Here is a 139905-nt window from a genome sequence, read left to right on the forward strand (position 1 = left end):
TTTTTTCAGCATCACTGTTCTGCTCACCACCTACCAGGCACGTCTTGCAACACACAGGACAACAGAGAAGCTCCTTTCTATAGGTTCTTTGCCCACACACCTGCACGCACATACCAAGGACTTCATAAAATCTGGATCCGCAATAGCCAGAATCACTTGAAATGACACCCTGACAACAAAAGTCTTGATGGGACGCTCAAACCTGGTTAATCCAAAACACTTTGCAAACTATTTTTATTCAAATTAAAAAGACTCAGGTAAACAAACTGATGGTACATACATGTTATAAACCTGGTTATCAGCTGAACTTTCGGGAGTACAAGATTTAAGGAAAAGCCAAGCATGAATTAACCAGGTCCAAAAACATGCCCCCAAAATCACCAACGACGTTTTGAGTTTTTACACAAACAGTAAATTTTCTCACGGAAGGGAAGGACTGAGAAAGTGAAACAAATAATAAGTAGTCTCCAACTGGTTTATGAAAATACTGGTCCTAGATTAATCTATTTTCCACTCTCACAGAAACCAACCATTTCCCATACATACTTTTATTTTAGTAGGAAAGTTTCATTTACTCCAGTACAATGAACGGCAGTGGAAAACAAATGAGGGGTTCAAATACCCAGAGAGAGAAAGAGACAGACAGACAGACAGACAGAAAGAGAGAGAGAGAGAGAAACAGCTAGACAGCTAGACAGACATGTCGTCTTTTTTTTTTTTTTTTTTTTTTTTTAAACCAGAGTCAGAAAAAAGCTTCTTTTGCTGGTTTTGAATTCTAGACTGTAGCCATTATATCCTAAATTTTACTGCAGTCAACTGAAATGCCTCCAATATACAGAGACATGATTTTGAAATAAATAAACGGCGCTTAAAAGATTTGATTAGGGCCAGCCCAGTGGCTTAGTGGTAGTGCTCTGCACTGCCCTATGGGAGGACCCAGGTTTCACTTGCACTTCCAATCACTTGCTCCCGGGCTGGAAAGAGCAGCGAAAGTAGTGCCGCAGCGACTCAGGCGGGAGAGAGCCAGGGCCGCAAGTCTGCTCATCACTGACCTTCAGATAAATTAAAAAATTCAGTTCTACAGGCTCCAAAGGGAGTCCCATCTGGTCCTCAAAAGAAAATAAATAAAACAATAACTTAACTAAAATTCATCCCAGGTTCTTTGGTGTAATTTTTGTTAATGCTGAGATATAAGAGAATCGGGTGGTATTAGTACAATCCATGATGCTTCCAAATACTCAAAAACTAGGATTTGCTGCTTGATTCAGTTCAATGTCCCATCTTTGCGGCTAAATATTGCAAAGCCTATGGTAATTCAAATACACTTCAAGATGATGCTGTATATGTGGAAGAGGTCTAAGACTATGCCGTTTCTACTTTATTTCATAAACTTGGTAATTTACAAAGGCCAGTAGAGAATTTCTGCACCACAGGTGCAACACCTGGAGAGTTCAAAACTGTAATTTCCCTACATGCTTCTTAGCTCCATCTCCTTCACATCCATTGCACATCTGACCTCAACTGTCCTCAAGTGCCTACTTGTAATTAGAGGGTTTTCCACGCAAGGACTGGAAGGTTGGAGTGGGAGAGGAAGAGGAATTAGCCAGTAAAATTAAATAACAGTTTATACTTGCACAGGTCACTTCCCTCAACAGTATAAATTACATCACTGAAACAGAACCCAAGGTATCCAGTATTGGAATAAAGTACTTAACCTTCTGCCAAATGCACTCAAGTATTTTTTTTTCTACTGGTATACTTTAAAATACATTTCCACATGATGAACATTTCTAGCAGTCAGATGAAAGCATATCAGTAAATTAGCTCTTTCTTTTGGACTGAGTTGCAGTGACAATGCTCCTGCCAACAAACTGTTCAAATTAATATTGCTTTCCCAGTTATTTAATGAAATAAAAACTATTCATTCTTTTTCTAAAATGAAGTACTATGAAAGGATTTACCCTTAAACAAACAGCTTTGCAGTCCAAAAGGTTGGTTGGTTAGGAGGACAGGTAAGTCCTTAGCAGAAGACAGTCACAACCTTGAAATTTGGCAAGAAGATTCCATACATACCTTACTAATTAAAAAAAAAAAAAAAAACCAAAAACGGAAAACCAAAGAACCAAAAAACACACCACCAAAAAGCACTCTGAAGGCTGCAACGCAAGTTTTCTTATTTCTCCAACCTCCTAGATAGGCTGAATTTACACATACAGCAGTACTTTGTTAAAGCTAGATTTACGCATCAAATTTCTCTCCATCTGCCCTGCAAAACTTTCATTAAGGTGAATCGCTACCCCTAAGGAAAGCATACAAAGATACCTTGCAATACCTAATCGTTAACAGAATACGTGTGAATTTAAAACCATTGCATTACTTCACAAACAAAACAACTCATCTTCCCTTCTCTAACTTACCTTCCAAGACCTGAACTGCACACGTAATTGCTTAGGCAACAAGCTTTCCATTCCCACTGCTAGGTGTTAGGCACATCACAGAACCCCCAAAGCAGGTCATGGTAGATAAAACATTGCACCTTTCAAGGGCATGCAAAGCACATGTATTCTGTTACTCATTTAGGATCATAATGGCCTTGGCTACACAATTAAATAACTGGACAGGACTGGACAACATCAGCAGTCAAGACACCCTTGTCCCGTCCACACCAGCACTTCCATGATCACTGTGGTCCATTCAGCAGCATTGGTATTGACTTAAATTTGATTTTTCCTAGCATCTATGTACCCCTTACCTTTAGCTTCATTTCAAGAAATCCTCCCTGTTCACATCCAAGTGAGATTTCTGCTGGAAGTGGCTAGCACACACAAGCACATGTACACGCATTCTTCTAAGATGTGAACTATGACTAATTTCACATTCCATTGTACCAATTTGTAAATGCTTTTTGTTTTCTTTTTTCTTTTATACAAAAATGATGGCATCAGGTTCTCAGCAATAAAATATAAGAAAGATGAATCCTTGACTACACTTAACCAATTATGAAATTGCCTTTCAAACAAAGGAAACATATGCAAAAATCTGTGTATTTGATAAAGGCAACTTAATATAACAAAAAGTGAAATATGCTTATTAAAAGTGTCCTTATGTAAAAATGGTCTTGCAATGTGCAGTAAAATGCAATACAAATTATTGTTGGTTATCTCTCCCCACCCAGTAACTAAAACGGCTATTGTTCCACAAAACTCCTTATACGCCGGTATCAAAGAAGCAATTACACGATTAAACATTTTCTATGTTGTACGCCTGACGGATATTACGGGTGTCTCGTAGCATCAAGTCTCGAAGACGCCATAACGCATCGGCCATGGTGGTATGAGCCCCTTTACTTTTCAACCAGTGTGAAGGGAGACGGCTCTCTTGTTCTTTTGATAGGTGGACATCTCGCCTTCGTGCTGAAAGGTTAAGAAATGGCCCAGTTATCTACTGGCTTTACTTAATTTGTCCTGCCTCTGATATTTACCACAACTACTAGAAAAAGGGGAATATAATTCTATAGTATTTCTATTGCCCTCCGGTCCCTGTATTTGAGCCCATACAAGTGATTCTTAGATTTTTATACCATCAGTCGAATTAGCCTGCTGATAACATACATACTCCCAGCATGTCTGATTTGTTTTTAATGACTGCTTGCATGGATACATTTTATTAAGCAAGCAGCAAATTTATTTAGCATTATCCATAAGAGCTAAACTTATTAATGTGTACAAAGAAGCGTGTTCTGTCAGGAAACATCAGAGTAGAAAGCCTTACCTGCAAGGGTCTGGTCCCACTTGCTAATGCTATTTGATTCAGCGCTAAGCCCCTCAATATATTTCAGATGGGCCTCAGAATGAAGAAGCCTCTGTGCCTTTGGTGGAGGGGAGACGAACACGGGAGTCGTGGGCTGCTGTATAACCGGCTGCGCTGCTGCGCTCTGGCCGGGATACGGAGGGGGTGCTTGCTGTCCCGGCGGGCCAAGGATTCCTATCTGTAATGGCAAAGTGGTAGAGAAAACACATTTTGGGGAACAGCAGGAAAGCGGGTTCACATCCACGTATCCCTATGGAAGAACCCGGCCCAGCAAAGTGCAGCACGAACACCACAGTTCAGTGTCCATCCCTGTCCAGCAGTGACACGGGAAGCTGCTCTCTCCATCCACTGTCAGAACATCCTCATACAATGGAGCTTTAAAACAGGTCATGACCAAAGGCGTCTGCATCAAAGCACGCAAAACCTAAATTATCAGCAGTTTAACAGTGTGTTGAAATGACTCACATTTCTTTAACAGAAGGAAGGAAGGAGAGGGGAAAAAAAGAAAGGAAAGAAAAGAAAAGAGAACACTGTCTGGCTTATACTGCAGAATGCATTCCACAAGAACCTAGTTAGTCCAGTAACACTTCATCCAAGAAATATAGACACATCCTCTGGGGGTAAGATATTAAATGATCCTAAATACCTCTGCGTACATTTTGTTTATGTTCTCCCTGGGAAAGGCTATGTGCATCCCAACATCTCTTAACTGGGATGCTGTTTAAATACTAATTTGGAGTCTTACAGCCTCATAAATCATGCAAAAAGGACTTACCTGCTGTCCAAATGGACTTGCTCCTGGTGCTGGAGTGCCTACCGTGGGGGATACGTTTTGGCCTATAACACCTATATTCCAAAATACAAAAACAATTAGTCTCATTTCAGAGCAGTGGCAAATACCGCTTTGGCTTTTTCAATAAAAATCTATGCTTTGGCATCATTGCTTAAAGTTCTTTTAAGCAGCTGAACTACATTCAAATATCCCCCTCTCCCCCAGTAAAAAACACTTTAAAAGTTTCTGGATGAAAAAAAAACAAAAAAAACCCAAAAACAAAAAAGCCAGTATGACAACTACCCAATACGTAGCCTGTTGAATTCATTGAATTAAAGAAATGAAAACAGAAGTCATTTCTGGTTTTCACTTTTTTTTGGTATTATTTAGTTATTGCCTAACTAAATCTTTCAGTTTAGAATATACAACTCCAGCTTGACAGAATCTCCCTAGAATCAAAATAATCTAGCAATCTATCAACATTTCAACATTTTGCTGTATTCGGTTTCATAAAATGCATTCACTGTAGGAGGAAAGCCAAGCCATTGCAAAAATTCTCTTATATCATCTATCTTGCTAACATTAAAAGCTTAAGCTTAAATAGTATTATATATGAGACAAATGAACACTTGGAAAAGCTTCAGAAATAAAAAGTGTTAGTTTTATGTAAATATATTTCCCTATTGTGTGGCCTGCAGCAGATAACACCCACGTAAGTCTCAAACAAAAATTTACAAATCTAAATGAGAGTCATACAGCTCCTGGTATTTTACATGTAGATGCTTGGGTCTGAACACACGAGAGCTGCTTTCGCTGCTTATCCTTCTTGTCTATGCCACTTGTCGAAACCACATATCATTTATTTGAAAAGCTGAAAATTAAATTCAGTCTTCCTAAGGATTTATTTTGCATGCAGTTTTCTACATCAGTGATCAGAAGATGCGTCACCGCATTTTGTATACTGAAGCATATAATGAATGAATTCCCAGTTTACGACAACCCCTGTTTTAAATGCATCTGTACCAACAGAAAGTCAGAAATAGGGAAGAACATTGATAATATAAGTAGTGTGCTATGGCACCGATCTTTTCCTGGTACAAAGCAAAGAGGTTTGGAGGGGAGACACCCTCACCTTTTCCAGCATCGGAGCATGGCTTCACCTTTAGCTTGCGCAGCCCTGTTCAACACTACTTCACCTGTGGTCCTGCAAGCCCTCCACTCCCAGGCATCACTTCTCCCCTGCTCTGTAATCCTCTCAATTTTAAACATCACACACATGGCCTGTTCCTCCAGTTGGAAAAATAAACTCTGAAAAGTAACGCATCACCCTGGATTCACCTCCCAGACAACTATATGCTGCTGTCGTGTGCTTAAGTATCATTGCCTTGGCGAGTCAGAGATGGACTCGCAGACACACGGCCGTTCTCCTAGTCCCGCTGCATGACATTACAGTGAATCTTACACACCAGTGAAGATGCAAGTAGCATAGCTAGTACTGATGGATTTAAAAGAAAAAAAAAAAGGCAAACAACAATCAATTTACATACAGAGAGATATAAAGTCCTAACAGAGCTTCTGATAAACAGTTGTAAATGAGGCAGGGGGAGGCAAACAAGATACCACTTTTTGTCTACAGATTAACAGTTTAACTGCTGAACATATAGGATACACATCTTCTAAATGGTCACAGGAGCTATCAGAGGTAAAAACCAAAATAATCAGCAGAAAACAGGATGATAGGGCAGACAACCAATTTTTCCCATAACAGGGACATGTTAATGACATTAACTCTGAAAAAATGCTAATGAACTGTCACAGTGTTCATTCACCTCACCACTCAACAAAAGTGTGGCAAGAAAATATCAAATGTGCACTAAATAGACTATCAAAGATCAATGCAAAATTTGGCCATGACAGTATATTGAGTTCACCTTACCCCCACATTTCCCATCACGGTTCTATCAAAAAGGTTCAATCCGAACACTATTTTATAATAATGTATTAATATATTAGTACAAATCAGAATGTCTATCTTATTTAAAGGTAATCCATTTTTATCTTCTACCAATGGCCAAGAGGTCTTAAATGACTGCATTCATTTCAGTGCAGTCTGAATACTGAAAAATATTAACATACTGAAAAAGAATTCAGGAAGGAATAGGAGGAAAAAGGAAGGATGCTATTCAGGTGACATAAGCATATGAATAGGCTGACTTCAGCTTTTCAGACCTCTGAAACTCGAGCACAACTACCAGGTTTTTGGATGGAGCAGCATCATAATTTCCCAGCAACTTTTGCTGCTGGTCTGCTGCACGTGCTGTTCTGTCAATGTTAACGGTTTGCCTGGATCTCATATATTCAGCAGTGCATCACGTGTGTTGCAGCTACACAAACCTTCAGAAAGCTACACAAACCTTCAGAAACGATCCAACAAGCTATGACCAAAACAAGCTGCGCATAGTAACAACAACTGGTTAAACGGCGAATACATGAACATGAAATAAGGAGCGAATGAGGAGGACAGTCTTACCGGGTGGTGGGATGCCTGGGATGCCTGGCGGAAGTTGGTGGGGTGGGGGCACCCCTGGGTGAAGTGGCTGCATGCTGCCCATGCTAACAATGCCATCAACTGGGCCCTGCAAAGGTGGCAGCACCGGTGGATAGCCACTCATCATGCCTTGAAGGACACAACAAATTTCAAACATGCATCAATAACATGCAATATGATCTACACAGTAAGACATGCACTATCCACAAAAAGGCACCTTTAGTACAGCAGGACGATACTACAATTAGTGTCCCGCAAAAAATGAACAAAAATTAAAAATAATAAAGTTGTAAATGTGAAACACTATACTTCTGATGAATTAGTATTTAGCGTATTTGTATGTTCCTCGTGGGGCAGAAATGCTGAATATTCAGACATGTTAACACAAAGAATGAATTCAGCCACAATTAAATGTTACTAATGCAAGCAATTTTAATACAGCTTAAAGCTCTGCCATCTGCATACAAATTATGAACACAGCGCTAACTACACAAGTTTCATGTACAGCCCTACTCTGTAGGATAGCTCTGACAAAACCTGGCTGGAAAAACACAACGATGCATTTTTTCTGCAGTGCATACGCAAAATTAACACGTAAAGAGCCTACAACAACATACTTAAAACTAAAGGCAGTGATATGGGGGATTTTTATTAAGCCATGGGCACTATACTCGAAGGCAGTAACTCAAATTTAAAGCCTGACAGCACTGGATATGCTGGGCTGCAGAGACTTACACTCCTGGCACCTGACTGAAGCCAAGGGTTGAAAGGAGCACGCAGAGTCCCTCAGAGCATTTCATTGTCAGTACTTTCCAAGTGTTTCAATAGGGAAAACAAAGATTAACAAAGACAGTACTGTGCCGCTGCTCATAATTTCTTATGCTGCACGTGAGGGAAGAGGATTCAGAGCTTATTCTCATTTCTGGCCAGGTTTGCTGCTGTCCATTAAGTCAGCCCAGAAGGCTACACGACGTCCCTGTGATACGCTTATCAGGCCCTAGAACTTCTAACTTGCTTGTCCCTCCCCACCTCCCCAGCACCACTTTGTTTTCTACGCTTGTTGGTTTTAATGGACGTGTTGTCAGGTAACCAAGGAAAGGAGCTGGAAAGACAATGAAGAGATGACAGAGGACAGAAGCAGGTCTAGAGTGATGAGAGAAATTTAGATAACACAAACTTAGTGGAGACTCTGTAGTCTGTCCCAAGAAATGATCTACTGAGTCTTTGCCACACTCCAAATGAGTAACCAAAATGTTCAAAACAGAGATTTTTGGAATAAGAGTGGCTGAAAACTTGCACCAGCTGTGCCTCATCACAGCAGCTGCTAGGACCTCAGAACCAAAATGGATCAAGTAGCTCCAAAGTACAAGCTGAATTTGGCAGTTGCTCAGGAAGAGTCACGCAGGTGAGGAACCAGCAATTCCAAGCCTTACACGGAGCGAACAACGAGGAAGTAAAGAATTGACCTTCCTCAAATCACGTTCTTTAATTACACAAGACACCTACATGAATACTTCTTAAACAGCTTTTACGTATCTATTCAAATATCTGGAAGCTCATCTGTACCTCTTTCTCAACACAGTGAAATCCATGTTTCCCTAGAGTGAAGTGCTCGCCCCGCACCTCCTGCCTGGGATTTCCACTACCCCCTGAGCTGCAACCGCATGGTCAGTTCATTCCCATGCCCTTCTGAAGCCCTTAAAGAAAAACAAACAAACCAACCCACCTTTTGTCAATTACAAAAGTGTTGGAAACTTGCACGGGAGGAGCCGACGGAGGGAAGACCCAGACGCTCAATATGAGTGATCAGTGTACTTCAACTTTATTAGGTGTGGTCTTTCTTTATATAGTATAGGACTAATCAGGCTCATACATATTGCAAAAGCTGAGCTCCTTATTGGTAACAGCAATTTGGTTTACCCAGCAACTTCTGCATTACATCACCCGCAAGTTCCCAGGACTAATCATTGATAACACCTTGGAGCCAAGGACAATGTGTCCTTGGCTCTAGCTGTTTTTACTCTCATACGGGACTTGGCTCACATCAACTGTGTGCGATATGCACTTAGTTCTGCTTCCTTTAGTTGTTCAATCTTCACATGACCTCTGCCCTCAAGCCAGTCCTCCACAATTCCCCCGTTTTTATTTTGTGCGAGAAAGACCTTTTTAGTTAATTGTTCAAGCTTTTGTGTTAAGCAGCTAAAAATCACTCTTACAACAATTAAAACTAATACAATTATGAATAGAATACATAGCCCTTCTTTGATCAAGCTCAAAATCCAGGTACTCACATTACCAAACATCTTTCTAAACAGATCATCAAACCAATTATACTGTACGGTGATTCTCTGGGTGTGGTCCTTTAGCCATTTCAATTGCTCATAGATTGACTGTCCATGATCAGAAAGATTAAAACAACACATTCCTTCAAAATCCTCACACCCGTGTCCCTGTGCCAAAAGCAGAAAGTCTATAGCTGCTCTATTTTGCAACACTGCATGTCTCAGGCTATCCATATCCTGTGACATTTCAGAGAGAATTTGTGTAGTAACGTTTGATTGTTTAACAGCCCAACAAGCAAGTTTATTTAAATTAGACATGGCATGCGCAACTGCAACGTTAGGAGCTAAAGCTGCGGCGAAAAACCTTTCCGTAGGCCCCCATAATTCTACATCATCAGCGCAATCTGAACCTAGTTTTTTTCAATTCACGCTTGCCTCGACGATTCTCACTTCTTCTATGTCTGATTGCTGCAGTCAGATTTGACCAACGCTGATCATGTAAGTCAGGGGCGAAGAGTGTCCTAATGAGTTCGGCCAGCGTTGAAATTTTTTCTTGAATAGTTCGTTTTGGTTGTAACGGTGGTGCTATCCATTCTAGTACAATGGGTTCCGCCAACCCTCTTTTTTCCCCCGTTTTTATTTTGTGTTGTGTAATGGCTCCCATTAGGTATTGTGGGCCACATAAAATAGTAAGATCAAGTGGCTGATTTTCCAGGCATCGGTGCGTAGCACGCGTAGTAATTAGCGATGCAATTTCCTGGAGTACCCGTTGCTGTTCCTCTGTGAGCGTGACGGCAGCCGCTGGGTCTGTTCCCTTCAGCAAGGGGCGTAGCAGATTTAAAAGTTCATTAGGAATGCCGACAACCGGACGGATCCATTGGAGGTCTCCTAATAGTTTTTGAGCATCATTGAGTGTTCTTATGTCAGTCCTGATTGTCAATTTCTGTGGTCTGATGGTGGCATTCGAAATATGCCAACCTAGATACTGCCAGGGGCTGGATTCCTGTACCTTTTCCGGGGCCATCACAAGTTCCTTTTTCTTTAATTGTGTGATTAGATCAAATTTTTGTTCAGGAGAAAAAGGGTTTTTTTGTGCTAACAATATGTCGTCCATGTAGTGATATATCATGGTCTCTGGCCACTGTTGACGTAACGGTTGAAGTGCCGCATCGACATAGAGTTGACAGAGGGTTGGTGAGTTTCGCATACCCTGCGGTAGTACTGTCCATTCAAATCTTTGGTCTGGCCCCTCTCTATTGATAGCAGGGAGTGTAAATGCAAATCGCTGTTTATCATCTTCATGGAGGGCTGTAAAGAAACAGTCCTTTAAATCTACGATTAGCAGGTGCCAGCCTTCTGGGATCATTGCTGGGCTGGGTAACCCCGGTTGTAAAGCACCCATGTCATGCATCTGTCTGTTTACAGCACGTAGATCGTGTAAAAGTCTGTATTTGCCGGATTTTTTCTTGATCACAAACATTGGGGTATTCCAAGGGCTGGTAGATAATCTTAGATGACCTTGTTTGTACTGTTCCTTTACTAGTTCATGTGCTTGAATGAGACTTTCCCGTTTAAGCGGCCATTGCTCTACCCACACAGGCTGATCAGTCCTCCAGCTGAGTGGGATTGGGAAAGTCCAGGCAATGGCCGGTGCTATAAAGGGTGTTCCGAGGTAAGCACCATACCCATCTGGGCAAGGATATCGCGCCCTATTAATGCTTGCACTCCTTCAGATAGGGGTAAAATGGAAACGGAGCAATTCACCACCTTGTTCCCTATAGTCCATTGTAGCGTCGATGACTTTCGGGCGAGGGTGACCCCGCCTACCCCAGCTACCATAGAGCTGGTCTCTCGGGTTGGCCAATGTTGGGGCCAAATCTTAGTGCTAATTATTGATACATCCGCTCCAGTGTCCAATAAGGCATTAGTGCGTATAGATTCTTCTTTATACTTTACAGTCACGGTTTGTCGGGGCCTTTGATGCATTCCGACAGTCAGTAATGCTGCACTTCCAGTGGAACCAAAAGCACCATAGCCTCGTGGTTGCTCTTTCGCTGGTGCCACCCCTTCAGTCAGGTGGGGAAGCGGAATAAGTTGAGCTATTCTCGATCCTTGTGGTATGTGCATAGGTGGAAACATTGCTGAAACCACAATTTGTATTTCCCCGAAATAGTCCTTGTCGATCAATCCTGTCAAAACTTGTAATCCTTTCATTGTAGCGGACGATCTTCCAATCAGTAAGGCACCTATCGGCTCATGATTAATAGTTACTGGTCCATAGACATTCGTCCGGATTCTTGTTGGCTTTGTATCCAATAAGGTGACGTCTACTGCTGTTGCCAAGTCCAGTCCGAGACTCCCTCTGGTGGCTGGTCGAAGACAAAGGGATTCATGCTGTTCGGAGTGGAGCTGGGCGCCGGGGGGGTCGGTAGTTGTGTTAACTGCGGGGGTTGCTGGGTTGTTGTTGTGGTGAAGGCCGCCTTTTGTGTCGTCGCGGGGCGGCTCGTCCCGCTTCTTTGGGCGTTTCCCGAACCAGCCTTCCAGCAAGCCGCTCCGTCATGTCTACTGCTTTTGCAATTGGGACACCATACTCTACTAGCTTGGCATTCTCTGCGAAGATGGCCAACAATGCCGCATCGGTAACAGCGTGCCGCAACGCCGCATCGGTAGCAGCGTGCCAATCGTCGATCAGGGGGGATATTTCCGCCGGGATTTTGCAAAGGAGCAAGGGCAGCGAATACCTGTCTTTGATTCTGTTGCATATTATCCCGCAACGCCTGTGCTTGCTCTCTCATGCTCTCTCCTAATTGTTTCACCACCTCTACTAGCATAGCTTGCAGTCCTACAGGTACCTGCGCCATTCTTTCTAGCCCCTCCTCAATAGTCCATGTTCCCGGGAGTGTGGCTAAAATACTACGCGTTGAAGGGCTACTATTCTGTATTGCACATTGTTTCAAGATAGTCCCTTTCAGATAATCTGGTACCCCTGCTGCTTGTATAGCATTGGCTACTCTGTCAATAAACAAGCCGAAAGGCTCTTCCCGGCCCTACTTTATTCCCATATAAGATGGGATACCCCCTTTTTTTTTTCTTTCTTTTTTTTTCTTTTTTTTTTCTTTTTTTTTTCTTTTTTTTTCTTTTTTTTTTTTTCAAACTGCTTTTATTAGTGGTTTCTGACCATTAATATCATAGAGAAAAACTTATTTCACATTGATAGCCTGAGATGGGTGTCCTCAGATAACTGTGCCCAAAGGAAGAGGAGGAGGAGGAGAGGAGAAAAAGGGGGGGGGGGGAAGAGAGAGGGGGGGGGAGGGGGGGGAGAGAGGGGGGAGAGAGAGAGGGGGAAGAGGGGGGAGGGGGGGGAGGGAGGGGAGGGGGGGGAGAGGGGGGGGGGAGGCGCTGAGGGAGGAGGAGGGATCTGCCGCATGGTCAATGTTGCTCCTTTTGGCAGGCCTGTGTTCCCAGACCCTCCCTGGGCAATAGTAAAGGTTCGAGGGGGGTGATGGGTATGGGGACACAGGGGACACCTCTGCATGCGGGGGGGTTCCTTGAACCCATCGGGGCTTCCCAAACGCTCCGCGGTGGTGGCAGCTACCTTTTTTTTTTTTTTTTTTTTTTTTTTTTTGAGGTGCGAGAGCATTAGTAACTGCCCTCCACGGCTTCATCAGCTTTTTTGCTGTCTTGTTGTCACTTATTACTTCATCAAACAACTTGTCCCCAAATTTTTTCCATTCAGTTTGTTCGAACATGGTATCTGGGTTAACAAAACACCCCTTAGCCACTCCGTAAGCTAATAGCCCTGGGAGTTCCTTATGACATTCTATTCCTTGAGTACCTCGCTTTTCTAAAAAGCATCTTAATAAATAATAAGCCGCTTGTCGCTCCGTGGTTACTCACTTACCGTTGCAACCTTTGCAAGACCTGCGGCGAGACTTTCTGGCAGGACCCCGTCTCGTCCTGGGCACGGACCCCCTTTGTTTGTGTCCTCTCCACCTCCTCTGTAACTCTGGCACGTAGACCCCCTTTTGTGTCTCGTCGCCTTTAGCACAGCAGGACCAGCTGTCTCTAGCACTCTGTCGACTCCTGAGTTTTTAATCACCGAGTCCCTGACCGGCAGGGTCCCTGTTCGGGCGCCATTTGTTGGAAACTTGCACGGGAGGAGCCGACGGAGGGAAGACCCAGACGCTCAATATGAGTGATCAGTGTACTTCAACTTTATTAGGTGTGGTCTTTCTTTATATAGTATAGGACTAATCAGGCTCATACATATTGCAAAAGCTGAGCTCCTTATTGGTAACAGCAATTTGGTTTACCCAGCAACTTTTGCATTACATCACCCGCAAGTTCCCAGGACTAATCATTGATAACACCTTGGAGCCAAGGACAATGTGTCCTTGGCTCTAGCTGTTTTTACTCTCATACGGGACTTGGCTCACATCAACTGTGTGCGATATGCACTTAGTTCTGCTTCCTTTAGTTGTTCAATCTTCACATGACCTCTGCCCTCAAGCCAGTCCTCCACACAAAAGCTTATTTCTACATTCGCAAATAAAACATGTACTCAAAATATTTACTGGATTAACACATTGTAGCCCAGTCTCCAGGAGAAATTGGTTCCTGTAGCTCATCGCAAGGTTATACAAGCAGCCACTTTCACATCCCACCGACAAGTCACTACTTTGACTTTAAGTTAGTAAACACTGGCAAACTACGTTCAGCGCCCACAGCCGTAGTTTGTCAGTTTGTTGAATTACCTGTTCTTTCTCCCATTTTTTACTAAAACAATGCAAGATTCAATAAGCTTTTGTAATACCTAAATTTGCAAGCAGCTAGAGCACTGCCCACTAGAAGAAGGGCATCTCAGAAAGTGCCCAGATTTTTTGGCCTCGTTGGCTATAAAAGAAAGAAAAAAAAAAGTCCCACGATGAAGCAGGTCTCTGAACGGGGTAAAAGCAACAGAATGCACCCAGAACGCTGCCGCTGTACGGCTTAAGGATGGAGGCGGATTGGAAAGAGGTCTCGACAGAATAAACAAGATACTTCCAAGAAAGACTTGTGGAGACCAAAAGAAGGAAGACTGCATTTTTAAAACAGGCCACAAAAATAGGAACAGTCTATATAGATCAATTTGACCATCCACTCTAAGGAAGTGTTTTACAATGACAAAGTAAAGAGCCCTGAATTTCTGACTGCTTGAATTATAAGCTGATGATCTTAAATACAAGCTTGCTTTTGAGAAGGCTGCCACAAGAAGGAAGTTAGCACATACAAAGCGCAGAATCCACATTCTTGGAAAAGTTTTAAGAAAGGATTAATAATAGCAATTATTGCCTATCAACTGCTACCTGCAAAAAAATTGGAAAAGTGATCTCCTTAAAAAAAAAAAAAGAAAAAAGAAAGAAAAAAGAAAAGAGGATGACATTGCTAGGTTGATTGAAGTACATGACTCTCAAAAAAGTAGTAGTGGAGAAATATTATTTTTATATAAATATATGTACACACACGTATGTATATATATATGCACACACACACACACACACACAATACAACAACTGCAAACAGTTCGGAAGAAAATTATCACAATGCAAGCCAAATCTGCTAGGTTTTCAAACAACAACAATTTTTTTCTTTTAAAAACGCAATTCAGTGTAAACAAATGCTTCTGTGACCTGCAGACCACAAACCAAGTAAGCACTGTGCCTTCAGTCTAAACATCCCTGCAGTCTCTTTCCTGAAAAGGCATTTAGAGATCATGATGGGAAACACTTCAGGCCGCCAGCCCAAAGTATGGCCACAGCCTGTGAGATGGGAAAGCAAAACGACAAAAGAATAAATGGACTAACTGGAATGCCTTACGGGGAAAAAACAAAAACCAAGGCCTCCCAAACCAAACACCCCCCAATATTCTTGTTTTTACAGACTCGGCGCTATTCCTTACTGAACTAACATAATCTAGATAACCTGTTATAAAATCAGAAATGGGGGAAGAAAAACAACTTGATTATGTCATATCTAGTACATTTTCTCGCAGATATAAGGCTGACTCCTACAAAAGACTCTCCAGTGCACTGCCTACCCTGCAGATCTGATCCTGGAAATACTTCTTCTGGGCACACTCCCTATGAACTAAGTTGGATTATGGCTGGTAACAAGCACAACGCCTAGTAACAAGGACCTTGTGGAAAAGCTCTCATAGCTCAGTTCTATCCTGAAAATCACTTGATAAAAATGGCAATGTTGGGATTTCGTATCTTTCTTCATAACGATACTAGCTCCTGGTCTGCTCTGCTTATCAGTAGCTAATCGGCAATTCTGTAAACTCATGCTGGGATTTAAAACTCGGTTTGGATTCTGCTTATTTTTCATATCCCTGACAATAAATAAAAAAAATTAAAAAAAAAGTCTCCTGCTTTACCACTGGCACTGATGATGCATGCACTGGAAGAACATACAGCGCTCTCCCTTCCCGCCGTAGCAGGGCTAAACATGAACTCTGCAGGGTAGAGCGAATAAACACAACTGCATACAAACAGAACGGGACTACTGCACAAGGTGAAGCCTTTCTCACGGCGTTTTCACCAGGCTACTGGATCAAGTAACGTGGGAATATCAGGCTACTGCTGCGGTTACGTATATCGATTAGGAAGAAAGACTGGAGAGGCTGAGCTTTTTCTTCAGTAAGAACAACGTGCCCCAAGAGAGTGTTCAGAGTTATGAAGGGGGCTGATAGAGCGGATGAGGAAAAAATGGTCGTAGCTCCTACGTTTTACCTGCAACGGGTGTCAACTGCTGACTGAGCATTCCCCTTGGTGTTGGTGGCGGCACCACCCCCATAAGAGCCCCGACAGGAGTGCCTGCCCGGGGGCAGGAATTCTGCTGCTGTTGCTGTGCTGCTCGCTCGCTCTCCTGCTGCTCAGCAACTTTAGCTGCCCGCTCTGTAAAAGTATTTTAGATTTTCAGTTCTGCTTTGTAACCCAGAATTCCAAAATATTGTCTGTTCATTTCAAAAGGACTAGTAAAACACTGGCATAGTTTAGTCAAATATCAAGTAGAACAGATCAATCTTCTCATACAGCATATAATTTGATTGCACGTGGCTGCAGCTAAGACTTGTCAAAAACCTTTCATGAAAAATATTCCACAAAGTTTTTTTTCTTTTTTTTTAAATTTAAAAAGTCAAAAGACAAATTTGATAATAACACCAGTGCTACCGACATGAAGCAGCAGTCCAGCACTAGGCTCAGTCCACATTAGGAAAACATGGCAAAAGGTTCCTTCTTTCGACACCACTGGCTCAGCTAAACCAGGCAGAGCAAAGGCTGCAGCTCGCAGGCAGACGCGCCGCCAGCTGCTGCTGGGATTTCCAGCACCATGTCTACTAGACGGGCCCTAAAGCAAGGTGCAAACAGCAGGTCTCCGTGCCAGTCGGTGGCCCGTTTATTCTTGGGCTACCAACATTTTTACTACTGATGCAGCTGAAAAGCGGTGGCAAAGCTGGGCAGCATTTGCAAAGTTTCCCTAGTGGGGATAGGTCCTTAGTGTGTGGAACATAACAGGCAGCAGTTTGATGAACCCCCCAAAATACTTTCTCTGCCTCTCTCTTTCTCTCTCTCATTTTTCCCCCTTCTGGTCCCTCTCGAGCTATTTTTTCCCTTGTTGCTGAAGATGTCTAACTCACATCGTGCTGCTCAGTGGAGGTCAGGTGTGTCCTTGGTATGATGAATCTGGTCATTATCTCAATCGAGTTTCTCACTGTGACCACAACAATAAAAGATCTACTTGCAGGGGCATCTGACCAGAGAATTTGATATCAAGGGAAGGGCAAGGGGTCATGGGAAGAAGAAAGAAACAAAAAGCAAAACCAAGCAACCAAAAAAAGAAGCTATACCCAGTGCCCCCTCAGGGTACTTTTGGGGCATGCGAGTTACTGATTTGTTTACTCTGAACATTATATCCTACCGAAAGCAATGAGGAACAACAAAGAATAAATGAATGCAGCGTACCTCTCCAGCAAATTTTAGTAACAGTGAATGCAGGGCTAGAAGTTTTCTTGCGGTTGGTGAAAGATGCAAACTGCCACTAAAATAGCAATCGAGGTCCTCTGTCAAACAAGGCCAAGCTGTTCATCAAGGAGATTAAATTATGCATCCTGCCAATGTTACCAGTTTTCCCTAGCATATGACTTCAAACGCGTATCATACATTTGTCTCCTGTAGGAGCTGTTTGTGCAGCTTCTGGAACTATAGCCATACACCGAAAGACCCGTTCCATTTTTAAAGGCATTTCCTTCCTTCTTTTCATTTCTGTCATTTCAAGAAGAGATGACGACGCATAGAAATTCCTAAATTTACTACAGGCAACTCATAAATGACTTAGCACAAAATACACAAGATATGGTAGATCCTGAAGTAGAAAAATGAAATAATCCTCTTCAGAACAGAGCAAGTGTTTAGGAAAACGATGAAATAGCTGTTCTGACTATATCTACTTCAGGCCAGTCCAAAAAAAAAAAAAAAAGAAAAAAGTTATACAAAAGCAAAAATTCTGGAGACTCTCTGATGAATGAGGAATTACTCTTAAGCATTCAGTTTTATCAGACTTTGGAGGGCTGAGCCTTGAAGAAGGACCTAGCATAGGACAAAACCTGAGTTTTTCCGAGTCTCTCCCCATGTCTTGCCTGGCACAAAACTAACAGATGAAACGTATAACACTGCCAAAAGGGAACAGTGCAGGGTGTCAAGAAGCTCAGTCTTGAGCATTCACCTCAGTGAATCTCATCCCAAATAATTTATTTAGGACAGCGCTTGAGATCACTCAAATGACATTTCCAACACATCTCAAAAGACAGAAGGAAACCTGCTGCTTTGACCATAGCTTTTCCTTAAAACAGGCTGTTGCCTCAGTCTCTGTGCATTATCTTATTCTATTTTGAGGAGTTAATCATGCAGGCCTTTCCAATGCAGCCTGTTCTTTGGCTATTGCTAAAAATCAACTATTATCCTCCATATATACCAAGTGCAATTTTCAATAGGTCAAAATGCATCTAAAACGCAAACTACATTTCACCAAAACACGGAAAGGCATTTTTTCATTGAGATGTCAAACCCTGCCAGTTTCCTGCTCTCTGCTGCAGCGTCTACGCCAGAGAGCACATAAATTTTGAGTTGTCGCAGTGCAAGGAAGGGAGTCTCTCTCCCTCACACGTGGTAAGCAAACACAGTTTGGACGCTTTGTAACCCCACCCCAATCGCTCAAAAGCAAATAAAAGCAAGTCTGGCTCTCGGCAGACACCAAGCCTGAGAAACTGCAGTCTAAAACTCAAAAGGAAGCACTTAGGCAATCATAAACACAGTGGACAGACACTGTTGCTACTGTTATGCTACAGCCATGTCTTCCAATGCAAGACATCAAGCTGCTCTAAGCTACGAAGTGATGACGCGCTAGCCTACTCCTAGTCCTACTCAGCTAAGGCTGACTTAAGCAGGCAATAGCTTTCTAGAGAGTGTTGAAACTTTCCTATCCAAAGTAGTATTTTCTTCCAATAAAAGTGCAATAGTTGCCTAAAAAAGAAGGGGGGGGGGCTTCATACTGGAAGTGTTGACACATTATTAACTATAGCAGTAAGTCTAGATGTTAAGCCAATGTATTTGGTTTGGATAGGGACTGCTTTCAAAGATCAACTGTCTTTTGATTTTGATGAAAAATCATGCACAATGATCAGTAGGAAAGAAGGAAAGAAGGAAAGAAGGAAAGAAGGAAAGAAGGAAAGAAGGAAAAAGAAAGAAAGAAAGAAAGAAAGAAAGAAAGAAAGAAAGAAAGAAAGAAAGAAAGAAAGGTCTTTCTAAAGTATCTCCTGCCTAGGATATATTTCTAGGCTTCCTGAGGATATGAGATCTCTCAACAAAATTAGTTACAACTCTTAAATAATACTGAGACTGAACAACAGGTCATATTCCCAGTACTGTAACAGAGGATGTATCCTTGATTTTATTCCACTAAAACTTCTTAAGAATCTGAGTCCAGTTAATCAAAGAACCTTTTCCTGCTCCACTGTATGCTTTCCTACCTGCCTCTCAGCTCCGAGGAGCTTCTTGCTTCCTGCCAAAATCCCCTTTCTTGCCTCCCCCCAGTCCTCCTTTAAGGAAACTTTCACAGGCAATTTTTCCAATTGACTTCCAGCAATTTTCCTCCATGCTCCTTTACTTCTGTTTTTCCCCATCTTCTTTGCCTTTGTTGATAGTTATTTGTGGCAAAGACTTTTAAATAATCAGGCATCATACTGACACAGTGAACTACATAACTTAAATACAGTCTTTGCTCCTCTTCAGTCATCTCTTCATATGAACTTCTCTTTAAGGTACATCCAGAACACAAATATAAATATCTTCTTTTATTAAACCTGCCATCTGAATAAAAGTAATGAACATATTTAGAAAGAAAAAAGCAGAAGAGAGTTTGTAATTTTAGTTTTTATTTACCTTCATATTCCGCTTTCTTGGTTGCTTCCAGGTTTCTCCACTCAGTTCCTACAAGTCTGCTGAGCTCTCCAAAGGAGTAGTCTGGGTGCTGAGCTTTAATTACAGCTCTCATCTCGCTGCTAAATAAGGTGTAACCACTCATGCTGATCTTCCTTTTTGATCCCTCCTTCTTGGTGCTGCCCTTAACCGACTTGGGAGTGGACTGTGAGAAAAAGCAGTTATGACCACAAGTATACAAAAGAGAAACTTCTCAACATACACAATCCAAAGTTGTAAGAAATAGGATTTAAAAGTGTTCCCACATTTCTCTTGTATACATTTGTACAAGGACCATGCAAACTTATGGCCCCTAAAGAGAGGGGCATCTCCTCCTGACAAATGACAACAGCACACACACTTAAGGAAAGCACACAGAAGAAAAAAAACAATGATCTGATCCTTTTTAACCCTTCCAGACATAAGGCCAACCTCGTAACTGAGACTTCAAAAAAATCGGAGTAAACAGAACAAAGAATATTTCTGTTGGCTGATATTATTCCAAACTCAACGAGAGGACTAAGATTGGGCTGGCTAGCAAATAAGTGATTGATTTGGGAGGCCATAAAGAGAACAAAAAAAGATTTGTCCTGTGTCACAGATTTCGTTCACGAGGCTGTTCAGAAACATTGCAGACACGAGTAAAACTCTTTATTTGCCATTGCACATTTTAGGAAGTTGCTTCCACACTTCCTCCGGCACCTTTGCAGCTCCTATCTTCTTGACTCCATCCTCCTCTCTCCTCATCCCCAAGTGCTCTATATTTTGCCTGCCAGACTTCCCTCCCTTTCTAGTGTTCATCTGCCATTACCTAAGTACCCATTCCTCCCTGAAAAGACCCAAAGCCCGGTTTTGCTGATCACTGTCACCTGCACAGCACATTCATCTCACCAGCTGTATGTTGACAAATAACAAATATTATGTTCTGTTAAAGATCTGCTCCCTTGCTCAGTTCTACCAACCCAGTGCTTCCTACCCTGGCTGTTCCCGTTGCAAGCTCCTTGACATCTCCAGCCATCAAAAACCCTGTAACCTATTCTCACAACAGCTGGGATACCACAGCTGGAACCCTTACTTCTCAGACTCTTTCCACATATACTTGTCACGGGAGACCAAATGTTCCCCTGTTCTTTAATCCGTAAGGCCCACAACGTGGGTATCATTCCAAAATCCTCCAAAGCCCCTCCTTGTATCTTGACCATTACAAATGTCTCCCATCTGGAAGACTGCAATTGTTTTCAAATAGTTCAAAGACAAAAAAGAAAAGAAGAGAAAAATGCATGCCAATTTTTCTTCCTATCCTGAAATTCCAGCCATGTTACTCCTTTCACTCACCACTCTGAGCCCGCCAATCCAACACTCTTCTCTCAGCTAAATACAAAGCTTCAGCTATACCAAGATGCTTAAAACGTCCTGCTCATTAATTTAAGCCAGGTAGTGGATAAACTCAGGCATACTTGTAGGTGATTCCTAAACTTTGTGGTATTCATTTTCAAATGGCAGCCCACCTTTAATGTTTTCATTGCAAACCTAAAGGGAACATGCGTCTTTTTGGGAGGAAGTCTTCAAGGTTTGTCTTTATGATGGAGGAAGCGAAGAAACCCCCACACAGGTCTTGAGATGAAACACAGACCATGTACAACCCATCTTGGCTTCTGAGGCAAGCCCGCATTAGCAGATGGAGAGTTCCCAATTCAGAAAAGGGAAAAATCCAGAGATACATTTGGCCTCTCATATATCTGCATTTAGATAGCTACACATCTGTCCAGTTGGTTTGCCTTTGCAGTGCTTGCAACAAAGTTTTGATAACAGTAATCCAAATAAAGACCCACTCATCAGTCTGGAAGGGAAAACAGGGCTTGGAAAAATTATCAGAATTCTGAATTCAGTTCTTCTATATTCCATAATTTTACATCTCTAATGCAACAATTTTTAATAGAATCTTTTCGGAGTCAGATAATTGCATTTGCAGTTTTAGAAGCTGTAAGAGAAGAAATAAGCCTGAGACTCAACACCAGATCACTTTTCTATGCCTTTTGTCAGCCATAATGCTAATGAAAAAGTAGAGTTCTACATCTTCCTTTACTTCAGGTTCTACTTCTTGCTTCACAGCAAACTGCAGCAGAAAGACTGGCATCCACCTATTTGTCAAACCCCACAATACCAGATGTTCACTTGTCTTGACTCCTTGTGATTGGTGTAAGTACTTCTCTTGTTATCAGAAAAAAGAAAGTACAGATTTTTGTTTTTACATAACTGTTAAATAAAATTCCACACATTTAAGAGAACGTGAAGAAAATGCATGCCTTTTGTCTAAGAGTTCTGTTTAAAAAGGTAATTTTCAATGAGGATATAAATAGAGCAAGACCAGGATGGGATGAAGAAGAAAGTTTATTTCTATGCTGACAATTGTATTGTGAGAACGTGATGGAAACAGATAAAGGATTTAATCCAACTGCAAACAAACTTTTTGGTTAGGTTAGTTTTCTGATAAAGCAACTCCCCACCCTGCTTTACCCCTCAGTTATGGGAACGCCAGGGTTTGTCACAGACACAGCAAGAGAGGGAAGGTAGACAAAAATGCCCAGTTTGGCAGCAGCAATGACTCGTGCCACATTCAAGTGGCACATAACCACACGATGATTTGTCATTTACCTCTTGTCCATTCACCAGCAGACTAATTCTCAAACTTCTGGGATGTCCAGCAAGACGCATAAAAAGTTCTGATTATTTTTATTCTAACTTTCTACAAGTTCTGATTTCCAAGCATGAATGATAACGCAAAACCAACCAGTGATTTTCAGTGTCCATGCAGAAAAAAAAGTCATCTCTTTGTCCTTCAGGAAGGACATACAGCATTTTCTAAAAATGTATCAAAAATATAACACCCAAATTGCTGGTCTTTTTCAAGGCTTAGAAATGGATGTTATGTTAATTGAGTATTAGAATAAAACTTTACATATATTTAACATAAGGACCTGATATTTCTTAATAAGTGTCACAAAAATCCTACTAATGAGAAATACAAAAATGTTGTATGTTACAACCCCAGAAGATTTCCTCAATGTCCTGGTTCCTTTAAGAGTATTCAAATGGACTTAAATATTACAATCATGAATATCATATTGGATATGCTAAACTCTTCTGTAAAATTATTCCAAAGACTACTAAACTGAAATAGAAATCTCTTCTGTGTATGTGATAAAATGTTTCTGCTGGTTTTTTGTTTGTTTGTTTGTTTGGGCTGAAAAAAGAATGAGGAATAAAAAATTTTAAAGGTTTCTTAGGGAAGATCTTTACCTGAGGTGGAGTGTAAGGCATTATATCCAGTTCGCTAGCCAATGGGGTCTGAAGCTGAGGGATAGAAGGTGTTTCAGCGATGTCTCCTTCCTCTTCTCCCATCTCTTCTATGTCTTCATCACCTCCTTCTAACTCAGCAAATTTTGCTTCTAGTTGCTGGATCTTCTTCTCTAGTAGGGGAGATGGCTCCTTCTGAGGAACTATAGGTTTTCTAAAAGGTGGAGTAGGAAGAGAAAAAGCAGATGAGAATATACTCACCTTTTAGAGTATACATACATAACACATATCGTATTTTGAGGTGAGTGCACAAATAAACACGTAAATCAGATATTACAAAAGGAATTCAAGAACAATGCAGATTAGCAGGTCCGCCTCCTTTTGTTCAGGTTTGATTTAAACTAGCATTCTTAAATAACGGCAACGCCTAAATACTACTGTAATTACAACAGAAGCAAGCTAAACTGCTTTTGGTAATTTGCTGATTGTCAGGTATTTTGTAAATTTAAGAAAAACAAGGTAACAAAACCAACTTTCTTTCTATCAACTTGAACAACATGGAAACAATAGTGACTTGGCAATTGTCTGTGCTTCCTTTTAGGACACTGAGCAGAGATCACTCAGTGTCCATGGCCAGAGTCAGACCTCGCTGGTTTCTTTTTTTTCTTTTTTTTTTTTTTTTGTGTGTATATTGTGTGAGTTAGGATAGAAGGGGATTTCAAGGCAGAAAATTCTTCATTTCTGCAAGAGAAAGCAGTTAAAATTTAAACTCTGTGGAAGATGCAGTGTTACTTAAGTTAGAAATCAATGTTTTTATTTATATCAATGTTCACCAGCTGGAAAGCTATTTGTTACCCATAATGAGGACCTCAGCATGACAGGCATTTTAACTCCATCCCAGGGGATTTACACATCTGGTAATGTAATGACCTCTACTGAAGCCTGGAGAAAAGAAAATATCCACTGGTACAAAGACAGTGAAACATGGATGTAAAGGCTGACGTTATCTGGACTCCTTCCCAAGATGTTAAAAAAGCAGAACAAAACCAAAATAACCCCAAACCCTGAAAGATTGCGATTAGTCAAATTATTCACGTTTCACCTTCTCCTACAACCATGATTTCTTCACAGAAGAGTACTCATGTGATCGCCTCATTCCCATAACAGTTTTACCTAAAACAGTATATTTCATCATCTACAACTTTTGCGGAGAGTGAAAACCTCTTGAGCCCTTTAAATTTCTTCATTTGTTTGTCGCTTTCACTGTAGCGGCTCTCACAAAGAAAAACATCATTTTCAGAGACTTCTGTTGGTCTGCAGGAGAGGAAGTCCTTGGATGACAGAACAGCACATTTTCCTGCAAAAATGAAAGAGCTGAGTAAGAAGGAGGCCACACTTGCTGACATTTTATAAAAAGCGTGGACACTCAAATTCTTGCAAGTCTAGAAAAATCCCGCTATTTGGCTACAGAAAATAAACCAACTGACATCCGTACATTAAATAACATGAGAAACCTACACCAACCCAATGCAGCTTTTGTGGTTTTTTAAGAACAAGAAAACTACTCAGTTAACTGTATTTAGCACAGAATCTTAGCTACAAAACGAGGTACACATAGTCATCCCTCTTACTCAATAAAGCCCATTTTGACTTTCTTTTCAAGCAGATTTTCAGGACTTTCCAGGTAAAATATATTGGAATAATGACACTAACGACTTTTCTGTCCGCTGGTTGTAGGCAACATTCAGCTTTGGTAACATAAACGTAATTCTGTTTTGTAAGAAAGCCTGCTGTTGATGAAAATTCTCACCAGAGGTCCCAGAGACAGGCAACACTGTGGAAACGGTCTCCTCCTCCTCTCAAGATGAAAAAAATTACTTGGAATCAAACCTACATGTAACTATAAATCACTTCAGATTTTTAAGACATTTAAGAAAAGAAAGAGAGAATCCGTTGGATTTAAGGTTGTTAATAATTACCCAAAATGCAAGTCATAGGACAGGTCTCCTCCAAGTTACTCAAAAACACTTCCTTCTTGTAGAACATTTTAGTTGGTTCATGTTCAGTTTCTTCAGGATGTATAAAGATTGGACCAAAAAAATATGCAGCTCCATCTCGCACCCACGTCTTCTCAATTCTAGAAAGAAAAACAAACCAGTGACGGAAGTGAATGGCCATCCCTCATACAGGAGACAGCTGAACACACCGTGTTGTTCAAGACGACTGCCGGGAAAAACCTTTGAGTACAGAACGACAGTCTGGAAGTCATCTCTATTCCAACTCTACGGCTGCACCATCTTTTTAGCTTGCCATGCTTCTACCTCAGTCTGTTAAAAGCTTCTAACATTTTGTTTCATGCAGAAGATCTTTTCCCATCATCCTCTTTTCTACTTTCTGCAACAAGCCAATCTTTGGTCCAAGTTACTTTTATAGACGCAAACTGCAAATAAAGAAGTTGCACCCACCTTCCTACTCGAGCTCGCACTAACCCATGTGATTTTAGGAAGACACAATCCCCAACCTTAAGCCACATATCATTGTAACAGAGCTGTTCAAAGTAATGGCAACCAGGTTCTCCACTGGACATTTCTACTGGAACATCTCCTTTGTCCTACAGAAGAGCATGCATTTAGAAACTTGCAAAAGAGTGAAAACCAATCACATAAATAAAAACATGCCAGGGCAAGTAAAAAAAAACACTTCTCTTTTTTTAATCTTTACGCCACCGCTACGTATGTTGCTAACTTTGCTATTTAACAACCAAAGCTGTAATTTTGCCAGAACAGTAATTCACAGGCCCTTTTTTGTTCTGTTGCTTCACTGTTGTCAACTGGCTAAGCCCTGCCAGCCTATGTTGATGATTTGTTTTAAAGCACAGTAATATGCTTAGGAGGCAGGAATTAAGTATTTGGCCAAAATTAACGTTCATAAAAATTTCATGACTCAACTCTCCTATACAACACCAGCAACATTCTACATACGGTGTGCCAATTCATACCATTGGCTCTACTGAATTCATTGCTTTTTAGTCAAAGCTCACACCGTGCCTCATTTGACCTTCCAGTCCCAGATTTCAGAAAGCTCATCAAAACACAGGATATCCCCTTACTGTGCATCAAGACAAGATCTCACAAGAAGGAATTCCCTCGTTTTATCATGATGTGAATAAAATGGAAAAGATTTACTCAACGTCAGAAGCAACACGGACCACAGGCAGAGGCACATCTCGTGGGACAAATCTTACAGAGCTAACGGGCATAGTCCACAGTTTAATCTTTTTAAAAGATTTTGTCTTCGCAGAATAACGTGACTCACAGACATAGACATCTTCATCTCTAAAGTTTTCAGGACATAATTTAAAATATTCCTGTGGATTGAAGAAAATACTTTTAGATGAAGTCTTTCAGGAACACACACACACCACAGATACACTGTTAACTCCCTCTCATGCTCCCTGTTTTTTCCTATGTATTTATCAGAAACACTTTTAATAAAACCTTCCCACTGAGTTTCTCTCTCACAGTTTGACTCCGAGTTACATTAAAAATTAGAAACAAACAACAAGAAACCCCACCCTTGGAGAAGAAGAAAGTGCATGCTAAATTCAGTACAGGCACCAGGTTGCCAGGTGAGAAGAAGTCAGGTTTCATTCATCTACCAAGAAAGTACGTTAACAAGTACAAGCAGACTTGAAGACCCAAACTGCCTTTACAAGGTTTCTGAGCTTTGACCGGGAAAGAGACCGCAACCACCGAGTTGTGAAAAACACTGTAAGCTCCATGCCTGTTGATATCTGACAGTAATACCCGTCCATGTCCTCACCAGCAGTAACACTTCTTTCCTTAAACACACTGCCTTTGAAGAACTGGCTGAAATATTGACATGGCTCAAACAGGCCAAAAATGTTCAGCATAGGGAACTATGTGGAATCAAACTTGAGACAAAGATGAAAGACTTCATCCTGTTACTGAACCGCCAAGACATGCAAGTCTCCCTCTGCCCAAAACCTATCTACTCCCTTTTAAGGGAACCTTTCAGAAATTACCTGCGGTTTCTCTACTATATCCTCTCAAAAGTCAGTAAACTATGTAATATGTATATGATTCTACAAACCAACCAGCACTGGAAAGCACCATCACTTTATACCACTTCTGCTCCACCGTGGATGAGCTACATGTACCACAAAGCAAATGAAGAACACAGTACGAAGTAAGTTCTGTTTTATAAAGTACTGTTCGAATATGCCTGCATATCAGAACACCCACACCTCTTCAAGAAAATAATGGAAAACATCTTATTTAACAAATTAGTCCAAAGAGTCTCTCACCTTAACAAACATGACCACGCATTTGCCTAAAATTTTGCCAGCAGGAACTTTATTGTAATAGTCACTTGTAAAAACTTCTTTCTCCAAGAACTTTCGTGTTGCAAGATGAAATGTTTCATTTGGTCGATAAAACCAACAGCCATACAACCATTTCTCTCCTTTAACATAGGAAAAGAAAGAGGGAGAGAGGGAGGGAGGGAGGGAAGAGAAGATGTAAAAAGGTATGTTTTCTATTGCATGAGCAAACAAAACCAACCATAGATTGTCTTCATAATTAAACGGCCATATAGCAATTCATACTGGGAGTAAATCTAACCCATTTAAAACAAGGCAACGTTCCTTAACTGCTTCAGATGAGGAAAATTTAGTTACTTCAAAAACTTGCAAGCTGTTTTTTTCCTAAGAAAATCTGACTCAGCAAAACAAAGGAGATGTTAGTTCTGTTGAGCCAGATGGCTATGGGAAATACAGTCGGCAACTTATTTAAAATCCTGACTTTCAGGCCTCGAAGTGGCTTCAAAGTCTACACAATAATCGCCTGATTATTCGAAGAGCCAGATGTTTCAAGACCCTTGGATGAAGGGTTTCAAGCTTTTTAAGAACTATTCCTTCCACATTATGCTGTGACAAAAATATCAAATTATAACTTATCCATTTAAAAAGAAATTGGGGATATATGCTATTTTTCTAAATCAAAGAATTTGTAATCTGTGGACTGAATCAGAATTTAAAAAGTGCTATTTACTTTCTCCACAGCAGACAAAGAACTTAAGAAACATCCAACTCGCCAGACCAGTGATCCATCTAGCCCAATACGCTCTATCCGATGGAGTCAGCAGGACGGGCTATTAAGGGAAAGCACGCAAGCTTTGCCACTGTCTGTGGTTGATTTGGTTTAGGGGTGTTAGAGAGCTATTCTCTTTATCTGGCTATTATTCTCTGGCTATTCACCTTATTATCTGTTTTAAACCTGTAGTACATTGACTTCTCTCACCCAGTTTTGAAGCTGCCTCCACAAGCTCCTGGGGAAGTCGATTCCAGAGCCTTACTACCCACCACATTAAAACCCCAGACACTTTGTCATGTTTTAATTTGACCTACTAATGTCAGTGAGGGCCTTCTAATTCTAGTACCATAAGATCTGCTGAATGGTATTTCTGCATTCACCTTATCCACCAACTATATGATTTTTGTAACATTAATTATATCCTGCTTCAGACTTCTCTCCAAAGTGAAGCCCTTTCAGTCTCTCCTAATAAACACAGCTGCACTTGAGTTACAGCTAGCCCAGCCCACCCAGAAGAGCCTATTCTGTAGGATGCTTACAATTTGTGGGGGTGTGGGGGGAGGTGGGGGGGGGGGGAAAGGGTGTGTATTGACTCAAGAACTTTAACTCTGTATTTGTGATATTCTTTGGAACAAAGTAATTCAGAAACAAGCAAAAATACTCACCAGCCCCCACACACTGCTGTAAATGAAATAATTTCTACGCAGAAAAGGCTTAACTTGGAAGTTTTAAATAGCAATGGTAAGTTTCACCACATTGTTCTCCTATAGCAAAGACATTCTTACCGGCAGAGTCTTCCCACAGTCTCTCAACACAGACTATGTGAGGTTGCAAGTTGGCTTCAGCAGGCTCCACACAGACATAGTCCCCTACGTGGTACATGCTGTTCTTGAAGCTGCAGTCCTGGCTGTAGGTCCGATGCAAACTTGACAGGCCAGCTGATCCAGAAGAATCTTCACTCTTTTCTGCCTCTTATTTCAAGAAGAAAAAAAGGGGAAGATAGAAGTTAGTACATCCATATTTACACGTTAGCCATTACTGCTGATGTGAATGCTCTCACCCTTTGTAAAATGCTGGACAGGTCAGTCTTCTGTGAAAGACAAATAAAAGACACTGCACACAAAATTTCAACCTCCTTTAAGTAGACACTCTAACTTGTCAAAATTTGATCATGTGCCAAAGCCTTTGAGCCACCTAAGGAATAAAAGAGGCACTCTAGAAATAGACTAGCAACTTTTTAAATCATACCTCTGCTCTTCAGAAATTGAGTTAAAGGACCTGGCTTAATGAATTACCACTAAAACAGTAATGACTAATAATTATTTATAAAGCAGTCAGTAGTTTTGTTAGTATTGTTGAGCGTAATGTGCATCCAAGAGCACATGAAAGCCCAAAAGAGGAAGACGTCTGCAAGCAGGAACATTACTACAGGTTAATAAAGTTTGCAGGCTACCTAGAGATAGTGTCAGTGTTTAATACGTTAGGATGAATTAGTCTTTCATACAGGCAGATCATCATGCTGCAGCTGAGGATCAGGAACCCACTGTTCTAGATGCTATGCAATCAGATACCAAAAAGAAAGCAATGCTTTCTGTTCCTAAAGGGTCAAGGCAAAAGTGCCACATGGTACCCGATACCCCCCTACCACTGAATTTCAGTGTGAAGAAAGGGTTAAAGCATGTTTTGTGCCTCACCTAGTCTCTCCTTCCTGTTACTGGTGCTGCTGAAGACTGTGGACTGCTTTTACACGTAAGTTTTATTGAGGCTCCCCAGTGAGAGAAGAAGAACTCACTGATAGCAATGAGCTCAGAAGCCTGTTTCAGGCATGTTTCTCTTTCTTTGGGTTTTTGTTTGTTTGTTTGTTTGTTTGTTTTTCTCATAGGAAGAGAGAAAAAGGGCATCACAGCTGTTGTCCCTTTACAGCCATTACATGCACAGGAAGAGCCAGGGAATGTGAAACACAAGAGACCTTCACAGTAGGCTTCTTGCCCTAAGGAATTGTTCAAGCCAGTTGTTCTTCAGAAGATGCAAAAGGCCTACCTCAACATGAGCATTAAAAGCATGATCATAGATAACACTATCAGCAAACATAAAGAAAGCTGGTATTTGCCAAAAAAAGAAATGACAAAAAGTCAACTGGAACAGTCTTTGCTGAGTTTATTATTAGTAGAAAGAAAGATATATTAAAAACTATTGTTTTCTTTTATCATATCCTTGGAATAAGACTGCCAGTACCTGTTCTGATTAAACAGTTTACGTAAGGTTAGCATTTAGCTATATGTCTTTCTTAAAGCCATATGGCTTGGCCTACAAGGATCAGAATAAAATAAATTCCTCATAACTTTAAATTACAAGATCCCTGGCTGGGCAATCAGAGGGACTATTAAGGTTCCTTCAGTAGGTGAAGCTGCAGAAAGAGCAGAGCATGCATCATATGCATAGGCATGTTTTTCAATTAACATATTTCATACTGATGTAAAGAAAAATAGCTACCTCTCTTCTCCTCCTCTCTTTTGAGTTTATCCTCCTCTATTTCTTTGGGCAACTTTTCCTTCTTTTCCTTCTCTACATCACTGTGAAGATGCCTGGTGGTATAGCTGAGAGCTGGTGACAGAAGAATCTCTCCATTTTTACACAGTTCATCTCGAACTTTAATAAAGAATTGCTGAAGTTCAACTGCATCCTCATAAATCTCTGAATCAGTCCTGAATAAAAATAGGTACAATACAACAAGACAGAAGCATAGTTTGTGCAGAGTCAAACAGGATTCTAAACACGCACCTATCGCTACTACACTTAGTGATAAATTAGAAACTCATCTTTTAAACAAAAGGTGTCTTATTCAGCAAAGGGCTAATGCGATAGCATTCAATACATCTTGCTTTATTAACACGAGTAGATTTCTTTGTTTGCAGTTTGAACAGTACTTCCATACTGAATAGTCAAGAGGAATAAAATGTTTGTGCCTCTACATCTGCATTCTTTTTTTGACTATTAGATAAGCACCATGCTGCTATACAGACACAGGTGATTTGAGCATCTCTCTATCCTGGCTACTGGCTTAAAACTGAAAGCCTAAACCTACAACAAAAGCCTCTGGAAGTGCTTGCCACTAAACCTATCCTTCATGTCAAAGTATTTACAAAGTGAAAGATTAGGAAGTGAAGTATAACCAGCGCCTAACTTTCCAATTTCAAGTAGCGGACTTGAATTGAACTCGTTTTTGAGTTACAGAATTCATCATATGACAAGACAAATTATTTTCAGAGAGAAAGAGGTTATAGGGGGTTGTTTACATATCCTGGAAAATAAAAGTGATCAATATCCTGTGACCCAAAAGAGCAGTTTCCAATCAAATACTGTTGAGCAACCAAGACCTGTTTCTATTTTAATAGATATTTGGTTAAAACGACCTTTGCACTCTCTGAAATCTACTGCCAGCTTCTCAGTTACAGAGCTTACAAACCTCAATGAAGATGAAGCAAAAGGTAGGTTAGGAATCAACACTACCAGCTTACTTGATGGCTACGCAGATATACCCCCTGATTCAGAGAAATCGCTAATGCTCCACTTCTGGGTGGGACGCTGACCAACTTGGAGATAATTTGCAATGAAAAATACTTCAAATTTCTTAAACAAAATATAAAGGAGAAAGACATGAACAAAAAGCTTATTCAGCGTAACCTAGCTCTGTATGCCAGCTCACAAGCCAGTTGCCAGAAATCATCCAGCGTGACAGCATACATTAGGTCAGCCACACTGCTTTCAGAGTCTGCATCCATCCTTTTACACGATAGTACAATGGAGGCAATTTACTCCTACACCTCCTACTTAGAAACTTTCCCGAATATAAATTTTAGTAAAATGTTCCCTGGAAGAAAATTTGTCATGCTCGCGTAGGATTTATCATGCACGTGCAACATGCACAGCCAACCCATCTCCCATAGCCTAGAAGCAATGAACCCACTGAGTAGTGCAAACGTAGCACAGATGCAGAAGCCCTGACCATGCCAAGACGTACAAGGAGTTCCTGTCGGGCTGGGCACATTCAGGACTTCTCAGACACACACGTAACTTCCTAAAGCATAACTGAAGAAACAAAACAGCCTGCCCCCAACAAACAAAAAAACAACCAGAGAGAGACATTCTGGAAGGAAAACTGATTCTAGCTATTAGTGTCATGAAAATTCCTGTATTTACTGTCAGCAGTAAACAGAGACCTGGGCTGTGTACCCTGGGCTGCTCCAGAGCAACAGTGCCACAGCAAAGCAGCAGGCACATGCTTCTTAAACTTCATAGACAATTAGTAAGGAAATACAATTTTTAAAATTATTATTAAAAAAGCAGGAACGATAATGAATTAAAATCTTGTACCACTGATAAACTTAACTGGTTGTTAATTAACTCCAAGTTTTAGAATTCATAAAAATCTTCTCTTCCTTTTCAGATATCACACAGTCAGAGGGATAAGGCAACAGAAGATACTTTCCTGTAAAGTCAGAAACAGTTTTTGAACAGGTTAAAGATTCTGCAGATACAGATCAGTTGGACGCTTGACTTGCAGAAACCACTGCATACTGACCAAATACGTTCCTTCTATACTGATAGTAATTAAGTCTCTGGACTGACTCAAACAGCTACAGGCTACGGTGACTTGCGTACTTCAAACCTACTTTACTGAGTCCAACAGTGTTAGCCTGATTTAGACTAGCTGAGGATCTGCCTCTACGTTATATGTTTTGGGGATTCTGTTCATATTCTTACCAGAATTATCCTATTATCCCTTAATCTAAAAATCACTAGTAAGCAAAAGACAAGCATTCAGAGTAAATACCTGTTTTCATTTTCATATTAATGTTGTAATAGTTTCACAGTAGGCAATGCAATATCATTACGACCTATCTTTGGGCAGATTCACTCCCTTTGTGAGTCAAACGCGTTCTTGAACCATGAAACGTGTGCTGTGTTCATTTCTTTTTATTACTCTCTCTTACTTTATGAATGTCAGCTCCAAGGTGGTAGAAGGATCATTAGTTATACATTTCATTTTCACATCTGGCAACTCATGGCAAGATGAAGGACAAAACAGCAACACGGGGTGACAGAAACCAGTAAAGATATACAATACCATTGCCATTCTAATAATTCTGTGCAGAACTGACCACAGGAAGGACTGATGTGAAACCTGTAGAAGACCATTGGGCCAAATTTACTCTGCGTTTAAATTCACTCAATTAAATCATTACTTGTCTTAATGTTCTTTAAAACTGTTTGTCTTTTTTCAAGCAGTTGAGCATCTTAAGGATTAAAAAAAACATGAATGATATCGTGCTTCACTGTCAATGACTGACATTGTCATTCCACAGCTATGATTATAAATATTGTCAGGCTGCTTATATTGAATACACAGGCAAATAAACAAAAATGCACTGTTCAATTTACAATCATCTGCATGTGAGAAAGAAAACAGGAAGACACAGTAATGAACAGGTATTTTTGATTGATGAAATACAACCTGCCAGTTTCTTAACCACTTTCAAATTATTCATGTCCCAAGGGAAATCAATTGGATTGCTAGATTAGAAACATAACCATACAGAAGAAAAGAGTATTGTCATCTGTAGTATAGCTCTACTGAGATGAGTAGTAGAAATACTGCATTTTATTAAGGATTGCCTATACTTTCTATTGTTTATAGTTCACAAACTACCAAAGAAAAGCATACTAGCCATTCACTGATGATAAACATTTAAATTTATATGAACAGATCAAACATGAAACTGAAATATTTTAATAGCAATACTCTGTTACAGAAGAGTTGTTCCCCTGTTTTTGCTTTAGGTATATTTAACCTGATGTGCCACTTTCTCTGGTAGTCAACTACGTACAAGCAGCACTAAATAAAAAGCAAACACAGTAGCTCTCAGCAACTATCTGACTCTTTTATATATATATTAGAGTTCACATAACATCAGCCTAAGTTTGTTCTCAGAAACAAAAACACTCTGGAAGACATACTTATCTCTGAGGACTACAAGAACAGACATACCAACAAAACTGGCAGACATTCTCAACACTAAGGCACCATAAAATTAATACTAGATCATGGCTAAAATCTTACTTGACTACAGCACTGAGTGAGCTGTTCGCAGTGACTGTTCCTGTGTTCAAAACAACCAGCTACTGCCAGGACCCTGAGAGCACTGACAGGCCTTAATGGCCCTTACCAGCCTTACCTGGGGTCTCCCCCCACACCCTCTGCCCAGGGCCCAGGAGCTCCATTTAAGCTCAGGCCTGGGCCTGCAGTCCCTTCCTCAGCTAAGCTGTAGGTGTGCCTGTCTCCAGCTGTGTCTGGCATGGATCCTGTTATCAGGACCCTGACCGGTGCACGGACTTCCCAGCCTGACGTTGGAGGGCTCCTGGCCCTCTGTCCCTTAGGGGGCAGCTGCCCTTACTGCTCTGCGACATCTACAACATTAGTGAGTTCTGTGTTTAAGATGCTTTTACTCCAGTGTGGTTGAGTACAGGATTTCTGTTTTTATTTTTTTAAAGAGGGAGGGATCTTAGAGGGCAGTGATGGTGTTTAATCACAGAGGAAAAGTACAATATAAGTGAAGATGAGTTCACACTTCCACTATGGAACACAATTTTCAGATTGGCCTTTCACAATTGTTCTTTGTGGAAATTATTGTCATGATAGCTCTAAAGGGAGAAAACCAGATCTAGTTGATGTAGGATGTTGACAACTCCAGATTTACTATCACTCAAGCTGAGAGAAAAAATCCTATTATTTCTGACACCGGCCAGACTAGGTCCCAGAGTATGTGAGCAGCATACAGCATGATCCAGAACCCACTTCAGTTGGGGGATTTAGTTAGGCTTTGCATCAAGCATACTGTTGGCTACAGGTTTTGCGGTTGTGCTTGCTCGGTCTTGAGTCAAGATTCAAGAGCATTCCAACCTCTGGAAGACATTCAAGCACATGTCTAGAGCAAAGAGATTGAAGTACAGGCCTTTCTCAAAAAAGGCCTCTGTAAGATCTGTAGCTTGTTTTTAAAAATAGAGACTTTGCTGGCACTTCATGTGGACCTTTGCCTTTATTTACTTTTAATCTGCTAAGACCTCATGAATTCAAAAGATGAAGCATGGCTCAGGTATGAAGAGGCGCTCTGAGCAAAAAACCCCAAGGCAGAGCCTAAAGGTTTGTAATTATTCAAACATACGCAGGTATAGCAAACATTCATAGCTCATATTCATAGTAACTGGCGTGGTTTCTTTATATTTTTCCAGGTCACAACTAAAAATAGGAATGGCTTAGAGCAAGAACTCTGGTTTTCTGTGAACAACCATTAACATAATGCAGGCACTGAAAATATTTTTATTTTCACAGACTGAAACAGATTTTATCAATATTTCTTGCTCTAAGTGCAAAAAATGCTAAAAAAAGGAGATTCTTCATACAAGAGCAGCTTCTTTAATATAGCCGCTATAGACTTCATCTGCCAGTATTTAAAAGCAGAGAGTAAGTGTGCTAAGGCTTTAGAGGACAAACTCCCATTCAATAATGAGAATATGGAATATTACATATGATGATCATTATGGTCTAAACAGCATCATCTAACCTCTTCCTATGTCTTTACTTCTTCAAATACTCTGAAATGCTTGAGTGCTCAGCATTCTTAACACACAAGTGAGTGCTTCTATTTTCATTTTATACTGGCATGTATTGATTATGTAATAAAGAGCCTTCAAATAACTAACATTTGAAAAGCTAAGACTAGCCATGACTTACCTGGGGCCAGAGTCTATGTAATCATCAAAGTCTGCACGGAACTGCAGGTAATTCACATTGCCTGAGCCAGAGGTCCTGTAATGAGAGAATTAATCTCAAAAATGGAATTTAAGACTTACTTAAATACATATCAGTTCATACGCCAATTTGTCCATCGCATTATTCCCATTCTGCAGGTAGGTTACATGCATTAACGTAGATCCCTGACGGAGCCAGAAATAGAGCTGAAAAGTACCACTGTGTGTTTTAACCATTCAACTATACATCTTTGTTATCTGGCGATTCAAAGAAATGCCTGCTGTATATATTCGGTTTGCCTCCTACCTTCCATCAAGCAGATTACACTTAAATTGTTGTCCTTCATCAAATTTCAGTAGCACATTAGAGCAACAGTATCGACGCATGCAATCTCCACAGCAGAAGTTGGGACAGGATTCTGCAGGTTGCGCCTTGCCATGATGATCAGCATATGCCTCATAGTCCTCACCCAAAACTGAAAAAAGTTAAAATCCAAGAGTTCGTACCTAAAGAAATACTCATCATACCAAGTATCGCACACATACTGATCAGCTCACCTAGGTTCATATCTAAATAGGTTTCAGGTATTTCCCTTAGGTCTTCCAAATCAATTAGTTCCTTCAGAGTATAGCAAAGGCAAATACGTACTCCTGACACAGGAACTCATGGTATCTTGTCTTCATCGAGTAGCTCTTCGCAAGTGTTCACACATACATAAGGGATTAAACTGCATGCAAATACACTTACGAGATGCTCTGTCTGGTGGTGTTCCCATCACTGCATCTGCTAGTGGCCACCCAGTCACTCTAAAGACTCAAACACCAACGTGACCAGCCAGGTCTTTGAAAAGATCAGCCGGAAGAAACATCAAATTTTCCTAGATATCTGACTGGATGCAAAAGATGCATCACAGCCACATTCCCTACAGATGCAGATTTCCCTATGAATTGGCTGCTTCTGCCTGTTGTTTTCTTTACTTCACAGACATTCCTAATCTGGCTCGATTCAGGGCACGTCTTCACGACATGCAACGGGACGTCACAGACAGAGATCCCTAGGAGCAGCACTGGTCAAGCGGCGTGCTCCCACTGCCAGCCTCAGCCGGCGCAGCTGCAGCGGTGAGGAAGCAGAAGTGTCTGCATACGGGGACAGACTCATGGCAGGATATCCCACGCTTTCCAGCAGCGCTGAAAACCATCGCACTGGGCTGAGGTACTCATTAATGTGCAGGCTGGTTTCTCCCTCCCTATCTTTGCCCTTTCGAGCCTGAACGACTGCAAGGTAAGAATGACACATCTGAATCAAAAACCTCCAACAGTCACATGGAAATGCTTCTCAAAGCTTAAGCTTTAGGATTTCCCTAGCAGCATCGCAACTGCAATGCTCTGGGTACCCAGCAGAAGTGGGACAGGCCAGTATGGAGTTAAAATAGGGCCAGCCTGCCCGCGGCAGCAGGGAGGAGTCAGCAAGAAAGCAAAAAAAACTTTACTTGAGACAACTATCACTGGCAGAACATAAAAAAGGAGAATACGGAAATAAGCAAGACAGTTGAGCCTGTGCCACTCTCACATGGTCCATTCAGTTTGATGGCTTGGGGTTTATCGCTCTCTGGGAGACACCTGAGGTTCAAACACTTGGAATATACTTGCGAGGGGAGTAACTAAGCCAGGACTTTAACAGAACCTGGGCAGGAAAACTTCCCGACCTCTAACCTGCCCCTGCACGCCTATGTTGTGTGCACAGACAACTCTCCGGGCACACCCCGGTTGTTCCAGCTCTAAAGCAAGTGCTAATGCTGCTTCACCAAGTGCCAAGAGCAGCCCCGGTGTTTTGCTCCTAAACCACTCTCCACCAGGAACCTCCAGTTCCTTCAGGTGTAGTTGTTCAGAGAATCCAGACAAGAAGGTGACAAATCCTGTTCCTTCGGAAGAAAAGTCAGGGATACGTCCTGGAGTGCAGAAACTGAGTTTGCCTTTGACTACAGTCTTGACCCTTCAGCGCCCAGATATATCTGAACGTTCCAGCCAACACCAGAAAAAAAAAAAAATCACTGCTGTAAGGAGCTAAAGGTGAAGGTTCATCAAATACAAGCAAACAGGAACTTCTCCAGCAACACCACAGTACTTCTGCAGATATGTTTACGCACTCTCATGCCTGGCTCACACAACTTTTTCTCAGCAGACGCGTAACGTCATCCGACAACAATCTCCTTTCTGCATCACCAGTACGGCAGTAACAGGTAGCCAAGCTAATTCTAAAGTACGCTGCGAACTCACGCACAAACAAAACAAGGCGACCAACAAAATTACTCCCTCCCTCTCACAACGGGGCTACTGCAGCGCAGTAAAAGAACGGTGGAAACAAAAGGTGTAGAGCGCTTCTCAGAGCGTAGCCTCGGACCAGCCAAGCCGATCTAACGGCTGAGCACTGCCAAAGGAGAGGGATTCGGCTCCTCTGCTCTGTCCCTCTCTTCCTCCTCCAACTCTGCTCCTCACAGGAGCCCTCCTGAGCCGATTCAATTCACTTACCCATCGCAGCCTCTCCGGCGCCTTGCGTGCCTTTGGTTTTTGCTAGTTGTTTTTCCGCCAGGCTAATGATTTGAATCAGCTCCGAAGGGGCCCAACAGCCACCGCAGCCCAGCACGGAGCAAGTGCTAAGGTGGAGGAAGGCAGAAGTGGCCTCCTGCTTTGGCAGAGCCGTCACTGAGCGGCCCACCCTGTCCTGCCGATAATCGGCGCCTCCAAAACCCTCCGACAAGCTCGTCAGGCTCCACCTCAGGAGCAGAGCTGCTAAGCTATTCCCCTTGAAACTGCACTGCTCCAAGAAGAAAACATCCTCTAATTTCCAACCTACGCTTGTTCAAGGACGGCTTGCGTGTATTTATTGCTCTAGCGCCATCGCTGCGATTTAGCTTAGAGAGCTCTTCTTCTGGTGTTCGCCGGGCAAAGCCTTACACAGAAGACTGATCGTCTCAGGCGTCGTTTAGCTCAACCCTCAGAGCAAGTGTAATCCTTTAGGTCCTAAAATTAAATACCATCAAGCTAAACGGCCTCTCGCACATCCGCACGGGATCCCATTCATCCTTCTCGCACGCGTGGGCGCAGAATTTGCTACACCGGAGAAGGTGAAGCCACCGGTGCACTCGGCGCCAGGAACGCTTCTCCTCCGGGGAGACCTCGCTCGGCAAAGCCTGCGGGCGCCTCTGCCTTTCCTCCTCGGGCCCGGCCCGGCCCGGCCCGGCCCGGGCTGCGCAGCCCGCGGCACCGCTCCCCGGCGCCGCTGCTCGGCAGCCGACTCGGGGGCCCCGCGGCGCGGCGCTTCCCGCCGGCCTTTCCCCCCGGCGAGCCCCGGCCGGGCCGCGCCGCGCTCAGCCCCCGCCGCCGCTCGGGCGCCCCCAGCCCGGGCGCGACGCGGCCTCGCCGGCGGGAGCTGCCCGGGCCCGGCGGGGAGACCCTCCCGGGGCCGCCGCGGCTCCCGCCGCCAGGCCCGGCCTCCCCGCGCCCGCGAGCCAGGCGCCGCAGCGGCCGCCCGGGGCCCCGCGCTCACCGGCGGGCAGCAGCAGGCAGAGCAGCCCGAGCGCGCCGAGCCGGCGGGCGCCGCGCTGCGCCGCCATGAGCCCGGCCGCGTCCCGCGGGAGGCCGCGGCGGCAGCGGGGACGGCCCGGCCCGGCCCGGCCCGGCCCGGCCCAGCCCAGCCCACCTCGGCTCGGCCCAGCCCCGGGCCAGCTTGGTTCGGTTCAGCTCGGCTTGGCCCAACCCGATCCAGCTCAGCTCAGCTCGGTCCGGCCCAGCTCGGCTCGGCTCAGCTCGGCTTGGCCCAGCCCGGCCTGGCTCAGCTCGGCTCGGCCCAGCCTGGCCCGGCCCACCCGGCCAGCAGCACCTGTGCGCCGAGGCGGCCGCACGCGGCACGACCGGGCGCAGGGTGGCTGTGCCGGTGGCCGCGCTCAGAGGCGGCGCGGGTTGTCCTCCGCGACAGCTGCTGGGCGAAAGGAAGCTTTCACGTTGACACACCGTCTCCTTGCTGGTTTTTTAAGTTAACTAGTTCCCCAGGGAGTCAGGATTGCGCACGGGAACGTGTATCCCCAGGTGAAGAGCCTCGCGTGGAAACGGGGCGGTGGGAGATCTGCCCCGTCGCACAGCTGCGCAGACGTGCTCGTGTCCCGCTTCCCGGGCAGCCAGCGAGCCAAATAAGCAGTGACTGCTTAGCCTGTAAGACTGTTGCCCAAAGACCAGCGCTAAGATTAACACAGTGCCTGAATTTCACCGTGTTCTGGTATCCCCCTGTTTTGGAACAGATATCTCCAACTTCGTGTACAAACCTTCCCCTTTCTTTGCGTCTGCTGTATAGAGACTTGGGTTTCTGTGGTGTGTGGCAGAGGTAAAAAGTCCCCTGTAGCCTCCAGAAATGTTCTTGGTGTCGTTATTTTTCCTTTCAATAATTCATCCTTAACGCTCATAGATTCTCCTGTGCTCCACCGCGAAGGGCTGTGTCTGGGACGCCTGTTCGCCCTGGGCTCTGGGGCTGTGGGCCACCCTGAGAGCGGACTGATGTGCCCGAGGTGCCCAAGAGGCTCCATCCAAGCACCTGTGGCCAGAGAGCCCAGGCTGCATGGCCGAAAGGCCAGGGTGCTGCACAGGTGACCAGCGTGATGAACTGTTCTTGTCACGCAAAGGAAGCCCATGATTTCCCTGGCTCCTCAGCTCCCCACAGCCACCCTTGGCTCCGTCTCAACCCACCCGGCCTCCTGAGGCCAGCAAGGCCAGAGGCACGTGGCCAAGCCGCTCGCCAGCTCTGGGGAAGGTCTTGCCAACAGCCGGAGGGAGAACAGCCCCACTGGTCCCCTCCCCCAAACCAGCCCCCCAGAGAGGCCGCGGGGGAGGAAGCCAAGGAAGAAAAGTCTCATCTCCCAGCACGGTTGAGGTTAGGTAGCAATTTTATTCTGCAAGGGGTAGGGTAGGGGTGCCACTGCTTGGGGCTGGCACACGGCTCGTCCTGCGGGGTGTTCAGGGCCGCCTGTAAGGATGCTGCGGCCGGCGGAACAGACGGGAGCGTCCTGGCCTTCACTCTGGCCCTGGCCGTCCTGCCTGGGGGCTGCTCTCGGGAGCCGGGGAGCCAGGAGATGACCCTGATTCCTCCTGGCTGCCGGCTCGGGAGCTGACCAGGTCTGACTCCGAGGTCGCGGGTGTAGCCGAGCTGGAGGATGCCTCGGATTCATCCTGGCTGCTGGTGCTGGTGATGGAGCTGGCCAGGTCGGGCTTTGAGCTGGCAGGGGCAGCAGAGCTGGAGGACGCCTCTGCTCCTGGCTTGCTGCTGGTGCTGGAGCTGGCCAGGTCCAGCTCTGCGCTGGCGGGGGCAGCAGGGCTGGAGGACGTCTCTGCTCCTGGCTTGCTGCTGGTGCTGGGAGCGGACGGCTCTGGCAGTGCGCTGGGGGCTATAAGGGGAGGTGGGAAAGTCAGCAGCACGGCCCCGAGCCCTTGCCTGGCCCTGGCCCGAGCCCGGGGGGGACCTGGGTGCTTTGCCTCTTACCGGGGCCTATGCCGGCACAGCCATCGCATTCCCAGGCCTCCACCGCTGCTCCCACCGCCGAGCAGTGTCGATGCGTCCCTCTGGATGCACACGAGGAGCATAAGAGCAGCTCCCACGGCCTGGGGAAGCAAACGGGTTGGTGCTTGTGGCAGCCGGGGCTGGCAGTGGTGCCGCGAAGGCAACCGAGGCAACGGGAGCGGAGCAAGGCAGCGCCTGGCAGAGCTCTTGCGCTAAGCGCCTGCTCCCGGCACGACGGCATCTGCTGCCACAGCGGCAGCTGCCGGAGTGCAGCTTTGGTGACGTACCCGCTTTCCTGCGCCTGCTGCCTGCCCTCCCGATAGAGGCACTGGCCGGCATCACACTGGCTGTGCCTCTCGTAGAGCTCCTCGTACTGCCCCGTCTCCTCCCAGGCTGGTGGTCTGCAGGAGAAGGAAGGGGAAGCCCTGAGCCTCCCCCGCCGGGCACCTGCAGGACGTCCCTGCTCTCCTGGCCTCCCGCCCCGCTTCCAACTCCGCGGGGAAGCGGGAGCCCAGACGAGCAGGAGCCCTGCAGGCCAGGACTGCCGCGGGAGCCCTTGGCCTGGCACAGCCCTTGTGCCGTCTGTCTCGGGAGCCCGGCACGAGGGTGGCAGAAAACCAACCTGAATAGGACGTAGATCCCCATTTTTAACATTTCCGGCAGGAATTTTCTCTTATTCTTGCACTGGGGGCACCGGAAGCACTCCCGGCCAGCGCGGCTAGCCTGCCCCTGCGGGAGAGACACAAGCGGCGTTAGCGGGGCGCTGCTGCTGCTGGGCCCCGGCTGTGCCCACGGGAGAGGGAAGCCCTCCTACCTGGATGCAGCCCCGGTGAAACCAGGCCCCTCGGCACGCTGGGCACACCAGAGTGCCGAACGATAGCTTTTCGTCCACCCGCTCCATGCAAATGATGCAGGTGGTTTCTTCATCTGGGCGTACCGGCACCGCCTGCTCCGGGCGGTGCTCCGAGCAGAAGGACCTGGGCAGAACATGGAGGAGAGGGGCAAGGTCAGGAAGCGCTGAGGCCTCCCATGGTGCGGAGAGGAGGGCAACGGGGGCACAAGGGAGCCCTCCGCGGCCTGGCTCCGGCTCCCGCTCGCAGGCGTCGCTGCGGGGCGGACAGGCAACTTCCCCGGCTGCTTGGCCAGCGCCGGCACCAGGGGCGTCGAGGCAGGGAGGCTCCGGCGCGAGGGCCGGCACCCCTCACCTGTAGGCCTTGAAAAACTGCGTGACGCAGCCGTTGCTGGAGGCGCAGGGGAGGTGGAAGCTGCGGCTGCAATCCTTCCCCTGGCAGTCGATCGCAGCGCCATGCTCGCCGCAAGCAAAGCAGCTCTGCAAAGAGCACAGCAGCCCCCGTGGGTGACGTGCGCTGGGCCTCCACGGCCAGCCCCACACCCCGGGAAAGGCCCAGGGGTCTGGGCACAAAGCTGCCCGTCCCTGCCGGGTCCTCACCTTCCGGGCTGCCGCCTTTATTGTTTTTTTGATGTCTGCAGGAAGGAATCCGCAGATCCCTTCCCGCTCGGTCCTGCGCTGCTCCAGCCCGCTGGCGAGATACTGCAAAGCAGGAAGGTCCCGGAGCTCGGCAGGGAGCTCGGAGGGACCGTTGCTGGGGAGAGCAGGGGGAGCCCCTGGGGCAGCTCACCAGGCAGAACTCGTGGACGCACAGCCCCTGCTCCCTGTGCGTCGGCCCGCAGACCTCAGCGCTGACATCCGCCCGGCGGCACAGCATGCACGCTGGAGGGGCGAGAGCAGACGCGCCCACCGGTGAGCACCCCGCCAGGCCGGGGAAGCATCTCCGCAAGATTCCCCCGAGGCCCTGGCTCGGTCCCGGCCTTTCCGGGTGACCGCGCCAGGCAGCGGGACACAGGGAGCCATGGCGACGGGCACGACGCCCTCACCCTTCTCGCTGGAGTCAGGCGCCTTCCTCTTCATCCTGGATGCGGGGCGGTCAGTGAAGCGCTCTGGAGAGCCCTGGCCACAGACGTGACGGGGTTTCTCCTCCAGACACTGCTCTGACAGCTCTGCGGGAGAAGCGGGTCCCGGGTGAGACCAGGGGGGCGGCACAGCCCTGGGCTACCTGCCGGAGCCCGGAGCCGCGAGGCAGGGGAACCCGCTGCCCCCCGGGAGCCCCGCCAGCCCGCGCCTCCCCTCCCCTCTCGTCCTCCCCTGCCCTCCCCCCCGCTCCCCCCACCTCCCCAGCTCGTTCGGAGGTGATGCCTCCGAACCTGGGCCTGCCAGCGCCGCGCGGCTCTTTATACGCTGCCCGGGGCGGCCGTGTCACAGCAGCACGCGGTGACACGGCCCTGTGAGGCGGTGGCCATGTCACAGTGGGCAGCCCAGGGCTTTCGTGCCCGTATTTGGCCCGCGAGCTGCCCCGCATCAGCGGCTGCCGCTGTGACACGGCCGCCGCCTCACCAGGGCGGTCGAGGCAGGGAGCCTCCGGCTCCCGCGCCCCAAACTCAGCCGGGACCCGCTTCTCCCGCAGGGTCATCAGAGCAGCGTCTGGAAGAGGAACCGCGTCCCGTCTGTGGCCAGGGCTCTCCAGAGCGCTCCATGGACACCCCGGCGTCAGGATGAAGAGGAAGGCGCCTGACCCCGGCGAGGGGAGCGCGAGAGCTCTGCCGGGCGCTGCCTTGCTCCGCTCCCGTTGCCTCGGTTGCCTTCGCGGCACCACTGCCAGCCCCGGCTGCCACAAGCACCAACCCGTTTGCTTCCCCAGGCCGTGGGAGCTGCTCTTGTGCTCCTCGTGTGCGTCCAGAGGGACGCATCGATGCTGCTCGGCGGTGGGAGCAGCGGTGGAGGCCTGGGAATGCGATGGCTGTGCCATTGGTGGTGACCGGGTGCCTGTGCAGGACCCTGGCCTTTCAGCCACGAAACCTGGGCTCTCCGGCCACAGGTGCTTGGATGGAGCCTCTTGGGCACCTCGGGCACACCAGTCCGCTCTCAGGGTGGCCCACAGCCCCAGAGCCCAGGGCGAACAGGCGTCCCAGACACAGCCCGTCGCGGTGGAGCACGGGAAGACCCTGCCCGCTCCTCCCCAGGCGCCTGTTCCCACAGCGGGGCTGTGCGCACCCCCGGGGGCCCCAGGCACACATCGGGCAGTGGGGCCCAGGGGTGGAGCAGGGGGGCTCTCGCCGGGGCGCTCTCAGGGCTGGGGCGGGCAGGAGGCTCGGGGCAGGGCAGGCTTTGCTGGGGCGCTGGAGGGAGACGGCCCCGTGCCCTGACACCCTCCTCCCGGGGCCCTGGCTACTGTTGTATCTCATTTGTTTCTTATACACAAATATATACACACCAAAATGTAAATAAAACTTACTTTGTTGCATCATAGAGGGAAAAAAATGAAGCAGAGGCTCACAACCCTGCCGAAACTTTGTTCTGCTTTGGTTAGTCTGCAATTTCATGACGGACACGTTGTCTTCAGGCACCCCGATTGCCGAGGGCACGCGCGGTGCGCAAGGCTGGGCCCAGGAAAGCTCAGGGCCCCCTGGGCTTCCCGTCGGCCGAAGGCTCCCGCTTGGCACCGCGGCTGGTCACGCCAAGCTCCCGGCGCGAGGCAGGGGAGCCTGTTTTGGGCAGCAGAGGACCAGCACTCTCAAGTGGAGACACGTGTTTTGGGAAGCACGGAGAACAAATACTGGGACTGCAAAAGGAAAAGGCTGAAGCGAAAATTAAGATCGAGTGTATCGGCTCCTTTGCAAAACAGGTGCTTTGCCTCTGCCGAGGGGTCTCGGCTAGCAAAGAACAGACATAACTAATGGGTACAAGTTTTGCTTTTGCACGGCCCTTTCCGCACCCCTTCACAAATTAAGCCATTAGTGCCTGCTCTCGGTCTCTGCTAAAGTGGATCCGTAGGAAAAGTATTAAGCTAAAACCCAAATGCTACGTAAACGTTAGCAACAGGATCAAGTAAGCTAATCCTCAGCTCAGAACAGGGAGTCTTTGAAAACTGTAACTTAAAAAGCCAGGCATGAGAGTACGTAAACATACCTGCAGAAGTACTGTGGTGTTGCTGGAGAAGTTCCTGTTTGCTTGTATTTGATGAACCTTCACCTTTAGCTCCTTACAGCAGTGATTTTTTTTTTTTTTCTGGTGTTGGCTGGAACGTTCAGATATATCTGGGCGCTGAAGGGTCAAGACTGTAGTCAAAGGCAAACTCAGTTTCTGCACTCGAGGACGTATCCCTGACTTTTCTTCCGAAGGAATAGGATTTGTCACCTTCTTGTCTGGATTCTCTGAACAACTACGCCTGAAGGAACTGGAGGTTCCTGGTGGAGAGTGGTTTAGGAGCAAAACACCGGGGCTGCTCTTGGCACTTGGTGAAGCAGCATTAGCACTTGCTTTAGAGCTGGAACAACCGGGGTGTGCCCGGAGAGTTGTCTGTGCACACAACGTAGGCGCGAAGGGGCAGGTTAGAGGTCGGGAAGTTTTCCTGCCCAGGTTCTGTTAAAGTCCTGGCTTAGTTACTCCCCTCGCAAGTATATTCCAAGTGTTTGAACCTCAGGTGTCTCCTAGAGAGCAATAAACCCCAAGCCATCAAACTGAATGGACCATCTAAGAGTGGCACAGGCTCAACTGTCTTGCTTAATTCTGTATTCTCCTTTTTTATGTCCTACCAGTGATAGTCCTCATGTAAAGTCTTTTGCTTTCTTGTTGACTCCTACCTGTTGTAGCATTAGCCACTGGCTTAATACGTTCAATCCATGTTCGTCTGTCCCATTTCTGTTGGGTGCCTAGAACATTTCAGTTGCGATGCTGCCAGGGAATTCCTCTCTCCAATGAGACAGAAATCCTGATTTTTTGGTAGAGCTAAAATAGGCTCGCAGCAGAATCCAGAATAAGTTGGGAAATAACCTGGAAAATAGAGGTACAGTGGTTTCTTCGTCTGGGGGTACCGGCACCGCCTGCTCCGGGCGGTGCTCCGAGCAGAAGGACCTGGGCAGAACATGGAGGAGAGGGGCAAGGTCAGGAAGCGCTGAGGCCTCCCACGGTGCGGAGAGGAGGGCAACGGGGGCACAAGGGAGCCCTCCGCGGCCTGGCTCCGGCTCCCGCTCGCAGGCGTCGCTGCGGGGCGGACAGGCAACTTCCCCGGCTGCTTGGCCAGCGCCGGCACCAGGGGCGTCGAGGCAGGGAGGCTCCGGCGCGAGGGCCGGCAGCCCTCACCTGTAGGCCTTGAAAAACTGCGTGACGCAGCCGTTGCTGGAGGCGCAGGGGAGGTGGAAGCTGCGGCTGCAATCCTTCCCCTGGCAGTCGATCGCAGCGCCATGCTCGCCGCAAGCAAAGCAGCTCTGCAAAGAGCACAGCAGCCCCCGTGGGTGACGTGCACTGGGCCTCCACGGCCAGCCCCACACCCCGGGAAAGGCCCAGGGGTCTGGGCACAAAGCTGCCCGTCCCTGCCGGGTCCTCACCTTCCGGGCTGCCGCCTTTATTGTTTTTTTTCATATCCGCAGATCCCTTCCCGCTCGGTCCCGCGCTGCTCCAGCCTGCTGGCGAGATACTGCAAAGCAGGAAGGTCCCGGAGCTCGGCAGGGAGCTCGGAGGGACTGTTGCTGGGGAGAGCTGGGGCAGCCCCCGGGGCAGCTCACCAGGCAGTAACCTACACGTCCAGACTTCTGCACTGGATTTATGATCCCTCCCAGAGCAGGAAAGACTGAACATGGGAGACCACAGTGTCCCCAAGGATTGACAGAGACCAGGAATCTCTTTACGAAGGAACACTGCACTGCGACTGCTGTCATTTTTTCTTTGTACGAAGCTGCAATTAGACTTGCTGGAAAATGCAGTAAGCAAAACAAATAGGAAGTTTTTTTATTAATCAGAATATTCACATATATCAGTGGATCAGGTCTCATTTCTTACTTGATGTTCAGAGCACTTAGCCATTCTGAAGCACCGCTTGAACCTAGTGCACTTGCAGGTGAGAGCGCGAGCTAAGCCCATCTACGGATGATCTGCAGCATCTCCGACGGAGCAAACGAAACACAAAGGACAATTAGAATTGACCAGTCTCCTCCGCGCAACCTCATCAAATCTTAGAAAGCTGGAGGTTTTGTAAACTTGGTAGACTGCTTGAGGGGCAGTTTAACCTCTTGGCCCAAGCTGTGTTAATTAAATGTAATGCTATCTGTTCTGCCTGCTTAAATGCCTCTTTCTAAATCGTACGTCAGAAGCACCTACAGACTCAAGATGTCGCTATCACTTAATTTTTCTTGCTGCTAGTAATACCAAAGAAATTGTCTAGCCTGGTTTTGAATTTTATTTTGTAAAAGATGCCTTTTCCACATTAGTGTTTTAATTTCCTTTATTATCCAGCTACATACAAGACAGCCCTGAACCAGGTAAGCTTCCAATGTGAAATGAAGGCTTGCTGTTTATTTTCAGTTAAGGTAGAGGCAAACAGGACTGACTGAATTTTATGATCTGTACCGGGCATTTTCCAAACACGTCAAATAGTTTCCAGGGTTTACTGTTCATGCTCCTTATGGCTCAGTTTTCGCCTGTATTTTTTCAGCATCACTGTTCTGCTCACCACCTACCAGGCACGTCTTGCAACACACAGGACAACAGAGAAGCTCCTTTCTATAGGTTCTTTGCCCACACACCTGCACGCACATACCAAGGACTTCATAAAATCTGGATCCGCAATAGCCAGAATCACTTGAAATGACACCCTGACAACAAAAGTCTTGATGGGACGCTCAAACCTGGTTAATCCAAAACACTTTGCAAACTATTTTTATTCAAATTAAAAAGACTCAGGTAAACAAACTGATGGTACATACATGTTATAAACCTGGTTATCAGCTGAACTTTCGGGAGTACAAGATTTAAGGAAAAGCCAAGCATGAATTAACCAGGTCCAAAAACATGCCCCCAAAATCACCAACGACGTTTTGAGTTTTTACACAAACAGTAAATTTTCTCACGGAAGGGAAGGACTGAGAAAGTGAAACAAATAATAAGTAGTCTCCAACTGGTTTATGAAAATACTGGTCCTAGATTAATCTATTTTCCACTCTCACAGAAACCAACCATTTCCCATACATACTTTTATTTTAGTAGGAAAGTTTCATTTACTCCAGTACAATGAACGGCAGTGGAAAACAAATGAGGGGTTCAAATACCCAGAGAGAGAAAGAGACAGACAGACAGACAGACAGAAAGAGAGAGAGAGAGAGAAACAGCTAGACAGCTAGACAGACATGTCGTCTTTTTTTTTTTTTTTTTTTTTTTTTAAACCAGAGTCAGAAAAAAGCTTCTTTTGCTGGTTTTGAATTCTAGACTGTAGCCATTATATCCTAAATTTTACTGCAGTCAACTGAAATGCCTCCAATATACAGAGACATGATTTTGAAATAAATAAACGGCGCTTAAAAGATTTGATTAGGGCCAGCCCAGTGGCTTAGTGGTAGTGCTCTGCACTGCCCTATGGGAGGACCCAGGTTTCACTTGCACTTCCAATCACTTGCTCCCGGGCTGGAAAGAGCAGCGAAAGTAGTGCCGCAGCGGCTCAGGCGGGAGAGAGCCAGGGCCGCAAGTCTGCTCATCACTGACCTTCAGATAAATTAAAAAATTCAGTTCTACAGGCTCCAAAGGGAGTCCCATCTGGTCCTCAAAAGAAAATAAATAAAACAATAACTTAACTAAAATTCATCCCAGGTTCTTTGGTGTAATTTTTGTTAATGCTGAGATATAAGAGAATCGGGTGGTATTAGTACAATCCATGATGCTTCCAAATACTCAAAAACTAGGATTTGCTGCTTGATTCAGTTCAATGTCCCATCTTTGCGGCTAAATATTGCAAAGCCTATGGTAATTCAAATACACTTCAAGATGATGCTGTATATGTGGAAGAGGTCTAAGACTATGCCGTTTCTACTTTATTTCATAAACTTGGTAATTTACAAAGGCCAGTAGAGAATTTCTGCACCACAGGTGCAACACCTGGAGAGTTCAAAACTGTAATTTCCCTACATGCTTCTTAGCTCCATCTCCTTCACATCCATTGCACATCTGACCTAAACTGTCCTCAAGTGCCTACTTGTAATTAGAGGGTTTTCCACGCAAGGACTGGAAGGTTGGAGTGGGAGAGGAAGAGGAATTAGCCAGTAAAATTAAATAACAGTTTATACTTGCACAGGTCACTTCCCTCAACAGTATAAATTACATCACTGAAACAGAACCCAAGGTATCCAGTATTGGAATAAAGTACTTAACCTTCTGCCAAATGCACTCAAGTATTTTTTTTTCTACTGGTATACTTTAAAATACATTTCCACATGATGAACATTTCTAGCAGTCAGATGAAAGCATATCAGTAAATTAGCTCTTTCTTTTGGACTGAGTTGCAGTGACAATGCTCCTGCCAACAAACTGTTCAAATTAATATTGCTTTCCCAGTTATTTAATGAAATAAAAACTATTCATTCTTTTTCTAAAATGAAGTACTATGAAAGGATTTACCCTTAAACAAACAGCTTTGCAGTCCAAAAGGTTGGTTGGTTAGGAGGACAGGTAAGTCCTTAGCAGAAGACAGTCACAACCTTGAAATTTGGCAAGAAGATTCCATACATACCTTACTAATTAAAAAAAAAAAAAAAAAACAAAAACGGAAAACCAAAGAACCAAAAAACACACCACCAAAAAGCACTCTGAAGGCTGCAACGCAAGTTTTCTTATTTCTCCAACCTCCTAGATAGGCTGAATTTACACATACAGCAGTACTTTGTTAAAGCTAGATTTACGCATCAAATTTCTCTCCATCTGCCCTGCAAAACTTTCATTAAGGTGAATCGCTACCCCTAAGGAAAGCATACAAAGATACCTTGCAATACCTAATCGTTAACAGAATACGTGTGAATTTAAAACCATTGCATTACTTCACAAACAAAACAACTCATCTTCCCTTCTCTAACTTACCTTCCAAGACCTGAACTGCACACGTAATTGCTTAGGCAACAAGCTTTCCATTCCCACTGCTAGGTGTTAGGCACATCACAGAACCCCCAAAGCAGGTCATGGTAGATAAAACATTGCACCTTTCAAGGGCATGCAAAGCACATGTATTCTGTTACTCATTTAGGATCATAATGGCCTTGGCTACACAATTAAATAACTGGACAGGACTGGACAACATCAGCAGTCAAGACACCCTTGTCCCGTCCACACCAGCACTTCCATGATCACTGTGGTCCATTCAGCAGCATTGGTATTGACTTAAATTTGATTTTTCCTAGCATCTATGTACCCCTTACCTTTAGCTTCATTTCAAGAAATCCTCCCTGTTCACATCCAAGTGAGATTTCTGCTGGAAGTGGCTAGCACACACAAGCACATGTACACGCATTCTTCTAAGATGTGAACTATGACTAATTTCACATTCCATTGTACCAATTTGTAAATGCTTTTTGTTTTCTTTTTTCTTTTATACAAAAATGATGGCATCAGGTTCTCAGCAATAAAATATAAGAAAGATGAATCCTTGACTACACTTAACCAATTATGAAATTGCCTTTCAAACAAAGGAAACATATGCAAAAATCTGTGTATTTGATAAAGGCAACTTAATATAACAAAAAGTGAAATATGCTTATTAAAAGTGTCCTTATGTAAAAATGGTCTTGCAATGTGCAGTAAAATGCAATACAAATTATTGTTGGTTATCTCTCCCCACCCAGTAACTAAAACGGCTATTGTTCCACAAAACTCCTTATACGCCGGTATCAAAGAAGCAATTACACGATTAAACATTTTCTATGTTGTACGCCTGACGGATATTACGGGTGTCTCGTAGCATCAAGTCTCGAAGACGCCATAACGCATCGGCCATGGTGGTATGAGCCCCTTTACTTTTCAACCAGTGTGAAGGGAGACGGCTCTCTTGTTCTTTTGATAGGTGGACATCTCGCCTTCGTGCTGAAAGGTTAAGAAATGGCCCAGTTATCTACTGGCTTTACTTAATTTGTCCTGCCTCTGATATTTACCACAACTACTAGAAAAAGGGGAATATAATTCTATAGTATTTCTATTGCCCTCCGGTCCCTGTATTTGAGCCCATACAAGTGATTCTTAGATTTTTATACCATCAGTCGAATTAGCCTGCTGATAACATACATACTCCCAGCATGTCTGATTTGTTTTTAATGACTGCTTGCATGGATACATTTTATTAAGCAAGCAGCAAATTTATTTAGCATTATCCATAAGAGCTAAACTTATTAATGTGTACAAAGAAGCGTGTTCTGTCAGGAAACATCAGAGTAGAAAGCCTTACCTGCAAGGGTCTGGTCCCACTTGCTAATGCTATTTGATTCAGCGCTAAGCCCCTCAATATATTTCAGATGGGCCTCAGAATGAAGAAGCCTCTGTGCCTTTGGTGGAGGGGAGACGAACACGGGAGTCGTGGGCTGCTGTATAACCGGCTGCGCTGCTGCGCTCTGGCCGGGATACGGAGGGGGTGCTTGCTGTCCCGGCGGGCCAAGGATTCCTATCTGTAATGGCAAAGTGGTAGAGAAAACACATTTTGGGGAACAGCAGGAAAGCGGGTTCACATCCACGTATCCCTATGGAAGAACCCGGCCCAGCAAAGTGCAGCACGAACACCACAGTTCAGTGTCCATCCCTGTCCAGCAGTGACACGGGAAGCTGTTCTCTCCATCCACTGTCAGAACATCCTCATACAATGGAGCTTTAAAACAGGTCATGACCAAAGGCGTCTGCATCAAAGCACGCAAAACCTAAATTATCAGCAGTTTAACAGTGTGTTGAAATGACTCACATTTCTTTAACAGAAGGAAGGAAGGAGAGGGGAAAAAAAGAAAGGAAAGAAAAGAAAAGAGAACACTGTCTGGCTTATACTGCAGAATGCATTCCACAAGAACCTAGTTAGTCCAGTAACACTTCATCCAAGAAATATAGACACATCCTCTGGGGGTAAGATATTAAATGATCCTAAATACCTCTGCGTACATTTTGTTTATGTTCTCCCTGGGAAAGGCTATGTGCATCCCAACATCTCTTAACTGGGATGCTGTTTAAATACTAATTTGGAGTCTTACAGCCTCATAAATCATGCAAAAAGGACTTACCTGCTGTCCAAATGGACTTGCTCCTGGTGCTGGAGTGCCTACCGTGGGGGATACGTTTTGGCCTATAACACCTATATTCCAAAATACAAAAACAATTAGTCTCATTTCAGAGCAGTGGCAAATACCGCTTTGGCTTTTTCAATAAAAATCTATGCTTTGGCATCATTGCTTAAAGTTCTTTTAAGCAGCTGAACTACATTCAAATATCCCCCTCTCCCCCAGTAAAAAACACTTTAAAAGTTTCTGGATGAAAAAAAAACAAAAAAAACCCAAAAACAAAAAAGCCAGTATGACAACTACCCAATACGTAGCCTGTTGAATTCATTGAATTAAAGAAATGAAAACAGAAGTCATTTCTGGTTTTCACTTTTTTTTGGTATTATTTAGTTATTGCCTAACTAAATCTTTCAGTTTAGAATATACAACTCCAGCTTGACAGAATCTCCCTAGAATCAAAATAATCTAGCAATCTATCAACATTTCAACATTTTGCTGTATTCGGTTTCATAAAATGCATTCACTGTAGGAGGAAAGCCAAGCCATTGCAAAAATTCTCTTATATCATCTATCTTGCTAACATTAAAAGCTTAAGCTTAAATAGTATTATATATGAGACAAATGAACACTTGGAAAAGCTTCAGAAATAAAAAGTGTTAGTTTTATGTAAATATATTTCCCTATTGTGTGGCCTGCAGCAGATAACACCCACGTAAGTCTCAAACAAAAATTTACAAATCTAAATGAGAGTCATACAGCTCCTGGTATTTTACATGTAGATGCTTGGGTCTGAACACACGAGAGCTGCTTTTGCTGCTTATCCTTCTTGTCTATGCCACTTGTCGAAACCACCTATCATTTATTTGAAAAGCTGAAAATTAAATTCAGTCTTCCGAAGGATTTATTTTGCATGCAGTTTTCTACATCAGCGATCAGAAGATGCGTCACCGCATTTTGTATACTGAAGCATATAATGAATGAATTCCCAGTTTACGACAACCCCTGTTTTAAATGCATCTGTACCAACAGAAAGTCAGAAATAGGGAAGAACATTGATAATATAAGTAGTGTGCTATGGCACCGATCTTTTCCTGGTACAAAGCAAAGAGGTTTGGAGGGGAGACACCCTCACCTTTTCCAGCATCGGAGCATGGCTTCACCTTTAGCTTGCGCAGCCCTGTTCAACACTACTTCACCTGTGGTCCTGCAAGCCCTCCACTCCCAGGCATCACTTCTCCCCTGCTCTGTAATCCTCTCAATTTTAAACATCACACACATGGCCTGTTCCTCCAGTTGGAAAAATAAACTCTGAAAAGTAACGCATCACCCTGGATTCACCTCCCAGACAACTATATGCTGCTGTCGTGTGCTTAAGTATCATTGCCTTGGCGAGTCAGAGATGGACTCGCAGACACACGGCCGTTCTCCTAGTCCCGCTGCATGACATTACAGTGAATCTTACACACCAGTGAAGATGCAAGTAGCATAGCTAGTACTGATGGATTTAAAAGAAAAAAAAAAAGGCAAACAACAATCAATTTACATACAGAGAGATATAAAGTCCTAACAGAGCTTCTGATAAACAGTTGTAAATGAGGCAGGGGGAGGCAAACAAGATACCACTTTTTGTCTACAGATTAACAGTTTAACTGCTGAACATATAGGATACACATCTTCTAAATGGTCACAGGAGCTATCAGAGGTAAAAACCAAAATAATCAGCAGAAAACAGGATGATAGGGCAGACAACCAATTTTTCCCATAACAGGGACATGTTAATGACATTAACTCTGAAAAAATGCTAATGAACTGTCACAGTGTTCATTCACCTCACCACTCAACAAAAGTGTGGCAAGAAAATATCAAATGTGCACTAAATAGACTATCAAAGATCAATGCAAAATTTGGCCATGACAGTATATTGAGTTCACCTTACCCCCACATTTCCCATCACGGTTCTATCAAAAAGGTTCAATCCGAACACTATTTTATAATAATGTATTAATATATTAGTACAAATCAGAATGTCTATCTTATTTAAAGGTAATCCATTTTTATCTTCTACCAATGGCCAAGAGGTCTTAAATGACTGCATTCATTTCAGTGCAGTCTGAATACTGAAAAATATTAACATACTGAAAAAGAATTCAGGAAGGAATAGGAGGAAAAAGGAAGGATGCTATTCAGGTGACATAAGCATATGAATAGGCTGACTTCAGCTTTTCAGACCTCTGAAACTCGAGCACAACTACCAGGTTTTTGGATGGAGCAGCATCATAATTTCCCAGCAACTTTTGCTGCTGGTCTGCTGCACGTGCTGTTCTGTCAATGTTAACGGTTTGCCTGGATCTCATATATTCAGCAGTGCATCACGTGTGTTGCAGCTACACAAACCTTCAGAAAGCTACACAAACCTTCAGAAACGATCCAACAAGCTATGACCAAAACAAGCTGCGCATAGTAACAACAACTGGTTAAACGGCGAATACATGAACATGAAATAAGGAGCGAATGAGGAGGACAGTCTTACCGGGTGGTGGGATGCCTGGGATGCCTGGCGGAAGTTGGTGGGGTGGGGGCACCCCTGGGTGAAGTGGCTGCATGCTGCCCATGCTAACAATGCCATCAACTGGGCCCTGCAAAGGTGGCAGCACCGGTGGATAGCCACTCATCATGCCTTGAAGGACACAACAAATTTCAAACATGCATCAATAACATGCAATATGATCTACACAGTAAGACATGCACTATCCACAAAAAGGCACCTTTAGTACAGCAGGACGATACTACAATTAGTGTCCCGCAAAAAATGAACAAAAATTAAAAATAATAAAGTTGTAAATGTGAAACACTATACTTCTGATGAATTAGTATTTAGCGTATTTGTATGTTCCTCGTGGGGCAGAAATGCTGAATATTCAGACATGTTAACACAAAGAATGAATTCAGCCACAATTAAATGTTACTAATGCAAGCAATTTTAATACAGCTTAAAGCTCTGCCATCTGCATACAAATTATGAACACAGCGCTAACTACACAAGTTTCATGTACAGCCCTACTCTGTAGGATAGCTCTGACAAAACCTGGCTGGAAAAACACAACGATGCATTTTTTCTGCAGTGCATACGCAAAATTAACACGTAAAGAGCCTACAACAACATACTTAAAACTAAAGGCAGTGATATGGGGGATTTTTATTAAGCCATGGGCACTATACTCGAAGGCAGTAACTCAAATTTAAAGCCTGACAGCACTGGATATGCTGGGCTGCAGAGACTTACACTCCTGGCACCTGACTGAAGCCAAGGGTTGAAAGGAGCACGCAGAGTCCCTCAGAGCATTTCATTGTCAGTACTTTCCAAGTGTTTCAATAGGGAAAACAAAGATTAACAAAGACAGTACTGTGCCGCTGCTCATAATTTCTTATGCTGCACGTGAGGGAAGAGGATTCAGAGCTTATTCTCATTTCTGGCCAGGTTTGCTGCTGTCCATTAAGTCAGCCCAGAAGGCTACACGACGTCCCTGTGATACGCTTATCAGGCCCTAGAACTTCTAACTTGCTTGTCCCTCCCCACCTCCCCAGCACCACTTTGTTTTCTACGCTTGTTGGTTTTAATGGACGTGTTGTCAGGTAACCAAGGAAAGGAGCTGGAAAGACAATGAAGAGATGACAGAGGACAGAAGCAGGTCTAGAGTGATGAGAGAAATTTAGATAACACAAACTTAGTGGAGACTCTGTAGTCTGTCCCAAGAAATGATCTACTGAGTCTTTGCCACACTCCAAATGAGTAACCAAAATGTTCAAAACAGAGATTTTTGGAATAAGAGTGGCTGAAAACTTGCACCAGCTGTGCCTCATCACAGCAGCTGCTAGGACCTCAGAACCAAAATGGATCAAGTAGCTCCAAAGTACAAGCTGAATTTGGCAGTTGCTCAGGAAGAGTCACGCAGGTGAGGAACCAGCAATTCCAAGCCTTACACGGAGCGAACAACGAGGAAGTAAAGAATTGACCTTCCTCAAATCACGTTCTTTAATTACACAAGACACCTACATGAATACTTCTTAAACAGCTTTTACGTATCTATTCAAATATCTGGAAGCTCATCTGTACCTCTTTCTCAACACAGTGAAATCCATGTTTCCCTAGAGTGAAGTGCTCGCCCCGCACCTCCTGCCTGGGATTTCCACTACCCCCTGAGCTGCAACCGCATGGTCAGTTCATTCCCATGCCCTTCTGAAGCCCTTAAAGAAAAACAAACAAACCAACCCACCTTTTGTCAATTACAAAAGTGTTGGAAACTTGCACGGGAGGAGCCGACGGAGGGAAGACCCAGACGCTCAATATGAGTGATCAGTGTACTTCAACTTTATTAGGTGTGGTCTTTCTTTATATAGTATAGGACTAATCAGGCTCATACATATTGCAAAAGCTGAGCTCCTTATTGGTAACAGCAATTTGGTTTACCCAGCAACTTCTGCATTACATCACCCGCAAGTTCCCAGGACTAATCATTGATAACACCTTGGAGCCAAGGACAATGTGTCCTTGGCTCTAGCTGTTTTTACTCTCATACGGGACTTGGCTCACATCAACTGTGTGCGATATGCACTTAGTTCTGCTTCCTTTAGTTGTTCAATCTTCACATGACCTCTGCCCTCAAGCCAGTCCTCCACAATTCCCCCGTTTTTATTTTGTGCGAGAAAGACCTTTTTAGTTAATTGTTCAAGCTTTTGTGTTAAGCAGCTAAAAATCACTCTTACAACAATTAAAACTAATACAATTATGAATAGAATACATAGCCCTTCTTTGATCAAGCTCAAAATCCAGGTACTCACATTACCAAACATCTTTCTAAACAGATCATCAAACCAATTATACTGTACGGTGATTCTCTGGGTGTGGTCCTTTAGCCATTTCAATTGCTCATAGATTGACTGTCCATGATCAGAAAGATTAAAACAACACATTCCTTCAAAATCCTCACACCCGTGTCCCTGTGCCAAAAGCAGAAAGTCTATAGCTGCTCTATTTTGCAACACTGCATGTCTCAGGCTATCCATATCCTGTGACATTTCAGAGAGAATTTGTGTAGTAACGTTTGATTGTTTAACAGCCCAACAAGCAAGTTTATTTAAATTAGACATGGCATGCGCAACTGCAACGTTAGGAGCTAAAGCTGCGGCGAAAAACCTTTCCGTAGGCCCCCATAATTCTACATCATCAGCGCAATCTGAACCTAGTTTTTTTCAATTCACGCTTGCCTCGACGATTCTCACTTCTTCTATGTCTGATTGCTGCAGTCAGATTTGACCAACGCTGATCATGTAAGTCAGGGGCGAAGAGTGTCCTAATGAGTTCGGCCAGCGTTGAAATTTTTTCTTGAATAGTTCGTTTTGGTTGTAACGGTGGTGCTATCCATTCTAGTACAATGGGTTCCGCCAACCCTCTTTTTTCCCCCGTTTTTATTTTGTGTTGTGTAATGGCTCCCATTAGGTATTGTGGGCCACATAAAATAGTAAGATCAAGTGGCTGATTTTCCAGGCATCGGTGCGTAGCACGCGTAGTAATTAGCGATGCAATTTCCTGGAGTACCCGTTGCTGTTCCTCTGTGAGCGTGACGGCAGCCGCTGGGTCTGTTCCCTTCAGCAAGGGGCGTAGCAGATTTAAAAGTTCATTAGGAATGCCGACAACCGGACGGATCCATTGGAGGTCTCCTAATAGTTTTTGAGCATCATTGAGTGTTCTTATGTCAGTCCTGATTGTCAATTTCTGTGGTCTGATGGTGGCATTCGAAATATGCCAACCTAGATACTGCCAGGGGCTGGATTCCTGTACCTTTTCCGGGGCCATCACAAGTTCCTTTTTCTTTAATTGTGTGATTAGATCAAATTTTTGTTCAGGAGAAAAAGGGTTTTTTTGTGCTAACAATATGTCGTCCATGTAGTGATATATCATGGTCTCTGGCCACTGTTGACGTAACGGTTGAAGTGCCGCATCGACATAGAGTTGACAGAGGGTTGGTGAGTTTCGCAGCAAAAGCTTATTTCTACATTCGCAAATAAAACATGTACTCAAAATATTTACTGGATTAATACATTGTAGCCAAATCTCCAGGAGAAATTGGTTCCTGTAGCTCATCGCAAGGTTATACAAGCAGCCACTTTCACATCCCACCGACAAGTCACCACTTTAAGTTAGTAAACACTGGCAAACTACGTTCAGCGCCCACAGCTGTAGTTTGTCAGTTTGTTGAATTACCTGTTCTTTCTCCCATTTTTTACTAAAACAACGCAAGATTCAATAAGCTTTTGTAATACCTAAATTTGCAAGCAGCTAGAGCACTGCCCACTAGAAGAAGGGCATCTCAGAAAGTGCCCAGATTTTTTGGCCTCGTTGGCTATAAAAGAAAGAAAAAAAAAAGTCCCACGATGAAGCAGGTCTCTGAACGGGGTAAAAGCAACAGAATGCACCCAGAACGCTGCCGCTGTACGGCTTAAGGATGGAGGCGGATTGGAAAGAGGTCTCGACAGAATAAACAAGATACTTCCAAGAAAGACTTGTGGAGACCAAAAGAAGGAAGACTGCATTTTTAAAACAGGCCACAAAAATAGGAACAGTCTATATAGATCAATTTGACCATCCACTCTAAGGAAGTGTTTTACAATGACAAAGTAAAGAGCCCTGAATTTCTGACTGCTTGAATTATAAGCTGATGATCTTAAATACAAGCTTGCTTTTGAGAAGGCTGCCACAAGAAGGAAGTTAGCACATACAAAGCGCAGAATCCACATTCTTGGAAAAGTTTTAAGAAAGGATTAATAATAGCAATTATTGCCTATCAACTGCTACCTGCAAAAAAATTGGAAAAGTGATCTCCTTAAAAAAAAAAAAAGAAAAAAGAAAGAAAAAAGAAAAGAGGATGACATTGCTAGGTTGATTGAAGTACATGACTCTCAAAAAAGTAGTAGTGGAGAAATATTATTTTTATATAAATATATGTACACACACGTATGTATATATATATGCACACACACACACACACACACACAATACAACAACTGCAAACAGTTCGGAAGAAAATTATCACAATGCAAGCCAAATCTGCTAGGTTTTCAAACAACAACAATTTTTTTCTTTTAAAAACGCAATTCAGTGTAAACAAATGCTTCTGTGACCTGCAGACCACAAACCAAGTAAGCACTGTGCCTTCAGTCTAAACATCCCTGCAGTCTCTTTCCTGAAAAGGCATTTAGAGATCATGATGGGAAACACTTCAGGCCGCCAGCCCAAAGTATGGCCACAGCCTGTGAGATGGGAAAGCAAAACGACAAAAGAATAAATGGACTAACTGGAATGCCTTACGGGGAAAAAACAAAAACCAAGGCCTCCCAAACCAAACACCCCCCAATATTCTTGTTTTTACAGACTCGGCGCTATTCCTTACTGAACTAACATAATCTAGATAACCTGTTATAAAATCAGAAATGGGGGAAGAAAAACAACTTGATTATGTCATATCTAGTACATTTTCTCGCAGATATAAGGCTGACTCCTACAAAAGACTCTCCAGTGCACTGCCTACCCTGCAGATCTGATCCTGGAAATACTTCTTCTGGGCACACTCCCTATGAACTAAGTTGGATTATGGCTGGTAACAAGCACAACGCCTAGTAACAAGGACCTTGTGGAAAAGCTCTCATAGCTCAGTTCTATCCTGAAAATCACTTGATAAAAATGGCAATGTTGGGATTTCGTATCTTTCTTCATAACGATACTAGCTCCTGGTCTGCTCTGCTTATCAGTAGCTAATCGGCAATTCTGTAAACTCATGCTGGGATTTAAAACTCGGTTTGGATTCTGCTTATTTTTCATATCCCTGACAATAAAAAAGAAATTTAAAAAAAAGTCTCCTGCTTTACCACTGGCACTGATGATGCATGCACTGGAAGAACATACAGCGCTCTCCCTTCCCGCCGTAGCAGGGCTAAACATGAACTCTGCAGGGTAGAGCGAATAAACACAACTGCATACAAACAGAACGGGACTACTGCACAAGGTGAAGCCTTTCTCACGGCGTTTTCACCAGGCTACTGGATCAAGTAACGTGGGAATATCAGGCTACTGCTGCGGTTACGTATATCGATTAGGAAGAAAGACTGGAGAGGCTGAGCTTTTTCTTCAGTAAGAACAACGTGCCCCAAGAGAGTGTTCAGAGTTATGAAGGGGGCTGATAGAGCGGATGAGGAAAAAATGGTCGTAGCTCCTACGTTTTACCTGCAACGGGTGTCAACTGCTGACTGAGCATTCCCCTTGGTGTTGGTGGCGGCACCACCCCCATAAGAGCCCCGACAGGAGTGCCTGCCCGGGGGCAGGAATTCTGCTGCTGTTGCTGTGCTGCTCGCTCGCTCTCCTGCTGCTCAGCAACTTTAGCTGCCCGCTCTGTAAAAGTATTTTAGATTTGCAGTTCTGCTTTGTAACCCAGAATTCCAAAATATTGTCTGTTCATTTCAAAAGGACTAGTAAAACACTGGCATAGTTTAGTCAAATATCAAGTAGAACAGATCAGTCTTCTCATACAGCATATAATTTGATTGCACGTGGCTGCAGCTAAGACTTGTCAAAAACCTTTCATGAAAAATATTCCACAAAGGTTTTTTTTCTTTTTTTTTAAATTTAAAAAGTCAAAAGACAAATTTGATAATAACACCAGTGCTACCGACACGAAGCAGCAGTCCAGCACTAGGCTCAGTCCACATTAGGAAAACATGGCAAAAGGTTCCTTCTTTCGACACCACTGGCTCAGCTAAACCAGGCAGAGCAAAGGCTGCAGCTCGCAGGCAGACGCGCCGCCAGCTGCTGCTGGGATTTCCAGCACCATGTCTACTAGACGGGCCCTAAAGCAAGGTGCAAACAGCAGGTCTCCGTGCCAGTCGGTGGCCCGTTTATTCTTGGGCTACCAACATTTTTACTACTGATGCAGCTGAAAAGCGGTGGCAAAGCTGGGCAGCATTTGCAAAGTTTCCCTAGTGGGGATAGGTCCTTAGTGTGTGGAACATAACAGGCAGCAGTTTGATGAACCCCCCAAAATACTTTCTCTGCCTCTCTCTTTCTCTCTCTCATTTTTCCCCCTTCTGGTCCCTCTCGAGCTATTTTTTCCCTTGTTGCTGAAGATGTCTAACTCACATCGTGCTGCTCAGTGGAGGTCATGTGTGTCCTTGGTATGATGAATCTGGTCATTATCTCAATCGAGTTTCTCACTGTGACCACAACAATAAAAGATCTACTTGCAGGGGCATCTGACCAGAGAATTTGATATCAAGGGAAGGGCAAGGGGTCATGGGAAGAAGAAAGAAACAAAAAGCAAAACCAAGCAACCAAAAAAAGAAGCTATACCCAGTGCCCCCTCAGGGTACTTTTGGGGCATGCGAGTTACTGATTTGTTTACTCTGAACATTATATCCTACCGAAAGCAATGAGGAACAACAAAGAATAAATGAATGCAGCGTACCTCTCCAGCAAATTTTAGTAACAGTGAATGCAGGGCTAGAAGTTTTCTTGCGGTTGGTGAAAGATGCAAACTGCCACTAAAATAGCAATCGAGGTCCTCTGTCAAACAAGGCCAAGCTGTTCATCAAGGAGATTAAATTATGCATCCTGCCAATGTTACCAGTTTTCCCTAGCATATGACTTCAAACGCGTATCATACATTTGTCTCCTGTAGGAGCTGTTTGTGCAGCTTCTGGAACTATAGCCATACACCGAAAGACCCGTTCCATTTTTAAAGGCATTTCCTTCCTTCTTTTCATTTCTGTCATTTCAAGAAGAGATGACGACGCATAGAAATTCCTAAATTTACTACAGGCAACTCATAAATGACTTAGCACAAAATACACAAGATATGGTAGATCCTGAAGTAGAAAAATGAAATAATCCTCTTCAGAACAGAGCAAGTGTTTAGGAAAACGATGAAATAGCTGTTCTGACTATATCTACTTCAGGCCAGTCCAAAAAAAAAAAAAAAGAAAAAAGTTATACAAAAGCAAAAATTCTGGAGACTCTCTGATGAATGAGGAATTACTCTTAAGCATTCAGTTTTATCAGACTTTGGAGGGCTGAGCCTTGAAGAAGGACCTAGCATAGGACAAAACCTGAGTTTTTCCGAGTCTCTCCCCATGTCTTGCCTGGCACAAAACTAACAGATGAAACGTATAACACTGCCAAAAGGGAACAGTGCAGGGTGTCAAGAAGCTCAGTCTTGAGCATTCACCTCAGTGAATCTCATCCCAAATAATTTATTTAGGACAGCGCTTGAGATCACTCAAATGACATTTCCAACACATCTCAAAAGACAGAAGGAAACCTGCTGCTTTGACCATAGCTTTTCCTTAAAACAGGCTGTTGCCTCAGTCTCTGTGCATTATCTTATTCTATTTTGAGGAGTTAATCATGCAGGCCTTTCCAATGCAGCCTGTTCTTTGGCTATTGCTAAAAATCAACTATTATCCTCCATATATACCAAGTGCAATTTTCAATAGGTCAAAATGCATCTAAAACGCAAACTACATTTCACCAAAACACGGAAAGGCATTTTTTCATTGAGATGTCAAACCCTGCCAGTTTCCTGCTCTCTGCTGCAGCGTCTACGCCAGAGAGCACATAAATTTTGAGTTGTCGCAGTGCAAGGAAGGGAGTCTCTCTCCCTCACACGTGGTAAGCAAACACAGTTTGGACGCTTTGTAACCCCACCCCAATCGCTCAAAAGCAAATAAAAGCAAGTCTGGCTCTCGGCAGACACCAAGCCTGAGAAACTGCAGTCTAAAACTCAAAAGGAAGCACTTAGGCAATCATAAACACAGTGGACAGACACTGTTGCTACTGTTATGTTACAGCCATGTCTTCCAATGCAAGACATCAAGCTGCTCTAAGCTACGAAGTGATGACGCGCTAGCCTACTCCTAGTCCTACTCAGCTAAGGCTGACTTAAGCAGGCAATAGCTTTCTAGAGAGTGTTGAAACTTTCCTATCCAAAGTAGTATTTTCTTCCAATAAAAGTGCAATAGTTGCCTAAAAAAGAAGGGGGGGGGGGCTTCATACTGGAAGTGTTGACACATTATTAACTATAGCAGTAAGTCTAGATGTTAAGCCAATGTATTTGGTTTGGATAGGGACTGCTTTCAAAGATCAACTGTCTTTTGATTTTGATGAAAAATCATGCACAATGATCAGTAGGAAAGAAGGAAAGAAGGAAAGAAGGAAAGAAGGAAAGAAGGAAAGAAGGAAAAAGAAAGAAAGAAAGAAAGAAAGAAAGAAAGAAAGAAAGAAAGAAAGAAAGGTCTTTCTAAAGTATCTCCTGCCTAGGATATATTTCTAGGCTTCCTGAGGATATGAGATCTCTCAACAAAATTAGTTACAACTCTTAAATAATACTGAGACTGAACAACAGGTCATATTCCCAGTACTGTAACAGAGGATGTATCCTTGATTTTATTCCACTAAAACTTCTTAAGAATCTGAGTCCAGTTAATCAAAGAACCTTTTCCTGCTCCACTGTATGCTTTCCTACCTGCCTCTCAGCTCCGAGGAGCTTCTTACTTCCTGCCAAAATCCCCTTTCTTGCCTCCCCCCAGTCCTCCTTTAAGGAAACTTTCACAGGCAATTTTTCCAATTGACTTCCAGCAATTTTCCTCCATGCTCCTTTACTTCTGTTTTTCCCCATCTTCTTTGCCTTTGTTGATAGTTATTTGTGGCAAAGACTTTTAAATAATCAGGCATCATACTGACACAGTGAACTACATAACTTAAATACAGTCTTTGCTCCTCTTCAGTCATCTCTTCATATGAACTTCTCTTTAAGGTACATCCAGAACACAAATATAAATATCTTCTTTTATTAAACCTGCCATCTGAATAAAAGTAATGAACATATTTAGAAAGAAAAAAGCAGAAGAGAGTTTGTAATTTTAGTTTTTATTTACCTTCATATTCCGCTTTCTTGGTTGCTTCCAGGTTTCTCCACTCAGTTCCTACAAGTCTGCTGAGCTCTCCAAAGGAGTAGTCTGGGTGCTGAGCTTTAATTACAGCTCTCATCTCGCTGCTAAATAAGGTGTAACCACTCATGCTGATCTTCCTTTTTGATCCCTCCTTCTTGGTGCTGCCCTTAACCGACTTGGGAGTGGACTGTGAGAAAAAGCAGTTATGACCACAAGTATACAAAAGAGAAACTTCTCAACATACACAATCCAAAGTTGTAAGAAATAGGATTTAAAAGTGTTCCCACATTTCTCTTGTATACATTTGTACAAGGACCATGCAAACTTATGGCCCCTAAAGAGAGGGGCATCTCCTCCTGACAAATGACAACAGCACACACACTTAAGGAAAGCACACAGAAGAAAAAAAACAATGATCTGATCCTTTTTAACCCTTCCAGACATAAGGCCAACCTCGTAACTGAGACTTCAAAAAAATCGGAGTAAACAGAACAAAGAATATTTCTGTTGGCTGATATTATTCCAAACTCAACGAGAGGACTAAGATTGGGCTGGCTAGCAAATAAGTGATTGATTTGGGAGGCCATAAAGAGAACAAAAAAAGATTTGTCCTGTGTCACAGATTTCGTTCACGAGGCTGTTCAGAAACATTGCAGACACGAGTAAAACTCTTTATTTGCCATTGCACATTTTAGGAAGTTGCTTCCACACTTCCTCCGGCACCTTTGCAGCTCCTATCTTCTTGACTCCATCCTCCTCTCTCCTCATCCCCAAGTGCTCTATATTTTGCCTGCCAGACTTCCCTCCCTTTCTAGTGTTCATCTGCCATTACCTAAGTACCCATTCCTCCCTGAAAAGACCCAAAGCCCGGTTTTGCTGATCACTGTCACCTGCACAGCACATTCATCTCACCAGCTGTATGTTGACAAATAACAAATATTATGTTCTGTTAAAGATCTGCTCCCTTGCTCAGTTCTACCAACCCAGTGCTTCCTACCCTGGCTGTTCCCGTTGCAAGCTCCTTGACATCTCCAGCCATCAAAAACCCTGTAACCTATTCTCACAACAGCTGGGATACCACAGCTGGAACCCTTACTTCTCAGACTCTTTCCACATATACTTGTCACGGGAGACCAAATGTTCCCCTGTTCTTTAATCCGTAAGGCCCACAACGTGGGTATCATTCCAAAATCCTCCAAAGCCCCTCCTTGTATCTTGACCATTACAAATGTCTCCCATCTGGAAGACTGCAATTGTTTTCAAATAGTTCAAAGACAAAAAAGAAAAGAAGAGAAAAATGCATGCCAATTTTTCTTCCTATCCTGAAATTCCAGCCATGTTACTCCTTTCACTCACCACTCTGAGCCCGCCAATCCAACACTCTTCTCTCAGCTAAATACAAAGCTTCAGCTATACCAAGATGCTTAAAACGTCCTGCTCATTAATTTAAGCCAGGTAGTGGATAAACTCAGGCATACTTGTAGGTGATTCCTAAACTTTGTGGTATTCATTTTCAAATGGCAGCCCACCTTTAATGTTTTCATTGCAAACCTAAAGGGAACATGCGTCTTTTTGGGAGGAAGTCTTCAAGGTTTGTCTTTATGATGGAGGAAGCGAAGAAACCCCCACACAGGTCTTGAGATGAAACACAGACCATGTACAACCCATCTTGGCTTCTGAGGCAAGCCCGCATTAGCAGATGGAGAGTTCCCAATTCAGAAAAGGGAAAAATCCAGAGATACATTTGGCCTCTCATATATCTGCATTTAGATAGCTACACATCTGTCCAGTTGGTTTGCCTTTGCAGTGCTTGCAACAAAGTTTTGATAACAGTAATCCAAATAAAGACCCACTCATCAGTCTGGAAGGGAAAACAGGGCTTGGAAAAATTATCAGAATTCTGAATTCAGTTCTTCTATATTCCATAATTTTACATCTCTAATGCAACAATTTTTAATAGAATCTTTTCGGAGTCAGATAATTGCATTTGCAGTTTTAGAAGCTGTAAGAGAAGAAATAAGCCTGAGACTCAACACCAGATCACTTTTCTATGCCTTTTGTCAGCCATAATGCTAATGAAAAAGTAGAGTTCTACATCTTCCTTTACTTCAGGTTCTACTTCTTGCTTCACAGCAAACTGCAGCAGAAAGACTGGCATCCACCTATTTGTCAAACCCCACAATACCAGATGTTCACTTGTCTTGACTCCTTGTGATTGGTGTAAGTACTTCTCTTGTTATCAGAAAAAAGAAAGTACAGATTTTTGTTTTTACATAACTGTTAAATAAAATTCCACACATTTAAGAGAACGTGAAGAAAATGCATGCCTTTTGTCTAAGAGTTCTGTTTAAAAAGGTAATTTTCAATGAGGATATAAATAGAGCAAGACCAGGATGGGATGAAGAAGAAAGTTTATTTCTATGCTGACAATTGTATTGTGAGAACGTGATGGAAACAGATAAAGGATTTAATCCAACTGCAAACAAACTTTTTGGTTAGGTTAGTTTTCTGATAAAGCAACTCCCCACCCTGCTTTACCCCTCAGTTATGGGAACGCCAGGGTTTGTCACAGACACAGCAAGAGAGGGAAGGTAGACAAAAATGCCCAGTTTGGCAGCAGCAATGACTCGTGCCACATTCAAGTGGCACATAACCACACGATGATTTGTCATTTACCTCTTGTCCATTCACCAGCAGACTAATTCTCAAACTTCTGGGATGTCCAGCAAGACGCATAAAAAGTTCTGATTATTTTTATTCTAACTTTCTACAAGTTCTGATTTCCAAGCATGAATGATAACGCAAAACCAACCAGTGATTTTCAGTGTCCATGCAGAAAAAAAAGTCATCTCTTTGTCCTTCAGGAAGGACATACAGCATTTTCTAAAAATGTATCAAAAATATAACACCCAAATTGCTGGTCTTTTTCAAGGCTTAGAAATGGATGTTATGTTAATTGAGTATTAGAATAAAACTTTACATATATTTAACATAAGGACCTGATATTTCTTAATAAGTGTCACAAAAATCCTACTAATGAGAAATACAAAAATGTTGTATGTTACAACCCCAGAAGATTTCCTCAATGTCCTGGTTCCTTTAAGAGTATTCAAATGGACTTAAATATTACAATCATGAATATCATATTGGATATGCTAAACTCTTCTGTAAAATTATTCCAAAGACTACTAAACTGAAATAGAAATCTCTTCTGTGTATGTGATAAAATGTTTCTGCTGGTTTTTTGTTTGTTTGTTTGTTTGGGCTGAAAAAAGAATGAGGAATAAAAAATTTTAAAGGTTTCTTAGGGAAGATCTTTACCTGAGGTGGAGTGTAAGGCATTATATCCAGTTCGCTAGCCAATGGGGTCTGAAGCTGAGGGATAGAAGGTGTTTCAGCGATGTCTCCTTCCTCTTCTCCCATCTCTTCTATGTCTTCATCACCTCCTTCTAACTCAGCAAATTTTGCTTCTAGTTGCTGGATCTTCTTCTCTAGTAGGGGAGATGGCTCCTTCTGAGGAACTATAGGTTTTCTAAAAGGTGGAGTAGGAAGAGAAAAAGCAGATGAGAATATACTCACCTTTTAGAGTATACATACATAACACATATCGTATTTTGAGGTGAGTGCACAAATAAACACGTAAATCAGATATTACAAAAGGAATTCAAGAACAATGCAGATTAGCAGGTCCGCCTCCTTTTGTTCAGGTTTGATTTAAACTAGCATTCTTAAATAACGGCAACGCCTAAATACTACTGTAATTACAACAGAAGCAAGCTAAACTGCTTTTGGTAATTTGCTGATTGTCAGGTATTTTGTAAATTTAAGAAAAACAAGGTAACAAAACCAACTTTCTTTCTATCAACTTGAACAACATGGAAACAATAGTGACTTGGCAATTGTCTGTGCTTCCTTTTAGGACACTGAGCAGAGATCACTCAGTGTCCATGGCCAGAGTCAGACCTCGCTGGTTTCTTTTTTTTCTTTTTTTTTTTTTTGTGTGTATATTGTGTGAGTTAGGATAGAAGGGGATTTCAAGGCAGAAAATTCTTCATTTCTGCAAGAGAAAGCAGTTAAAATTTAAACTCTGTGGAAGATGCAGTGTTACTTAAGTTAGAAATCAATGTTTTTATTTATATCAATGTTCACCAGCTGGAAAGCTATTTGTTACCCATAATGAGGACCTCAGCATGACAGGCATTTTAACTCCATCCCAGGGGATTTACACATCTGGTAATGTAATGACCTCTACTGAAGCCTGGAGAAAAGAAAATATCCACTGGTACAAAGACAGTGAAACATGGATGTAAAGGCTGACGTTATCTGGACTCCTTCCCAAGATGTTAAAAAAGCAGAACAAAACCAAAATAACCCCAAACCCTGAAAGATTGCGATTAGTCAAATTATTCACGTTTCACCTTCTCCTACAACCATGATTTCTTCACAGAAGAGTACTCATGTGATCGCCTCATTCCCATAACAGTTTTACCTAAAACAGTATATTTCATCATCTACAACTTTTGCGGAGAGTGAAAACCTCTTGAGCCCTTTAAATTTCTTCATTTGTTTGTCGCTTTCACTGTAGCGGCTCTCACAAAGAAAAACATCATTTTCAGAGACTTCTGTTGGTCTGCAGGAGAGGAAGTCCTTGGATGACAGAACAGCACATTTTCCTGCAAAAATGAAAGAGCTGAGTAAGAAGGAGGCCACACTTGCTGACATTTTATAAAAAGCGTGGACACTCAAATTCTTGCAAGTCTAGAAAAATCCCGCTATTTGGCTACAGAAAATAAACCAACTGACATCCGTACATTAAATAACATGAGAAACCTACACCAACCCAATGCAGCTTTTGTGGTTTTTTAAGAACAAGAAAACTACTCAGTTAACTGTATTTAGCACAGAATCTTAGCTACAAAACGAGGTACACATAGTCATCCCTCTTACTCAATAAAGCCCATTTTGACTTTCTTTTCAAGCAGATTTTCAGGACTTTCCAGGTAAAATATATTGGAATAATGACACTAACGACTTTTCTGTCCGCTGGTTGTAGGCAACATTCAGCTTTGGTAACATAAACGTAATTCTGTTTTGTAAGAAAGCCTGCTGTTGATGAAAATTCTCACCAGAGGTCCCAGAGACAGGCAACACTGTGGAAACGGTCTCCTCCTCCTCTCAAGATGAAAAAAATTACTTGGAATCAAACCTACATGTAACTATAAATCACTTCAGATTTTTAAGACATTTAAGAAAAGAAAGAGAGAATCCGTTGGATTTAAGGTTGTTAATAATTACCCAAAATGCAAGTCATAGGACAGGTCTCCTCCAAGTTACTCAAAAACACTTCCTTCTTGTAGAACATTTTAGTTGGTTCATGTTCAGTTTCTTCAGGATGTATAAAGATTGGACCAAAAAAATATGCTGCTCCATCTCGCACCCACGTCTTCTCAATTCTAGAAAGAAAAACAAACCAGTGACGGAAGTGAATGGCCATCCCTCATACAGGAGACAGCTGAACACACCGTGTTGTTCAAGACGACTGCCGGGAAAAACCTTTGAGTACAGAACGACAGTCTGGAAGTCATCTCTATTCCAACTCTACGGCTGCACCATCTTTTTAGCTTGCCATGCTTCTACCTCAGTCTGTTAAAAGCTTCTAACATTTTGTTTCATGCAGAAGATCTTTTCCCATCATCCTCTTTTCTACTTTCTGCAACAAGCCAATCTTTGGTCCAAGTTACTTTTATAGACGCAAACTGCAAATAAAGAAGTTGCACCCACCTTCCTACTCGAGCTCGCACTAACCCATGTGATTTTAGGAAGACACAATCCCCAACCTTAAGCCACATATCATTGTAACAGAGCTGTTCAAAGTAATGGCAACCAGGTTCTCCACTGGACATTTCTACTGGAACATCTCCTTTGTCCTACAGAAGAGCATGCATTTAGAAACTTGCAAAAGAGTGAAAACCAATCACATAAATAAAAACATGCCAGGGCAAGTAAAAAAAAACACTTCTCTTTTTTTAATCTTTACGCCACCGCTACGTATGTTGCTAACTTTGCTATTTAACAACCAAAGCTGTAATTTTGCCAGAACAGTAATTCACAGGCCCTTTTTTGTTCTGTTGCTTCACTGTTGTCAACTGGCTAAGCCCTGCCAGCCTATGTTGATGATTTGTTTTAAAGCACAGTAATATGCTTAGGAGGCAGGAATTAAGTATTTGGCCAAAATTAACGTTCATAAAAATTTCATGACTCAACTCTCCTATACAACACCAGCAACATTCTACATACGGTGTGCCAATTCATACCATTGGCTCTACTGAATTCATTGCTTTTTAGTCAAAGCTCACACCGTGCCTCATTTGACCTTCCAGTCCCAGATTTCAGAAAGCTCATCAAAACACAGGATATCCCCTTACTGTGCATCAAGACAAGATCTCACAAGAAGGAATTCCCTCGTTTTATCATGATGTGAATAAAATGGAAAAGATTTACTCAACGTCAGAAGCAACACGGACCACAGGCAGAGGCACATCTCGTGGGACAAATCTTACAGAGCTAACGGGCATAGTCCACAGTTTAATCTTTTTAAAAGATTTTGTCTTCGCAGAATAACGTGACTCACAGACATAGACATCTTCATCTCTAAAGTTTTCAGGACATAATTTAAAATATTCCTGTGGATTGAAGAAAATACTTTTAGATGAAGTCTTTCAGGAACACACACACACCACAGATACACTGTTAACTCCCTCTCATGCTCCCTGTTTTTTCCTATGTATTTATCAGAAACACTTTTAATAAAACCTTCCCACTGAGTTTCTCTCTCACAGTTTGACTCCGAGTTACATTAAAAATTAGAAACAAACAACAAGAAACCCCACCCTTGGAGAAGAAGAAAGTGCATGCTAAATTCAGTACAGGCACCAGGTTGCCAGGTGAGAAGAAGTCAGGTTTCATTCATCTACCAAGAAAGTACGTTAACAAGTACAAGCAGACTTGAAGACCCAAACTGCCTTTACAAGGTTTCTGAGCTTTGACCGGGAAAGAGACCGCAACCACCGAGTTGTGAAAAACACTGTAAGCTCCATGCCTGTTGATATCTGACAGTAATACCCGTCCATGTCCTCACCAGCAGTAACACTTCTTTCCTTAAACACACTGCCTTTGAAGAACTGGCTGAAATATTGACATGGCTCAAACAGGCCAAAAATGTTCAGCATAGGGAACTATGTGGAATCAAACTTGAGACAAAGATGAAAGACTTCATCCTGTTACTGAACCGCCAAGACATGCAAGTCTCCCTCTGCCCAAAACCTATCTACTCCCTTTTAAGGGAACCTTTCAGAAATTACCTGCGGTTTCTCTACTATATCCTCTCAAAAGTCAGTAAACTATGTAATATGTATATGATTCTACAAACCAACCAGCACTGGAAAGCACCATCACTTTATACCACTTCTGCTCCACCGTGGATGAGCTACATGTACCACAAAGCAAATGAAGAACACAGTACGAAGTAAGTTCTGTTTTATAAAGTACTGTTCGAATATGCCTGCATATCAGAACACCCACACCTCTTCAAGAAAATAATGGAAAACATCTTATTTAACAAATTAGTCCAAAGAGTCTCTCACCTTAACAAACATGACCACGCATTTGCCTAAAATTTTGCCAGCAGGAACTTTATTGTAATAGTCACTTGTAAAAACTTCTTTCTCCAAGAACTTTCGTGTTGCAAGATGAAATGTTTCATTTGGTCGATAAAACCAACAGCCATACAACCATTTCTCTCCTTTAACATAGGAAAAGAAAGAGGGAGAGAGGGAGGGAGGGAGGGAAGAGAAGATGTAAAAAGGTATGTTTTCTATTGCATGAGCAAACAAAACCAACCATAGATTGTCTTCATAATTAAACGGCCATATAGCAATTCATACTGGGAGTAAATCTAACCCATTTAAAACAAGGCAACGTTCCTTAACTGCTTCAGATGAGGAAAATTTAGTTACTTCAAAAACTTGCAAGCTGTTTTTTTCCTAAGAAAATCTGACTCAGCAAAACAAAGGAGATGTTAGTTCTGTTGAGCCAGATGGCTATGGGAAATACAGTCGGCAACTTATTTAAAATCCTGACTTTCAGGCCTCGAAGTGGCTTCAAAGTCTACACAATAATCGCCTGATTATTCGAAGAGCCAGATGTTTCAAGACCCTTGGATGAAGGGTTTCAAGCTTTTTAAGAACTATTCCTTCCACATTATGCTGTGACAAAAATATCAAATTATAACTTATCCATTTAAAAAGAAATTGGGGATATATGCTATTTTTCTAAATCAAAGAATTTGTAATCTGTGGACTGAATCAGAATTTAAAAAGTGCTATTTACTTTCTCCACAGCAGACAAAGAACTTAAGAAACATCCAACTCGCCAGACCAGTGATCCATCTAGCCCAATACGCTCTATCCGATGGAGTCAGCAGGACGGGCTATTAAGGGAAAGCACGCAAGCTTTGCCACTGTCTGTGGTTGATTTGGTTTAGGGGTGTTAGAGAGCTATTCTCTTTATCTGGCTATTATTCTCTGGCTATTCACCTTATTATCTGTTTTAAACCTGTAGTACATTGACTTCTCTCACCCAGTTTTGAAGCTGCCTCCACAAGCTCCTGGGGAAGTCGATTCCAGAGCCTTACTACCCACCACATTAAAACCCCAGACACTTTGTCATGTTTTAATTTGACCTACTAATGTCAGTGAGGGCCTTCTAATTCTAGTACCATAAGATCTGCTGAATGGTATTTCTGCATTCACCTTATCCACCAACTATATGATTTTTGTAACATTAATTATATCCTGCTTCAGACTTCTCTCCAAAGTGAAGCCCTTTCAGTCTCTCCTAATAAACACAGCTGCACTTGAGTTACAGCTAGCCCAGCCCACCCAGAAGAGCCTATTCTGTAGGATGCTTACAATTTGTGGGGGTGTGGGGGGAGGTGGGGGGGGGGGGAAAGGGTGTGTATTGACTCAAGAACTTTAACTCTGTATTTGTGATATTCTTTGGAACAAAGTAATTCAGAAACAAGCAAAAATACTCACCAGCCCCCACACACTGCTGTAAATGAAATAATTTCTACGCAGAAAAGGCTTAACTTGGAAGTTTTAAATAGCAATGGTAAGTTTCACCACATTGTTCTCCTATAGCAAAGACATTCTTACCGGCAGAGTCTTCCCACAGTCTCTCAACACAGACTATGTGAGGTTGCAAGTTGGCTTCAGCAGGCTCCACACAGACATAGTCCCCTACGTGGTACATGCTGTTCTTGAAGCTGCAGTCCTGGCTGTAGGTCCGATGCAAACTTGACAGGCCAGCTGATCCAGAAGAATCTTCACTCTTTTCTGCCTCTTATTTCAAGAAGAAAAAAAGGGGAAGATAGAAGTTAGTACATCCATATTTACACGTTAGCCATTACTGCTGATGTGAATGCTCTCACCCTTTGTAAAATGCTGGACAGGTCAGTCTTCTGTGAAAGACAAATAAAAGACACTGCACACAAAATTTCAACCTCCTTTAAGTAGACACTCTAACTTGTCAAAATTTGATCATGTGCCAAAGCCTTTGAGCCACCTAAGGAATAAAAGAGGCACTCTAGAAATAGACTAGCAACTTTTTAAATCATACCTCTGCTCTTCAGAAATTGAGTTAAAGGACCTGGCTTAATGAATTACCACTAAAACAGTAATGACTAATAATTATTTATAAAGCAGTCAGTAGTTTTGTTAGTATTGTTGAGCGTAATGTGCATCCAAGAGCACATGAAAGCCCAAAAGAGGAAGACGTCTGCAAGCAGGAACATTACTACAGGTTAATAAAGTTTGCAGGCTACCTAGAGATAGTGTCAGTGTTTAATACGTTAGGATGAATTAGTCTTTCATACAGGCAGATCATCATGCTGCAGCTGAGGATCAGGAACCCACTGTTCTAGATGCTATGCAATCAGATACCAAAAAGAAAGCAATGCTTTCTGTTCCTAAAGGGTCAATGCAAAAGTGCCACATGGTACCCGATACCCCCCTACCACTGAATTTCAGTGTGAAGAAAGGGTTAAAGCATGTTTTGTGCCTCACCTAGTCTCTCCTTCCTGTTACTGGTGCTGCTGAAGACTGTGGACTGCTTTTACACGTAAGTTTTATTGAGGCTCCCCAGTGAGAGAAGAAGAACTCACTGATAGCAATGAGCTCAGAAGCCTGTTTCAGGCATGTTTCTCTTTCTTTGGGTTTTTGTTTGTTTGTTTGTTTGTTTGTTTTTCTCATAGGAAGAGAGAAAAAGGGCATCACAGCTGTTGTCCCTTTACAGCCATTACATGCACAGGAAGAGCCAGGGAATGTGAAACACAAGAGACCTTCACAGTAGGCTTCTTGCCCTAAGGAATTGTTCAAGCCAGTTGTTCTTCAGAAGATGCAAAAGGCCTACCTCAACATGAGCATTAAAAGCATGATCATAGATAACACTATCAGCAAACATAAAGAAAGCTGGTATTTGCCAAAAAAAGAAATGACAAAAAGTCAACTGGAACAGTCTTTGCTGAGTTTATTATTAGTAGAAAGAAAGATATATTAAAAACTATTGTTTTCTTTTATCATATCCTTGGAATAAGACTGCCAGTACCTGTTCTGATTAAACAGTTTACGTAAGGTTAGCATTTAGCTATATGTCTTTCTTAAAGCCATATGGCTTGGCCTACAAGGATCAGAATAAAATAAATTCCTCATAACTTTAAATTACAAGATCCCTGACTGGGCAATCAGAGGGACTATTAAGGTTCCTTCAGTAGGTGAAGCTGCAGAAAGAGCAGAGCATGCATCATATGCATAGGCATGTTTTTCAATTAACATATTTCATACTGATGTAAAGAAAAATAGCTACCTCTCTTCTCCTCCTCTCTTTTGAGTTTATCCTCCTCTATTTCTTTGGGCAACTTTTCCTTCTTTTCCTTCTCTACATCACTGTGAAGATGCCTGGTGGTATAGCTGAGAGCTGGTGACAGAAGAATCTCTCCATTTTTACACAGTTCATCTCGAACTTTAATAAAGAATTGCTGAAGTTCAACTGCATCCTCATAAATCTCTGAATCAGTCCTGAATAAAAATAGGTACAATACAACAAGACAGAAGCATAGTTTGTGCAGAGTCAAACAGGATTCTAAACACGCACCTATCGCTACTACACTTAGTGATAAATTAGAAACTCATCTTTTAAACAAAAGGTGTCTTATTCAGCAAAGGGCTAATGCGATAGCATTCAATACATCTTGCTTTATTAACACGAGTAGATTTCTTTGTTTGCAGTTTGAACAGTACTTCCATACTGAATAGTCAAGAGGAATAAAATGTTTGTGCCTCTACATCTGCATTCTTTTTTTGACTATTAGATAAGCACCATGCTGCTATACAGACACAGGTGATTTGAGCATCTCTCTATCCTGGCTACTGGCTTAAAACTGAAAGCCTAAACCTACAACAAAAGCCTCTGGAAGTGCTTGCCACTAAACCTATCCTTCATGTCAAAGTATTTACAAAGTGAAAGATTAGGAAGTGAAGTATAACCAGCGCCTAACTTTCCAATTTCAAGTAGCGGACTTGAATTGAACTCGTTTTTGAGTTACAGAATTCATCATATGACAAGACAAATTATTTTCAGAGAGAAAGAGGTTATAGGGGGTTGTTTACATATCCTGGAAAATAAAAGTGATCAATATCCTGTGACCCAAAAGAGCAGTTTCCAATCAAATACTGTTGAGCAACCAAGACCTGTTTCTATTTTAATAGATATTTGGTTAAAACGACCTTTGCACTCTCTGAAATCTACTGCCAGCTTCTCAGTTACAGAGCTTACAAACCTCAATGAAGATGAAGCAAAAGGTAGGTTAGGAATCAACACTACCAGCTTACTTGATGGCTACGCAGATATACCCCCTGATTCAGAGAAATCGCTAATGCTCCACTTCTGGGTGGGACGCTGACCAACTTGGAGATAATTTGCAATGAAAAATACTTCAAATTTCTTAAACAAAATATAAAGGAGAAAGACATGAACAAAAAGCTTATTCAGCGTAACCTAGCTCTGTATGCCAGCTCACAAGCCAGTTGCCAGAAATCATCCAGCGTGACAGCATACATTAGGTCAGCCACACTGCTTTCAGAGTCTGCATCCATCCTTTTACACGATAGTACAATGGAGGCAATTTACTCCTACACCTCCTACTTAGAAACTTTCCCGAATATAAATTTTAGTAAAATGTTCCCTGGAAGAAAATTTGTCATGCTCGCGTAGGATTTATCATGCACGTGCAACATGCACAGCCAACCCATCTCCCATAGCCTAGAAGCAATGAACCCACTGAGTAGTGCAAACGTAGCACAGATGCAGAAGCCCTGACCATGCCAAGACGTACAAGGAGTTCCTGTCGGGCTGGGCACATTCAGGACTTCTCAGACACACACGTAACTTCCTAAAGCATAACTGAAGAAACAAAACAGCCTGCCCCCAACAAACAAAAAAACAACCAGAGAGAGACATTCTGGAAGGAAAACTGATTCTAGCTATTAGTGTCATGAAAATTCCTGTATTTACTGTCAGCAGTAAACAGAGACCTGGGCTGTGTACCCTGGGCTGCTCCAGAGCAACAGTGCCACAGCAAAGCAGCAGGCACATGCTTCTTAAACTTCATAGACAATTAGTAAGGAAATACAATTTTTAAAATTATTATTAAAAAAGCAGGAACGATAATGAATTAAAATCTTGTACCACTGATAAACTTAACTGGTTGTTAATTAACTCCAAGTTTTAGAATTCATAAAAATCTTCTCTTCCTTTTCAGACATCACACAGTCAGAGGGATAAGGCAACAGAAGATACTTTCCTGTAAAGTCAGAAACAGTTTTTGAACAGGTTAAAGATTCTGCAGATACAGATCAGTTGGACGCTTGACTTGCAGAAACCACTGCATACTGACCAAATACGTTCCTTCTATACTGATAGTAATTAAGTCTCTGGACTGACTCAAACAGCTACAGGCTACGGTGACTTGCGTACTTCAAACCTACTTTACTGAGTCCAACAGTGTTAGCCTGATTTAGACTAGCTGAGGATCTGCCTCTACGTTATATGTTTTGGGGATTCTGTTCATATTCTTACCAGAATTATCCTATTATCCCTTAATCTAAAAATCACTAGTAAGCAAAAGACAAGCATTCAGAGTAAATACCTGTTTTCATTTTCATATTAATGTTGTAATAGTTTCACAGTAGGCAATGCAATATCATTACGACCTATCTTTGGGCAGATTCACTCCCTTTGTGAGTCAAACGCGTTCTTGAACCATGAAACGTGTGCTGTGTTCATTTCTTTTTATTACTCTCTCTTACTTTATGAATGTCAGCTCCAAGGTGGTAGAAGGATCATTAGTTATACATTTCATTTTCACATCTGGCAACTCATGGCAAGATGAAGGACAAAACAGCAACACGGGGTGACAGAAACCAGTAAAGATATACAATACCATTGCCATTCTAATAATTCTGTGCAGAACTGACCACAGGAAGGACTGATGTGAAACCTGTAGAAGACCATTGGGCCAAATTTACTCTGCGTTTAAATTCACTCAATTAAATCATTACTTGTCTTAATGTTCTTTAAAACTGTTTGTCTTTTTTCAAGCAGTTGAGCATCTTAAGGATTAAAAAAAACATGAATGATATCGTGCTTCACTGTCAATGACTGACATTGTCATTCCACAGCTATGATTATAAATATTGTCAGGCTGCTTATATTGAATACACAGGCAAATAAACAAAAATGCACTGTTCAATTTACAATCATCTGCATGTGAGAAAGAAAACAGGAAGACACAGTAATGAACAGGTATTTTTGATTGATGAAATACAACCTGCCAGTTTCTTAACCACTTTCAAATTATTCATGTCCCAAGGGAAATCAATTGGATTGCTAGATTAGAAACATAACCATACAGAAGAAAAGAGTATTGTCATCTGTAGTATAGCTCTACTGAGATGAGTAGTAGAAATACTGCATTTTATTAAGGATTGCCTATACTTTCTATTGTTTATAGTTCACAAACTACCAAAGAAAAGCATACTAGCCATTCACTGATGATAAACATTTAAATTTATATGAACAGATCAAACATGAAACTGAAATATTTTAATAGCAATACTCTGTTACAGAAGAGTTGTTCCCCTGTTTTTGCTTTAGGTATATTTAACCTGATGTGCCACTTTCTCTGGTAGTCAACTACGTACAAGCAGCACTAAATAAAAAGCAAACACAGTAGCTCTCAGCAACTATCTGACTCTTTTATATATATATTAGAGTTCACATAACATCAGCCTAAGTTTGTTCTCAGAAACAAAAACACTCTGGAAGACATACTTATCTCTGAGGACTACAAGAACAGACATACCAACAAAACTGGCAGACATTCTCAACACTAAGGCACCATAAAATTAATACTAGATCATGGCTAAAATCTTACTTGACTACAGCACTGAGTGAGCTGTTCGCAGTGACTGTTCCTGTGTTCAAAACAACCAGCTACTGCCAGGACCCTGAGAGCACTGACAGGCCTTAATGGCCCTTACCAGCCTTACCTGGGGTCTCCCCCCACACCCTCTGCCCAGGGCCCAGGAGCTCCATTTAAGCTCAGGCCTGGGCCTGCAGTCCCTTCCTCAGCTAAGCTGTAGGTGTGCCTGTCTCCAGCTGTGTCTGGCATGGATCCTGTTATCAGGACCCTGACCGGTGCACGGACTTCCCAGCCTGACGTTGGAGGGCTCCTGGCCCTCTGTCCCTTAGGGGGCAGCTGCCCTTACTGCTCTGCGACATCTACAACATTAGTGAGTTCTGTGTTTAAGATGCTTTTACTCCAGTGTGGTTGAGTACAGGATTTCTGTTTTTATTTTTTTAAAGAGGGAGGGATCTTAGAGGGCAGTGATGGTGTTTAATCACAGAGGAAAAGTACAATATAAGTGAAGATGAGTTCACACTTCCACTATGGAACACAATTTTCAGATTGGCCTTTCACAATTGTTCTTTGTGGAAATTATTGTCATGATAGCTCTAAAGGGAGAAAACCAGATCTAGTTGATGTAGGATGTTGACAACTCCCGATTTACTATCACTCAAGCTGAGAGAAAAAATCCTATTATTTCTGACACCGGCCAGACTAGGTCCCAGAGTATGTGAGCAGCATACAGCATGATCCAGAACCCACTTCAGTTGGGGGATTTAGTTAGGCTTTGCATCAAGCATACTGTTGGCTACAGGTTTTGCGGTTGTGCTTGCTCGGTCTTGAGTCAAGATTCAAGAGCATTCCAACCTCTGGAAGACATTCAAGCACATGTCTAGAGCAAAGAGATTGAAGTACAGGCCTTTCTCAAAAAAGGCCTCTGTAAGATCTGTAGCTTGTTTTTAAAAATAGAGACTTTGCTGGCACTTCATGTGGACCTTTGCCTTTATTTACTTTTAATCTGCTAAGACCTCATGAATTCAAAAGATGAAGCATGGCTCAGGTATGAAGAGGCGCTCTGAGCAAAAAACCCCAAGGCAGAGCCTAAAGGTTTGTAATTATTCAAACATACGCAGGTATAGCAAACATTCATAGCTCATATTCATAGTAACTGGCGTGGTTTCTTTATATTTTTCCAGGTCACAACTAAAAATAGGAATGGCTTAGAGCAAGAACTCTGGTTTTCTGTGAACAACCATTAACATAATGCAGGCACTGAAAATATTTTTATTTTCACAGACTGAAACAGATTTTATCAATATTTCTTGCTCTAAGTGCAAAAAATGCTAAAAAAAGGAGATTCTTCATACAAGAGCAGCTTCTTTAATATAGCCGCTATAGACTTCATCTGCCAGTATTTAAAAGCAGAGAGTAAGTGTGCTAAGGCTTTAGAGGACAAACTCCCATTCAATAATGAGAATATGGAATATTACATATGATGATCATTATGGTCTAAACAGCATCATCTAACCTCTTCCTATGTCTTTACTTCTTCAAATACTCTGAAATGCTTGAGTGCTCAGCATTCTTAACACACAAGTGAGTACTTCTATTTTCATTTTATACTGGCATGTATTGATTATGTAATAAAGAGCCTTCAAATAACTAACATTTGAAAAGCTAAGACTAGCCATGACTTACCTGGGGCCAGAGTCTATGTAATCATCAAAGTCTGCACGGAACTGCAGGTAATTCACATTGCCTGAGCCAGAGGTCCTGTAATGAGAGAATTAATCTCAAAAATGGAATTTAAGACTTACTTAAATACATATCAGTTCATACGCCAATTTGTCCATCGCATTATTCCCATTCTGCAGGTAGGTTACATGCATTAACGTAGATCCCTGACGGAGCCAGAAATAGAGCTGAAAAGTACCACTGTGTGTTTTAACCATTCAACTATACATCTTTGTTATCTGGCGATTCAAAGAAATGCCTGCTGTATATATTCGGTTTGCCTCCTACCTTCCATCAAGCAGATTACACTTAAATTGTTGTCCTTCATCAAATTTCAGTAGCACATTAGAGCAACAGTATCGACGCATGCAATCTCCACAGCAGAAGTTGGGACAGGATTCTGCAGGTTGCGCCTTGCCATGATGATCAGCATATGCCTCATAGTCCTCACCCAAAACTGAAAAAAGTTAAAATCCAAGAGTTCGTACCTAAAGAAATACTCATCATACCAAGTATCGCACACATACTGATCAGCTCACCTAGGTTCATATCTAAATAGGTTTCAGGTATTTCCCTTAGGTCTTCCAAATCAATTAGTTCCTTCAGAGTATAGCAAAGGCAAATACGTACTCCTTACACAGGAACTCATGGTATCTTGTCTTCATCGAGTAGCTCTTCGCAAGTGTTCACACATACATAAGGGATTAAACTGCATGCAAATACACTTACGAGATGCTCTGTCTGGTGGTGTTCCCATCACTGCATCTGCTAGTGGCCACCCAGTCACTCTAAAGACTCAAACACCAACGTGACCAGCCAGGTCTTTGAAAAGATCAGCCGGAAGAAACATCAAATTTTCCTAGATATCTGACTGGATGCAAAAGATGCATCACAGCCACATTCCCTACAGATGCAGATTTCCCTATGAATTGGCTGCTTCTGCCTGTTGTTTTCTTTACTTCACAGACATTCCTAATCTGGCTCGATTCAGGGCACGTCTTCACGACATGCAACGGGACGTCACAGACAGAGATCCCTAGGAGCAGCACTGGTCAAGCGGCGTGCTCCCACTGCCAGCCTCAGCCGGCGCAGCTGCAGCGGTGAGGAAGCAGAAGTGTCTGCATACGGGGACAGACTCATGGCAGGATATCCCACGCTTTCCAGCAGCGCTGAAAACCATCGCACTGGGCTGAGGTACTCATTAATGTGCAGGCTGGTTTCTCCCTCCCTATCTTTGCCCTTTCGAGCCTGAACGACTGCAAGGTAAGAATGACACATCTGAATCAAAAACCTCCAACAGTCACATGGAAATGCTTCTCAAAGCTTAAGCTTTAGGATTTCCCTAGCAGCATCGCAACTGCAATGCTCTGGGTACCCAGCAGAAGTGGGACAGGCCAGTATGGAGTTAAAATAGGGCCAGCCTGCCCGCGGCAGCAGGGAGGAGTCAGCAAGAAAGCAAAAAAAACTTTACTTGAGACAACTATCACTGGCAGAACATAAAAAAGGAGAATACGGAAATAAGCAAGACAGTTGAGCCTGTGCCACTCTCACATGGTCCATTCAGTTTGATGGCTTGGGGTTTATCGCTCTCTGGGAGACACCTGAGGTTCAAACACTTGGAATATACTTGCGAGGGGAGTAACTAAGCCAGGACTTTAACAGAACCTGGGCAGGAAAACTTCCCGACCTCTAACCTGCCCCTGCACGCCTATGTTGTGTGCACAGACAACTCTCCGGGCACACCCCGGTTGTTCCAGCTCTAAAGCAAGTGCTAATGCTGCTTCACCAAGTGCCAAGAGCAGCCCCGGTGTTTTGCTCCTAAACCACTCTCCACCAGGAACCTCCAGTTCCTTCAGGCGTAGTTGTTCAGAGAATCCAGACAAGAAGGTGACAAATCCTGTTCCTTCGGAAGAAAAGTCAGGGATACGTCCTGGAGTGCAGAAACTGAGTTTGCCTTTGACTACAGTCTTGACCCTTCAGCGCCCAGATATATCTGAACGTTCCAGCCAACACCAGAAAAAAAAAATAATCACTGCTGTAAGGAGCTAAAGGTGAAGGTTCATCAAATACAAGCAAACAGGAACTTCTCCAGCAACACCACAGTACTTCTGCAGATATGTTTACGCACTCTCATGCCTGGCTCACACAACTTTTTCTCAGCAGACGCGTAACGTCATCCGACAACAATCTCCTTTCTGCATCACCAGTACGGCAGTAACAGGTAGCCAAGCTAATTCTAAAGTACGCTGCGAACTCACGCACAAACAAAACAAGGCGACCAACAAAATTACTCCCTCCCTCTCACAACGGGGCTACTGCAGCGCAGTAAAAGAACGGTGGAAACAAAAGGTGTAGAGCGCTTCTCAGAGCGTAGTCTCGGACCAGCCGAGCCGATCTAACGGCTGAGCACTGCCAAAGGAGAGGGATTCGGCTCCTCTGCTCTGTCCCTCTCTTCCTCCTCCAACTCTGCTCCTCACAGGAGCCCTCCTGAGCCGATTCAATTCACTTACCCATCGCAGCCTCTCCGGCGCCTTGCGTGCCTTTGGTTTTTGCTAGTTGTTTTTCCGCCAGGCTAATGATTTGAATCAGCTCCGAAGGGGCCCAACAGCCACCGCAGCCCAGCACGGAGCAAGTGCTAAGGTGGAGGAAGGCAGAAGTGGCCTCCTGCTTTGGCAGAGCCGTCACTGAGCGGCCCACCCTGTCCTGCCGATAATCGGCGCCTCCAAAACCCTCCGACAAGCTCGTCAGGCTCCACCTCAGGAGCAGAGCTGCTAAGCTATTCCCCTTGAAACTGCACTGCTCCAAGAAGAAAACATCCTCTAATTTCCAACCTACGCTTGTTCAAGGACGGCTTGCGTGTATTTATTGCTCTAGCGCCATCGCTGCGATTTAGCTTAGAGAGCTCTTCTTCTGGTGTTCGCCGGGCAAAGCCTTACACAGAAGACTGATCGTCTCAGGCGTCGTTTAGCTCAACCCTCAGAGCAAGTGTAATCCTTTAGGTCCTAAAATTAAATACCATCAAGCTAAACGGCCTCTCGCACATCCGCACGGGATCCCATTCATCCTTCTCGCACGCGTGGGCGCAGAATTTGCTACACCGGAGAAGGTGAAGCCACCGGTGCACTCGGCGCCAGGAACGCTTCTCCTCCGGGGAGACCTCGCTCGGCAAAGCCTGCGGGCGCCTCTGCCTTTCCTCCTCGGGCCCGGCCCGGCCCGGCCCGGCCCGGGCTGCGCAGCCCGCGGCACCGCTCCCCGGCGCCGCTGCTCGGCAGCCGACTCGGGGGCCCCGCGGCGCGGCGCTTCCCGCCGGCCTTTCCCCCCGGCGAGCCCCGGCCGGGCCGCGCCGCGCTCAGCCCCCGCCGCCGCTCGGGCGCCCCCAGCCCGGGCGCGACGCGGCCTCGCCGGCGGGAGCTGCCCGGGCCCGGCGGGGAGACCCTCCCGGGGCCGCCGCGGCTCCCGCCGCCAGGCCCGGCCTCCCCGCGCCCGCGAGCCAGGCGCCGCAGCGGCCGCCCGGGGCCCCGCGCTCACCGGCGGGCAGCAGCAGGCAGAGCAGCCCGAGCGCGCCGAGCCGGCGGGCGCCGCGCTGCGCCGCCATGAGCCCGGCCGCGTCCCGCGGGAGGCCGCGGCGGCAGCGGGGGCGGCCCGGCCCGGCCCGGCCCAGCCCAGCCCACCTCGGCTCGGCCCAGCCCCGGGCCAGCTTGGTTCGGTTCAGCTCGGCTTGGCCCAACCCGATCCAGCTCAGCTCAGCTCGGTCCGGCCCAGCTCGGCTCGGCTCAGCTCGGCTTGGCCCAGCCCGGCCTGGCTCAGCTCGGCTCGGCCCAGCCTGGCCCGGCCCACCCGGCCAGCAGCACCTGTGCGCCGAGGCGGCCGCACGCGGCACGACCGGGCGCAGGGTGGCTGTGCCGGTGGCCGCGCTCAGAGGCGGCGCGGGTTGTCCTCCGCGACAGCTGCTGGGCGAAAGGAAGCTTTCACGTTGACACACCGTCTCCTTGCTGGTTTTTTAAGTTAACTAGTTCCCCAGGGAGTCAGGATTGCGCACGGGAACGTGTATCCCCAGGTGAAGAGCCTCGCGTGGAAACGGGGCGGTGGGAGATCTGCCCCGTCGCACAGCTGCGCAGACGTGCTCGTGTCCCGCTTCCCGGGCAGCCAGCGAGCCAAATAAGCAGTGACTGCTTAGCCTGTAAGACTGTTGCCCAAAGACCAGCGCTAAGATTAACGCAGTGCCTGAATTTCACCGTGTTCTGGTATCCCCCTGTTTTGGAACAGATATCTCCAACTTCGTGTACAAACCTTCCCCTTTCTTTGCGTCTGCTGTATAGAGACTTGGGTTTCTGTGGTGTGTGGCAGAGGTAAAAAGTCCCCTGTAGCCTCCAGAAATGTTCTTGGTGTCGTTATTTTTCCTTTCAATAATTCATCCTTAACGCTCATAGATTCTCCTGTGCTCCACCGCGAAGGGCTGTGTCTGGGACGCCTGTTCGCCCTGGGCTCTGGGGCTGTGGGCCACCCTGAGAGCGGACTGATGTGCCCGAGGTGCCCAAGAGGCTCCATCCAAGCACCTGTGGCCAGAGAGCCCAGGCTGCATGGCCGAAAGGCCAGGGTGCTGCACAGGTGACCAGCGATCTGAACTGTTCTTGTCACACAAAGGAAGCCCATGATTTCCCTGGCTCCTCAGCTCCCCACAGCCACCCTTGGCTCCGTCTCAACCCACCCGGCCTCCTGAGGCCAGCAAGGCCAGAGGCACGTGGCCAAGCCGCTCGCCAGCTCTGGGGAAGGTCTTGCCAACAGCCGGAGGGAGAACAGCCCCACTGGTCCCCTCCCCCAAACCAGCCCCCCAGAGAGGCCGCGGGGGAGGAAGCCAAGGAAGAAAAGTCTCATCTCCCAGCACGGTTGAGGTTAGGTAGCAATTTTATTCTGCAAGGGGTAGGGTAGGGGTGCCACTGCTTGGGGCTGGCACGCGACTCGTCCTGCGGGGTGTTCAGGGCCGCCTGTAAGGATGCTGCGGCCGGCGGAACAGACGGGAGCGTCCTGGCCTTCACTCTGGCCCTGGCCGTCCTGCCTGGGGGCTGCTCTCGGGAGCCGGGGAGCCAGGAGATGACCCTGATTCCTCCTGGCTGCCGGCTCGGGAGCTGACCAGGTCTGACTCCGAGGTCGCGGGTGTAGCCGAGCTGGAGGATGCCTCGGATTCATCCTGGCTGCTGGTGCTGGTGATGGAGCTGGCCAGGTCGGGCTTTGAGCTGGCAGGGGCAGCAGAGCTGGAGGACGCCTCTGCTCCTGGCTTGCTGCTGGTGCTGGAGCTGGCCAGGTCCAGCTCTGCGCTGGCGGGGGCAGCAGGGCTGGAGGACGTCTCTGCTCCTGGCTTGCTGCTGGTGCTGGGAGCGGACGGCTCTGGCAGTGCGCTGGGGGCTATAAGGGGAGGTGGGAAAGTCAGCAGCACGGCCCCGAGCCCTTGCCTGGCCCTGGCCCGAGCCCGGGGGGGACCTGGGTGCTTTGCCTCTTACCGGGGCCTATGCCGGCACAGCCATCGCATTCCCAGGCCTCCACCGCTGCTCCCACCGCCGAGCAGTGTCGATGCGTCCCTCTGGATGCACACGAGGAGCATAAGAGCAGCTCCCACGGCCTGGGGAAGCAAACGGGTTGGTGCTTGTGGCAGCCGGGGCTGGCAGTGGTGCCGCGAAGGCAACCGAGGCAACGGGAGCGGAGCAAGGCAGCGCCTGGCAGAGCTCTTGCGCTAAGCGCCTGCTCCCGGCACGACGGCATCTGCTGCCACAGCGGCAGCTGCCGGAGTGCAGCTTTGGTGACGTACCCGCTTTCCTGCGCCTGCTGCCTGCCCTCCCGATAGAGGCACTGGCCGGCATCACACTGGCTGTGCCTCTCGTAGAGCTCCTCGTACTGCCCCGTCTCCTCCCAGGCTGGTGGTCTGCAGGAGAAGGAAGGGGAAGCCCTGAGCCTCCCCCGCTGGGCACCTGCAGGACGTCCCTGCTCTCCTGGCCTCCCGCCCCGCTTCCAACTCCGCGGGGAAGCGGGAGCCCAGACGAGCAGGAGCCCTGCAGGCCAGGACTGCCGCGGGAGCCCTTGGCCTGGCACAGCCCTTGTGCCGTCTGTCTCGGGAGCCCGGCACGAGGGTGGCAGAAAACCAACCTGAATAGGACGTAGATCCCCATTTTTAACATTTCCGGCAGGAATTTTCTCTTATTCTTGCACTGGGGGCACCGGAAGCACTCCCGGCCAGCGCGGCTAGCCTGCCCCTGCGGGAGAGACACAAGCGGCGTTAGCGGGGCGCTGCTGCTGCTGGGCCCCGGCTGTGCCCACGGGAGAGGGAAGCCCTCCTACCTGGATGCAGCCCCGGTGAAACCAGGCCCCTCGGCACGCTGGGCACACCATAGTGCCGAACGATAGCTTTTCGTCCACCCGCTCCATGCAAATGATGCAGGTGGTTTCTTCATCTGGGCGTACCGGCACCGCCTGCTCCGGGCGGTGCTCCGAGCAGAAGGACCTGGGCAGAACATGGAGGAGAGGGGCAAGGTCAGGAAGCGCTGAGGCCTCCCACGGTGCGGAGAGGAGGGCAACGGGGGCACAAGGGAGCCCTCCGCGGCCTGGCTCCGGCTCCCGCTCGCAGGCGTCGCTGCGAGGCGGACAGGCAACTTCCCCGGCTGCTTGGCCAGCGCCGGCACCAGGGGCGTCGAGGCAGGGAGGCTCCGGCGCGAGGGCCGGCACCCCTCACCTGTAGGCCTTGAAAAACTGCGTGACGCAGCCGTTGCTGGAGGCGCAGGGGAGGTGGAAGCTGCGGCTGCAATCCTTCCCCTGGCAGTCGATCGCAGCGCCATGCTCGCCGCAAGCAAAGCAGCTCTGCAAAGAGCACAGCAGCCCCCGTGGGTGACGTGCGCTGGGCCTCCACGGCCAGCCCCACACCCCGGGAAAGGCCCAGGGGTCTGGGCACAAAGCTGCCCGTCCCTGCCGGGTCCTCACCTTCCGGGCTGCCGCCTTTATTGTTTTTTTGATGTCTGCAGGAAGGAATCCGCAGATCCCTTCCCGCTCGGTCCTGCGCTGCTCCAGCCCGCTGGCGAGATACTGCAAAGCAGGAAGGTCCCGGAGCTCGGCAGGGAGCTCGGAGGGACCGTTGCTGGGGAGAGCAGGGGGAGCCCCTGGGGCAGCTCACCAGGCAGAACTCGTGGACGCACAGCCCCTGCTCCCTGTGCGTCGGCCCGCAGACCTCAGCGCTGACATCCGCCCGGCGGCACAGCATGCACGCTGGAGGGGCGAGAGCAGACGCGCCCACCGGTGAGCACCCCGCCAGGCCGGGGAAGCATCTCCGCAAGATTCCCCCGAGGCCCTGGCTCGGTCCCGGCCTTTCCGGGTGACCGCGCCAGGCAGCGGGACACAGGGAGCCATGGCGACGGGCACGACGCCCTCACCCTTCTCGCTGGAGTCAGGCGCCTTCCTCTTCATCCTGGATGCGGGGCGGTCAGTGAAGCGCTCTGGAGAGCCCTGGCCACAGACGTGACGGGGTTTCTCCTCCAGACACTGCTCTGACAGCTCTGCGGGAGAAGCGGGTCCCGGGTGAGACCAGGGGGGCGGCACAGCCCTGGGCTACCTGCCGGAGCCCGGAGCCGCGAGGCAGGGGAACCCGCTGCCCCCCGGGAGCCCCGCCAGCCCGCGCCTCCCCTCCCCTCTCGTCCTCCCCTGCCCTCCCCCCCGCTCCCCCCACCTCCCCAGCTCGTTCGGAGGTGATGCCTCCGAACCTGGGCCTGCCAGCGCCGCGCGGCTCTTTATACGCTGCCCGGGGCGGCCGTGTCACAGCAGCACGCGGTGACACGGCCCTGTGAGGCGGTGGCCATGTCACAGTGGGCAGCCCAGGGCTTTCGTGCCCGTATTTGGCCCGCGAGCTGCCCCGCATCAGCGGCTGCCGCTGTGACACGGCCGCCGCCTCACCAGGGCGGTCGAGGCAGGGAGCCTCCGGCTCCCGCGCCCCAAACTCAGCCGGGACCCGCTTCTCCCGCAGGGTCATCAGAGCAGCGTCTGGAAGAGGAACCGCGTCCCGTCTGTGGCCAGGGCTCTCCAGAGCGCTCCATGGACACCCCGGCGTCAGGATGAAGAGGAAGGCGCCTGACCCCGGCGAGGGGAGCGCGAGAGCTCTGCCGGGCGCTGCCTTGCTCCGCTCCCGTTGCCTCGGTTGCCTTCGCGGCACCACTGCCAGCCCCGGCTGCCACAAGCACCAACCCGTTTGCTTCCCCAGGCCGTGGGAGCTGCTCTTGTGCTCCTCGTGTGCGTCCAGAGGGACGCATCGATGCTGCTCGGCGGTGGGAGCAGCCGTGGAGGCCTGGGAATGCGATGGCTGTGCCATTGGTGGTGACCGGGTGCCTGTGCAGGACCCTGGCCTTTCAGCCACGAAACCTGGGCTCTCCGGCCACAGGTGCTTGGATGGAGCCTCTTGGGCACCTCGGGCACACCAGTCCGCTCTCAGGGTGGCCCACAGCCCCAGAGCCCAGGGCGAACAGGCGTCCCAGACACAGCCCGTCGCGGTGGAGCACGGGAAGACCCTGCCCGCTCCTCCCCAGGCGCCTGTTCCCACAGCGGGGCTGTGCGCACCCCCGGGGGCCCCAGGCACACGTCGGGCAGTGGGGCCCAGGGGTGGAGCAGGGGGGCTCTCGCCGGGGCGCTCTCAGGGCTGGGGCGGGCAGGAGGCTCGGGGCAGGGCAGGCTTTGCTGGGGCGCTGGAGGGAGACGGCCCCGTGCCCTGACACCCTCCTCCCGGGGCCCTGGCTACTGTTGTATCTCATTTGTTTCTTATACACAAATATATACACACCAAAATGTAAATAAAACTTACTTTGTTGCATCATAGAGGGAAAAAAATGAAGCAGAGGCTCACAACCCTGCCGAAACTTTGTTCTGCTTTGGTTAGTCTGCAATTTCATGACGGACACGTTGTCTTCAGGCACCCCGATTGCCGAGGGCACGCGCGGTGCGCAAGGCTGGGCCCAGGAAAGCTCAGGGCCCCCTGGGCTTCCCGTCGGCCGAAGGCTCCCGCTTGGCACCGCGGCTGGTCACGCCAAGCTCCCGGCGCGAGGCAGGGGAGCCTGTTTTGGGCAGCAGAGGACCAGCACTCTCAAGTGGAGACACGTGTTTTGGGAAGCACGGAGAACAAATACTGGGACTGCAAAAGGAAAAGGCTGAAGCGAAAATTAAGATCGAGTGTATCGGCTCCTTTGCAAAACAGGTGCTTTGCCTCTGCCGAGGGGTCTCGGCTAGCAAAGAACAGACATAACTAATGGGTACAAGTTTTGCTTTTGCACGGCCCTTTCCGCACCCCTTCACAAATTAAGCCATTAGTGCCTGCTCTCGGTCTCTGCTAAAGTGGATCCGTAGGAAAAGTATTAAGCTAAAACCCAAATGCTACGTAAACGTTAGCAACAGGATCAAGTAAGCTAATCCTCAGCTCAGAACAGGGAGTCTTTGAAAACTGTAACTTAAAAAGCCAGGCATGAGAGTACGTAAACATACCTGCAGAAGTACTGTGGTGTTGCTGGAGAAGTTCCTGTTTGCTTGTATTTGATGAACCTTCACCTTTAGCTCCTTACAGCAGTGATTTTTTTTTTTTTCTGGTGTTGGCTGGAACGTTCAGATATATCTGGGCGCTGAAGGGTCAAGACTGTAGTCAAAGGCAAACTCAGTTTCTGCACTCGAGGACGTATCCCTGACTTTTCTTCCGAAGGAATAGGATTTGTCACCTTCTTGTCTGGATTCTCTGAACAACTACGCCTGAAGGAACTGGAGGTTCCTGGTGGAGAGTGGTTTAGGAGCAAAACACCGGGGCTGCTCTTGGCACTTGGTGAAGCAGCATTAGCACTTGCTTTAGAGCTGGAACAACCGGGGTGTGCCCGGAGAGTTGTCTGTGCACACAACGTAGGCGCGAAGGGGCAGGTTAGAGGTCGGGAAGTTTTCCTGCCCAGGTTCTGTTAAAGTCCTGGCTTAGTTACTCCCCTCGCAAGTATATTCCAAGTGTTTGAACCTCAGGTGTCTCCTAGAGAGCAATAAACCCCAAGCCATCAAACTGAATGGACCATCTAAGAGTGGCACAGGCTCAACTGTCTTGCTTAATTCTGTATTCTCCTTTTTTATGTCCTACCAGTGATAGTCCTCATGTAAAGTCTTTTGCTTTCTTGTTGACTCCTACCTGTTGTAGCATTAGCCACTGGCTTAATACGTTCAATCCATGTTCGTCTGTCCCATTTCTGTTGGGTGCCTAGAACATTTCAGTTGCGATGCTGCCAGGGAATTCCTCTCTCCAATGAGACAGAAATCCTGATTTTTTGGTAGAGCTAAAATAGGCTCGCAGCAGAATCCAGAATAAGTTGGGAAATAACCTGGAAAATAGAGGTACAGTGGTTTCTTCGTCTGGGCGTACCGGCACCGCCTGCTCCGGGCGGTGCTCCGAGCAGAAGGACCTGGGCAGAACATGGAGGAGAGGGGCAAGGTCAGGAAGCGCTGAGGCCTCCCACGGTGCGGAGAGGAGGGCAACGGGGGCACAAGGGAGCCCTCCGCGGCCTGGCTCCGGCTCCCGCTCGCAGGCGTCGCTGCGGGGCGGACAGGCAACTTCCCCGGCTGCTTGGCCAGCGCCGGCACCAGGGGCGTCGAGGCAGGGAGGCTCCGGCGCGAGGGCCGGCACCCCTCACCTGTAGGCCTTGAAAAACTGCGTGACGCAGCCGTTGCTGGAGGCGCAGGGGAGGTGGAAGCTGCGGCTGCAATCCTTCCCCTGGCAGTCGATCGCAGCGCCATGCTCGCCGCAAGCAAAGCAGCTCTGCAAAGAGCACAGCAGCCCCCGTGGGTGACGTGCACTGGGCCTCCACGGCCAGCCCCACACCCCGGGAAAGGCCCAGGGGTCTGGGCACAAAGCTGCCCGTCCCTGCCGGGTCCTCACCTTCCGGGCTGCCGCCTTTATTGTTTTTTTTCATATCCGCAGATCCCTTCCCGCTCGGTCCCGCGCTGCTCCAGCCTGCTGGCGAGATACTGCAAAGCAGGAAGGTCCCGGAGCTCGGCAGGGAGCTCGGAGGGACTGTTGCTGGGGAGAGCTGGGGCAGCCCCCGGGGCAGCTCACCAGGCAGTAACCTACACGTCCAGACTTCTGCACTGGATTTATGATCCCTCCCAGAGCAGGAAAGACTGAACATGGGAGACCACAGTGTCCCCAAGGATTGACAGAGACCAGGAATCTCTTTACGAAGGAACACTGCACTGCGACTGCTGTCATTTTTTCTTTGTACGAAGCTGCAATTAGACTTGCTGGAAAATGCAGTAAGCAAAACAAATAGGAAGTTTTTTTATTAATCAGAATATTCACATATATCAGTGGATCAGGTCTCATTTCTTACTTGATGTTCAGAGCACTTAGCCATTCTGAAGCACCGCTTGAACCTAGTGCACTTGCAGGTGAGAGCGCGAGCTAAGCCCATCTACGGATGATCTGCAGCATCTCCGACGGAGCAAACGAAACACAAAGGACAATTAGAATTGACCAGTCTCCTCCGCGCAACCTCATCAAATCTTAGAAAGCTGGAGGTTTTGTAAACTTGGTAGACTGCTTGAGGGGCAGTTTAACCTCTTGGCCCAAGCTGTGTTAATTAAATGTAATGCTATCTGTTCTGCCTGCTTAAATGCCTCTTTCTAAATCGTACGTCAGAAGCACCTACAGACTCAAGATGTCGCTATCACTTAATTTTTCTTGCTGCTAGTAATACCAAAGAAATTGTCTAGCCTGGTTTTGAATTTTATTTTGTAAAAGATGCCTTTTCCACATTAGTGTTTTAATTTCCTTTATTATCCAGCTACATACAAGACAGCCCTGAACCAGGTAAGCTTCCAATGTGAAATGAAGGCTTGCTGTTTATTTTCAGTTAAGGTAGAGGCAAACAGGACTGACTGAATTTTATGATCTGTACCGGGCATTTTCCAAACACGTCAAATAGTTTCCAGGGTTTACTGTTCATGCTCCTTATGGCTCAGTTTTCGCCTGTATTTTTTCAGCATCACTGTTCTGCTCACCACCTACCAGGCACGTCTTGCAACACACAGGACAACAGAGAAGCTCCTTTCTATAGGTTCTTTGCCCACACACCTGCACGCACATACCAAGGACTTCATAAAATCTGGATCCGCAATAGCCAGAATCACTTGAAATGACACCCTGACAACAAAAGTCTTGATGGGACGCTCAAACCTGGTTAATCCAAAACACTTTGCAAACTATTTTTATTCAAATTAAAAAGACTCAGGTAAACAAACTGATGGTACATACATGTTATAAACCTGGTTATCAGCTGAACTTTCGGGAGTACAAGATTTAAGGAAAAGCCAAGCATGAATTAACCAGGTCCAAAAACATGCCCCCAAAATCACCAACGACGTTTTGAGTTTTTACACAAACAGTAAATTTTCTCACGGAAGGGAAGGACTGAGAAAGTGAAACAAATAATAAGTAGTCTCCAACTGGTTTATGAAAATACTGGTCCTAGATTAATCTATTTTCCACTCTCACAGAAACCAACCATTTCCCATACATACTTTTATTTTAGTAGGAAAGTTTCATTTACTCCAGTACAATGAACGGCAGTGGAAAACAAATGAGGGGTTCAAATACCCAGAGAGAGAAAGAGACAGACAGACAGACAGACAGAAAGAGAGAGAGAGAGAGAAACAGCTAGACAGCTAGACAGACATGTCGTCTTTTTTTTTTTTTTTTTTTTTTTTTAAACCAGAGTCAGAAAAAAGCTTCTTTTGCTGGTTTTGAATTCTAGACTGTAGCCATTATATCCTAAATTTTACTGCAGTCAACTGAAATGCCTCCAATATACAGAGACATGATTTTGAAATAAATAAACGGCGCTTAAAAGATTTGATTAGGGCCAGCCCAGTGGCTTAGTGGTAGTGCTCTGCACTGCCCTATGGGAGGACCCAGGTTTCACTTGCACTTCCAATCACTTGCTCCCGGGCTGGAAAGAGCAGCGAAAGTAGTGCCGCAGCGACTCAGGCGGGAGAGAGCCAGGGCCGCAAGTCTGCTCATCACTGACCTTCAGATAAATTAAAAAATTCAGTTCTACAGGCTCCAAAGGGAGTCCCATCTGGTCCTCAAAAGAAAATAAATAAAACAATAACTTAACTAAAATTCATCCCAGGTTCTTTGGTGTAATTTTTGTTAATGCTGAGATATAAGAGAATCGGGTGGTATTAGTACAATCCATGATGCTTCCAAATACTCAAAAACTAGGATTTGCTGCTTGATTCAGTTCAATGTCCCATCTTTGCGGCTAAATATTGCAAAGCCTATGGTAATTCAAATACACTTCAAGATGATGCTGTATATGTGGAAGAGGTCTAAGACTATGCCGTTTCTACTTTATTTCATAAACTTGGTAATTTACAAAGGCCAGTAGAGAATTTCTGCACCACAGGTGCAACACCTGGAGAGTTCAAAACTGTAATTTCCCTACATGCTTCTTAGCTCCATCTCCTTCACATCCATTGCACATCTGACCTAAACTGTCCTCAAGTGCCTACTTGTAATTAGAGGGTTTTCCACGCAAGGACTGGAAGGTTGGAGTGGGAGAGGAAGAGGAATTAGCCAGTAAAATTAAATAACAGTTTATACTTGCACAGGTCACTTCCCTCAACAGTATAAATTACATCACTGAAACAGAACCCAAGGTATCCAGTATTGGAATAAAGTACTTAACCTTCTGCCAAATGCACTCAAGTATTTTTTTTTCTACTGGTATACTTTAAAATACATTTCCACATGATGAACATTTCTAGCAGTCAGATGAAAGCATATCAGTAAATTAGCTCTTTCTTTTGGACTGAGTTGCAGTGACAATGCTCCTGCCAACAAACTGTTCAAATTAATATTGCTTTCCCAGTTATTTAATGAAATAAAAACTATTCATTCTTTTTCTAAAATGAAGTACTATGAAAGGATTTACCCTTAAACAAACAGCTTTGCAGTCCAAAAGGTTGGTTGGTTAGGAGGACAGGTAAGTCCTTAGCAGAAGACAGTCACAACCTTGAAATTTGGCAAGAAGATTCCATACATACCTTACTAATTAAAAAAAAAAAAAAAAACCAAAAACGGAAAACCAAAGAACCAAAAAACACACCACCAAAAAGCACTCTGAAGGCTGCAACGCAAGTTTTCTTATTTCTCCAACCTCCTAGATAGGCTGAATTTACACATACAGCAGTACTTTGTTAAAGCTAGATTTACGCATCAAATTTCTCTCCATCTGCCCTGCAAAACTTTCATTAAGGTGAATCGCTACCCCTAAGGAAAGCATACAAAGATACCTTGCAATACCTAATCGTTAACAGAATACGTGTGAATTTAAAACCATTGCATTACTTCACAAACAAAACAACTCATCTTCCCTTCTCTAACTTACCTTCCAAGACCTGAACTGCACACGTAATTGCTTAGGCAACAAGCTTTCCATTCCCACTGCTAGGTGTTAGGCACATCACAGAACCCCCAAAGCAGGTCATGGTAGATAAAACATTGCACCTTTCAAGGGCATGCAAAGCACATGTATTCTGTTACTCATTTAGGATCATAATGGCCTTGGCTACACAATTAAATAACTGGACAGGACTGGACAACATCAGCAGTCAAGACACCCTTGTCCCGTCCACACCAGCACTTCCATGATCACTGTGGTCCATTCAGCAGCATTGGTATTGACTTAAATTTGATTTTTCCTAGCATCTATGTACCCCTTACCTTTAGCTTCATTTCAAGAAATCCTCCCTGTTCACATCCAAGTGAGATTTCTGCTGGAAGTGGCTAGCACACACAAGCACATGTACACGCATTCTTCTAAGATGTGAACTATGACTAATTTCACATTCCATTGTACCAATTTGTAAATGCTTTTTGTTTTCTTTTTTCTTTTATACAAAAATGATGGCATCAGGTTCTCAGCAATAAAATATAAGAAAGATGAATCCTTGACTACACTTAACCAATTATGAAATTGCCTTTCAAACAAAGGAAACATATGCAAAAATCTGTGTATTTGATAAAGGCAACTTAATATAACAAAAAGTGAAATATGCTTATTAAAAGTGTCCTTATGTAAAAATGGTCTTGCAATGTGCAGTAAAATGCAATACAAATTATTGTTGGTTATCTCTCCCCACCCAGTAACTAAAACGGCTATTGTTCCACAAAACTCCTTATACGCCGGTATCAAAGAAGCAATTACACGATTAAACATTTTCTATGTTGTACGCCTGACGGATATTACGGGTGTCTCGTAGCATCAAGTCTCGAAGACGCCATAACGCATCGGCCATGGTGGTATGAGCCCCTTTACTTTTCAACCAGTGTGAAGGGAGACGGCTCTCTTGTTCTTTTGATAGGTGGACATCTCGCCTTCGTGCTGAAAGGTTAAGAAATGGCCCAGTTATCTACTGGCTTTACTTAATTTGTCCTGCCTCTGATATTTACCACAACTACTAGAAAAAGGGGAATATAATTCTATAGTATTTCTATTGCCCTCCGGTCCCTGTATTTGAGCCCATACAAGTGATTCTTAGATTTTTATACCATCAGTCGAATTAGCCTGCTGATAACATACATACTCCCAGCATGTCTGATTTGTTTTTAATGACTGCTTGCATGGATACATTTTATTAAGCAAGCAGCAAATTTATTTAGCATTATCCATAAGAGCTAAACTTATTAATGTGTACAAAGAAGCGTGTTCTGTCAGGAAACATCAGAGTAGAAAGCCTTACCTGCAAGGGTCTGGTCCCACTTGCTAATGCTATTTGATTCAGCGCTAAGCCCCTCAATATATTTCAGATGGGCCTCAGAATGAAGAAGCCTCTGTGCCTTTGGTGGAGGGGAGACGAACACGGGAGTCGTGGGCTGCTGTATAACCGGCTGCGCTGCTGCGCTCTGGCCGGGATACGGAGGGGGTGCTTGCTGTCCCGGCGGGCCAAGGATTCCTATCTGTAATGGCAAAGTGGTAGAGAAAACACATTTTGGGGAACAGCAGGAAAGCGGGTTCACATCCACGTATCCCTATGGAAGAACCCGGCCCAGCAAAGTGCAGCACGAACACCACAGTTCAGTGTCCATCCCTGTCCAGCAGTGACACGGGAAGCTGTTCTCTCCATCCACTGTCAGAACATCCTCATACAATGGAGCTTTAAAACAGGTCATGACCAAAGGCGTCTGCATCAAAGCACGCAAAACCTAAATTATCAGCAGTTTAACAGTGTGTTGAAATGACTCACATTTCTTTAACAGAAGGAAGGAAGGAGAGGGGAAAAAAAGAAAGGAAAGAAAAGAAAAGAGAACACTGTCTGGCTTATACTGCAGAATGCATTCCACAAGAACCTAGTTAGTCCAGTAACACTTCATCCAAGAAATATAGACACATCCTCTGGGGGTAAGATATTAAATGATCCTAAATACCTCTGCGTACATTTTGTTTATGTTCTCCCTGGGAAAGGCTATGTGCATCCCAACATCTCTTAACTGGGATGCTGTTTAAATACTAATTTGGAGTCTTACAGCCTCATAAATCATGCAAAAAGGACTTACCTGCTGTCCAAATGGACTTGCTCCTGGTGCTGGAGTGCCTACCGTGGGGGATACGTTTTGGCCTATAACACCTATATTCCAAAATACAAAAACAATTAGTCTCATTTCAGAGCAGTGGCAAATACCGCTTTGGCTTTTTCAATAAAAATCTATGCTTTGGCATCATTGCTTAAAGTTCTTTTAAGCAGCTGAACTACATTCAAATATCCCCCTCTCCCCCAGTAAAAAACACTTTAAAAGTTTCTGGATGAAAAAAAAACAAAAAAAACCCAAAAACAAAAAAGCCAGTATGACAACTACCCAATACGTAGCCTGTTGAATTCATTGAATTAAAGAAATGAAAACAGAAGTCATTTCTGGTTTTCACTTTTTTTTGGTATTATTTAGTTATTGCCTAACTAAATCTTTCAGTTTAGAATATACAACTCCAGCTTGACAGAATCTCCCTAGAATCAAAATAATCTAGCAATCTATCAACATTTCAACATTTTGCTGTATTCGGTTTCATAAAATGCATTCACTGTAGGAGGAAAGCCAAGCCATTGCAAAAATTCTCTTATATCATCTATCTTGCTAACATTAAAAGCTTAAGCTTAAATAGTATTATATATGAGACAAATGAACACTTGGAAAAGTTTCAGAAATAAAAAGGGTTAGTTTTATGTAAATATATTTCCCTATTGTGTGGCCTGCAGCAGATAACACCCACGTAAGTCTCAAACAAAAATTTACAAATCTAAATGAGAGTCATACAGCTCCTGGTATTTTACATGTAGATGCTTGGGTCTGAACACACGAGAGCTGCTTTTGCTGCTTATCCTTCTTGTCTATGCCACTTGTCGAAACCACCTATCATTTATTTGAAAAGCTGAAAATTAAATTCAGTCTTCCGAAGGATTTATTTTGCATGCAGTTTTCTACATCAGCGATCAGAAGATGCGTCACCGCATTTTGTATACTGAAGCATATAATGAATGAATTCCCAGTTTACGACAACCCCTGTTTTAAATGCATCTGTACCAACAGAAAGTCAGAAATAGGGAAGAACATTGATAATATAAGTAGTGTGCTATGGCACCGATCTTTTCCTGGTACAAAGCAAAGAGGTTTGGAGGGGAGACACCCTCACCTTTTCCAGCATCGGAGCATGGCTTCACCTTTAGCTTGCGCAGCCCTGTTCAACACTACTTCACCTGTGGTCCTGCAAGCCCTCCACTCCCAGGCATCACTTCTCCCCTGCTCTGTAATCCTCTCAATTTTAAACATCACACACATGGCCTGTTCCTCCAGTTGGAAAAATAAACTCTGAAAAGTAACGCATCACCCTGGATTCACCTCCCAGACAACTATATGCTGCTGTCGTGTGCTTAAGTATCATTGCCTTGGCGAGTCAGAGATGGACTCGCAGACACACGGCCGTTCTCCTAGTCCCGCTGCATGACATTACAGTGAATCTTACACACCAGTGAAGATGCAAGTAGCATAGCTAGTACTGATGGATTTAAAAGAAAAAAAAAAAGGCAAACAACAATCAATTTACATACAGAGAGATATAAAGTCCTAACAGAGCTTCTGATAAACAGTTGTAAATGAGGCAGGGGGAGGCAAACAAGATACCACTTTTTGTCTACAGATTAACAGTTTAACTGCTGAACATATAGGATACACATCTTCTAAATGGTCACAGGAGCTATCAGAGGTAAAAACCAAAATAATCAGCAGAAAACAGGATGATAGGGCAGACAACCAATTTTTCCCATAACAGGGACATGTTAATGACATTAACTCTGAAAAAATGCTAATGAACTGTCACAGTGTTCATTCACCTCACCACTCAACAAAAGTGTGGCAAGAAAATATCAAATGTGCACTAAATAGACTATCAAAGATCAATGCAAAATTTGGCCATGACAGTATATTGAGTTCACCTTACCCCCACATTTCCCATCACGGTTCTATCAAAAAGGTTCAATCCGAACACTATTTTATAATAATGTATTAATATATTAGTACAAATCAGAATGTCTATCTTATTTAAAGGTAATCCATTTTTATCTTCTACCAATGGCCAAGAGGTCTTAAATGACTGCATTCATTTCAGTGCAGTCTGAATACTGAAAAATATTAACATACTGAAAAAGAATTCAGGAAGGAATAGGAGGAAAAAGGAAGGATGCTATTCAGGTGACATAAGCATATGAATAGGCTGACTTCAGCTTTTCAGACCTCTGAAACTCGAGCACAACTACCAGGTTTTTGGATGGAGCAGCATCATAATTTCCCAGCAACTTTTGCTGCTGGTCTGCTGCACGTGCTGTTCTGTCAATGTTAACGGTTTGCCTGGATCTCATATATTCAGCAGTGCATCACGTGTGTTGCAGCTACACAAACCTTCAGAAAGCTACACAAACCTTCAGAAACGATCCAACAAGCTATGACCAAAACAAGCTGCGCATAGTAACAACAACTGGTTAAACGGCGAATACATGAACATGAAATAAGGAGCGAATGAGGAGGACAGTCTTACCGGGTGGTGGGATGCCTGGGATGCCTGGCGGAAGTTGGTGGGGTGGGGGCACCCCTGGGTGAAGTGGCTGCATGCTGCCCATGCTAACAATGCCATCAACTGGGCCCTGCAAAGGTGGCAGCACCGGTGGATAGCCACTCATCATGCCTTGAAGGACACAACAAATTTCAAACATGCATCAATAACATGCAATATGATCTACACAGTAAGACATGCACTATCCACAAAAAGGCACCTTTAGTACAGCAGGACGATACTACAATTAGTGTCCCGCAAAAAATGAACAAAAATTAAAAATAATAAAGTTGTAAATGTGAAACACTATACTTCTGATGAATTAGTATTTAGCGTATTTGTATGTTCCTCGTGGGGCAGAAATGCTGAATATTCAGACATGTTAACACAAAGAATGAATTCAGCCACAATTAAATGTTACTAATGCAAGCAATTTTAATACAGCTTAAAGCTCTGCCATCTGCATACAAATTATGAACACAGCGCTAACTACACAAGTTTCATGTACAGCCCTACTCTGTAGGATAGCTCTGACAAAACCTGGCTGGAAAAACACAACGATGCATTTTTTCTGCAGTGCATACGCAAAATTAACACGTAAAGAGCCTACAACAACATACTTAAAACTAAAGGCAGTGATATGGGGGATTTTTATTAAGCCATGGGCACTATACTCGAAGGCAGTAACTCAAATTTAAAGCCTGACAGCACTGGATATGCTGGGCTGCAGAGACTTACACTCCTGGCACCTGACTGAAGCCAAGGGTTGAAAGGAGCACGCAGAGTCCCTCAGAGCATTTCATTGTCAGTACTTTCCAAGTGTTTCAATAGGGAAAACAAAGATTAACAAAGACAGTACTGTGCCGCTGCTCATAATTTCTTATGCTGCACGTGAGGGAAGAGGATTCAGAGCTTATTCTCATTTCTGGCCAGGTTTGCTGCTGTCCATTAAGTCAGCCCAGAAGGCTACACGACGTCCCTGTGATACGCTTATCAGGCCCTAGAACTTCTAACTTGCTTGTCCCTCCCCACCTCCCCAGCACCACTTTGTTTTCTACGCTTGTTGGTTTTAATGGACATGTTGTCAGGTAACCAAGGAAAGGAGCTGGAAAGACAATGAAGAGATGACAGAGGACAGAAGCAGGTCTAGAGTGATGAGAGAAATTTAGATAACACAAACTTAGTGGAGACTCTGTAGTCTGTCCCAAGAAATGATCTACTGAGTCTTTGCCACACTCCAAATGAGTAACCAAAATGTTCAAAACAGAGATTTTTGGAATAAGAGTGGCTGAAAACTTGCACCAGCTGTGCCTCATCACAGCAGCTGCTAGGACCTCAGAACCAAAATGGATCAAGTAGCTCCAAAGTACAAGCTGAATTTGGCAGTTGCTCAGGAAGAGTCACGCAGGTGAGGAACCAGCAATTCCAAGCCTTACACGGAGCGAACAACGAGGAAGTAAAGAATTGACCTTCCTCAAATCACGTTCTTTAATTACACAAGACACCTACATGAATACTTCTTAAACAGCTTTTACGTATCTATTCAAATATCTGGAAGCTCATCTGTACCTCTTTCTCAACACAGTGAAATCCATGTTTCCCTAGAGTGAAGTGCTCGCCCCGCACCTCCTGCCTGGGATTTCCACTACCCCCTGAGCTGCAACCGCATGGTCAGTTCATTCCCATGCCCTTCTGAAGCCCTTAAAGAAAAACAAACAAACCAACCCACCTTTTGTCAATTACAAAAGTGTTGGAAACTTGCACGGGAGGAGCCGACGGAGGGAAGACCCAGACGCTCAATATGAGTGATCAGTGTACTTCAACTTTATTAGGTGTGGTCTTTCTTTATATAGTATAGGACTAATCAGGCTCATACATATTGCAAAAGCTGAGCTCCTTATTGGTAACAGCAATTTGGTTTACCCAGCAACTTCTGCATTACATCACCCGCAAGTTCCCAGGACTAATCATTGATAACACCTTGGAGCCAAGGACAATGTGTCCTTGGCTCTAGCTGTTTTTACTCTCATACGGGACTTGGCTCACATCAACTGTGTGCGATATGCACTTAGTTCTGCTTCCTTTAGTTGTTCAATCTTCACATGACCTCTGCCCTCAAGCCAGTCCTCCACAATTCCCCCGTTTTTATTTTGTGCGAGAAAGACCTTTTTAGTTAATTGTTCAAGCTTTTGTGTTAAGCAGCTAAAAATCACTCTTACAACAATTAAAACTAATACAATTATGAATAGAATACATAGCCCTTCTTTGATCAAGCTCAAAATCCAGGTACTCACATTACCAAACATCTTTCTAAACAGATCATCAAACCAATTATACTGTACGGTGATTCTCTGGGTGTGGTCCTTTAGCCATTTCAATTGCTCATAGATTGACTGTCCATGATCAGAAAGATTAAAACAACACATTCCTTCAAAATCCTCACACCCGTGTCCCTGTGCCAAAAGCAGAAAGTCTATAGCTGCTCTATTTTGCAACACTGCATGTCTCAGGCTATCCATATCCTGTGACATTTCAGAGAGAATTTGTGTAGTAACGTTTGATTGTTTAACAGCCCAACAAGCAAGTTTATTTAAATTAGACATGGCATGCGCAACTGCAACGTTAGGAGCTAAAGCTGCGGCGAAAAACCTTTCCGTAGGCCCCCATAATTCTACATCATCAGCGCAATCTGAACCTAGTTTTTTTCAATTCACGCTTGCCTCGACGATTCTCACTTCTTCTATGTCTGATTGCTGCAGTCAGATTTGACCAACGCTGATCATGTAAGTCAGGGGCGAAGAGTGTCCTAATGAGTTCGGCCAGCGTTGAAATTTTTTCTTGAATAGTTCGTTTTGGTTGTAACGGTGGTGCTATCCATTCTAGTACAATGGGTTCCGCCAACCCTCTTTTTTCCCCCGTTTTTATTTTGTGTTGTGTAATGGCTCCCATTAGGTATTGTGGGCCACATAAAATAGTAAGATCAAGTGGCTGATTTTCCAGGCATCGGTGCGTAGCACGCGTAGTAATTAGCGATGCAATTTCCTGGAGTACCCGTTGCTGTTCCTCTGTGAGCGTGACGGCAGCCGCTGGGTCTGTTCCCTTCAGCAAGGGGCGTAGCAGATTTAAAAGTTCATTAGGAATGCCGACAACCGGACGGATCCATTGGAGGTCTCCTAATAGTTTTTGAGCATCATTGAGTGTTCTTATGTCAGTCCTGATTGTCAATTTCTGTGGTCTGATGGTGGCATTCGAAATATGCCAACCTAGATACTGCCAGGGGCTGGATTCCTGTACCTTTTCCGGGGCCATCACAAGTTCCTTTTTCTTTAATTGTGTGATTAGATCAAATTTTTGTTCAGGAGAAAAAGGGTTTTTTTGTGCTAACAATATGTCGTCCATGTAGTGATATATCATGGTCTCTGGCCACTGTTGACGTAACGGTTGAAGTGCCGCATCGACATAGAGTTGACAGAGGGTTGGTGAGTTTCGCATACCCTGCGGTAGTACTGTCCATTCAAATCTTTGGTCTGGCCCCTCTCTATTGATAGCAGGGAGTGTAAATGCAAATCGCTGTTTATCATCTTCATGGAGGGCTGTAAAGAAACAGTCCTTTAAATCTACGATTAGCAGGTGCCAGCCTTCTGGGATCATTGCTGGGCTGGGTAACCCCGGTTGTAAAGCACCCATGTCATGCATCTGTCTGTTTACAGCACGTAGATCGTGTAAAAGTCTGTATTTGCCGGATTTTTTCTTGATCACAAACATTGGGGTATTCCAAGGGCTGGTAGATAATCTTAGATGACCTTGTTTGTACTGTTCCTTTACTAGTTCATGTGCTTGAATGAGACTTTCCCGTTTAAGCGGCCATTGCTCTACCCACACAGGCTGATCAGTCCTCCAGCTGAGTGGGATTGGGAAAGTCCAGGCAATGGCCGGTGCTATAAAGGGTGTTCCGAGGTAAGCACCATACCCATCTGGGCAAGGATATCGCGCCCTATTAATGCTTGCACTCCTTCAGATAGGGGTAAAATGGAAACGGAGCAATTCACCACCTTGTTCCCTATAGTCCATTGTAGCGTCGATGACTTTCGGGCGAGGGTGACCCCGCCTACCCCAGCTACCATAGAGCTGGTCTCTCGGGTTGGCCAATGTTGGGGCCAAATCTTAGTGCTAATTATTGATACATCCGCTCCAGTGTCCAATAAGGCATTAGTGCGTATAGATTCTTCTTTATACTTTACAGTCACGGTTTGTCGGGGCCTTTGATGCATTCCGACAGTCAGTAATGCTGCACTTCCAGTGGAACCAAAAGCACCATAGCCTCGTGGTTGCTCTTTCGCTGGTGCCACCCCTTCAGTCAGGTGGGGAAGCGGAATAAGTTGAGCTATTCTCGATCCTTGTGGTATGTGCATAGGTGGAAACATTGCTGAAACCACAATTTGTATTTCCCCGAAATAGTCCTTGTCGATCAATCCTGTCAAAACTTGTAATCCTTTCATTGTAGCGGACGATCTTCCAATCAGTAAGGCACCTATCGGCTCATGATTAATAGTTACTGGTCCATAGACATTCGTCCGGATTCTTGTTGGCTTTGTATCCAATAAGGTGACGTCTACTGCTGTTGCCAAGTCCAGTCCGAGACTCCCTCTGGTGGCTGGTCGAAGACAAAGGGATTCATGCTGTTCGGAGTGGAGCTGGGCGCCGGGGGGGTCGGTAGTTGTGTTAACTGCGGGGGTTGCTGGGTTGTTGTTGTGGTGAAGGCCGCCTTTTGTGTCGTCGCGGGGCGGCTCGTCCCGCTTCTTTGGGCGTTTCCCGAACCAGCCTTCCAGCAAGCCGCTCCGTCATGTCTACTGCTTTTGCAATTGGGACACCATACTCTACTAGCTTGGCATTCTCTGCGAAGATGGCCAACAATGCCGCATCGGTAACAGCGTGCCGCAACGCCGCATCGGTAGCAGCGTGCCAATCGTCGATCAGGGGGGATATTTCCGCCGGGATTTTGCAAAGGAGCAAGGGCAGCGAATACCTGTCTTTGATTCTGTTGCATATTATCCCGCAACGCCTGTGCTTGCTCTCTCATGCTCTCTCCTAATTGTTTCACCACCTCTACTAGCATAGCTTGCAGTCCTACAGGTACCTGCGCCATTCTTTCTAGCCCCTCCTCAATAGTCCATGTTCCCGGGAGTGTGGCTAAAATACTACGCGTTGAAGGGCTACTATTCTGTATTGCACATTGTTTCAAGATAGTCCCTTTCAGATAATCTGGTGCCCCTGCTGCTTGTATAGCATTGGCTACTCTGTCAATAAACAAGCCGAAAGGCTCTTCCCGGCCCTACTTTATTCCCATATAAGATGGGATACCCCCTTTTTTTTTTCTTTCTTTTTTTTTCTTTTTTTTTTCTTTTTTTTTTCTTTTTTTTTTCTTTTTTTTTTTTTCAAACTGCTTTTATTAGTGGTTTCTGACCATTAATATCATAGAGAAAAACTTATTTCACATTGATAGCCTGAGATGGGTGTCCTCAGATAACTGTGCCCAAAGGAAGAGGAGGAGGAGGAGAGGAGAAAAAGGGGGGGGGGGAAGAGAGAGGGGGGGGAGGGGGGGGAGAGAGGGGGGAGAGAGAGAGGGGGAAGGGGGGGGAGGGGGGGGGAGGGGGGGGGGGAGGCGCTGAGGGAGGAGGGGGGATCTGCCGCATGGTCAATGTTGCTCCTTTTGGCAGGCCTGTGTTCCCAGACCCTCCCTGGGCAATAGTAAAGGTTCGAGGGGGGTGATGGGTATGGGGACACAGGGGACACCTCTGCATGCGGGGGGGTTCCTTGAACCCATCGGGGCTTCCCAAACGCTCCGCGGTGGTGGCAGCTACCTTTTTTTTTTTTTTTTTTTTTTTTTTTTTTGAGGTGCGAGAGCATTAGTAACTGCCCTCCACGGCTTCATCAGCTTTTTTGCTGTCTTGTTGTCACTTATTACTTCATCAAACAACTTGTCCCCAAATTTTTTCCATTCAGTTTGTTCGAACATGGTATCTGGGTTAACAAAACACCCCTTAGCCACTCCGTAAGCTAATAGCCCTGGGAGTTCCTTATGACATTCTATTCCTTGAGTACCTCGCTTTTCTAAAAAGCATCTTAATAAATAATAAGCCGCTTGTCGCTCCGTGGTTACTCACTTACCGTTGCAACCTTTGCAAGACCTGCGGCGAGACTTTCTGGCAGGACCCCGTCTCGTCCTGGGCACGGACCCCCTTTGTTTGTGTCCTCTCCACCTCCTCTGTAACTCTGGCACGTAGACCCCCTTTTGTGTCTCGTCGCCTTTAGCACAGCAGGACCAGCTGTCTCTAGCACTCTGTCGACTCCTGAGTTTTTAATCACCGAGTCCCTGACCGGCAGGGTCCCTGTTCGGGCACCATTTGTTGGAAACTTGCACGGGAGGAGCCGACGGAGGGAAGACCCAGACGCTCAATATGAGTGATCAGTGTACTTCAACTTTATTAGGTGTGGTCTTTCTTTATATAGTATAGGACTAATCAGGCTCATACATATTGCAAAAGCTGAGCTCCTTATTGGTAACAGCAATTTGGTTTACCCAGCAACTTTTGCATTACATCACCCGCAAGTTCCCAGGACTAATCATTGATAACACCTTGGAGCCAAGGACAATGTGTCCTTGGCTCTAGCTGTTTTTACTCTCATACGGGACTTGGCTCACATCAACTGTGTGCGATATGCACTTAGTTCTGCTTCCTTTAGTTGTTCAATCTTCACATGACCTCTGCCCTCAAGCCAGTCCTCCACACAAAAGCTTATTTCTACATTCGCAAATAAAACATGTACTCAAAATATTTACTGGATTAACACATTGTAGCCCAGTCTCCAGGAGAAATTGGTTCCTGTAGCTCATCGCAAGGTTATACAAGCAGCCACTTTCACATCCCACCGACAAGTCACCACTTTGACTTTAAGTTAGTAAACACTGGCAAACTACGTTCAGCGCCCACAGCCGTAGTTTGTCAGTTTGTTGAATTACCTGTTCTTTCTCCCATTTTTTACTAAAACAATGCAAGATTCAATAAGCTTTTGTAATACCTAAATTTGCAAGCAGCTAGAGCACTGCCCACTAGAAGAAGGGCATCTCAGAAAGTGCCCAGATTTTTTGGCCTCGTTGGCTATAAAAGAAAGAAAAAAAAAAGTCCCACGATGAAGCAGGTCTCTGAACGGGGTAAAAGCAACAGAATGCACCCAGAACGCTGCCGCTGTACGGCTTAAGGATGGAGGCGGATTGGAAAGAGGTCTCGACAGAATAAACAAGATACTTCCAAGAAAGACTTGTGGAGACCAAAAGAAGGAAGACTGCATTTTTAAAACAGGCCACAAAAATAGGAACAGTCTATATAGATCAATTTGACCATCCACTCTAAGGAAGTGTTTTACAATGACAAAGTAAAGAGCCCTGAATTTCTGACTGCTTGAATTATAAGCTGATGATCTTAAATACAAGCTTGCTTTTGAGAAGGCTGCCACAAGAAGGAAGTTAGCACATACAAAGCGCAGAATCCACATTCTTGGAAAAGTTTTAAGAAAGGATTAATAATAGCAATTATTGCCTATCAACTGCTACCTGCAAAAAAATTGGAAAAGTGATCTCCTTAAAAAAAAAAAAAGAAAAAAGAAAGAAAAAAGAAAAGAGGATGACATTGCTAGGTTGATTGAAGTACATGACTCTCAAAAAAGTAGTAGTGGAGAAATATTATTTTTATATAAATATATGTACACACACGTATGTATATATATATGCACACACACACACACACACACAATACAACAACTGCAAACAGTTCGGAAGAAAATTATCACAATGCAAGCCAAATCTGCTAGGTTTTCAAACAACAACAATTTTTTTCTTTTAAAAACGCAATTCAGTGTAAACAAATGCTTCTGTGACCTGCAGACCACAAACCAAGTAAGCACTGTGCCTTCAGTCTAAACATCCCTGCAGTCTCTTTCCTGAAAAGGCATTTAGAGATCATGATGGGAAACACTTCAGGCCGCCAGCCCAAAGTATGGCCACAGCCTGTGAGATGGGAAAGCAAAACGACAAAAGAATAAATGGACTAACTGGAATGCCTTACGGGGAAAAAACAAAAACCAAGGCCTCCCAAACCAAACACCCCCCAATATTCTTGTTTTTACAGACTCGGCGCTATTCCTTACTGAACTAACATAATCTAGATAACCTGTTATAAAATCAGAAATGGGGGAAGAAAAACAACTTGATTATGTCATATCTAGTACATTTTCTCGCAGATATAAGGCTGACTCCTACAAAAGACTCTCCAGTGCACTGCCTACCCTGCAGATCTGATCCTGGAAATACTTCTTCTGGGCACACTCCCTATGAACTAAGTTGGATTATGGCTGGTAACAAGCACAACGCCTAGTAACAAGGACCTTGTGGAAAAGCTCTCATAGCTCAGTTCTATCCTGAAAATCACTTGATAAAAATGGCAATGTTGGGATTTCGTATCTTTCTTCATAACGATACTAGCTCCTGGTCTGCTCTGCTTATCAGTAGCTAATCGGCAATTCTGTAAACTCATGCTGGGATTTAAAACTCGGTTTGGATTCTGCTTATTTTTCATATCCCTGACAATAAATAAAAAAAATTAAAAAAAAAGTCTCCTGCTTTACCACTGGCACTGATGATGCATGCACTGGAAGAACATACAGCGCTCTCCCTTCCCGCCGTAGCAGGGCTAAACATGAACTCTGCAGGGTAGAGCGAATAAACACAACTGCATACAAACAGAACGGGACTACTGCACAAGGTGAAGCCTTTCTCACGGCGTTTTCACCAGGCTACTGGATCAAGTAACGTGGGAATATCAGGCTACTGCTGCGGTTACGTATATCGATTAGGAAGAAAGACTGGAGAGGCTGAGCTTTTTCTTCAGTAAGAACAACGTGCCCCAAGAGAGTGTTCAGAGTTATGAAGGGGGCTGATAGAGCGGATGAGGAAAAAATGGTCGTAGCTCCTACGTTTTACCTGCAACGGGTGTCAACTGCTGACTGAGCATTCCCCTTGGTGTTGGTGGCGGCACCACCCCCATAAGAGCCCCGACAGGAGTGCCTGCCCGGGGGCAGGAATTCTGCTGCTGTTGCTGTGCTGCTCGCTCGCTCTCCTGCTGCTCAGCAACTTTAGCTGCCCGCTCTGTAAAAGTATTTTAGATTTTCAGTTCTGCTTTGTAACCCAGAATTCCAAAATATTGTCTGTTCATTTCAAAAGGACTAGTAAAACACTGGCATAGTTTAGTCAAATATCAAGTAGAACAGATCAATCTTCTCATACAGCATATAATTTGATTGCACGTGGCTGCAGCTAAGACTTGTCAAAAACCTTTCATGAAAAATATTCCACAAAGTTTTTTTTCTTTTTTTTTAAATTTAAAAAGTCAAAAGACAAATTTGATAATAACACCAGTGCTACCGACATGAAGCAGCAGTCCAGCACTAGGCTCAGTCCACATTAGGAAAACATGGCAAAAGGTTCCTTCTTTCGACACCACTGGCTCAGCTAAACCAGGCAGAGCAAAGGCTGCAGCTCGCAGGCAGACGCGCCGCCAGCTGCTGCTGGGATTTCCAGCACCATGTCTACTAGACGGGCCCTAAAGCAAGGTGCAAACAGCAGGTCTCCGTGCCAGTCGGTGGCCCGTTTATTCTTGGGCTACCAACATTTTTACTACTGATGCAGCTGAAAAGCGGTGGCAAAGCTGGGCAGCATTTGCAAAGTTTCCCTAGTGGGGATAGGTCCTTAGTGTGTGGAACATAACAGGCAGCAGTTTGATGAACCCCCCAAAATACTTTCTCTGCCTCTCTCTTTCTCTCTCTCATTTTTCCCCCTTCTGGTCCCTCTCGAGCTATTTTTTCCCTTGTTGCTGAAGATGTCTAACTCACATCGTGCTGCTCAGTGGAGGTCAGGTGTGTCCTTGGTATGATGAATCTGGTCATTATCTCAATCGAGTTTCTCACTGTGACCACAACAATAAAAGATCTACTTGCAGGGGCATCTGACCAGAGAATTTGATATCAAGGGAAGGGCAAGGGGTCATGGGAAGAAGAAAGAAACAAAAAGCAAAACCAAGCAACCAAAAAAAGAAGCTATACCCAGTGCCCCCTCAGGGTACTTTTGGGGCATGCGAGTTACTGATTTGTTTACTCTGAACATTATATCCTACCGAAAGCAATGAGGAACAACAAAGAATAAATGAATGCAGCGTACCTCTCCAGCAAATTTTAGTAACAGTGAATGCAGGGCTAGAAGTTTTCTTGCGGTTGGTGAAAGATGCAAACTGCCACTAAAATAGCAATCGAGGTCCTCTGTCAAACAAGGCCAAGCTGTTCATCAAGGAGATTAAATTATGCATCCTGCCAATGTTACCAGTTTTCCCTAGCATATGACTTCAAACGCGTATCATACATTTGTCTCCTGTAGGAGCTGTTTGTGCAGCTTCTGGAACTATAGCCATACACCGAAAGACCCGTTCCATTTTTAAAGGCATTTCCTTCCTTCTTTTCATTTCTGTCATTTCAAGAAGAGATGACGACGCATAGAAATTCCTAAATTTACTACAGGCAACTCATAAATGACTTAGCACAAAATACACAAGATATGGTAGATCCTGAAGTAGAAAAATGAAATAATCCTCTTCAGAACAGAGCAAGTGTTTAGGAAAACGATGAAATAGCTGTTCTGACTATATCTACTTCAGGCCAGTCCAAAAAAAAAAAAAAAAGAAAAAAGTTATACAAAAGCAAAAATTCTGGAGACTCTCTGATGAATGAGGAATTACTCTTAAGCATTCAGTTTTATCAGACTTTGGAGGGCTGAGCCTTGAAGAAGGACCTAGCATAGGACAAAACCTGAGTTTTTCCGAGTCTCTCCCCATGTCTTGCCTGGCACAAAACTAACAGATGAAACGTATAACACTGCCAAAAGGGAACAGTGCAGGGTGTCAAGAAGCTCAGTCTTGAGCATTCACCTCAGTGAATCTCATCCCAAATAATTTATTTAGGACAGCGCTTGAGATCACTCAAATGACATTTCCAACACATCTCAAAAGACAGAAGGAAACCTGCTGCTTTGACCATAGCTTTTCCTTAAAACAGGCTGTTGCCTCAGTCTCTGTGCATTATCTTATTCTATTTTGAGGAGTTAATCATGCAGGCCTTTCCAATGCAGCCTGTTCTTTGGCTATTGCTAAAAATCAACTATTATCCTCCATATATACCAAGTGCAATTTTCAATAGGTCAAAATGCATCTAAAACGCAAACTACATTTCACCAAAACACGGAAAGGCATTTTTTCATTGAGATGTCAAACCCTGCCAGTTTCCTGCTCTCTGCTGCAGCGTCTACGCCAGAGAGCACATAAATTTTGAGTTGTCGCAGTGCAAGGAAGGGAGTCTCTCTCCCTCACACGTGGTAAGCAAACACAGTTTGGACGCTTTGTAACCCCACCCCAATCGCTCAAAAGCAAATAAAAGCAAGTCTGGCTCTCGGCAGACACCAAGCCTGAGAAACTGCAGTCTAAAACTCAAAAGGAAGCACTTAGGCAATCATAAACACAGTGGACAGACACTGTTGCTACTGTTATGCTACAGCCATGTCTTCCAATGCAAGACATCAAGCTGCTCTAAGCTACGAAGTGATGACGCGCTAGCCTACTCCTAGTCCTACTCAGCTAAGGCTGACTTAAGCAGGCAATAGCTTTCTAGAGAGTGTTGAAACTTTCCTATCCAAAGTAGTATTTTCTTCCAATAAAAGTGCAATAGTTGCCTAAAAAAGAAGGGGGGGGGGCTTCATACTGGAAGTGTTGACACATTATTAACTATAGCAGTAAGTCTAGATGTTAAGCCAATGTATTTGGTTTGGATAGGGACTGCTTTCAAAGATCAACTGTCTTTTGATTTTGATGAAAAATCATGCACAATGATCAGTAGGAAAGAAGGAAAGAAGGAAAGAAGGAAAGAAGGAAAGAAGGAAAAAGAAAGAAAGAAAGAAAGAAAGAAAGAAAGAAAGAAAGAAAGAAAGAAAGAAAGGTCTTTCTAAAGTATCTCCTGCCTAGGATATATTTCTAGGCTTCCTGAGGATATGAGATCTCTCAACAAAATTAGTTACAACTCTTAAATAATACTGAGACTGAACAACAGGTCATATTCCCAGTACTGTAACAGAGGATGTATCCTTGATTTTATTCCACTAAAACTTCTTAAGAATCTGAGTCCAGTTAATCAAAGAACCTTTTCCTGCTCCACTGTATGCTTTCCTACCTGCCTCTCAGCTCCGAGGAGCTTCTTGCTTCCTGCCAAAATCCCCTTTCTTGCCTCCCCCCAGTCCTCCTTTAAGGAAACTTTCACAGGCAATTTTTCCAATTGACTTCCAGCAATTTTCCTCCATGCTCCTTTACTTCTGTTTTTCCCCATCTTCTTTGCCTTTGTTGATAGTTATTTGTGGCAAAGACTTTTAAATAATCAGGCATCATACTGACACAGTGAACTACATAACTTAAATACAGTCTTTGCTCCTCTTCAGTCATCTCTTCATATGAACTTCTCTTTAAGGTACATCCAGAACACAAATATAAATATCTTCTTTTATTAAACCTGCCATCTGAATAAAAGTAATGAACATATTTAGAAAGAAAAAAGCAGAAGAGAGTTTGTAATTTTAGTTTTTATTTACCTTCATATTCCGCTTTCTTGGTTGCTTCCAGGTTTCTCCACTCAGTTCCTACAAGTCTGCTGAGCTCTCCAAAGGAGTAGTCTGGGTGCTGAGCTTTAATTACAGCTCTCATCTCGCTGCTAAATAAGGTGTAACCACTCATGCTGATCTTCCTTTTTGATCCCTCCTTCTTGGTGCTGCCCTTAACCGACTTGGGAGTGGACTGTGAGAAAAAGCAGTTATGACCACAAGTATACAAAAGAGAAACTTCTCAACATACACAATCCAAAGTTGTAAGAAATAGGATTTAAAAGTGTTCCCACATTTCTCTTGTATACATTTGTACAAGGACCATGCAAACTTATGGCCCCTAAAGAGAGGGGCATCTCCTCCTGACAAATGACAACAGCACACACACTTAAGGAAAGCACACAGAAGAAAAAAAACAATGATCTGATCCTTTTTAACCCTTCCAGACATAAGGCCAACCTCGTAACTGAGACTTCAAAAAAATCGGAGTAAACAGAACAAAGAATATTTCTGTTGGCTGATATTATTCCAAACTCAACGAGAGGACTAAGATTGGGCTGGCTAGCAAATAAGTGATTGATTTGGGAGGCCATAAAGAGAACAAAAAAAGATTTGTCCTGTGTCACAGATTTCGTTCACGAGGCTGTTCAGAAACATTGCAGACACGAGTAAAACTCTTTATTTGCCATTGCACATTTTAGGAAGTTGCTTCCACACTTCCTCCGGCACCTTTGCAGCTCCTATCTTCTTGACTCCATCCTCCTCTCTCCTCATCCCCAAGTGCTCTATATTTTGCCTGCCAGACTTCCCTCCCTTTCTAGTGTTCATCTGCCATTACCTAAGTACCCATTCCTCCCTGAAAAGACCCAAAGCCCGGTTTTGCTGATCACTGTCACCTGCACAGCACATTCATCTCACCAGCTGTATGTTGACAAATAACAAATATTATGTTCTGTTAAAGATCTGCTCCCTTGCTCAGTTCTACCAACCCAGTGCTTCCTACCCTGGCTGTTCCCGTTGCAAGCTCCTTGACATCTCCAGCCATCAAAAACCCTGTAACCTATTCTCACAACAGCTGGGATACCACAGCTGGAACCCTTACTTCTCAGACTCTTTCCACATATACTTGTCACGGGAGACCAAATGTTCCCCTGTTCTTTAATCCGTAAGGCCCACAACGTGGGTATCATTCCAAAATCCTCCAAAGCCCCTCCTTGTATCTTGACCATTACAAATGTCTCCCATCTGGAAGACTGCAATTGTTTTCAAATAGTTCAAAGACAAAAAAGAAAAGAAGAGAAAAATGCATGCCAATTTTTCTTCCTATCCTGAAATTCCAGCCATGTTACTCCTTTCACTCACCACTCTGAGCCCGCCAATCCAACACTCTTCTCTCAGCTAAATACAAAGCTTCAGCTATACCAAGATGCTTAAAACGTCCTGCTCATTAATTTAAGCCAGGTAGTGGATAAACTCAGGCATACTTGTAGGTGATTCCTAAACTTTGTGGTATTCATTTTCAAATGGCAGCCCACCTTTAATGTTTTCATTGCAAACCTAAAGGGAACATGCGTCTTTTTGGGAGGAAGTCTTCAAGGTTTGTCTTTATGATGGAGGAAGCGAAGAAACCCCCACACAGGTCTTGAGATGAAACACAGACCATGTACAACCCATCTTGGCTTCTGAGGCAAGCCCGCATTAGCAGATGGAGAGTTCCCAATTCAGAAAAGGGAAAAATCCAGAGATACATTTGGCCTCTCATATATCTGCATTTAGATAGCTACACATCTGTCCAGTTGGTTTGCCTTTGCAGTGCTTGCAACAAAGTTTTGATAACAGTAATCCAAATAAAGACCCACTCATCAGTCTGGAAGGGAAAACAGGGCTTGGAAAAATTATCAGAATTCTGAATTCAGTTCTTCTATATTCCATAATTTTACATCTCTAATGCAACAATTTTTAATAGAATCTTTTCGGAGTCAGATAATTGCATTTGCAGTTTTAGAAGCTGTAAGAGAAGAAATAAGCCTGAGACTCAACACCAGATCACTTTTCTATGCCTTTTGTCAGCCATAATGCTAATGAAAAAGTAGAGTTCTACATCTTCCTTTACTTCAGGTTCTACTTCTTGCTTCACAGCAAACTGCAGCAGAAAGACTGGCATCCACCTATTTGTCAAACCCCACAATACCAGATGTTCACTTGTCTTGACTCCTTGTGATTGGTGTAAGTACTTCTCTTGTTATCAGAAAAAAGAAAGTACAGATTTTTGTTTTTACATAACTGTTAAATAAAATTCCACACATTTAAGAGAACGTGAAGAAAATGCATGCCTTTTGTCTAAGAGTTCTGTTTAAAAAGGTAATTTTCAATGAGGATATAAATAGAGCAAGACCAGGATGGGATGAAGAAGAAAGTTTATTTCTATGCTGACAATTGTATTGTGAGAACGTGATGGAAACAGATAAAGGATTTAATCCAACTGCAAACAAACTTTTTGGTTAGGTTAGTTTTCTGATAAAGCAACTCCCCACCCTGCTTTACCCCTCAGTTATGGGAACGCCAGGGTTTGTCACAGACACAGCAAGAGAGGGAAGGTAGACAAAAATGCCCAGTTTGGCAGCAGCAATGACTCGTGCCACATTCAAGTGGCACATAACCACACGATGATTTGTCATTTACCTCTTGTCCATTCACCAGCAGACTAATTCTCAAACTTCTGGGATGTCCAGCAAGACGCATAAAAAGTTCTGATTATTTTTATTCTAACTTTCTACAAGTTCTGATTTCCAAGCATGAATGATAACGCAAAACCAACCAGTGATTTTCAGTGTCCATGCAGAAAAAAAAGTCATCTCTTTGTCCTTCAGGAAGGACATACAGCATTTTCTAAAAATGTATCAAAAATGTAACACCCAAATTGCTGGTCTTTTTCAAGGCTTAGAAATGGATGTTATGTTAATTGAGTATTAGAATAAAACTTTACATATATTTAACATAAGGACCTGATATTTCTTAATAAGTGTCACAAAAATCCTACTAATGAGAAATACAAAAATGTTGTATGTTACAACCCCAGAAGATTTCCTCAATGTCCTGGTTCCTTTAAGAGTATTCAAATGGACTTAAATATTACAATCATGAATATCATATTGGATATGCTAAACTCTTCTGTAAAATTATTCCAAAGACTACTAAACTGAAATAGAAATCTCTTCTGTGTATGTGATAAAATGTTTCTGCTGGTTTTTTGTTTGTTTGTTTGTTTGGGCTGAAAAAAGAATGAGGAATAAAAAATTTTAAAGGTTTCTTAGGGAAGATCTTTACCTGAGGTGGAGTGTAAGGCATTATATCCAGTTCGCTAGCCAATGGGGTCTGAAGCTGAGGGATAGAAGGTGTTTCAGCGATGTCTCCTTCCTCTTCTCCCATCTCTTCTATGTCTTCATCACCTCCTTCTAACTCAGCAAATTTTGCTTCTAGTTGCTGGATCTTCTTCTCTAGTAGGGGAGATGGCTCCTTCTGAGGAACTATAGGTTTTCTAAAAGGTGGAGTAGGAAGAGAAAAAGCAGATGAGAATATACTCACCTTTTAGAGTATACATACATAACACATATCGTATTTTGAGGTGAGTGCACAAATAAACACGTAAATCAGATATTACAAAAGGAATTCAAGAACAATGCAGATTAGCAGGTCCGCCTCCTTTTGTTCAGGTTTGATTTAAACTAGCATTCTTAAATAACGGCAACGCCTAAATACTACTGTAATTACAACAGAAGCAAGCTAAACTGCTTTTGGTAATTTGCTGATTGTCAGGTATTTTGTAAATTTAAGAAAAACAAGGTAACAAAACCAACTTTCTTTCTATCAACTTGAACAACATGGAAACAATAGTGACTTGGCAATTGTCTGTGCTTCCTTTTAGGACACTGAGCAGAGATCACTCAGTGTCCATGGCCAGAGTCAGACCTCGCTGGTTTCTTTTTTTTCTTTTTTTTTTTTTTGTGTGTATATTGTGTGAGTTAGGATAGAAGGGGATTTCAAGGCAGAAAATTCTTCATTTCTGCAAGAGAAAGCAGTTAAAATTTAAACTCTGTGGAAGATGCAGTGTTACTTAAGTTAGAAATCAATGTTTTTATTTATATCAATGTTCACCAGCTGGAAAGCTATTTGTTACCCATAATGAGGACCTCAGCATGACAGGCATTTTAACTCCATCCCAGGGGATTTACACATCTGGTAATGTAATGACCTCTACTGAAGCCTGGAGAAAAGAAAATATCCACTGGTACAAAGACAGTGAAACATGGATGTAAAGGCTGACGTTATCTGGACTCCTTCCCAAGATGTTAAAAAAGCAGAACAAAACCAAAATAACCCCAAACCCTGAAAGATTGCGATTAGTCAAATTATTCACGTTTCACCTTCTCCTACAACCATGATTTCTTCACAGAAGAGTACTCATGTGATCGCCTCATTCCCATAACAGTTTTACCTAAAACAGTATATTTCATCATCTACAACTTTTGCGGAGAGTGAAGACCTCTTGAGCCCTTTAAATTTCTTCATTTGTTTGTCGCTTTCACTGTAGCGGCTCTCACAAAGAAAAACATCATTTTCAGAGACTTCTGTTGGTCTGCAGGAGAGGAAGTCCTTGGATGACAGAACAGCACATTTTCCTGCAAAAATGAAAGAGCTGAGTAAGAAGGAGGCCACACTTGCTGACATTTTATAAAAAGCGTGGACACTCAAATTCTTGCAAGTCTAGAAAAATCCCGCTATTTGGCTACAGAAAATAAACCAACTGACATCCGTACATTAAATAACATGAGAAACCTACACCAACCCAATGCAGCTTTTGTGGTTTTTTAAGAACAAGAAAACTACTCAGTTAACTGTATTTAGCACAGAATCTTAGCTACAAAACGAGGTACACATAGTCATCCCTCTTACTCAATAAAGCCCATTTTGACTTTCTTTTCAAGCAGATTTTCAGGACTTTCCAGGTAAAATATATTGGAATAATGACACTAACGACTTTTCTGTCCGCTGGTTGTAGGCAACATTCAGCTTTGGTAACATAAACGTAATTCTGTTTTGTAAGAAAGCCTGCTGTTGATGAAAATTCTCACCAGAGGTCCCAGAGACAGGCAACACTGTGGAAACGGTCTCCTCCTCCTCTCAAGATGAAAAAAATTACTTGGAATCAAACCTACATGTAACTATAAATCACTTCAGATTTTTAAGACATTTAAGAAAAGAAAGAGAGAATCCGTTGGATTTAAGGTTGTTAATAATTACCCAAAATGCAAGTCATAGGACAGGTCTCCTCCAAGTTACTCAAAAACACTTCCTTCTTGTAGAACATTTTAGTTGGTTCATGTTCAGTTTCTTCAGGATGTATAAAGATTGGACCAAAAAAATATGCAGCTCCATCTCGCACCCACGTCTTCTCAATTCTAGAAAGAAAAACAAACCAGTGACGGAAGTGAATGGCCATCCCTCATACAGGAGACAGCTGAACACACCGTGTTGTTCAAGACGACTGCCGGGAAAAACCTTTGAGTACAGAACGACAGTCTGGAAGTCATCTCTATTCCAACTCTACGGCTGCACCATCTTTTTAGCTTGCCATGCTTCTACCTCAGTCTGTTAAAAGCTTCTAACATTTTGTTTCATGCAGAAGATCTTTTCCCATCATCCTCTTTTCTACTTTCTGCAACAAGCCAATCTTTGGTCCAAGTTACTTTTATAGACGCAAACTGCAAATAAAGAAGTTGCACCCACCTTCCTACTCGAGCTCGCACTAACCCATGTGATTTTAGGAAGACACAATCCCCAACCTTAAGCCACATATCATTGTAACAGAGCTGTTCAAAGTAATGGCAACCAGGTTCTCCACTGGACATTTCTACTGGAACATCTCCTTTGTCCTACAGAAGAGCATGCATTTAGAAACTTGCAAAAGAGTGAAAACCAATCACATAAATAAAAACATGCCAGGGCAAGTAAAAAAAAACACTTCTCTTTTTTTAATCTTTACGCCACCGCTACGTATGTTGCTAACTTTGCTATTTAACAACCAAAGCTGTAATTTTGCCAGAACAGTAATTCACAGGCCCTTTTTTGTTCTGTTGCTTCACTGTTGTCAACTGGCTAAGCCCTGCCAGCCTATGTTGATGATTTGTTTTAAAGCACAGTAATATGCTTAGGAGGCAGGAATTAAGTATTTGGCCAAAATTAACGTTCATAAAAATTTCATGACTCAACTCTCCTATACAACACCAGCAACATTCTACATACGGTGTGCCAATTCATACCATTGGCTCTACTGAATTCATTGCTTTTTAGTCAAAGCTCACACCGTGCCTCATTTGACCTTCCAGTCCCAGATTTCAGAAAGCTCATCAAAACACAGGATATCCCCTTACTGTGCATCAAGACAAGATCTCACAAGAAGGAATTCCCTCGTTTTATCATGATGTGAATAAAATGGAAAAGATTTACTCAACGTCAGAAGCAACACGGACCACAGGCAGAGGCACATCTCGTGGGACAAATCTTACAGAGCTAACGGGCATAGTCCACAGTTTAATCTTTTTAAAAGATTTTGTCTTCGCAGAATAACGTGACTCACAGACATAGACATCTTCATCTCTAAAGTTTTCAGGACATAATTTAAAATATTCCTGTGGATTGAAGAAAATACTTTTAGATGAAGTCTTTCAGGAACACACACACACCACAGATACACTGTTAACTCCCTCTCATGCTCCCTGTTTTTTCCTATGTATTTATCAGAAACACTTTTAATAAAACCTTCCCACTGAGTTTCTCTCTCACAGTTTGACTCCGAGTTACATTAAAAATTAGAAACAAACAACAAGAAACCCCACCCTTGGAGAAGAAGAAAGTGCATGCTAAATTCAGTACAGGCACCAGGTTGCCAGGTGAGAAGAAGTCAGGTTTCATTCATCTACCAAGAAAGTACGTTAACAAGTACAAGCAGACTTGAAGACCCAAACTGCCTTTACAAGGTTTCTGAGCTTTGACCGGGAAAGAGACCGCAACCACCGAGTTGTGAAAAACACTGTAAGCTCCATGCCTGTTGATATCTGACAGTAATACCCGTCCATGTCCTCACCAGCAGTAACACTTCTTTCCTTAAACACACTGCCTTTGAAGAACTGGCTGAAATATTGACATGGCTCAAACAGGCCAAAAATGTTCAGCATAGGGAACTATGTGGAATCAAACTTGAGACAAAGATGAAAGACTTCATCCTGTTTCTGAACCGCCAAGACATGCAAGTCTCCCTCTGCCCAAAACCTATCTACTCCCTTTTAAGGGAACCTTTCAGAAATTACCTGCGGTTTCTCTACTATATCCTCTCAAAAGTCAGTAAACTATGTAATATGTATATGATTCTACAAACCAACCAGCACTGGAAAGCACCATCACTTTATACCACTTCTGCTCCACCGTGGATGAGCTACATGTACCACAAAGCAAATGAAGAACACAGTACGAAGTAAGTTCTGTTTTATAAAGTACTGTTCGAATATGCCTGCATATCAGAACACCCACACCTCTTCAAGAAAATAATGGAAAACATCTTATTTAACAAATTAGTCCAAAGAGTCTCTCACCTTAACAAACTCATATGACCACGCATTTGCCTAAAATTTTGCCAGCAGGAACTTTATTGTAATAGTCACTTGTAAAAACTTCTTTCTCCAAGAACTTTCGTGTTGCAAGATGAAATGTTTCATTTGGTCGATAAAACCAACAGCCATACAACCATTTCTCTCCTTTAACATAGGAAAAGAAAGAGGGAGAGAGGGAGGGAGGGAGGGAAGAGAAGATGTAAAAAGGTATGTTTTCTATTGCATGAGCAAACAAAACCAACCATAGATTGTCTTCATAATTAAACGGCCATATAGCAATTCATACTGGGAGTAAATCTAACCCATTTAAAACAAGGCAACGTTCCTTAACTGCTTCAGATGAGGAAAATTTAGTTACTTCAAAAACTTGCAAGCTGTTTTTTTCCTAAGAAAATCTGACTCAGCAAAACAAAGGAGATGTTAGTTCTGTTGAGCCAGATGGCTATGGGAAATACAGTCGGCAACTTATTTAAAATCCTGACTTTCAGGCCTCGAAGTGGCTTCAAAGTCTACACAATAATCGCCTGATTATTCGAAGAGCCAGATGTTTCAAGACCCTTGGATGAAGGGTTTCAAGCTTTTTAAGAACTATTCCTTCCACATTATGCTGTGACAAAAATATCAAATTATAACTTATCCATTTAAAAAGAAATTGGGGATATATGCTATTTTTCTAAATCAAAGAATTTGTAATCTGTGGACTGAATCAGAATTTAAAAAGTGCTATTTACTTTCTCCACAGCAGACAAAGAACTTAAGAAACATCCAACTCGCCAGACCAGTGATCCATCTAGCCCAATACGCTCTATCCGATGGAGTCAGCAGGACGGGCTATTAAGGGAAAGCACGCAAGCTTTGCCACTGTCTGTGGTTGATTTGGTTTAGGGGTGTTAGAGAGCTATTCTCTTTATCTGGCTATTATTCTCTGGCTATTCACCTTATTATCTGTTTTAAACCTGTAGTACATTGACTTCTCTCACCCAGTTTTGAAGCTGCCTCCACAAGCTCCTGGGGAAGTCGATTCCAGAGCCTTACTACCCACCACATTAAAACCCCAGACACTTTGTCATGTTTTAATTTGACCTACTAATGTCAGTGAGGGCCTTCTAATTCTAGTACCATAAGATCTGCTGAATGGTATTTCTGCATTCACCTTATCCACCAACTATATGATTTTTGTAACATTAATTATATCCTGCTTCAGACTTCTCTCCAAAGTGAAGCCCTTTCAGTCTCTCCTAATAAACACAGCTGCACTTGAGTTACAGCTAGCCCAGCCCACCCAGAAGAGCCTATTCTGTAGGATGCTTACAATTTGTGGGGGTGTGGGGGGAGGTGGGGGGGGGGGGAAAGGGTGTGTATTGACTCAAGAACTTTAACTCTGTATTTGTGATATTCTTTGGAACAAAGTAATTCAGAAACAAGCAAAAATACTCACCAGCCCCCACACACTGCTGTAAATGAAATAATTTCTACGCAGAAAAGGCTTAACTTGGAAGTTTTAAATAGCAATGGTAAGTTTCACCACATTGTTCTCCTATAGCAAAGACATTCTTACCGGCAGAGTCTTCCCACAGTCTCTCAACACAGACTATGTGAGGTTGCAAGTTGGCTTCAGCAGGCTCCACACAGACATAGTCCCCTACGTGGTACATGCTGTTCTTGAAGCTGCAGTCCTGGCTGTAGGTCCGATGCAAACTTGACAGGCCAGCTGATCCAGAAGAATCTTCACTCTTTTCTGCCTCTTATTTCAAGAAGAAAAAAAGGGGAAGATAGAAGTTAGTACATCCATATTTACACGTTAGCCATTACTGCTGATGTGAATGCTCTCACCCTTTGTAAAATGCTGGACAGGTCAGTCTTCTGTGAAAGACAAATAAAAGACACTGCACACAAAATTTCAACCTCCTTTAAGTAGACACTCTAACTTGTCAAAATTTGATCATGTGCCAAAGCCTTTGAGCCACCTAAGGAATAAAAGAGGCACTCTAGAAATAGACTAGCAACTTTTTAAATCATACCTCTGCTCTTCAGAAATTGAGTTAAAGGACCTGGCTTAATGAATTACCACTAAAACAGTAATGACTAATAATTATTTATAAAGCAGTCAGTAGTTTTGTTAGTATTGTTGAGCGTAATGTGCATCCAAGAGCACATGAAAGCCCAAAAGAGGAAGACGTCTGCAAGCAGGAACATTACTACAGGTTAATAAAGTTTGCAGGCTACCTAGAGATAGTGTCAGTGTTTAATACGTTAGGATGAATTAGTCTTTCATACAGGCAGATCATCATGCTGCAGCTGAGGATCAGGAACCCACTGTTCTAGATGCTATGCAATCAGATACCAAAAAGAAAGCAATGCTTTCTGTTCCTAAAGGGTCAAGGCAAAAGTGCCACATGGTACCCGATACCCCCCTACCACTGAATTTCAGTGTGAAGAAAGGGTTAAAGCATGTTTTGTGCCTCACCTAGTCTCTCCTTCCTGTTACTGGTGCTGCTGAAGACTGTGGACTGCTTTTACACGTAAGTTTTATTGAGGCTCCCCAGTGAGAGAAGAAGAACTCACTGATAGCAATGAGCTCAGAAGCCTGTTTCAGGCATGTTTCTCTTTCTTTGGGTTTTTGTTTGTTTGTTTGTTTGTTTGTTTTTCTCATAGGAAGAGAGAAAAAGGGCATCACAGCTGTTGTCCCTTTACAGCCATTACATGCACAGGAAGAGCCAGGGAATGTGAAACACAAGAGACCTTCACAGTAGGCTTCTTGCCCTAAGGAATTGTTCAAGCCAGTTGTTCTTCAGAAGATGCAAAAGGCCTACCTCAACATGAGCATTAAAAGCATGATCATAGATAACACTATCAGCAAACATAAAGAAAGCTGGTATTTGCCAAAAAAAGAAATGACAAAAAGTCAACTGGAACAGTCTTTGCTGAGTTTATTATTAGTAGAAAGAAAGATATATTAAAAACTATTGTTTTCTTTTATCATATCCTTGGAATAAGACTGCCAGTACCTGTTCTGATTAAACAGTTTACGTAAGGTTAGCATTTAGCTATATGTCTTTCTTAAAGCCATATGGCTTGGCCTACAAGGATCAGAATAAAATAAATTCCTCATAACTTTAAATTACAAGATCCCTGACTGGGCAATCAGAGGGACTATTAAGGTTCCTTCAGTAGGTGAAGCTGCAGAAAGAGCAGAGCATGCATCATATGCATAGGCATGTTTTTCAATTAACATATTTCATACTGATGTAAAGAAAAATAGCTACCTCTCTTCTCCTCCTCTCTTTTGAGTTTATCCTCCTCTATTTCTTTGGGCAACTTTTCCTTCTTTTCCTTCTCTACATCACTGTGAAGATGCCTGGTGGTATAGCTGAGAGCTGGTGACAGAAGAATCTCTCCATTTTTACACAGTTCATCTCGAACTTTAATAAAGAATTGCTGAAGTTCAACTGCATCCTCATAAATCTCTGAATCAGTCCTGAATAAAAATAGGTACAATACAACAAGACAGAAGCATAGTTTGTGCAGAGTCAAACAGGATTCTAAACACGCACCTATCGCTACTACACTTAGTGATAAATTAGAAACTCATCTTTTAAACAAAAGGTGTCTTATTCAGCAAAGGGCTAATGCGATAGCATTCAATACATCTTGCTTTATTAACACGAGTAGATTTCTTTGTTTGCAGTTTGAACAGTACTTCCATACTGAATAGTCAAGAGGAATAAAATGTTTGTGCCTCTACATCTGCATTCTTTTTTTGACTATTAGATAAGCACCATGCTGCTATACAGACACAGGTGATTTGAGCATCTCTCTATCCTGGCTACTGGCTTAAAACTGAAAGCCTAAACCTACAACAAAAGCCTCTGGAAGTGCTTGCCACTAAACCTATCCTTCATGTCAAAGTATTTACAAAGTGAAAGATTAGGAAGTGAAGTATAACCAGCGCCTAACTTTCCAATTTCAAGTAGCGGACTTGAATTGAACTCGTTTTTGAGTTACAGAATTCATCATATGACAAGACAAATTATTTTCAGAGAGAAAGAGGTTATAGGGGGTTGTTTACATATCCTGGAAAATAAAAGTGATCAATATCCTGTGACCCAAAAGAGCAGTTTCCAATCAAATACTGTTGAGCAACCAAGACCTGTTTCTATTTTAATAGATATTTGGTTAAAACGACCTTTGCACTCTCTGAAATCTACTGCCAGCTTCTCAGTTACAGAGCTTACAAACCTCAATGAAGATGAAGCAAAAGGTAGGTTAGGAATCAACACTACCAGCTTACTTGATGGCTACGCAGATATACCCCCTGATTCAGAGAAATCGCTAATGCTCCACTTCTGGGTGGGACGCTGACCAACTTGGAGATAATTTGCAATGAAAAATACTTCAAATTTCTTAAACAAAATATAAAGGAGAAAGACATGAACAAAAAGCTTATTCAGCGTAACCTAGCTCTGTATGCCAGCTCACAAGCCAGTTGCCAGAAATCATCCAGCGTGACAGCATACATTAGGTCAGCCACACTGCTTTCAGAGTCTGCATCCATCCTTTTACACGATAGTACAATGGAGGCAATTTACTCCTACACCTCCTACTTAGAAACTTTCCCGAATATAAATTTTAGTAAAATGTTCCCTGGAAGAAAATTTGTCATGCTCGCGTAGGATTTATCATGCACGTGCAACATGCACAGCCAACCCATCTCCCATAGCCTAGAAGCAATGAACCCACTGAGTAGTGCAAACGTAGCACAGATGCAGAAGCCCTGACCATGCCAAGACGTACAAGGAGTTCCTGTCGGGCTGGGCACATTCAGGACTTCTCAGACACACACGTAACTTCCTAAAGCATAACTGAAGAAACAAAACAGCCTGCCCCCAACAAACAAAAAAACAACCAGAGAGAGACATTCTGGAAGGAAAACTGATTCTAGCTATTAGTGTCATGAAAATTCCTGTATTTACTGTCAGCAGTAAACAGAGACCTGGGCTGTGTACCCTGGGCTGCTCCAGAGCAACAGTGCCACAGCAAAGCAGCAGGCACATGCTTCTTAAACTTCATAGACAATTAGTAAGGAAATACAATTTTTAAAATTATTATTAAAAAAGCAGGAATGATAATGAATTAAAATCTTGTACCACTGATAAACTTAACTGGTTGTTAATTAACTCCAAGTTTTAGAATTCATAAAAATCTTCTCTTCCTTTTCAGACATCACACAGTCAGAGGGATAAGGCAACAGAAGATACTTTCCTGTAAAGTCAGAAACAGTTTTTGAACAGGTTAAAGATTCTGCAGATACAGATCAGTTGGACGCTTGACTTGCAGAAACCACTGCATACTGACCAAATACGTTCCTTCTATACTGATAGTAATTAAGTCTCTGGACTGACTCAAACAGCTACAGGCTACGGTGACTTGCGTACTTCAAACCTACTTTACTGAGTCCAACAGTGTTAGCCTGATTTAGACTAGCTGAGGATCTGCCTCTACGTTATATGTTTTGGGGATTCTGTTCATATTCTTACCAGAATTATCCTATTATCCCTTAATCTAAAAATCACTAGTAAGCAAAAGACAAGCATTCAGAGTAAATACCTGTTTTCATTTTCATATTAATGTTGTAATAGTTTCACAGTAGGCAATGCAATATCATTACGACCTATCTTTGGGCAGATTCACTCCCTTTGTGAGTCAAACGCGTTCTTGAACCATGAAACGTGTGCTGTGTTCATTTCTTTTTATTACTCTCTCTTACTTTATGAATGTCAGCTCCAAGGTGGTAGAAGGATCATTAGTTATACATTTCATTTTCACATCTGGCAACTCATGGCAAGATGAAGGACAAAACAGCAACACGGGGTGACAGAAACCAGTAAAGATATACAATACCATTGCCATTCTAATAATTCTGTGCAGAATTGACCACAGGAAGGACTGATGTGAAACCTGTAGAAGACCATTGGGCCAAATTTACTCTGCGTTTAAATTCACTCAATTAAATCATTACTTGTCTTAATGTTCTTTAAAACTGTTTGTCTTTTTTCAAGCAGTTGAGCATCTTAAGGATTAAAAAAAACATGAATGATATCGTGCTTCACTGTCAATGACTGACATTGTCATTCCACAGCTATGATTATAAATATTGTCAGGCTGCTTATATTGAATACACAGGCAAATAAACAAAAATGCACTGTTCAATTTACAATCATCTGCATGTGAGAAAGAAAACAGGAAGACACAGTAATGAACAGGTATTTTTGATTGATGAAATACAACCTGCCAGTTTCTTAACCACTTTCAAATTATTCATGTCCCAAGGGAAATCAATTGGATTGCTAGATTAGAAACATAACCATACAGAAGAAAAGAGTATTGTCATCTGTAGTATAGCTCTACTGAGATGAGTAGTAGAAATACTGCATTTTATTAAGGATTGCCTATACTTTCTATTGTTTATAGTTCACAAACTACCAAAGAAAAGCACACTAGCCATTCACTGATGATAAACATTTAAATTTATATGAACAGATCAAACATGAAACTGAAATATTTTAATAGCAATACTCTGTTACAGAAGAGTTGTTCCCCTGTTTTTGCTTTAGGTATATTTAACCTGATGTGCCACTTTCTCTGGTAGTCAACTACGTACAAGCAGCACTAAATAAAAAGCAAACACAGTAGCTCTCAGCAACTATCTGACTCTTTTATATATATATTAGAGTTCACATAACATCAGCCTAAGTTTGTTCTCAGAAACAAAAACACTCTGGAAGACATACTTATCTCTGAGGACTACAAGAACAGACATACCAACAAAACTGGCAGACATTCTCAACACTAAGGCACCATAAAATTAATACTAGATCATGGCTAAAATCTTACTTGACTACAGCACTGAGTGAGCTGTTCGCAGTGACTGTTCCTGTGTTCAAAACAACCAGCTACTGCCAGGACCCTGAGAGCACTGACAGGCCTTAATGGCCCTTACCAGCCTTACCTGGGGTCTCCCCCCACACCCTCTGCCCAGGGCCCAGGAGCTCCATTTAAGCTCAGGCCTGGGCCTGCAGTCCCTTCCTCAGCTAAGCTGTAGGTGTGCCTGTCTCCAGCTGTGTCTGGCATGGATCCTGTTATCAGGACCCTGACCGGTGCACGGACTTCCCAGCCTGACGTTGGAGGGCTCCTGGCCCTCTGTCCCTTAGGGGGCAGCTGCCCTTACTGCTCTGCGACATCTACAACATTAGTGAGTTCTGTGTTTAAGATGCTTTTACTCTAGTGTGGTTGAGTACAGGATTTCTGTTTTTATTTTTTTAAAGAGGGAGGGATCTTAGAGGGCAGTGATGGTGTTTAATCACAGAGGAAAAGTACAATATAAGTGAAGATGAGTTCACACTTCCACTATGGAACACAATTTTCAGATTGGCCTTTCACAATTGTTCTTTGTGGAAATTATTGTCATGATAGCTCTAAAGGGAGAAAACCAGATCTAGTTGATGTAGGATGTTGACAACTCCAGATTTACTATCACTCAAGCTGAGAGAAAAAATCCTATTATTTCTGACACCGGCCAGACTAGGTCCCAGAGTATGTGAGCAGCATACAGCATGATCCAGAACCCACTTCAGTTGGGGGATTTAGTTAGGCTTTGCATCAAGCATACTGTTGGCTACAGGTTTTGCGGTTGTGCTTGCTCGGTCTTGAGTCAAGATTCAAGAGCATTCCAACCTCTGGAAGACATTCAAGCACATGTCTAGAGCAAAGAGATTGAAGTACAGGCCTTTCTCAAAAAAGGCCTCTGTAAGATCTGTAGCTTGTTTTTAAAAATAGAGACTTTGCTGGCACTTCATGTGGACCTTTGCCTTTATTTACTTTTAATCTGCTAAGACCTCATGAATTCAAAAGATGAAGCATGGCTCAGGTATGAAGAGGCGCTCTGAGCAAAAAACCCCAAGGCAGAGCCTAAAGGTTTGTAATTATTCAAACATACGCAGGTATAGCAAACATTCATAGCTCATATTCATAGTAACTGGCGTGGTTTCTTTATATTTTTCCAGGTCACAACTAAAAATAGGAATGGCTTAGAGCAAGAACTCTGGTTTTCTGTGAACAACCATTAACATAATGCAGGCACTGAAAATATTTTTATTTTCACAGACTGAAACAGATTTTATCAATATTTCTTGCTCTAAGTGCAAAAAATGCTAAAAAAAGGAGATTCTTCATACAAGAGCAGCTTCTTTAATATAGCCGCTATAGACTTCATCTGCCAGTATTTAAAAGCAGAGAGTAAGTGTGCTAAGGCTTTAGAGGACAAACTCCCATTCAATAATGAGAATATGGAATATTACATATGATGATCATTATGGTCTAAACAGCATCATCTAACCTCTTCCTATGTCTTTACTTCTTCAAATACTCTGAAATGCTTGAGTGCTCAGCATTCTTAACACACAAGTGAGTGCTTCTATTTTCATTTTATACTGGCATGTATTGATTATGTAATAAAGAGCCTTCAAATAACTAACATTTGAAAAGCTAAGACTAGCCATGACTTACCTGGGGCCAGAGTCTATGTAATCATCAAAGTCTGCACGGAACTGCAGGTAATTCACATTGCCTGAGCCAGAGGTCCTGTAATGAGAGAATTAATCTCAAAAATGGAATTTAAGACTTACTTAAATACATATCAGTTCATACGCCAATTTGTCCATCGCATTATTCCCATTCTGCAGGTAGGTTACATGCATTAACGTAGATCCCTGACGGAGCCAGAAATAGAGCTGAAAAGTACCACTGTGTGTTTTAACCATTCAACTATACATCTTTGTTATCTGGCGATTCAAAGAAATGCCTGCTGTATATATTCGGTTTGCCTCCTACCTTCCATCAAGCAGATTACACTTAAATTGTTGTCCTTCATCAAATTTCAGTAGCACATTAGAGCAACAGTATCGACGCATGCAATCTCCACAGCAGAAGTTGGGACAGGATTCTGCAGGTTGCGCCTTGCCATGATGATCAGCATATGCCTCATAGTCCTCACCCAAAACTGAAAAAAGTTAAAATCCAAGAGTTCGTACCTAAAGAAATACTCATCATACCAAGTATCGCACACATACTGATCAGCTCACCTAGGTTCATATCTAAATAGGTTTCAGGTATTTCCCTTAGGTCTTCCAAATCAATTAGTTCCTTCAGAGTATAGCAAAGGCAAATACGTACTCCTTACACAGGAACTCATGGTATCTTGTCTTCATCGAGTAGCTCTTCGCAAGTGTTCACACATACATAAGGGATTAAACTGCATGCAAATACACTTACGAGATGCTCTGTCTGGTGGTGTTCCCATCACTGCATCTGCTAGTGGCCACCCAGTCACTCTAAAGACTCAAACACCAACGTGACCAGCCAGGTCTTTGAAAAGATCAGCCGGAAGAAACATCAAATTTTCCTAGATATCTGACTGGATGCAAAAGATGCATCACAGCCACATTCCCTACAGATGCAGATTTCCCTATGAATTGGCTGCTTCTGCCTGTTGTTTTCTTTACTTCACAGACATTCCTAATCTGGCTCGATTCAGGGCACGTCTTCACGACATGCAACGGGACGTCACAGACAGAGATCCCTAGGAGCAGCACTGGTCAAGCGGCGTGCTCCCACTGCCAGCCTCAGCCGGCGCAGCTGCAGCGGTGAGGAAGCAGAAGTGTCTGCATACGGGGACAGACTCATGGCAGGATATCCCACGCTTTCCAGCAGCGCTGAAAACCATCGCACTGGGCTGAGGTACTCATTAATGTGCAGGCTGGTTTCTCCCTCCCTATCTTTGCCCTTTCGAGCCTGAACGACTGCAAGGTAAGAATGACACATCTGAATCAAAAACCTCCAACAGTCACATGGAAATGCTTCTCAAAGCTTAAGCTTTAGGATTTCCCTAGCAGCATCGCAACTGCAATGCTCTGGGTACCCAGCAGAAGTGGGACAGGCCAGTATGGAGTTAAAATAGGGCCAGCCTGCCCGCGGCAGCAGGGAGGAGTCAGCAAGAAAGCAAAAAAAACTTTACTTGAGACAACTATCACTGGCAGAACATAAAAAAGGAGAATACAGAATTAAGCAAGACAGTTGAGCCTGTGCCACTCTCACATGGTCCATTCAGTTTGATGGCTTGGGGTTTATCGCTCTCTGGGAGACACCTGAGGTTCAAACACTTGGAATATACTTGCGAGGGGAGTAACTAAGCCAGGACTTTAACAGAACCTGGGCAGGAAAACTTCCCGACCTCTAACCTGCCCCTGCACGCCTATGTTGTGTGCACAGACAACTCTCCGGGCACACCCCGGTTGTTCCAGCTCTAAAGCAAGTGCTAATGCTGCTTCACCAAGTGCCAAGAGCAGCCCCGGTGTTTTGCTCCTAAACCACTCTCCACCAGGAACCTCCAGTTCCTTCAGGCGTAGTTGTTCAGAGAATCCAGACAAGAAGGTGACAAATCCTGTTCCTTCGGAAGAAAAGTCAGGGATACGTCCTGGAGTGCAGAAACTGAGTTTGCCTTTGACTACAGTCTTGACCCTTCAGCGCCCAGATATATCTGAACGTTCCAGCCAACACCAGAAAAAAAAAATAATCACTGCTGTAAGGAGCTAAAGGTGAAGGTTCATCAAATACAAGCAAACAGGAACTTCTCCAGCAACACCACAGTACTTCTGCAGATATGTTTACGCACTCTCATGCCTGGCTCACACAACTTTTTCTCAGCAGACGCGTAACGTCATCCGACAACAATCTCCTTTCTGCATCACCAGTACGGCAGTAACAGGTAGCCAAGCTAATTCTAAAGTACGCTGCGAACTCACGCACAAACAAAACAAGGCGACCAACAAAATTACTCCCTCCCTCTCACAACGGGGCTACTGCAGCGCAGTAAAAGAACGGTGGAAACAAAAGGTGTAGAGCGCTTCTCAGAGCGTAGCCTCGGACCAGCCGAGCCGATCTAACGGCTGAGCACTGCCAAAGGAGAGGGATTCGGCTCCTCTGCTCTGTCCCTCTCTTCCTCCTCCAACTCTGCTCCTCACAGGAGCCCTCCTGAGCCGATTCAATTCACTTACCCATCGCAGCCTCTCCGGCGCCTTGCGTGCCTTTGGTTTTTGCTAGTTGTTTTTCCGCCAGGCTAATGATTTGAATCAGCTCCGAAGGGGCCCAACAGCCACCGCAGCCCAGCACGGAGCAAGTGCTAAGGTGGAGGAAGGCAGAAGTGGCCTCCTGCTTTGGCAGAGCCGTCACTGAGCGGCCCACCCTGTCCTGCCGATAATCGGCGCCTCCAAAACCCTCCGACAAGCTCGTCAGGCTCCACCTCAGGAGCAGAGCTGCTAAGCTATTCCCCTTGAAACTGCACTGCTCCAAGAAGAAAACATCCTCTAATTTCCAACCTACGCTTGTTCAAGGACGGCTTGCGTGTATTTATTGCTCTAGCGCCATCGCTGCGATTTAGCTTAGAGAGCTCTTCTTCTGGTGTTCGCCGGGCAAAGCCTTACACAGAAGACTGATCGTCTCAGGCGTCGTTTAGCTCAACCCTCAGAGCAAGTGTAATCCTTTAGGTCCTAAAATTAAATACCATCAAGCTAAACGGCCTCTCGCACATCCGCACGGGATCCCATTCATCCTTCTCGCACGCGTGGGCGCAGAATTTGCTACACCGGAGAAGGTGAAGCCACCGGTGCACTCGGCGCCAGGAACGCTTCTCCTCCGGGGAGACCTCGCTCGGCAAAGCCTGCGGGCGCCTCTGCCTTTCCTCCTCGGGCCCGGCCCGGCCCGGCCCGGGCTGCGCAGCCCGCGGCACCGCTCCCCGGCGCCGCTGCTCGGCAGCCGACTCGGGGGCCCCGCGGCGCGGCGCTTCCCGCCGGCCTTTCCCCCCGGCGAGCCCCGGCCGGGCCGCGCCGCGCTCAGCCCCCGCCGCCGCTCGGGCGCCCCCAGCCCGGGCGCGACGCGGCCTCGCCGGCGGGAGCTGCCCGGGCCCGGCGGGGAGACCCTCCCGGGGCCGCCGCGGCTCCCGCCGCCAGGCCCGGCCTCCCCGCGCCCGCGAGCCAGGCGCCGCAGCGGCCGCCCGGGGCCCCGCGCTCACCGGCGGGCAGCAGCAGGCAGAGCAGCCCGAGCGCGCCGAGCCGGCGGGCGCCGCGCTGCGCCGCCATGAGCCCGGCCGCGTCCCGCGGGAGGCCGCGGCGGCAGCGGGGGCGGCCCGGCCCGGCCCGGCCCAGCCCAGCCCACCTCGGCTCGGCCCAGCCCCGGGCCAGCTTGGTTCGGTTCAGCTCGGCTTGGCCCAACCCGATCCAGCTCAGCTCAGCTCGGTCCGGCCCAGCTCGGCTCGGCTCAGCTCGGCTTGGCCCAGCCCGGCCTGGCTCAGCTCGGCTCGGCCCAGCCTGGCCCGGCCCACCCGGCCAGCAGCACCTGTGCGCCGAGGCGGCCGCACGCGGCACGACCGGGCGCAGGGTGGCTGTGCCGGTGGCCGCGCTCAGAGGCGGCGCGGGTTGTCCTCCGCGACAGCTGCTGGGCGAAAGGAAGCTTTCACGTTGACACACCGTCTCCTTGCTGGTTTTTTAAGTTAACTAGTTCCCCAGGGAGTCAGGATTGCGCACGGGAACGTGTATCCCCAGGTGAAGAGCCTCGCGTGGAAACGGGGCGGTGGGAGATCTGCCCCGTCGCACAGCTGCGCAGACGTGCTCGTGTCCCGCTTCCCGGGCAGCCAGCGAGCCAAATAAGCAGTGACTGCTTAGCCTGTAAGACTGTTGCCCAAAGACCAGCGCTAAGATTAACGCAGTGCCTGAATTTCACCGTGTTCTGGTATCCCCCTGTTTTGGAACAGATATCTCCAACTTCGTGTACAAACCTTCCCCTTTCTTTGCGTCTGCTGTATAGAGACTTGGGTTTCTGTGGTGTGTGGCAGAGGTAAAAAGTCCCCTGTAGCCTCCAGAAATGTTCTTGGTGTCGTTATTTTTCCTTTCAATAATTCATCCTTAACGCTCATAGATTCTCCTGTGCTCCACCGCGAAGGGCTGTGTCTGGGACGCCTGTTCGCCCTGGGCTCTGGGGCTGTGGGCCACCCTGAGAGCGGACTGATGTGCCCGAGGTGCCCAAGAGGCTCCATCCAAGCACCTGTGGCCAGAGAGCCCAGGCTGCATGGCCGAAAGGCCAGGGTGCTGCACAGGTGACCAGCGATCTGAACTGTTCTTGTCACGCAAAGGAAGCCCATGATTTCCCTGGCTCCTCAGCTCCCCACAGCCACCCTTGGCTCCGTCTCAACCCACCCGGCCTCCTGAGGCCAGCAAGGCCAGAGGCACGTGGCCAAGCCGCTCGCCAGCTCTGGGGAAGGTCTTGCCAACAGCCGGAGGGAGAACAGCCCCACTGGTCCCCTCCCCCAAACCAGCCCCCCAGAGAGGCCGCGGGGGAGGAAGCCAAGGAAGAAAAGTCTCATCTCCCAGCACGGTTGAGGTTAGGTAGCAATTTTATTCTGCAAGGGGTAGGGTAGGGGTGCCACTGCTTGGGGCTGGCACACGGCTCGTCCTGCGGGGTGTTCAGGGCCGCCTGTAAGGATGCTGCGGCCGGCGGAACAGACGGGAGCGTCCTGGCCTTCACTCTGGCCCTGGCCGTCCTGCCTGGGGGCTGCTCTCGGGAGCCGGGGAGCCAGGAGATGACCCTGATTCCTCCTGGCTGCCGGCTCGGGAGCTGACCAGGTCTGACTCCGAGGTCGCGGGTGTAGCCGAGCTGGAGGATGCCTCGGATTCATCCTGGCTGCTGGTGCTGGTGATGGAGCTGGCCAGGTCGGGCTTTGAGCTGGCAGGGGCAGCAGAGCTGGAGGACGCCTCTGCTCCTGGCTTGCTGCTGGTGCTGGAGCTGGCCAGGTCCAGCTCTGCGCTGGCGGGGGCAGCAGGGCTGGAGGACGTCTCTGCTCCTGGCTTGCTGCTGGTGCTGGGAGCGGACGGCTCTGGCAGTGCGCTGGGGGCTATAAGGGGAGGTGGGAAAGTCAGCAGCACGGCCCCGAGCCCTTGCCTGGCCCTGGCCCGAGCCCGGGGGGGACCTGGGTGCTTTGCCTCTTACCGGGGCCTATGCCGGCACAGCCATCGCATTCCCAGGCCTCCACCGCTGCTCCCACCGCCGAGCAGTGTCGATGCGTCCCTCTGGATGCACACGAGGAGCATAAGAGCAGCTCCCACGGCCTGGGGAAGCAAACGGGTTGGTGCTTGTGGCAGCCGGGGCTGGCAGTGGTGCCGCGAAGGCAACCGAGGCAACGGGAGCGGAGCAAGGCAGCGCCTGGCAGAGCTCTTGCGCTAAGCGCCTGCTCCCGGCACGACGGCATCTGCTGCCACAGCGGCAGCTGCCGGAGTGCAGCTTTGGTGACGTACCCGCTTTCCTGCGCCTGCTGCCTGCCCTCCCGATAGAGGCACTGGCCGGCATCACACTGGCTGTGCCTCTCGTAGAGCTCCTCGTACTGCCCCGTCTCCTCCCAGGCTGGTGGTCTGCAGGAGAAGGAAGGGGAAGCCCTGAGCCTCCCCCGCCGGGCACCTGCAGGACGTCCCTGCTCTCCTGGCCTCCCGCCCCGCTTCCAACTCCGCGGGGAAGCGGGAGCCCAGACGAGCAGGAGCCCTGCAGGCCAGGACTGCCGCGGGAGCCCTTGGCCTGGCACAGCCCTTGTGCCGTCTGTCTCGGGAGCCCGGCACGAGGGTGGCAGAAAACCAACCTGAATAGGACGTAGATCCCCATTTTTAACATTTCCGGCAGGAATTTTCTCTTATTCTTGCACTGGGGGCACCGGAAGCACTCCCGGCCAGCGCGGCTAGCCTGCCCCTGCGGGAGAGACACAAGCGGCGTTAGCGGGGCGCTGCTGCTGCTGGGCCCCGGCTGTGCCCACGGGAGAGGGAAGCCCTCCTACCTGGATGCAGCCCCGGTGAAACCAGGCCCCTCGGCACGCTGGGCACACCAGAGTGCCGAACGATAGCTTTTCGTCCACCCGCTCCATGCAAATGATGCAGGTGGTTTCTTCATCTGGGCGTACCGGCACCGCCTGCTCCGGGCGGTGCTCCGAGCAGAAGGACCTGGGCAGAACATGGAGGAGAGGGGCAAGGTCAGGAAGCGCTGAGGCCTCCCACGGTGCGGAGAGGAGGGCAACGGGGGCACAAGGGAGCCCTCCGCGGCCTGGCTCCGGCTCCCGCTCGCAGGCGTCGCTGCGGGGCGGACAGGCAACTTCCCCGGCTGCTTGGCCAGCGCCGGCACCAGGGGCGTCGAGGCAGGGAGGCTCCGGCGCGAGGGCCGGCACCCCTCACCTGTAGGCCTTGAAAAACTGCGTGACGCAGCCGTTGCTGGAGGCGCAGGGGAGGTGGAAGCTGCGGCTGCAATCCTTCCCCTGGCAGTCGATCGCAGCGCCATGCTCGCCGCAAGCAAAGCAGCTCTGCAAAGAGCACAGCAGCCCACGTGGGTGACGTGCGCTGGGCCTCCACGGCCAGCCCCACACCCCGGGAAAGGCCCAGGGGTCTGGGCACAAAGCTGCCCGTCCCTGCCGGGTCCTCACCTTCCGGGCTGCCTTCTTTATTGTTTTTTTGATGTCTGCAGGAAGGAATCCGCAGATCCCTTCCCGCTCGGTCCTGCGCTGCTCCAGCCCGCTGGCGAGATACTGCAAAGCAGGAAGGTCCCGGAGCTCGGCAGGGAGCTCGGAGGGACCGTTGCTGGGGAGAGCAGGGGGAGCCCCTGGGGCAGCTCACCAGGCAGAACTCGTGGACGCACAGCGCCTGCTCCCTGTGCGTCGGCCCGCAGACCTCAGCGCTGACATCTGCCCGGCGGCACAGCATGCACGCTGGAGGGGCGAGAGCAGACGCGCCCACCGGTGAGCACCCCGCCAGGCCGGGGAAGCATCTCCGCAAGATTCCCCCGAGGCCCTGGCTCGGTCCCGGCCTTTCCGGGTGACCGCGCCAGGCAGCGGGACACAGGGAGCCATGGCGACGGGCACGACGCCCTCACCCTTCTCGCTGGAGTCAGGCGCCTTCCTCTTCATCCTGGATGCGGGGCGGTCAGTGAAGCGCTCTGGAGAGCCCTGGCCACAGACGTGACGGGGTTTCTCCTCCAGACACTGCTCTGACAGCTCTGCGGGAGAAGCGGGTCCCGGGTGAGACCAGGGGGGCGGCACAGCCCTGGGCTACCTGCCGGAGCCCGGAGCCGCGAGGCAGGGGAACCCGCTGCCCCCCGGGAGCCCCGCCAGCCCGCGCCTCCCCTCCCCTCTCGTCCTCCCCTGCCCTCCCCCCCGCTCCCCCCACCTCCCCAGCTCGTTCGGAGGTGATGCCTCCGAACCTGGGCCTGCCAGCGCCGCGCGGCTCTTTATACGCTGCCCGGGGCGGCCGTGTCACAGCAGCACGCGGTGACACGGCCCTGTGAGGCGGTGGCCATGTCACAGTGGGCAGCCCAGGGCTTTCGTGCCCGTATTTGGCCCGCGAGCTGCCCCGCATCAGCGGCTGCCGCTGTGACACGGCCGCCGCCTCACCAGGGCGGTCGAGGCAGGGAGCCTCCGGCTCCCGCGCCCCAAACTCAGCCGGGACCCGCTTCTCCCGCAGGGTCATCAGAGCAGCGTCTGGAAGAGGAACCGCGTCCCGTCTGTGGCCAGGGCTCTCCAGAGCGCTCCATGGACACCCCGGCGTCAGGATGAAGAGGAAGGCGCCTGACCCCGGCGAGGGGAGCGCGAGAGCTCTGCCGGGCGCTGCCTTGCTCCGCTCCCGTTGCCTCGGTTGCCTTCGCGGCACCACTGCCAGCCCCGGCTGCCACAAGCACCAACCCGTTTGCTTCCCCAGGCCGTGGGAGCTGCTCTTGTGCTCCTCGTGTGCGTCCAGAGGGACGCATCGATGCTGCTCGGCGGTGGGAGCAGCCGTGGAGGCCTGGGAATGCGATGGCTGTGCCATTGGTGGTGACCGGGTGCCTGTGCAGGACCCTGGCCTTTCAGCCACGAAACCTGGGCTCTCCGGCCACAGGTGCTTGGATGGAGCCTCTTGGGCACCTCGGGCACACCAGTCCGCTCTCAGGGTGGCCCACAGCCCCAGAGCCCAGGGCGAACAGGCGTCCCAGACACAGCCCGTCGCGGTGGAGCACGGGAAGACCCTGCCCGCTCCTCCCCAGGCGCCTGTTCCCACAGCGGGGCTGTGCGCACCCCCGGGGGCCCCAGGCACACGTCGGGCAGTGGGGCCCAGGGGTGGAGCAGGGGGGCTCTCGCCGGGGCGCTCTCAGGGCTGGGGCGGGCAGGAGGCTCGGGGCAGGGCAGGCTTTGCTGGGGCGCTGGAGGGAGACGGCCCCGTGCCCTGACACCCTCCTCCCGGGGCCCTGGCTACTGTTGTATCTCATTTGTTTCTTATACACAAATATATACACACCAAAATGTAAATAAAACTTACTTTGTTGCATCATAGAGGGAAAAAAATGAAGCAGAGGCTCACAACCCTGCCGAAACTTTGTTCTGCTTTGGTTAGTCTGCAATTTCATGACGGACACGTTGTCTTCAGGCACCCCGATTGCCGAGGGCACGCGCGGTGCGCAAGGCTGGGCCCAGGAAAGCTCAGGGCCCCCTGGGCTTCCCGTCGGCCGAAGGCTCCCGCTTGGCACCGCGGCTGGTCACGCCAAGCTCCCGGCGCGAGGCAGGGGAGCCTGTTTTGGGCAGCAGAGGACCAGCACTCTCAAGTGGAGACACGTGTTTTGGGAAGCACGGAGAACAAATACTGGGACTGCAAAAGGAAAAGGCTGAAGCGAAAATTAAGATCGAGTGTATCGGCTCCTTTGCAAAACAGGTGCTTTGCCTCTGCCGAGGGGTCTCGGCTAGCAAAGAACAGACATAACTAATGGGTACAAGTTTTGCTTTTGCACGGCCCTTTCCGCACCCCTTCACAAATTAAGCCATTAGTGCCTGCTCTCGGTCTCTGCTAAAGTGGATCCGTAGGAAAAGTATTAAGCTAAAACCCAAATGCTACGTAAACGTTAGCAACAGGATCAAGTAAGCTAATCCTCAGCTCAGAACAGGGAGTCTTTGAAAACTGTAACTTAAAAAGCCAGGCATGAGAGTACGTAAACATACCTGCAGAAGTACTGTGGTGTTGCTGGAGAAGTTCCTGTTTGCTTGTATTTGATGAACCTTCACCTTTAGCTCCTTACAGCAGTGATTATATTTTTTTTCTGGTGTTGGCTGGAACGTTCAGATATATCTGGGCGCTGAAGGGTCAAGACTGTAGTCAAAGGCAAACTCAGTTTCTGCACTCCAGGACGTATCCCTGACTTTTCTTCCGAAGGAATAGGATTTGTCACCTTCTTGTCTGGATTCTCTGAACAACTACGCCTGAAGGAACTGGAGGTTCCTGGTGGAGAGTGGTTTAGGAGCAAAACACCGGGGCTGCTCTTGGCACTTGGTGAAGCAGCATTAGCACTTGCTTTAGAGCTGGAACAACCGGGGTGTGCCCGGAGAGTTGTCTGTGCACACAACGTAGGCGCGAAGGGGCAGGTTAGAGGTCGGGAAGTTTTCCTGCCCAGGTTCTGTTAAAGTCCTGGCTTAGTTACTCCCCTCGCAAGTATATTCCAAGTGTTTGAACCTCAGGTGTCTCCTAGAGAGCAATAAACCCCAAGCCATCAAACTGAATGGACCATCTAAGAGTGGCACAGGCTCAACTGTCTTGCTTAATTCTGTATTCTCCTTTTTTATGTCCTACCAGTGATAGTCCTCATGTAAAGTCTTTTGCTTTCTTGTTGACTCCTACCTGTTGTAGCATTAGCCACTGGCTTAATACGTTCAATCCATGTTCGTCTGTCCCATTTCTGTTGGGTGCCTAGAACATTTCAGTTGCGATGCTGCCAGGGAATTCCTCTCTCCAATGAGACAGAAATCCTGATTTTTTGGTAGAGCTAAAATAGGCTCGCAGCAGAATCCAGAATAAGTTGGGAAATAACCTGGAAAATAGAGGTACAGTGGTTTCTTCGTCTGGGGGTACCGGCACCGCCTGCTCCGGGCGGTGCTCCGAGCAGAAGGACCTGGGCAGAACATGGAGGAGAGGGGCAAGGTCAGGAAGCGCTGAGGCCTCCCACGGTGCGGAGAGGAGGGCAACGGGGGCACAAGGGAGCCCTCCGCGGCCTGGCTCCGGCTCCCGCTCGCAGGCGTCGCTGCGGGGCGGACAGGCAACTTCCCCGGCTGCTTGGCCAGCGCCGGCACCAGGGGCGTCGAGGCAGGGAGGCTCCGGCGCGAGGGCCGGCAGCCCTCACCTGTAGGCCTTGAAAAACTGCGTGACGCAGCCGTTGCTGGAGGCGCAGGGGAGGTGGAAGCTGCGG

At 45.2% G+C, this 139905-nt stretch overlaps 6 protein-coding genes and 1 long non-coding RNA gene across 20 annotated transcripts; all 7 read right to left on the bottom strand.

Moving 5' to 3' along the window:
• Nucleotides 1-217: 217 nt before the first annotated feature.
• Nucleotides 218-39824, bottom strand: LOC135329652 (protein polybromo-1-like). Of its 5 annotated transcripts, XM_064518738.1 has the most exons (17): nt 39694-39798; nt 38676-39167; nt 36454-36622; nt 36130-36204; nt 30831-31042; nt 29123-29308; nt 27551-27708; nt 26414-26590; nt 25689-25834; nt 25203-25360; nt 24397-24580; nt 23227-23437; nt 19891-20092; nt 7113-7259; nt 4586-4656; nt 3772-3988; nt 218-3413 (listed from the first exon to the last, which is right to left on the bottom strand). In XM_064518738.1, exons 2-17 carry the CDS (start codon nt 38677-38679, stop codon nt 3241-3243), a joined length of 2490 nt encoding a protein of 829 aa, XP_064374808.1. In that variant the 5' UTR covers nt 38680-39167; nt 39694-39798; the 3' UTR covers nt 218-3240. The 5 variants fall into 5 exon arrangements, with proteins under 5 accessions (XP_064374808.1, XP_064374806.1, XP_064374805.1 ...); XM_064518736.1 differs by lacking the exon at nt 38676-39167 and having other exon boundaries at nt 26432-26590; nt 39694-39824; XM_064518735.1 differs by lacking the exon at nt 38676-39167 and having other exon boundaries at nt 39694-39824.
• Nucleotides 39825-41062: 1238 nt separating this feature from the next.
• Nucleotides 41063-43809, bottom strand: LOC135329653 (PHD finger protein 7-like). Of its 2 annotated transcripts, XM_064518741.1 has the most exons (9): nt 43588-43808; nt 43332-43423; nt 43142-43243; nt 42897-43021; nt 42506-42668; nt 42314-42420; nt 41979-42092; nt 41674-41792; nt 41063-41578 (listed from the first exon to the last, which is right to left on the bottom strand). In XM_064518741.1, exons 1-9 carry the CDS (start codon nt 43619-43621, stop codon nt 41208-41210), a joined length of 1227 nt encoding a protein of 408 aa, XP_064374811.1. In that variant the 5' UTR covers nt 43622-43808; the 3' UTR covers nt 41063-41207. The 2 variants fall into 2 exon arrangements, with proteins under 2 accessions (XP_064374811.1, XP_064374812.1); XM_064518742.1 differs by lacking the exons at nt 42897-43021; nt 43142-43243 and having other exon boundaries at nt 43332-43809.
• A 1179-nt stretch (nt 43810-44988) lies between these two features.
• LOC135329655 (uncharacterized) lies at nt 44989-47082 on the bottom strand. The gene is made up of 2 exons (XR_010391198.1): nt 46850-47082; nt 44989-46621 (listed from the first exon to the last, which is right to left on the bottom strand). It is a non-coding gene; the product is annotated as an uncharacterized LOC135329655 (long non-coding RNA).
• A 1323-nt stretch (nt 47083-48405) lies between these two features.
• Nucleotides 48406-84675, bottom strand: LOC135329654 (protein polybromo-1-like). 6 transcript variants are annotated; one of them, XM_064518745.1, is made up of 17 exons: nt 84551-84671; nt 81752-84024; nt 81311-81479; nt 80987-81061; nt 75688-75899; nt 73980-74165; nt 72408-72565; nt 71271-71447; nt 70546-70691; nt 70060-70217; nt 69254-69437; nt 68086-68296; nt 64750-64951; nt 55301-55447; nt 52774-52844; nt 51960-52176; nt 48406-51601 (listed from the first exon to the last, which is right to left on the bottom strand). In XM_064518745.1, the coding sequence occupies exons 2-17, from the start codon at nt 81777-81779 to the stop codon at nt 51429-51431; spliced, it is 2514 nt and encodes an 837-aa protein (XP_064374815.1). In that variant the 5' UTR covers nt 81780-84024; nt 84551-84671; the 3' UTR covers nt 48406-51428. The 6 variants fall into 6 exon arrangements, with proteins under 6 accessions (XP_064374815.1, XP_064374814.1, XP_064374813.1 ...); XM_064518744.1 differs by lacking the exon at nt 81752-84024 and having other exon boundaries at nt 71289-71447; nt 84551-84675; XM_064518743.1 differs by lacking the exon at nt 81752-84024 and having other exon boundaries at nt 84551-84675.
• Nucleotides 84676-85909: 1234 nt separating this feature from the next.
• On the bottom strand, nt 85910-88657 carry LOC135329656 (PHD finger protein 7-like). 2 transcript variants are annotated; one of them, XM_064518750.1, is made up of 9 exons: nt 88435-88655; nt 88179-88270; nt 87989-88090; nt 87744-87868; nt 87353-87515; nt 87161-87267; nt 86826-86939; nt 86521-86639; nt 85910-86425 (listed from the first exon to the last, which is right to left on the bottom strand). In XM_064518750.1, the coding sequence occupies exons 1-9, from the start codon at nt 88466-88468 to the stop codon at nt 86055-86057; spliced, it is 1227 nt and encodes a 408-aa protein (XP_064374820.1). In that variant the 5' UTR covers nt 88469-88655; the 3' UTR covers nt 85910-86054. The 2 variants fall into 2 exon arrangements, with proteins under 2 accessions (XP_064374820.1, XP_064374821.1); XM_064518751.1 differs by lacking the exons at nt 87744-87868; nt 87989-88090 and having other exon boundaries at nt 88179-88657.
• A 4594-nt stretch (nt 88658-93251) lies between these two features.
• LOC135329622 (protein polybromo-1-like) lies at nt 93252-132819 on the bottom strand. The gene is made up of 17 exons (XM_064518554.1): nt 132695-132819; nt 129460-129628; nt 129136-129210; nt 123837-124048; nt 122129-122314; nt 120572-120714; nt 119416-119625; nt 118691-118836; nt 118205-118362; nt 117399-117582; nt 116231-116441; nt 112895-113096; nt 109199-109363; nt 100147-100293; nt 97620-97690; nt 96806-97022; nt 93252-96447 (listed from the first exon to the last, which is right to left on the bottom strand). The coding sequence occupies exons 1-17, from the start codon at nt 132759-132761 to the stop codon at nt 96275-96277; spliced, it is 2736 nt and encodes a 911-aa protein (XP_064374624.1). The 5' UTR covers nt 132762-132819; the 3' UTR covers nt 93252-96274.
• A 1234-nt stretch (nt 132820-134053) lies between these two features.
• On the bottom strand, nt 134054-136794 carry LOC135329657 (PHD finger protein 7-like). Of its 3 annotated transcripts, XM_064518753.1 has the most exons (8): nt 136579-136794; nt 136133-136414; nt 135888-136012; nt 135497-135659; nt 135305-135411; nt 134970-135083; nt 134665-134783; nt 134054-134569 (listed from the first exon to the last, which is right to left on the bottom strand). In XM_064518753.1, the coding sequence occupies exons 4-8, from the start codon at nt 135581-135583 to the stop codon at nt 134199-134201; spliced, it is 798 nt and encodes a 265-aa protein (XP_064374823.1). In that variant the 5' UTR covers nt 135584-135659; nt 135888-136012; nt 136133-136414; nt 136579-136794; the 3' UTR covers nt 134054-134198. The 3 variants fall into 3 exon arrangements, with proteins under 3 accessions (XP_064374823.1, XP_064374822.1, XP_064374824.1); XM_064518752.1 differs by having other exon boundaries at nt 136133-136794; XM_064518754.1 differs by lacking the exon at nt 135888-136012 and having other exon boundaries at nt 136133-136794.
• Between the last annotated feature and the right edge of the window lie 3111 nt (nt 136795-139905).

Source organism: Dromaius novaehollandiae, chromosome 12, assembly GCF_036370855.1.
Source record: "Dromaius novaehollandiae isolate bDroNov1 chromosome 12, bDroNov1.hap1, whole genome shotgun sequence".
Lineage (NCBI taxonomy): Eukaryota > Metazoa > Chordata > Aves > Casuariiformes > Dromaiidae > Dromaius > Dromaius novaehollandiae.

Bases quoted from the DNA above. Each gene is read 5' to 3' on its own strand.
- LOC135329652 (XM_064518735.1), bottom strand. From the start codon at position 39,760: ATGGCGGCGCAGCGCGGCGCCCGCCGGCTCGGCGCGCTCGGGCTGCTC. The intron at 29,309-30,830 runs GTAGCTATTTTT...TCTTGAAATAAG, and splicing joins AAGAGAGGAGGAGAAGAGAG to AGGCAGAAAAGAGTGAAGAT. The intron at 4,657-7,112 runs GTAAGACTGTCC...TTTGGAATATAG, and splicing joins CCCAGGCATCCCACCACCCG to GTGTTATAGGCCAAAACGTA.
- LOC135329653 (XM_064518741.1), bottom strand. From the start codon at position 43,621: ATGAAGAGGAAGGCGCCTGACTCCAGCGAGAAGG. The intron at 43,022-43,141 runs GTGAGGACCCGG...TGCTCTTTGCAG, and splicing joins TAAAGGCGGCAGCCCGGAAG to AGCTGCTTTGCTTGCGGCGA. The intron at 41,793-41,978 runs GTACGTCACCAA...TTGCTTCCCCAG, and splicing joins CAGCAGGCGCAGGAAAGCGG to GCCGTGGGAGCTGCTCTTAT.
- LOC135329654 (XM_064518743.1), bottom strand. From the start codon at position 84,617: ATGGCGGCGCAGCGCGGCGCCCGCCGGCTCGGCGCGCTCGGGCTGCTC. The intron at 75,900-80,986 runs GTAAGTCATGGC...ATTTTTATTCAG, and splicing joins TACATAGACTCTGGCCCCAG to GACTGATTCAGAGATTTATG. The intron at 70,692-71,270 runs GTTGAGTAAATC...GCTCTTCTGTAG, and splicing joins TGGTCCGTGTTGCTTCTGAC to GACAAAGGAGATGTTCCAGT.
- LOC135329656 (XM_064518750.1), bottom strand. From the start codon at position 88,468: ATGAAGAGGAAGGCGCCTGACTCCAGCGAGAAGG. The intron at 87,869-87,988 runs GTGAGGACCCGG...TGCTCTTTGCAG, and splicing joins TAAAGGCGGCAGCCCGGAAG to AGCTGCTTTGCTTGCGGCGA. The intron at 87,268-87,352 runs GTAGGAGGGCTT...TCTCTCCCGCAG, and splicing joins TTCACCGGGGCTGCATCCAG to GGGCAGGCTAGCCGCGCTGG.
- LOC135329622 (XM_064518554.1), bottom strand. From the start codon at position 132,761: ATGGCGGCGCAGCGCGGCGCCCGCCGGCTCGGCGCGCTCGGGCTGCTC. The intron at 120,715-122,128 runs GTAAGAATGTCT...CCTATGTTAAAG, and splicing joins ACTGTGGGAAGACTCTGCCG to GAGAGAAATGGTTGTATGGC. The intron at 97,023-97,619 runs GTAAGTCCTTTT...TTGCCATTACAG, and splicing joins CAAGTCCATTTGGACAGCAG to ATAGGAATCCTTGGCCCGCC.
- LOC135329657 (XM_064518753.1), bottom strand. From the start codon at position 135,583: ATGGAGCGGGTGGACGAAAAGCTATCGTTCGGCACTCTGGTGTGCCCA. The intron at 135,412-135,496 runs GTAGGAGGGCTT...TCTCTCCCGCAG, and splicing joins TTCACCGGGGCTGCATCCAG to GGGCAGGCTAGCCGCGCTGG. The intron at 134,570-134,664 runs GTAAGAGGCAAA...CTCCCCTTATAG, and splicing joins CTGTGCCGGCATAGGCCCCG to CCCCCAGCGCACTGCCAGAG.